At 53.9% G+C, this 141,607-nt stretch overlaps 2 protein-coding genes across 3 annotated transcripts; one reads left to right on the top strand and one right to left on the bottom strand.

The window, feature by feature from the left end:
- The first annotated feature begins 27,023 nt into the window (after positions 1-27,023).
- On the top strand, positions 27,024-109,302 carry ARRB1 (arrestin beta 1). 2 transcript variants are annotated; one of them, XM_056115874.1, is made up of 17 exons: positions 27,035-27,192; positions 89,826-89,856; positions 91,323-91,383; positions 94,897-94,941; positions 95,614-95,810; positions 96,798-96,857; positions 97,177-97,244; positions 98,355-98,432; positions 99,452-99,587; positions 100,133-100,217; positions 101,139-101,211; positions 102,812-102,949; positions 103,777-103,860; positions 104,640-104,663; positions 106,559-106,629; positions 107,639-107,690; positions 109,032-109,302. In XM_056115874.1, the coding sequence occupies exons 1-17, from the start codon at positions 27,173-27,175 to the stop codon at positions 109,141-109,143; spliced, it is 1,335 nt and encodes a 444-aa protein (XP_055971849.1). In that variant the 5' UTR covers positions 27,035-27,172; the 3' UTR covers positions 109,144-109,302. The 2 variants fall into 2 exon arrangements, with proteins under 2 accessions (XP_055971850.1, XP_055971849.1); XM_056115875.1 differs by lacking the exon at positions 98,355-98,432 and having other exon boundaries at positions 27,024-27,192.
- A 20,319-nt stretch (positions 109,303-129,621) lies between these two features.
- Positions 129,622-130,783, bottom strand: TPBGL (trophoblast glycoprotein like). The gene is given in 2 exon segments (XM_056115879.1): positions 129,622-130,168; positions 130,170-130,783. Coding segments are annotated over 2 exon segments (1,107 nt in total). The 5' UTR covers positions 130,733-130,783; the 3' UTR covers positions 129,622-129,624.
- Positions 130,784-141,607: the final 10,824 nt, after the last annotated feature.

Genomic DNA, 141,607 nt, shown 5'->3' with positions numbered 1-141,607 from the left:
GGACCATATAGAATGCTGGGGTCTGAACCCTGGGTAGGCAGCGTGCAAGGCAAAAGCCCTCCCTGCTGTACTGCTCTGGTCCCTTGTTTGCTTTTAATTTTCAGAAGATCTTAACTTTCTGAAAGTTCACATATTCTTGTTTTTCCCCACTTAAATTCTGCTCCACATTCAATGGGTGCTTTTGTGTTTTTGCTATTTCAAAAAGACTGAACTAGTCGATATTCCCACCAGCAGTGAATGAGAGTCCCTTTCTCTCTGCATCTGAGCCAGTACTGGTTGTTCTTATTCTTTTTGATGTGTGCCAGTCTCTGTGGGCAGGGCTCAGGGGCCAACGGGCACTTTTTAAACATTCCCTTGCTGCTAGAACTCCTGGCAGCCGCTTGTTCCCACAATCCAAAATTGACGCTGTACCCCCAGCCTGACTCCACCATCTCAGGAAGGACCTTACCGAGACTTAATCTGCTGAAGATTCGGATGTGCGGGTTTTGTGACTGAAATATCCAGGTTGCCAAGGCCTGGCACCCGCACCTATAGCTTGAGCTGTGGTGCTCACTGGCGGCTGCACATCAGGTTGCAAGGTCACAGCACGATGCGCACTGAGGGTCACACGCTTTGAGCCGGGGCGCTTGCAACACGTGATTCCTGGCTCCTCCCAGTCTTTAGCTGAACCACATCAATCGGAGTTGTCATGCTCACTAAGCGTGGCACTTCCCAGCTGTGGAATTTGATGCTATTGTCTTTGTTGTTTGGGGGCCAAATCCGGCTATTCTCAAAGCTTACTCCCGATTCTGTGCTCAGGAATCACTCCTGGCGGCGCTTGGGAGACCAAATATGGTGCTGGGGATTGAACCCGGGTTGGCTGCTTGCAAGGTCAGTGTCTGTCCTCTCTATCATCTCTCCTGCCCCCTACATGGCTTTTTAAAGTTCTGCTTCTTGTCAGGGTCACAGTCCCTTTTTGAGGTGCTCCCACACCTGCCTCCAGTGCAGATGGTAATTGCAAAGCCATTGGGGAACCCAGAGAGCAGAGCTGTCAGGCTTGTTCTAGGAGAATGTGGAGCACTGGGGATTTGAACTAGTGAAATACATTTGCAGCACAGGGATTCTAGCCTCTATAAGATCCCTCTAGGTAAATGGACACTTTTACGCATGTATGAGCTATTGTGTGGTTCTGCGGTGCGAACTCAGGACAGCACACAAGCAAGGCAATTAATTGCTCTGCCACTGAGCTGCACCACTGGTTCCCACTTTTTTTTTTTTTTTTGGATTTTTTTGGGAGGGTCATACCCGGTGATGCGCAGAGGTTACTCCTGGCTCTGCACCTAGGAATTACTCCTGGTGGTGCTCAGGGAACCATATGGGATGCTGGGAATCGAAGCCGGGTAGCTATGTGCAAAGCAAAATGCCCTACCTGCCGTGCTATTGCTCCAGCCCCGCTGGTTCCTGCTTTTAATCTAAAGAATTTTGAGGAGTTACTCTGGGAAAGTTTCTTTCCTTATTTCTCTGATGATTTTTTGTTTGTTTGTTTTCTAGCTCTCTGGAATTCTCTGATAGCTCTCTGCCCTCTTGAATTGGTCCTTTCATACTTAATTCCTACTTAACCTCATTTAACTAAGATTTTTTGTATCTTGGGAGAATTCCGTTACCATATTTTTAATTTTGGAAAGGTTTTAGATTTGTAGAGAAGTTACAAAGACATCACAGGCATTTGTTTACACGAGCCCAGTTACATCTAACAGGAAATGAACATGTGTGGTACTGTGACCTGAACTCCAGAATTCCAAGTTCTCCATCTGTGTCCTTTCCTCTCCAGGAATGCCCTAGGCCACCACCATCCTGCCCCAAGAGTTTGTGACGGTGACCATTTCTCAGTCTTTCCTCGTGCATCATCTCCTGCCCCTCCTAACCATTCCTAACCCCTCCTCTCCCCCAATTACTCTGACTGTTTCAAAGAGTACTTCTCAGGTATTTGTAAAATTGAAAAATAAAGGTTTTTTTTTTTCCACGGTTATACTATTAAACACGTCTATGTTTGGGGAGTGGGGAGAAAACCCCAAAGGCAAAGTGATTTTCTCATCGATTGCTGTCAGCTGGTGACAGAAACCTGATCATTTGATCAAATGTGGTCAGATTTCTCCACTGTAAAGTGACTAATTTCTTCCCTCCCGCACTCTGTTCTTGGAAGTGAGTCACTGAGTCCAGCAGCAGTGGAGGAGAGAAGCCAATTAGGCTCCATCTGGAGGGCTGAGTAGCTGCATATGCTCTTGGTATTATTCTGAAAGGAAGATTTGTTCCTCCTACCTTATGCACTTACTAATTTATCTTCTTAGCTCAGCTTGGGCTTATGTTTCTTTATTGTAAGCCAATACCACACTATTTAATGTATTCTATTGTCCAGCTTTGGCCATTGAGAACTCCTTGAGGTGAGCCCCACATAGGATTTTAAATTTTTTTTTCTTTTTTTTTTTTTAATAAAAGAAGGGTCATATCTGGTGGTGCTTGGTCCAGAAATGCTGGGGCCTGCGGAAATTGGGAACCTCCAGTCCATGCCCAGTGGTGCTTGAAGGTGATCACAGAGTGCTAAAGATAGAGGCCCATCCTGGTTATTTTATTTTGTACTTCTTTGCCTCACCTGGAGGTTCTCAGAGCTTTCTCCTGGCTCTGTGCTCAGGGATCACTCCTGATGGTGACTGGGAGACCATGCAGTTCCAGGATTCGAACCAGGCTCCACTGGGGCCAGGCCAGTGCCTCACAGCCCATACTATCACTACAGCTCCATCCTGATTGTTTAAAAGTATGCCTTATGTTCTGGTGTTAGCTGCAAGACTGTTGGATTATACCTTCTATATAGGGAATTCTATTTTGCATGTCTTAAGATGCTGATTTTTTTTAAGCTGATTTTAAAAATTAGCCAACCTTTCTTGTTTGATGGGTCCAATAAAGTCTCACACTACAGTTTACTTCTAATCATCGTGTAAATATTGTTTGTTGGATTTACAGGATCAGGATTACTCTCTAAAGTATAAAAGACATAATTGTGTTTTCAGAACATATGTAAATATTATAACATTTGGCAATGTGAAAATAATAGTATAAGAGTCAGAGGTTGAGATAGAGGAAGTACAATGGAATATAAGTGCCAACTTCCTCAATTTTCATAGAAGTTGGGAGATAGAGCTGAAGTACGTGGAACCATAAATAAAAGTTCTGGAAAACTAGTGGTCTTGAACTAGAACAGGGGGCTGGATAGATAGCATATCAACTAAGGCACTGGCTCACATGCAGCCAACCTGGTTTCGACCCCCAGCACCTCATGTAGTACCTTGAGCACTGCCAGGAGTGATCCCTGAGCACGGAGGCAGAAGTAAGCCCTAAACGCAGCCACCCACCCTCCGCAAATAAAAAGAACACCAAGAACCTAGAATAAACTAAGACTGTGACTAGCACAATGTGGAAGTAACTGAAAAAATGAACAGCCATGTAAGTGAGCAAACTCTTCATTTTCTCATGAGGAAGCCAAAGAATCACTGATTCAGGGGGCTGGAGTGATAGTACAATAGGTACAAGGCACTTGCCTTGCATGCAGCCCACTCAGATTCAGTTTCCAGCATCCCATATGGTTTTCCAAGCCTTCAAGGAGTAATTCCTGAATGCAGAGCCAGGAGTAGGGCCTGAACACAGTCAAGTATGGCCCCTTCAAAAAAATTTTTTTTTCTAATTCAGTTGATCAATCAAGAATTGAAGGTATGCACATATTAATCAGATTTGTGGTGATTAGGTCACACATCTAAAAAGTCACCACATCTAAAAAGCATAAAAAAAAAAAAACAAGGCTGAAGAGATAGTACAGCAGGTAGGGCATTTGCCTGGCATATAATTGATTCAGGTTCCAGGTTTAATCCCTGACATCATATACAACCCCCTTAACCCCCCGACCCCTACTAGGAGTGATCCTTGAGTATAGAACTTAGCATAGCCAAGGGTGCTTTCAAATAAAAACAAGACAAAAGGCAGAAAAGTATCTGATTTTCTCTAGAAGTTGGACAAAGGGCAGCATAATTTTTTTTCATAATGTTCTGTGTTGAAGGATTAAAAACAGAAACACTAAGGGGAATAGAGTAAAAGGACAGGATTTAAGGCACTTCCTTTCCTTGCCGCCCATCCTGGTTTGATTTCCAGCATCGTATCTGGTTCCCTGAGCGCCACCTTAAACAAACCTTTGAATCAGGGTAGCCCCAGCACTGCCAAATGTGGCACACCCTCCCCAAACAAACAAATCATAAAAGAATAAAAATGGGGGCTGGAGAGAGAGAAAGTACAGCAGGCAGGGCATTTGTCTTGTACTCCGGGGACTGGGTTCAGTCCTTACCACCCCATCGGGTCCCTGAGCCCTGCCAGGAGCAGAGTCAGGAGTAAGACCTGAGCATAATCAGGTGTGATCCCAAGACCAAAACCAACCAACCAATCAAACAAACAAACAAGAATAAAATGTGTAAGACTGAAGTGTTTACTTTGCTTGCTGGACCCTGAATTTGATCTCTGTCAATACATGGTACCCCCAAGCACTGCCGGGAACAATACACCTTGCTATACATGGGGACAACTTGACTTCGATCACTGGCACCTCATGTATTACCAGGAGTGATCCCTGAGCACAGAGCCAGGTATAAGCCCTAAGCATAGCCACCCACTTGCACTCCCCAAAAAACACACCAAAAACCTAGAATAATGGAATAGACCTGAGCACTTCCATGTGGCCTCCAGACCAAAATGGGTTTGTAGATAAATAACACTGAAGGCAGACCCTTGCTGAAACTTGACAGGACGTGTCAGGTGCCAAGGGTCTGATGGCTGATAGGGGGTCCCGAGGTGCTCTCTAGGTCTGCAGCACATAGCCCACCTCAGGGAGGGGTGCTCCCTGGGGAGTCCCACCCTCTGCTCCTTCAGCATGTCTGTTCATTCACCCGCTGTGTACTTGGCACTCGCTGAGTTTCTGATCCTAGTTTGGAAGTTGAGGATTGGAAACTGTCCTTGCTTCTGGCGCTGAAGCCAAGCTTCTTAGATTCTTCTGAGCTTAAAGACTGCATCCCCGGGGGCCAGACACCGGTTTTGTCTATGTGCACTTTCCTTCTCAGGAGCAAGCAGGCTTGGGAGGAGTTCCAAGAACTGGTGACTAACTAGTTTAGCTTGCCCACCACTGTCCAGGTATTTTTTTTTTTTTGCAAACCCAGGGCTGCAAAAAACTGGCCACATGGGTTGTGCCACATGCCAGGACTGGGCCTTAAGCCTTGTCCTATCTCTCCCTACTTTCCGAGTGTTTAAAATGCAGTGTCCCAGTGTCCTGGGTCCTGTGCAGTCCTGGGCAATCCCCGGCACTTGGTCACCCTTTCCAGAGGAACAATTCTAGGCCAGCCCCCTTGTCCTCTTCTGCCTTGCTCTACTGAAGGAGACAGGAACCCATGACTTGGCAGTGCATGGAGCATTCAGGGAATCCTGAAAGTCCATGGTCTGGGATCCCTGCAAAAGAAAAACGTAAAATAAAATGATGGAAGAGTGGATGCCTGTGTAAACTCACACAAAGTGGGGGGCACGGCACCCCACAGCGGCGGCACTATCTCTCCCGCCACCCGCGTTCGGTAGTCTCACCCTTCTCCCACCCCGGAGAGGTCGATGGCGATGGTCAGGCAGAGGAAGGAACGAGGGCCAGGCTGGTAGGTATTAGTCGTAGTTTATTCTGATTCTCTCCTCATCTCTCCTTCTGTCTCTGCCCCCAATTCTTCCTTCCCCAGCTACTTCATTCTCCTTCTCCATCCCCCTTCATCCTCCTCTTCCTTCTGATCCTCTCTGAACTCTCTTCTTCCTTCTGCCCCCTGCCCACTGCTCAGTACAGTTAAATCTCTTTCCATGAGGAATTGGGGGAACAATTACATATAGGTGCGGTCACAATCAATAGGAGTGGAGATCAATAGGGGTAGAAATCTTAGCCTCAGGGAAGACCGCTCCTAGGACAGATCCTTCCTCAGCAGGAGGACCCACCCTAGAGCAGAATCCCATGGGCGTGCCTCTCCTCTCCTTGTCCGACAAGCATATAAGAATATAATATAAATCATTTTGTATGGATACAGTAAGAAATATCTTAAACTTATAGAATTGCTCTCCTAGGGCCATCTCGATCTCAGACTACGGTACTCAGGCCAGATAGTCTTTCCCACCCTTAGCAGGATCCTAGTCTTGTCGTTACCCTTGGATCATGACAGCATTTGTCTATGATCAAACTCTTAACTTATAGTTAAGAATCGTGGCACCTTGGCCTGGCCCATTTCGCTGCCAGGGTAGCTCACTGCTTGCCCTGGGTCCATTCAGTCCCTCGTCGGGACCCTGCTTTTGGGGTGTTAGGAACTAAGGGCAACTGAGGCTAAGTCGAGAAAGCAGATGCCCGGGAGTGAAGGCCAATCAAATCCTGAGTTACAAAGCATAATGTTAACGGTCTTCCTGTATCTATACAAAAAGGATATTACTTTAAAGTAAACTGTTCATAAGGCATAAGGTGAGGAGAAAGGCAATATTTCACTCATAAATACAAAATCATAGATTTCTGGGAAACTGATCTTACAAATTAACAAAGTCTGATTAAGGGGAAAGCTGATTAACTGGGTGGGAAGGAGAGCATAGGGAAGACTGTTTACATGTTTACATGTAAACACAATGGAAGTGGAAGTGCCTCTGGAGCACTGTGGTGGGTGTGACCAGATTGATGGGTGTAACCAGATAAAACCTAAGCTTCTTGAAGGACAGAGCAATGTTACCCAACACCCACCACTGTCCACGTATTTTTTTTTTTTTTTTGCAAACCCAGGGCTGCAAAAAACTGGCCACATGGGTTGTGCCACATGCCAGGACTGGGCCTTAAGCCTTGTCCTATCTCTCCCTACTCTCCGAGTGTTTAAAATGCAGTGTCCCAGTGTCCTGGGTCCTGTGCAGTCCTGGGCAATCCTGGGCACTTGGTCACCCTTTCCAAAGGAACAATTCTAGGCCAGCCCCCTTGTCCTCTTCTGCCTTGCTCTGCTGAAGGCGACAGGAACCCATGACTTGGCAGTGCATGGGGCATTCAGGGAATCCTGACAGTCCATGGTCTGGGATCCCTGCAAAGGAAAAACGTAAAATAAAATGATGGAAGAGTGGATGCCTAAAAAGCAAACTGGAGAAGTGGGGCCATAAGGTTGGTTTTCGTTTTGCTTTGCTTTGTTTTGGGACCATGCTTGGCCATGCTCAGGCTCTGCATTCAGGAATTACTCCGGGTGGTACTTGGGGGACCAAATGGGATGCTGGGGATGGAATTGGATCAGCCTTACCCACTGTACTATCCAGTCCTTGTGGGGACATGACGTGAGGTGGAATGATTGCTTTGCCTTTAAATGAGAGTCAGACCTTAGGAGGAGACTCTATTTCTCAAAATACACGTATTTGATACACTGAACACCTACTAATGTTGTGCTATGATTATTGAATTTATTCATTAATTCAGCCCCTTTTAGACTCTGGGGCTGAAGTAAGGAACAGATTCAGATACAGATGCAGCAGTGCTTATAGTCCAGAAAGGAATGTTGACAAATGACCCTGGACCTGTTCTCTTTCCATCAAGCAATTTATCTATTATTGCCCCAGTATCACCTTTTCTGCATGATCTGACCTTGATAATGAGTTTTGAAATCAGGCATATGGAACTTCCAACTTTGTCCTTTTCCTTTTTTGCCCTAAGATGGACTTGGCTACTTCTCCCAAATGTTCACAATAATATTATCCTTTAATGAGGAGACAAGAGGGCAGGCTTGATGCGACTGAACTGAAGAATGGGGCTTGTTTTGACCTCTGTCGGGAGGATGATAGCATTCAACTGCCCTTCTGTGAACATTCATTCAAACCCACAAAACCTGTCTCTTGAGAAGATCCAGTACATAATAATAAGGAAGAAACATATGATTAAGTGCTAAAAACCAGATAATAAGAGAAAAGTAAATACTTCAAGCAAGGACTCATGATAGGACAACTTAGCAAAATGTTCTTTATTACCAAGCACTGTTGATATCCTCATAAACGTTTCCTTCTTCTCAAGGTACCATGGATGTCATAAGAAATGGAACCAACAAAAGACAGATGAGTTTGAGGTTATCAGCAATCAAGAGGAAAGGGGAAAGGTTACTTTGTCTCTGTTGCCATTTGAGAAAAAGCAATCTGGAATACTAATACTAGTACTTTATATAGTAAAGATATAATAAAATCTCTATATATGAAAATGTAATGGATTGTGTTCAGATTATAGACAATTTTGGAGAGACTAACAACCTTATTATATTGAGTCTTCTAAACCAGGAACTTTTTAAAATTTATTTAGATATTCTTAGATTTCTTGCAATAATATTTGATGATTTTTAGTGAAAGGGTAAAAGTCTTACCTTTTTTCCCACTAATTCTATTCTTAGGTTACTTTAATAGTTTTTAATGCTCTTATGAATGAATTTAAAATCCCAATTTCAGTTATTTTCTATATGTCTATATGTGTAGCATATAGATACACAATTGACTTTTATATATTAACTTCATTTATTTACTAATTCATTTTATTTTTGATGGGGAGTCATACCTGGTGGTACTCAGAGCTTACGTCTGACTCTGCACTTGGGGATCATTCCTGGCAGGGCTCAGGGCCTAGGCAGAGTGTGGGGATAAAACCTGTGTCAGTTAGTTGCAAGGCGAACACCTTACCTTCTGTACTATCATTCCATCTCCTCATTTATTAATTCTACTAGTTGTTAATATGCTACCTAGAGTCTCCATTATGTCATCATGAAAAACAGTCATATTTATTTATTTTTATTGTTATAATAGAGCTCACACCTGAAAGTTCTTGGGGCCTATAGGGTCACAGCCAGTGGTACTGGCTTCCATAGCATGTAGCCACAGGGCTTGAACTCAGCACTTCATACATTAGAGAAAGGCACTCTACCCTTTGAATGATCTTCGTGACCTAGTAGACTGCTTTCCTTTTCCCAGTGTTTGTGCCTGTCCTTCCTTCCTTCCTTCCTTCCTTCCTTCCTTCCTTCCTTCCTTCCTTCCTTCTTCCCTCCCTCCCTCCCCCTTCCTTCCTTCCTTCCTTCCTTCTTCCCTCCCTCCCTCCCCCTTCCTTCCTTCCTTCCTTCCTTCCTTCCTTCCTTCCTTCCTTCCTTCTTTCTTTCTTTCTTTCTTTCTTTCTTTCTTTCTTTCTTTCTTTCTTTCTTTCTTTCTTTCTCTTCCCATTCCTTCCTGTGTGTACGGTACAGGCGATTGGACCCAGGGATTGGACTCAGGGCCTGACACTCAAGGCAGGTGCTCTACCGATGAGCTGCGTGCAGGGTGGGGTGTGGTGGGAGGGATGCTGGGACCATTGGTGGTGGAAAATGGGCACTGGTGGAGGGATGGATACTTGACCATTGTATGACTGAAATGCAAGCATGGAAGTTTATAGGTCTGTAATTGTATCTCATGATGATTCACTAATAAAAAAATTCATTCATTTTTTTGTAGCCTAGGCTCTCCAATAGCAAAGTTAAGCAGAAGTGCCAAGAACTGAGATTCTTGCCTGACCCCCAATCTTTTTTTCTTTTTCAGCAACAACAAGCTATATTCAGGGATTACTTCTGGTTTTAGGTTCAAAGATCATGCCTGGTGGGTTGGGGGACATTTTTGTGATGTCGGAGATCAAATCCGGGCCAGCCTCATGCAAGGCAAGGACCCCACGCACTGTAGTATCTCTCAGATCTTATCCCTGATCTTAGGGAGAAAACACTCAGTATTTTCTACCTGGCCCAGTTGCCCCTCCTTAGGCGACCTGGTGGTCCCCTCATCCAGGTGGTGAGCACAATGATGTGGAACTTAATCAGGACCCCGGAGGCCCAGCAGCCCAGAACTCCTAGACTCAACGTCCTCCACCTCACACTACTGCATAGCTGGTTCTACAGGCAGGCATCACCACGGTCACGAGAGCACAAGGTGTTTCAACTTGAAGGGTTTTGTTCTTTTTCCTTTTTGATTTTCAGGCTATACTCAGTGCTGCTCGGGGCTTACTCCTGATATGGCACTTAGGAATCATTCCTAGTGGGGACTGGGGACCATATGGGGTGCCAGGGTTTGAACATGGGTCAGCAGCTTACAAAGCACAAACCCTACCTACTATACTGTTGTTCTGACCCTTCATCTCCAAGTGTTTCTATCATGTCATCTGCAGACTTTTCATAGCTTCCCTTCATTAAACTGAAGAAGTTCCACCACCTTCCACTGTTTTTGGGCTACATCTGGCAATGCTGGTAGGCGTGGGGGTGGGGGGGTTACTCCTAGCTCTGCGCTCAGGGATCACTCCTGATGGGCTCCTGGGAACATAGGTAGTGTCCGACTACTTCCTCTCTCTTTTAACCATTTTTATTGTACTGGGACTTACAATACTGTTAGTCATACTTTCATGCATACATCATATCAATACTGCACCCATCATCAGACAGAGACCTCTTCTATTGTTAAATGAGAGGTTTAATCATGGAAAAAAATTAAATTTTGTCAAATATTTTTTAACAATTTAGATTAAATTAAGGTAAGCCAGGGCTGAGTCCTGGCTCTGTACTTGGCTCCAGGGACCTCAGGGAATGTCAGGATCCTACAAGGTCTGTAGCGTGCAAGGCAAACGCCCTACCTGCTGTACTATCTGACTCTGTAATTCTGTTGTTTTTGTTTTGGGTCACACTGGGTGGTGCTCAGGGCTTACTCCTGGCTCTGTACTCAGGTATCACTTCTGGCAGTGCCCGGGGACCATATGGGACCATATATATTCTAGAGATCAAACCCAGGTTGACTGCATGCAAGGCAACTGCTGTACTATCTCTCCGACTGTAATTTCTTTTTTTTTTTTTTTAATTTTTATTAGTGAAACACCACGAGGTACAGTTGTAGACTTACAAATTTTCCTGCTTGGGTTTCGATTATACAATACCTATTGTAATTTCTTTTAAAGACGTAGTATTATAGTTATCCTGACAATATAAATCCACTTGGGAAGTTATTATTTCTACCTTAAAGTGGTTTTGCTTTGTTTTGTTTTGTTGTTGTTGTTGGTTGGTTGATTTGTAATTCACCATTGAAATTCTTCCAACCTGGAGTTTCTTTGTGACAAGGTCTTTGATAATGTTATCAGATTTGATTGTGGACTCAGATTTTCTATTCTTTTTGGTGTCAGTTTTATTAATTTGTGTCTTCCAAGAAACTTATCAATTTTATTTAAATTGTTGAATATATTGGCCTCGGTTTGCTCATCAGTCTCATGCCTTGGATCTGTATGATTTTCATTATTTTCTTTGTTTTGTTTTGTTTTGGGGTCATACCCAGCAGTCTCCTGCCCCCGCGCCTGGCTGTCCTCACCGGGGCCCCTTGGAGGGGGCCAGATTGAGTTTCCCTCTCCGCCCCTAGCAGAGCCCTGGCAGCTGAAGACCTCCGGGATCCAGCCACAGCCATGCTGAGACCACTCTCCACATGCTAGGACAAGCTTCATGCATGAAGGAACCAGCAGAGGAACCCAGGTGTGCAGGACCCAGGGCTGAGATCTCCAAACCTGCTCGGTTCGGCACTGGGCCTCCTCCATCCAGATCCCCCATCTTCCAGTAGCTAGACAGTTGCGCCCACCAACTGCTGTGTAACCCTATCAACGTCCAAGATCCAGAGACTATAAAACAAAGTTCCTAGAAGTGCGCGGCCAGACCTCTTATTGTCTAGTTTTAGCTCTCAGAGAACCCAGCAGGCTACCGAAAGTATTTTGCCTGCATATATGTATGACTGGGAACACCTGTAAAGGTGATTTAGAGGCTGCCCCAAAAGCCTCCATCCCTCTCTCTCGGAGAGCCCGGCAAGCTACCGAGATATCCTGCCTGCATGGCAGAGCCTGGCATGCTACCCGTGGCATACTCGATATGCCAAAAAAGAGTAACAATGATAGTCCTCATTCCCCTGACCCTGAAAGAGCCCCAATATGCCATCGGGCTACACTAGCACGTGACAGGAACGAATGAAGACATTACTGGCACCTGCTCCAGCAAATCGATGAACAATGGGGTGATAGTGATAGTGACCCAGCAGTACACAGGGATTACTCCTGACTCTGCACTCAGGGATAATCCCTGATGGTGCTCAGGGACCATAAAAGATATTGGGAATTGAAACAGGGTCAGTTGCACTGCAAGACAAGCACCCAACCCGCTGTACCATCGCACTAGTCCCCATTTTCATTCTTGACATTAGTAATTTATGTTTCTTCCTTCAAAAAGTCAGAGTTACTGGAGGCTTAACAATAAAATTCTTTTCTTTTTAATAGCACCAACTTTTGGTTGCACAGATTTACTCCAATTTTACATTTTTAATTGACTTTATTTTCCTTTTTGGGTCACACCCGGCGAAGCACAGGGGTTACTCCTGGCTCTGCACTCAGGTAGTGCTCAGGGGACCATATGGGGTGCTGGGAATCGAACCCGGGTCGCTCTCCAGCCCCATTTGACTTATTTTTTATATAAATTTTTTCTTCCATTTTCTATGTTTTTAATCTGCTTTTTATTTTTTAATTGCAATAATAGTCATATGATTGAGTCTAAATCTTTTCTTTATTTCTACTATAGTGTTTATTTATTTTGATTTTGAGTCTACAACTGGTGATGTAAAATATAGGGGCTATTTTGTTTTGTTTTGTTTTGTTTGGGGGCATACCCTATAGTATTCAGGGCTTACTACTGGCTCTGTGCTCAGAGATCACCCCTGGTGGGGCTCAGGGGCCTAGATGAAGTGCCTGGACATTTGAGCTAGGGTGAGCAGTATGTAAGATAAGCTCCTTAACCTCTGTGCTAGAAGCCTATAAGCATTTAAATTATACACTTTCCACAAAGCTCTGTTTTAGCTATACCATAAAAGTGTTTAAGTGTTGCATTTTCTGTACCATTCATATAAAAATGTTTCTAATTTTCCTGTGGTTTTGTCTTTGGCCCATGGACCAATTAGAAAGCTCTGTTGTTTCATTTCATTATTATTATTATTTCTTTTTAGGTTTTGGATTACACCTGGCTATGCTCAGGGCCTCTTACTGGTTCTGCATTCAGGGGTCACTCTTGGTGGGTTTTGGGAGACCATATGAGATCCCAGGGATCGGACCTGGGTTGACCACATGTAAAAGAAGTAAGTGCCTGCCCACTGTGCTATCTCTCTGGACCCATGTTACCTCATTTCTAACAATGAAAAAAAGAAACCAAAATATCTTGGTTTTATTAATTTTTTTGGTCTTTTTGGGCCACACCCAGTAATGCTCAGGGGCTACTCTTATCTCTGTGCCTGGGGTTTGCTCCTGGCTGTGCGTGGAAAGACAGGCAGTGCTGAGGATCGAACCTAGGACACCGGCATGCAAAGTGTGTGCTCAGCCTGTTAACTTATCTCTTCAGTCCAGTTTTATTGATTTTTAGTTTGATTCTACCGTGTTCTGATAATGTAGTCTATAAGATTTTAACACAAGTTTTAAAAATTAAGACAACGTGATTTATAAAGTCGTTTATAATACAGTTGTTTCAGGAATATAATGTCCCAACACCAATCCCACCACCAATGTCCCCTTTCCTCCACCAATATCCTCCCTCAACCCTCAGTCTGCCCCCTTGGCAGGCATATAACAAACTTATTTCATATTACTTGCGTAAATAATAAAACTTATAGGAATGGCAAATGAAACTATCAGAAAATAAATCAACAAAAATCAATTCGTGATGGTTAATTGCTGTATGTTTTCCAACTTTTCTTAATGTCGTAGAGGACAACCATATGCACCATTAGTTTATACTTAATCCCACATGTTGTAACCCTTCTTGCAAAGCTAGTTTCAAGGCAATGCATTCCCTAAGCTGTTTCTTGTCCATCAAGCTCTGTATATATAATCTCTTGAAGTTTGAATGAAAAATAATCTAGCTGAAAAGAGTATTCTTGGTGAGCTGTTCATTTTGTTGAGTTTTTGTACTATTTCCTTCTATGTTATTCTGGCTCATCTGAGTCTCATTCATTTGATCTTCTGTACATCTTATGGGTACATCTTATGGGCTTTCCTTTGTATGTAAGTTCCTTTTTTGATCTTTCTGCTTTCTATTTCTTCTGTCTCTAACTTTGGATTTTGTCATTTTAAATATATCTTGGAATTTTCCTACTTGAATTTGCTTTTGCTGGGACTCTTCCGACCTCTTGGATCTGTGTGCCTTTATTCCTCAACTCTGGGAAATTCTTACTGATTTCTTTAACTATTTATTTCTAGTTAAAATTTCTAGTTAAAGGATTTCTTCATTGTATTTACTCTCCTGTTCTTCAGGGTTTCTGATGATTCTTATATTGTTTATCTTGAAGTAATCCCATAGTTTTCTAGGATTTGGTTCATTTATTTTCAGACAATCTTCTACCTTCTGCTGATTCCTATCTGTTTTCTCCTCCTCTTGGAGCTCCTCGATCTTCTGCTCAGCTGCTGTCATTCTGCTGTTTGGAGCTTATGCTGAGTTTTTTTTTTAATATCACCTACCATTTTCTTCATTTCTGACTGTCACAGTTTTTTCCATTTTGACTCTTACTATCACGTACTATCCTTACTACCTTTTCCAGCATTTCTTGGAGCTCATTGATCATCCTCATCATAGTGTCACTAAAAACATTATCTGAGGATTTATTGAGCTGAATTGGCATTTCTATGTCTTTGGTAACATTGTTCTCACTCTTTGAACTTGGTGATTTTCCCCATTGGTTTTCTAGTGTTCTTTCTGTGCTAGGGGTGAGTCTGTCTTTGTAGTTGACCTCCCCTGGAAGATGTTAAGGGTTTAGTCTGGAGGTTGCTCTCTGTCTTTCCCCCCCTATTTTTAATTTATTTTTTCAATTGAATCACCGTGACCTAAAGTTACAAAAGTTTCATATTTGAGTTTCAATCATACAATGATCGAACACCCGTCCATCTACCAGTGTACATTTTCCACCACCAATGTCCCCAGTATTTCACTACGGCAGGCAATTTCCCTCTTATTCTCTCTCTACTTATGGGTATTATAGTTTGCAATACAGATAGTGAGATGCCATCATGCTTGGTCCTTTATCTACTTTCAGTACTCATCTCCCATCCTGAGCGATCTCTCCAACCATCATTGACTTAGTGATCCCTTCTCTATTCCAGTTGCCTTCTCCCCCAGTTCATAAGGCAGGCTTCCAAGTGTGGAGCAATCTTCCTGGCCCTTGTCTCTACTGTCCTTGGGTGTTTGTCTCATATTATGATATTTTATATTCCACAAATGAGTGCAATCACTCTATGTCTGTCCCTCTCTTCCTGACTCATTTCACTTAGCATGATATTCTCCGTGACCACCCACTTATAAGCAAATATTTCCTAACAATTGTATAGTATTCCATTGTGTATATGTACCAAAGTTTCTTTAACCAGTTGTCTGTTCCTGGGCACTTGGGTTGTTTCCAAATTCTGACTATTGTGAACAATGCTGCAGTGAGCATATAGGTGCACATGTCATTTCTACTGCGTTTTTTTTTCCACTCTGGGGATATATTCCCAGAAGTGGTATTGCTGGGTCAAATGGGAGCTCAATTTCTAGTTTTTTGAGAAACGTTTATATTGTTTACCAAAAAGGCTGGACCAGTCAGCATTCTCACCAACAATGAAGGAGAGTTCCTTTCTCCCCACATCCACGTCACCACTGGTTGCTTTTGTTCTTTTGGATGTGTGCCAGTCTCTGTGGTGTGGGTTGCTCTCTGTCTTCTCTGCCCATCTTCACCAAATGACACCTAAAGGAGGTCAGTGTGTGATTTGTTGGATAGATCTGTCTACTCAACAGCCACATGCTTCATGAGCTGAGGTGTGGGCCCTTATCATGGTGCAGGTTGGAGATGGAGACTGCTGGAACCCACCCGGTAGGAAGAGGCTCTGTCCTTCATTATTGAGTCCGCCCAGTGATGCCTGTTAGTCAGAGGCAAATCTCACGTGGAATGGTGGTAAAGCAAGCAGAAGGCTCTAGATTTCAATTTTTTAAAAATACATTTGGGTCCATACCTGGCAATCTTCAGGGGTTGCTCATGGCTCTGCACTCAGGAATTACTCCTAGAAGTGCTCAGAGGATCACATAGGATGCTGGGAATTGAAATCGGGTCGGCTGAATGCAAGGCAAGTGCCTTACCCACTGTACTATCTCTCTGGTCCCTCTATCTCTTAAAAGTTATTTATTTTTTCTTTAATGACCAGACAGGCAGTTTATTCTATTAAGAGTATTCTACATGCATTTGAATGCAATTATTGGCTGTATGATTCCAGGAATTAAGTGAAGGTGGTTGAAAATATTGTTCAAATATTTCCATATTTCAGTTATGCTCATCTAAAAGCTCTTACTGAGAAATAAATGTTAAAATCTCCAACATTTGGTGGTGGGTGTAGTGTGGCAACATTGCACCCTAAAACATAAACATTTATACTTTTATAAACCAATTTTACCTCAATAAATTAAAAAACCCTCCAACACAGTTGTGAGTTTGTCAAATTCTCTCTTGAATTCTGACCATTTTTATTCATGTCCTTTGAAGCTCTTTTGTTCAGTTCGACCCATTTATACATGTTCTAGCTCCTGATGTATTAACCTTTGATCACTGTGAAATATCCCTCTGAGTTTCAAATAACAGTCTCATCTTGAAGTTAACACTCTTTGACAGTAATATAATTAAATTAGTGTTCTTGCACAATCACAGTTTTCATGTGGTATATATTTTTCAATCCTCTTTCTGTCCATCTGTGTCTTTATTTAAAGTACATTCCTTAAAGGCAGCATATGGCTGGGTCTTTTCTATTCTTGTTGGAGTGTTTATTCCTTTTATATTTAATGTAATTTTTGATACGGTAGGAGGTAGGGCTACTCCTTTGCTATTTGCTTTCTTCTTAGGTCCAATCTGTTGGGTTTTTTAAAATCCCACTTTTTCTTCTTTTTTTTTTAATCTCCTTCTCAGTTAATCAGTTACCTGTACTATCTTGTAAAATTTGGTATATCATTATAATAAGGGCTGGGGATACGGCTTAATGGTAGAAAGCACGTCTTGCTCTTGTGGGTGCCTGCAATCGCCCTTTGACTCCACAACAAATATCTCCCTGGTACTGCAACAAAAGCAATAACAAAGAAGGAAGACACTCTGCTACAAACACACACACACAACCCACACCCTTGTATAAATTTATTTTAGATATGAGCCCAAAGAAGATGTTGGGTTTTTTTGTTGATTATTATTTTTAATATCGGATGACTAATCTTCAATACTCTTTTATTCTTTGCCTATTTTTCATTGAGGGCCTCACTGTAGTGTTCTATCATCAGTATCAGTATTTTAGATTAGATCAGGAAAACAAATTTCCAGGGGACTGAGGGATAGGACACCAACCTTGCACATGGCTCACCTGGATTTGATCCCCGGCATCTCATATGGTCCCCTGAGCCGAACCAGGAATGTTCCCTGATTGCAGAGCAAGGCGTTATTCCTGAGCACTGCTAAATGTAACCCTCCAAAAAAGACAATTTTTAGGTTTTGTTTTTTGTTTGGGGGCCTCTCTAGAAGTGCTGGGGACCATCAGGGCTGTGCTCAGTGGTACTCTGGAGGCCATGAGGTGTGGGCATTAAGCCCAGGGCTTAAAAAGCTGTGCATGCCAGGCATATGCTCCAGTCTTTTGAGCTCTGCCCATCTAAAACAATTCTTTTTCTTTTTCTTTTTTAAAATTGACTCACTGTGAGATAAAGTTACAAAGCTGTTCATAATTGGGTACCAGTCATACAATGTTCCAATACCTGTTCCTTCACCAATGTGCGTTTCTGCATTTCCCACCACCAGTGTCCCCAGTTTCTCTCCTTGACAACTGCCTCAGTCAGTCACTATGGCAGACACTTTTCTTCTCCCTCTCTCTCTCCCTCCCCCCACTCCCTACCCCATGCCTCTCTTTCTGGGCAAGCGGGTAGGGCATTCGCCTTACACGCGGCCAACATGGCCGACCCGAGTTCGATTCCTCCGCCCCTCTTGGAGAGCCCGGCAAGCTACCGAGAGTATTCGATATGCCAGACACAGTAACAACAAAGTCTCCAATGGAGACATTACCGGGCCCGCTCGAGCAAATCGACGATCAACGGGAGGGCCTTTACCTTTACCTTTTACCTATGATTTTCATATAGGTACTGAAAAGTTATCATGCATGTCCCTTTACCTCCTCTCAGCACTCAGATCTTGTCCAGGGTGATCATTTCCAACTATCATCAACATACTGGTCTCTTCTCTGTCATAACTGTACCTCTGCCCAGCAACTTATGGCAAGCGTTAAAATCCTCCTGGCCCTCATTTCCACTGCCCTTGAGTACTAGTCTGATGCTGTAAAACCAGGTTTTCAATGTCTTTGATGATTTGTTAATTGCATTCTTTATATTTCATTAGGAGGGATTGAGTTAACACTTATTTAATAATTGTTAAACAGTCTAAGAGAATATTCATAATTTCTATTTGAAATTTTTCTGCCTCTACTTTTTAGGGGGATGATCTGTAAAAGACTGGTTATACTTCAATACTTAAAACCTGAGTATATGATATAATTTTATTGAATCTTTTCATATTAGACAGATGATGTAATTCATAAATTCAAGCAATTCAATGATGCTTTGAAGTTAAGTTATCAAGTTCTAGAACATTTCCTTCACCCCGGTGAGATTCCGGAAAGCCATCTATAATTAATTCCACTTCCCACTTAATCAACTTTCTCTCTATTTGCCTTCTCTGGGCATTTCATATAAGTACAATTGGACAACAAAGTTTGCTTGTGTCTGGCTTTTCTCATTTTGCATAATGCTTTTAAAGAGCAGCCCCATCGTGCCAGAATTTTATTTCTTTCCGTTGTTGAAAGGAAACATCTTTATTTTGAGAAAGACAACTAATTTGGCTCTTCATTTTCTATATCCACATTGAGCAACATTTAAAAAAATTTTATTAAATCACCATGAGATAGTTACAAGTTTTCATGTTTGGGTTACGATCACACAATGATCAAAGACCCATCCCTCCACCAGTGCACATTCCCCACCACCAATCTCCCAGTATACACCCCCTTCCCCACCCTCCCCCTGCTCCATGGCAGACAATATTCCCCATACTCTCTACTTTTGGGCATTATGGTTTGCAGTGCAGATACTGAGAGGTTATTATGTTTGGTCCACTATCTACTTTCAGCACACATCTCCCATCCTGACTGTTTCCTCCAACCATCATTTTCTTAGTGATCCCTTCTCTATTCCAGCTGCCTTCTCCCCTCTGCTCATGAGGCAGGCTTCCAGCTATGGAGCAATCCTCCTGGCCCTTCTATCTACTGTCCTTGGGTGTCAGCCTTATGTTATGTTATTCTATACTCCATAAATGAGTTCAGTCCTTCCATTGACCAACATTTAGATAGTTTCCAGCTGCTAGCTATTGGGTCTATTTTATTTTCCTTTCAATCTTGGGCTTTGACGTGTTCTGGGGACACAATTTTTTTTTTTTTTTTTTTTTTTTTTGCTGAGGCATGACACTTACAGGTTTCAGTGGAGAGCCTGAAGTGATTGCTAAGTGGCTGTCACTTGGCAAAACTCAAGGAAATGGCAGACCCCTCAGCTGTGATCTGGTACATGCAGAGCAAGGGGCCGCGGGGGACCTGAAGAAAGCTTACTTGCATATCTGCAAGTGAACCCCTCTGTGCCTCCCAGCTTTCCACTCTACCACCTCCAATTTTGGCCATCCTATGGCCTCCAGTTCCTTCAAATGGCTTTCTGTGCCATCAACATTTCTGTTTGAGTACTAGCTCCCCTGTGCAGACGGGGGTGTACCCTTAGGAGAAACACCAGCAAAGGAAGACTTTACCCAGAACTAGGGTGACAGAACTTGGGACTCTGTTGATTTACTCTGCACTGCCTTTGAAGTCCGGGTTTTGTATTTTGTCCATTGTCTGTAGTGTTCCAGGCCGGGAGTTAGTCTGACACGAGATACACTGTCACTGGGATCGGAGCCCTGGTCTCCTTTTCAGACGGCTAACAATTGTGAGGCAGCCTGGCCAAGGCCCTGGTGTTAGCATGTCTCTCTGTCCCGGGCTGTTATCTCCTTGCCCTGAGCGGTTACTATAACTCACTCAACTGCATTTCCCAGAAAAGTGAATCCCTGTATGTTTTGGCCTCAAAACTCTCTTCTGACATTTGGGGAACCTTCTACCCAAGAGTCTTGGAATGTGCTGCAGCTGCTTCCCAGGATGCAATTCACAAATGGCCACAAAGTGGTGTGGTTTGCTTGTGGCAAGCACCCGTCATGTGACCTGCGGCACAGTACTCACAGCTCAGCTTAACTAATAAGAGGCGGAGATAGGGTGGGAGCTGAAATACACTGGGAAGGGTATTTCCTTTGCATGCAGCAGACCTGGAATCAATCCCTGGCACTCAATATATGGTCTCCCAAACCTGCCAGGAGTGATCCCCAAGCTCAGAACCGGGAGTAAGGCCTTCAGCACCGCCAAGTAGACCTAAAAATCTAGAACCTCCCCTACTCAAAAAAAAAAAAAAAAAGAATGTGGAAATAAGGCACACAGATGAAGGGCCAGCAAAGAATTCAGTCTGTTGATAGAGATGAGAGTGGATGTCAGGATAGAGAGGGTTTGAGTTACAGTGCCCATTGTCTGGCTATAACAGTGACTGGACTAGCCTGTCGGTAAGTTTTGTGTTTAGGTCAACCAGAATTGGCTTCGTTTATCAAAGATGAGAAACTGGAATTGCTTCTGTACTCATAGTTCAATACCAGTAATCCCACTAGAAAGCAATCTTGTTAGAGAAACTTGAGGCTTTGTTGGACAAACCTAAATAAACAGCACCTTCCATATTGGGGAGGATGATGGCCCCATTTTCCTTTCCAGCCTTCCCGCTCCCCTCCCCTTTCTGCCCTCTGACCAAGGACCCATTTGTATGCTTCCAATGTTCAAGCCCTTTCCTTTCTCCTGGGCTTGGCAGCTGTTGCAAGTCCTCTCCCTGGAATACAGTTATTCTTCCCTAATCTGCTCACACCACCTTTTAACGGCCACCCCCACCGCATCCCCTCTGACCTGTGTTCAGGCCTTCCTATGCATAACACCCAGAGCAGTCTTCTCAAAATGCATGTCTGAGCAGGCCGTGGCTCTGCTTAAAAATATTTCAGAACTTCAATGATCTTTGGAGAGAGATCAAATTCCTTAACACAGTTCTCTAGGCCAGGTGTGGTCTATCTCCTGCTCCTTCTGCAGCTTTATTGGGAGACACTCAGGAGCTAGAAGTCTCATTGTGGGTTGAGATGGACTACATCAAGCATGACACCGGGTTTTCTGCCTGGATTAGAGCTAGAAAAAGACTTTAGTTAATGAAACTTTGTTTTTGTTGAGATCAGGGCTTATACCTGGCTCTGCACTGAGGGATCATTCCTGGAGGACTCAGGGGACTCAGTGGGGTGCCAAGGATTGAAGCTGGGCCAGCAGCGTGCTGTAGCCCTACCTGCTGTACTATCTTCCCAGCCCCCTTAAAATCTATGAAAAGTGAGCCAGTTGGCCCCAAACCCTTATTGATCAGGGAGTCAAAAACAACAGTTCAGGAGCTTAGAGCCATAGTACAATGGGGAGGGTGCTTGCCCTGCATGCTGCCGACCTGGGTTCAATCCCCAGCATCCCAGATGGTCCCCTGAGCACTTCTAGGAGTAATTTTTTAAAAAATTTTTATTAGTGAAACACCATGAAATACAGTTGTAGACTTAACAAATTTTTGTGCTTGGGTTTCGATTATACAATGATCAAATACCCATCCCTCCACCAGTGCCCATTTTCCACCACCATGGATCCCAGTATCCCTCCCACACCCATCCCCCCATCCCACACTGCCTCTGTGGCAGGGCAATCCCTTGTGTTCTCTCTCTCCTTTTGGGTGTTGTGGTCTACAAAAGAGGCATTGAGTGGCAAACATGTTCAGTCCATAGTCTGCTTTCAACATGCATCTCCCCTCCTGGGAGGATCCTCCCAACACCCTTTATTTGGTGCTCCCTTCTCTATCTGAGCTGCCCTTTCCCCTAAAATGCCCGGCTGGCCTCTAAGCCATGGAGTAGTCCTTCTAGGAGTAATTTCTAAGTGCGGAGCCAGAAGTAATCCTTGAGCATCACAGGGTGTGCCCCCCCCTTAAGAAAATCCCATTCAGTTAATCTCCCCCCCCCCACACACACCTAGCCTCTCTCCCCTCATGCTTCAGTCTGATGTTCTACTACCCGGCTGTATCCTTGGATGGGTGTAATCCTTTTTAGAATCTTTGATCTTTCATTAATAAAGCAGGAATAATACCTCTCTCTCTCTCTCTCTCTCTCTCTCTCTCTCTCTCTCTCTCTCTCTTTCTCTCTGATGGGACTTCAGCTTCAGGTATATGATGTCCCAAACTGGGTAGAGTTGAAGATGACCTTTGCCTTTGAGCCTCAGAAGCAGAATCTAAAACGTAAGAATAAAAATAAAACCCACTATTTAAGTTGGCAGATGTACTACATCTGGGTTGAGACAGGAAGGAAGGGGTCCCCAGTCCTCTCAAGACCATCACTGCCCTTGGAGAATTGGATGGGGTGGGGCGGTGGCTGCAGGGAAGTCCTTTCCCAAACATCAGTCATCCTGGTCTTCCACAGTCCATAGCTGATTGCTCCAGAGGTATCATTGAATTTACCTCCTGACAGAGCTGAATCTCTTAACCTTTCCTATGTTGCTCCCACCCTAGAGTGAACCACCACGGTCACCCTACTTAGCACTACAGAATTGGCATACTCGGATGCCTCACCTCTGCTCTTCCTGCTCCAAGACATCCTTAGCCAACAGCAACAGTGACATTTAAATTGGAAAGCAAGGGCCAGAGAGATAGTACAGTGGGTAGGGCTCTTACCTTGTATGTGACTGGGTTTGACCCTTGGCATCCATCTGCTCCACTGAGCCCCTCCAGGAGTAAGTCCTGAACATTGAGCAGTGTAGCCCCCCAAAACAAAAACAAAAGTGGAAAGCAGGGGCCATATAGCACCATGAGTAGAGTACGTGTCTTGTATGCGACAGACCGAGGTTCAATCCCCAGCACCACAGCACCCCAGCACCAGCACCACAAGGTTCAATCCCCAGCACCACAACTCTGAGCATTACCAGTTGTGATCCTTGAGCACAGAACCATTCCAGAAATAAGCTCTGAGCATCACCACATATGGCCCCAAACCCAAACCAATCTAACAACTCAAAAATGTGGAAGCAAGGCCAGAGAGCTAACATAACTGGAGGCCTAGGTTTAAGGCTTCCATCCTTCCATCCTCCAATCCTTGGTCACCAAAAGTTCCCAGTCCTCCAAGCACAGAGCTGGCTGGGAGTAGTGTCTGAGCACCAGTGGATATGACTAGCCCCCACAAAGAAAGGAGTGTTAAATAGGCATTGTTATTGATCTCCAAATTCACTTGCCAGCTCTGTAGCTCGAAACTGAGGCCTGTATGATCTGTCTCTACCAGCCTCAGCAGTCACCAGTAGTCCCACTCCTTCCTTTTCTTTTCTTTTCTTTTTTTATTTTTTTGCTTTTTGGGTCACACCCGGCGATGCACGGGGGTTACTCCTGGCTCTGTACTCAGAAATTACCCCTGGCGGTGCTCAGGGGACCATGTGGGATGCTGGGAATTGAACATGGGTTGGCGGCATGCAAGGCAAACACTACCCACTATGCTATTTTTCCAGCCCCCCACTCCTTCCTTTCTTCGAGTCAAAATCTAAGCTTGGTTCTTTGGCTTCAGAGAGAACCAGCATCTCTATCTACTCCCTCACCTGTAGGCTGGTCCACTCTCCCTGTAGGCTGCACCCACAGGCCCTCGCCTCCAGAGGCCTGCTCCTTGAGAAGACTTTTTCTAAGTACAGGTGCCCTGATCACGCTGTTCTATCACTGCTGTCTTTCCTTCATAAAACTTATTACTGCATGAAAGTAGATTGTGTATGTTTGTAGAGGCCTCAACAATATCTGCTGGTTACAGCAGAAATTCTTGGCCACATTCCTTTTCGCAGTGTAACTCATTGGTTTCAAGGCAACACTGTCGTAAAGATCTAACTGCCAACTGACGGTTGGTTTCAATGAAGCCAGCACTCGGTCCTTCTGTGGCCATGCCATCCCCCCACCACACTGTCAAAACCACAAGATTTCCCGAGCGAATGGAAAAGGGCCAATTAGCAGTTCACAATCTGAGAGTATTAGCGATCAAAAATTTATGCTCAATGGTTTGCTCTCTTCTGCCATAATCACATAATAATTCGAAGGTGGAGGCAAAATTAAAATCAAACCCCTCTAGCTCCCCCTGACAAAATAATGACTCTGTGGCTTCTGAGAAGTATAAAATTCCAACTTCCAGGATGCAGCTCAGGGGCTGAGCTTTGTATCAGTTTATCAAGGTCTTTGGAACAATGGCTTGTGCCTGGGACATTGTCACTGCCCACAGGTAGATGTTACAATATTCTATGGGAAATTTGGGTTCGATGCATCGTCTCTGAAGCCTCTTTCAAAATAAGAAACCAAATCTTGGGGCAAATCATCGCATCATCTACCAGTTTAATAAAGCCATCCATCAAGTCACTGCCTGGAAGGAACCGCAACCAAGCTGTCAAACCACAGCATCAACCTGTTATTTTTATCTCATGGCAAAATTGCCTTCCAACCAACCTCAGCTGGTAAAATGCTTGTGATAAAGAGCGTATGGCCCAATTTCTGGAACCCTCTTATGATCAACTTCTGGAACCCTCTTCAACATGGCTACATTTATTTACACTTTAATTCATTTCAATTGTACCCCAAACCCATAAATATGCCCTTGTAGTGCCCCCAAAGTGTTCCTCCTCTTCTCTCGTGCCTTGTGGATCCTCACAGGGCTGAGAGCTCTCTTTGTCCTATTGATCAAGGCTTCGCAAGTTCCTAGAGGCACTTTCAATGAACAGCGTTTGAATGGTGAGTGAATCAAGAGTCAAGTTCTCAGCTTCTCTTTGGGGAGGATCAGAACGGAATTAAGGTCCGGGGAGGTGCAGAACTGGGGAAACGACTTAGCTTCCACGCTTGCTCCTTGGTTAGGGCAAGGGAAGATGGTCTTACCACACTGTGGGGATCTCATGGTGCAGGGCACACCATATGCCCCCTCTTGAGGTTTCTAGGAGAGTAAGGGTGTGCTTGCAGACCTGTTGGTTGACTGCACAGTCTCCCAGCCTGCTCTACCCCTGGAACAGTAGAACTGTTTTCCAAATCGGCAGTCTAGAAGAGCCAGGGGGCCTGGGGAACCTGACACCATCTGATGCAGCTACCCGGCTCAGTTTCACTTTGGAAGTCACTGGAAATATTGTGTCTTTTAGTAAACCAGACACAGATTTTTCTTTTTTCTTCTTGAGGAGAAAGAAAACTGTGCCTGAATTTTACAGTACAATTGCTTGGGCCAGTGTCATGGGGGAGAATTAACGAAGAGCACTGGGTCTGGTGGGCTCGGTGGGGGACTGGGGCAGAGAGCAACCGGTTCTGGCTGCTCTATCCCAGTTAGGATCTCTCTACTGCCTCTGGGGTCCGAGGGACTCTGGATTGTTCCTCTCAGTCTCTCACAGGTCTTTGTTCCCTGTCCTGCGGGAGTGAGGGGGGAACCCCAAGGCAAAGGTCAGGAGGAAGGTCTGGGCCCTAGTGCATGATTCTAGCCCCATCTGCCATCAGCAGCCTATCCTCCACCACCCTGTCTGGAAATCATTATGGTAATTATCCTGGGCTATCCTCACCCAACTCTGTAACCAGCCTAGGTAACTAACTGCCTTGGAGCATAATTACAGATGTTTACAATCACATCAGAGTAAATGATGGCTTCCTCTCCTCCGTGAGCACACCAGTATTAGGGACCTATGGAGGGCCCTATTAGTCCCTATTAGGTCCCTATAATTAGTCAATTCCCAGCAGGAAGGGGATGGTAAAGACTCCATCCCACGGCTCCCCACCGGGCAGGGTCAGGCGGTCAAAGCAAATTGGCGGTCTTGCAAATGTAGAGTCCTACTTACCCAGGGTCAGGCGGGACTGTGTTGGGCTTTAGCAGGGGGCCTGCCAACGCCCATGAAGGGTCTGTAAACTGGATTAGTCGCCCACTCGACATGACAGGGCTGGTGACTGGGCCACAAACCATGGATTGGGCAGAGGGCGCTCACCGTTAAAGGCCAGACCACAGATCCCTTCCTTATCATCTCTTTGCACCGGCTTCCTCTTCCCGCCCTCACCCAGCTCGGGTCCCCTCCCACGGCCCCCAGTCCCCACTGACACTGCAGTCGCCTGCTCCTCCGCCCGTTTTCCGGTGGGGTGGGTGTTATCTCTCCCCCAGGGCGGGGAGCTGGGGTGTAGGCACCGGAGGATGGGGAGTACGCCACCCCAGGCACCAGTTTCTCACCGACCCCAGCCCAGCCCAGCCCAGCCCAGCCCCGCCGGCTGCACACTCCCGCACGCACCAAGGGCTGCGGGGGTTAAAAGCAGCGCGGACTTGCCCCGCACTTTCCTGCACCTCTGTGCAAAGGCGTGCACCTCGCTGGGGTCACACGGATACAGTCCGCAGTCAGGCAGCACGCAGGGTCTTGCACAGGCGCGGACTCACTCGCGTGCGCGCGCGCGCGCGAATGCACACACACACACGCACCCAGACACGCACACACACGCACACAGACCACCCCAGCGTGCGCCCTCCCGCACGCACGCACACACTCACACCCAGCCCCGTGGGCCCCTCGGGGCCTGACCGCCCGCCGCCCTGCCCGGCCGGCTCGCTGGGCGGCGCGCGCTCCCCGGCACGCCGCCTCCCGCGCGGTTCCACGCCCCTGGCCGCGGCCGGGCCGAGCAGCGCGGCGGGCGGGAGCGGGCGGGGGCGGCGGCGGCGGCGGCGGCCGGCGCGGAGGAGGCGGAGCGGGGAGCCGGCAGCCGGCGGGCCGCGCTCCTCCTGCCAGCCGGCCCCGGATTTTCCAGGCTGGGCGCTGACGTCGCGGGTCTCCCCGCGGCCGCCGCGGACCATGGGCGACAAAGGGACGCGGTGAGTGCGGGCGGCGCCCGGCCGGTGCGCGCGGGGGCGACTTGGCCGGGCGGCGGGTGGGGACCGGAGGGAGCGTCCTGGCCCCGCCGCCCGGGGCCCGGGAGGCCGGGACCCGCGCCGCCGACACAGTGACATACGCGCGCGCGCGCGCACACACACACACACACACACACACACACACATACACACAGACGCACGCACACACATACACACACGCGCGCACACACGCGCGCACACACGCACGCACGGTGCCCGCTGACAGCCGCACTGACCCGCGGCCGCAGTCACCCCCGGGGCGGTGGCACACAATGGCACGACAGGGAACACGCACCCGCAGGCGCGCTCCTCACCCGTCGCAGCCCGGCACACTGGTGCACGTTCGACACATCGTGCTGTCAGGTGGGCCACATCAGGCGGGCCACATCACGTCCCGCCCGACACATGTCCCTGACCCACCCGCGGGCAGCACACACAGTCCAAGACCTCTCAGGCACAAACATGTCGTCACCCTCGGTGCCACCAGCACTTGTGCAGGCCTTCTTCATCAACACCGGACCACAGGGCGAACCCCCAAGACACACATCAGACCTGCACCCCCTGAACCCAGAGCTGCTAAATTACTGCAGCATGCAGGTGAGGTGTGAGCACATATACGCGTGTCCCCCCACACCCCACGTATAGTACCACACACTCAGTCCTATCCACACACAACCACACGTACACACACAACCCGCATACAACACCACACATTCAATCCCAGCCAAACATATGACCACACATACACTTCACATACCACACACACACCACACCCATGTACACCGAACACATCACACAGCCCAACCCACACATAACTCACATGCAATGCCACACACTCAACTCCAACCACACAACCACATATATACAAACAACCCACATACAACACTACACATTCAGTCCCAGCCATACATACCACACATATACACATCACACACATAATACACACATGCACATCCAACCCACTCACATAATACCACACATACATGCACCTCACCACACACATACACACACCACACACCACCTGACCACACACATACACAATACAAATACCCACATCCATACTCACCACATGCATATACACAGTCCCACACACAACACACACAACCACACACGCATATGTACACACCCACATCCATACTCCACATATCCACACATATAACCACACACACAGACACCCCACATCAACAGATCACATACCCACATCACCCCCCAACATATACACACACACGTGTACGTGCACACACACACACACACACACACACACATACTATCATAGCCTGGAAAAACATCCTATCCTCTGTTTCCGGTCCCTCTGACCTCCTCAAGCCTGGCATGGTGGCTGGCATCTGTTTTGAGCTGGAGTGGGAACTGAGAACCAGATGCCGCCTTGACTGAGAAATGGGGAAACCCTCGAGGAGGAAGGAGGAGGGGTCTGCAGCTCCAGACAGGCCTGCTCAGAGCTCAGCAGAGTCCCTACTCCTGCCCCTGGCTCTTCTCATTCCCTCAGCTTCTGGGGGAAGCCTGTCCCTCCTCTCCTCCTCTGATCCCTTCTGCAAGGCCCTCTAATGCTCCTTCCTTTACCTTCTATCCTCGCGCTGCACTCCTCCCTCCTTCGTCCTCTCCCCCAGCCCCCCATAGGTATGTCTGGAGCACACTGCATGCTGGGCAGAGTGTGGGCTTATGGTCCTTCTGTCGACGTGGCTTCTGTGGTCAACATGTTGTTTCCGCCCTCTGTCCCCAGTGGCTGTGGCCGCGCCAGGGAAGGGTTCTTGTGGGGTTCCAGGTTCCAGGAGAAGAGTTGTTGGAAGTGCTGAGGTTCTTTGTGTTTTGCGACCTTTCTCCCTAGCCTTGCCCCTGCGTGGACAGTGCTTCCTGCTTCGGAAGGGGGCTGGAGCATCCACCTGACCTGCTGAGAGCCCGGAGGGGTCAGAGGCCGGGTGGCAGATGCAGCTCACGTGGGCTGTTCTCTGGGGTTCATGCTGGCTCAGAGTAGGTCCTGGGGTTCTGGACTTGTGATGGTGTTGGTCGAGGGGATAGGCGGATGTCCACTCCCTGGCATGGACGCAGATGGGGGACACTGCAGGAGCAGGAGTATCTGCGCCCACCTTGTGGCTAGTCCCCATGTCGTCTGCGGGTCAGTGCTATGACCCGGCCTCTGTCCTTGTCAGGAGGACATGTGACTCCTCCATGTCCATGGGCCTTAAAGCCAGATTCTCCTGACTGCACATCTGGGGCAGCTCTCTCCGCTTCTCTATGGGCAGTGACTCAGCCCCACCTGGGCCCTTGGGGGGAAGGGGCCTGGCCCCCTTGGGTAGAGCCCTTGTCTCTCCCTTTCCTCCTTCTAAGGCTGAAGAGGGTGGGAGGCATTGGGCAATATTTTTTTTTTACTCCTTTGGGTCTTTGATTTTGCATCTATTCATTGACTCTCCCACTGTTGGCATTTTTGAGGGTTCGCCTTTAGTCTGTGGCATTTCTGGGGTAGAGGAGAAGGTACTACATGAAGGCCAGATCCCTGGCCTGGCTGAGCTCGCCTGGCGACAGCCCCCCTCCTCTCTCTCAGTCTCCCTCAGGACCCCTGAGGACTGCTCTTCAATCTGGACAGGTTGCTGAGTACTTTAGCAGAGAAGTGCCAAATCAATAGCGTGCTGGCCTTGTCTTGCTCTGTAAAGCGGAGGCTTTATCTCTGAATTCCAAAAGGAAGCTGATTTAATATCCCTCAGGAGTAGGAGCAGTGCACAGTCACTGCTGGGCTTGAATTTGCACTCCCCCCACCCCCCAAAAGTGACAAGCCCTCTTCTTGCCATCAGAGTCAGGGGAAACAGAGATGAGACACACCCCTAGCCAGAGTGATAGTCCAGCGGGTAAGCCTCACATGCTGCCGCCCCAGGTTTGAGCCCACAATCAAATATGGTCCCCTGAGCCCCACTGGGAATGATCCTTGAGCACAGAGCCAGGAGTAAATGCTGAGCACAGCTGGGTGGGGCCCACAGCAGCAGCAACAACAACAACAAAACACACACAAAAATAAAAGCTGGCTCAGACGAACTTGAGTCGGGGGCTTTGCTCTGATTGGAACTTCCATTCAACCAGTGCTTCTTGGGCTGGACCTCAGGGGTGAAATGCAGCCTCTGTCCTCCCAGGACTGAGAACCCATCAGGTGACTCGAACGCAGGGTGACACGTGCAACAAGAGGCCCAAAGAGATTCTCCAAGGGGAGTCATGGCAAAGAAAGGGAAGGAGTTGGCCTCGGAGCCGCTGACCTTCATGGAGGCCACTGAGGGCAAGAGAGTGGACTTGAGAGGGGTGGAGTCTCTGGCCTCTGGTGCAGGGGTGCAGCGGCGGAGGGTGGAATGTGGCATCTGTCAGTGGGGCTGGGATGACGGCAGAGCCTGTGCAGAAGTAAACAAGACCAGGCAGCAGCACCCTGGAATGAGCTGCCCCAGAGGCTCAGCTCCCGAAGAGGTGGCGATTCGGGGGGAAAGGAGGGGAGCTGACAGCAGGAGCCGGTTTGTTTCAGAGCCAGCCCTTTGGCCGGGGGCCTGGACGCCGTGCTGGGGACCAGAGAGGAGGCCAGATAGGGGCAGAGGCGGAGAGCAGTCAGGTGGCTTGGGAGAGGAAGGACTGAGGAGGAATCAGGAGGTGGATGTCTGCCCCATGGTGGGATGGGCTTTTTTTTGGGGGGGGGGGTAACACCCGGCAATGCACAGGGTTACTCCTGACTCATGCATTCAGGAATTACTCCTGGCCGTGCTCCGGAGACCATATGGGATGCTGGGAATCGAACATGGGTGGGCCACGTGCAAGGCCAACCAACGTCCTACCTGCTGTGCTATTGCTCCAGCCCCGGGCCTTTCCCTTCCATGGATGGGGGATGCGAGGCGGAGACATGAAGGAATTTGTGTCTTACCAGCCCAGCCAAGAAGCCCACACCCCTGCTCCGAGGCTCCACACGCACCATCCAAGAAGCAGGGGGGCTGGGCTGGCTCCCGGGGGCCTCTCCCACCTCCCTGTTGGCCCCATCCTGAGCTTGCCTTTTGGGCCTTATTTCTGTGGACCCACGGGCTGCATGAAAGCTAGGCGGGAGATTCCAGGTGGGACTCGAAGGGCCGATGCTCTGGCTTTCCTTTGCTCCCTAGAGGATGCGGGAGGGAGCCTCGGGGAGGTCCTGCTCACCAGCTTTGTGCAGGCCGTGGTGTTGTCTGCCTGGGTCTTACGCGCTATGAGACCCAGCATGATTGGAACAGAAGGAAGACCCGTGGCTTTGGCCAGGGCTGCTGGGTTGAGTCTACAGTTGGGAATCGAGGCCAGTGGAAGGAGGCGTCTGTCGGATGGATGGGATGGAGGTGGGAGGCAGGGACGGGAAAGCCTTAGCTTAGTAGCTTGGGGATAGCCTGGCTCATGAGAGGGTATGCAGTCAGAGAAGAGAAGCTTGGACAGCTGGGGCCTGGGAGGAGCATCCAGACCCAAGAGGGGGAATGCTGAGGGGAGGCTCTGATCTGGAGACCAGCACAAGGATGGGGGGGGTGAGGGGGGACAAGCTGGGATGAGACCCCTGGGGTTTAGCCAGAAGGTAGCGGCTGAGACCGGGTCAGAGGGCTTTGGCTGGAGTAGTAAGAACACAGCCAGGTGAATGGGGGAGAGGAACCCCACCTTTCTCTATGCCTAGAACTTGGGGTGAACCTCTTAGAGGAAGGGAGTCAGATCCTGCTTGGCGGTGGTGGAGTCTGTGATGTTGGGATGTAGGGGTTCAGACTCCGCTGAGGGGTGGGAGGGAGGCTGCAGGTGTGTGAGCTGGTCCTAGGTCAGATATACCTGTGCGGGATCCTGCAGGAAGGATCAGTTCTTTCACGCCGCGGGTGGGAAGGCTTCCTGGAGGAGGTGCCCCCTGAGCTGAGTCCTGGGGCAGAAAGAGGCAGTGCCAAGGTGTGGAGAGTGGATTAGAAGTTCGAGGGGTCGCCCTTGCCCTGGCCCCCAGGGAGGAGATGTCCTGGCCTATATTCGGGTGCTGCAGAGAGTGGGCCCCTGACAATCTCTCATTGATTTATTTCTCTTTGCCCGAGAATCTTATGGTTTAAGTTTATTTCTGCTTCCTGTGTGCTGGCCATTAGCCCTCTCTGCCCAGTTCACGGAGGCGGCCTGGCTGAGGATTATTGATGGGACCAAATGCTTTCCTCCCTTCTTGCCTCTGCCATTAGCCAGGACTCCCCAGGTGTCCATTGCACTAGGACACCCCAAGTCACATTTCTCCCACAGGAGGCTGGGTGCCGGGGGTAGTCTCCTCCATCAGATCAGGAAGTCCTGAGCAAGGGCAATGAGCCCCCTCCCTCACAGAGTGGGGTGCCTGGAGTGAAGTCTGCTTCTGCCTCTGTCAGACAGGCATCTACAGGAGAGAGAACTGCATCTCCTCCATGGCACTGGAGAGGCCCAGAGGGAAGGATGTCTCCTCCGTCTGACTGGGGCCTCCTGTGGGTGGGACATGGTCCGAGCAAGAGCCCCAGAATTAGGACAGGTGATCTCAAGTACCCCTCCTCACTCCCCCACCGGCCAGCCCCAGGGGGTGTTGGAGCCCTGCGGGGGGGGGGGGGTGTAGGAGAGAGGGAGTGGAGTAGGACAGGGTGACTGCTCTGGACAGGGGCACAAAGGACTCTGTTGTGCAGCCTCCCCCCAGGGGCCCTGGCAGGGTCATCTCTCTGGAGACGCCTCCTCTTTCCCAGGGCCAGTCTTCTCTAGTTCTCCTTCAGAGGAACTGCTTGTTCCTTCCTGGGATCGGTCCCCCAGGAGGCTCCGTCAGGAGATCTGGCCTTCAGAGTGGGCAGACAGGTCCCTGCACCTCTGTGTTCTATGTCCAGCAGTTTCTGGCCAGGGCAGCCGAGCAGCTTTGCTTCTACTGGACTTGGCGGGGCCTGATTGAGACCCACCAGCTCAGAAGCCTGAGCATGCATCTGTACCATCCCGGGCACCGTCACTGTCTCTGCCAGTGACCCTTGTGCACAGAGCCCCCAGCACTGCCAGGTGACACACACACACACACACACACACACACACACACACACACACGCGCGCGCGAGTTCACACAAACACACACGTACCCCTCAGAATATTCCTGGATTAGTGGCTCGAGCAGGCGCGGGGGAGATGCTTAAAGGGCTTTGTGTGCTGGAGGATCGGTCCCAGGCTCCACCGCTGGGAATAGCCCCTGAACTCTGCTGGCTGTGGCTCCAATAATGACAAATGCTAGTTATAATAATAAATAATAGTAATAAATAAAACTAAGTGCCTGGAACAAGGCAGGATGTAGCAGCTGGGGTCCGGCAGGAGCAGAGCCTGTCTCCAGAGGTCTGAGTTATCCGGTGGCTGGAGTGGGGGGGGTCCCCCATACCTCTGGGGTGTGTCCAGGGGTCTGGGGATGAAATGGGCAAAGGCTTTGCAGAGATGCCAACTCCCTCTCTCCTGGCCCCACCCTGGGTGCGCTTGGCGCTCTCAACAGTTTCATCCCTGCCCACCATCTGCCCTTGGTGGATGTGGGGGCGCTTAGGGCAGCAACCAGGGCAAGTGGAGACGCCTGGGACACACTGTCTCTGGGGGTGTCTCAATGGGTGCTGAGTGCGGACTCAGTGCTGGGTGACCTGGGCATGGTGCTCGCCCTTTCTTATCTACTGCCTTCGTGCCAGCCTATGCCAGCCCTTCTCCCTGAGTTCCTGAGACAACACTCCTCATCCGGGTCCTGTTCAGTTCACCCAGTGACCATTCTGCCAGGGTGGGTGGTAGATGGAGGGCAGGGTTGGGGGCCTCGGGGCTGGGGGGTGGAGTGGCCTAGGGGGTGGGAAGCTGTAATAGCAGGCGATCCCTGGCGTGCCCAAGCTGACCCCAGTGCACAGTCCTCTGGGTGCCCAGCCCCGCAGGCCCTCTGGAGCTGATTAGCATAGATTAGGCCTGATTAGCATAGTGGCCCAGCTCTGGGAGGAACCAGATTTCCTGGTTTCAGTTGCCTCCTCCACTGCCTACCAGCCTGGGGGTGGCCTCCCCGCTGATTAACCCTTTCTCATTACACAGCGGGGGGGATGAGAAGAGGCAAGTCTGAGGGCCCATAGGGCAGAGAAGGGACCACTATGACAGTGATTGGAAATGGTCACTCCGGACAAGAACTGAGTGCTGAAAGGAGATACAGGGATATACACGAAAACCTTTCAGAAACAGTATTGCAAACCGTAATGCCCAAAAGTGGGGAGAGGAGAGAGACAGAGACAGAGACAGAGACAGAGAGAAAGACAGAAAGAGAAGAAATAAAGTGTCTGCTGTAGAGACAGGCAGAGGATGGGGATGATGTGATGAAGGGAGGGAAACTGGGGCCAGTGGTGGTGGGAAATGTCCACTGGCTGGTGAAGGGACAGGTGTTGGAACACTGTGACTGAAACCCACTCACAAGCAACTTTGTAATTGTGTATTTCACGGTGATTTTGTGAAAAAAAGAAAGAAGGAAAGAGAGAGAGAGAGACAGACAGACAGACAGACAGACAGAGACATACAGACAGACAAGAGGCAGAGGCAAGTCTGCAAAGCACCCAGATACAGTAGCGACTGACTCCACCGGCTCTCCTCCTGCCCCCTCCCACCCCCCCTACCCCCCCCCCCCCCCACACACACAAATCCTGCCAGGCAGTGAGCCCTCAGGGCAGGGCAGGGGAGATCCTGTTTTGTTTCCTTTTGGTCCTCCTAGGCTGGGGTTGGAACTCAGGGCCTCACACCTGCAAGGAAACCGCTCCACCGCTGAGCCGCGGCTTCGCCAGCCCAGGCCCGTTCCGCTGTTGTCTCGGCACACAGGTGGTGGCCCGGCCCAAGCACATGGCCCTGCTGCCCTTCCAGGCCTGGGCACGGCAGCCGCCTCCAGATGCCTGTCACCGGGGAGGCCATACTCGTCTCCTGCGTCACCCGCCCCTGCCGCTCCTCCCTCTCGGCGTTCTTCTGGTTATTTGCACACTTTCCGTGTCCTCTGGCGAGGGCACAGGCATCCGGGCAGCCCGGCATGGCGCTGCACTCCATAAATATTTGCTCAGCGGAGGAGGCTGAGCGTAGGTGATTCGCATGGAGAGACATAACGGGGTGGGGGTGCCGTGTGCCTGGCAGGACAATGGGCACCTCTGCTGAATCTCAGCTGTCTACAAGTGGCCCAGAGCCACAACGAGCTTTCAATGGTCCTCTGTGGCCCAAAGGGCAGAGATCACTTGGTGACGCCTCGCCTGGCTCAAGAAGGCCTTTTCTTGGATTCCTTTTGGTTTGCAGGAATGCTGCTTGTTTTATTTATTTATTTATTTATTTGGTGGGGAAGGCATATCCAGCAATGCTCAGGGGTTACTCCTGACTCTGTGCTCAGGAATCACTCCTGATGGTGCTTGGGGGACCATATGGGGTGCTGGGGATCGAACCCGGGTCTACCATGTGCAAGGCAAGTACCCTTCCCTCTAAACTATCTCTCTGCCCCCCCACCCCCCCACTGCAGGTTGCCTTGGGGCTGCTCCGGAAGGCAGGCGGTAGTGAGGGGGTGGGGTGGGGAATGAACCTGGGGATCCCACAGGGCAAACATCTGAGATGTTGTCCCTGGGTCTAGAGGAGTTTTCAGACTCACCTGATGATTGCCTGCTCTGTCCAGTCCCTTGGCCTTGGTCCCAACTCCCCTGGTCTCCCTCCGTGTCATCTTCTCTCTGCCAAATCCATCCAGACTCTGCTTTATAAGCGGGTGCCCCAGTTGCTGGCCATGCCTCCTGGTCCACTGGGTGCTCCGGCTTCCACCCTGCCATGGGCACTGCTGAGCCTCTCATGGCCTTGGCTTGGGAGTCGAGGGCTACGTCCCCCTCCCTCTGGACATCTGGTGTGTGCAGAGCGGCTTGACCTGGCCCTAGGAGGGGACCGCGGCTTCCGATGACCCACCCGTGATCAAAGAGCTTTTGATGCTGCTGAGAGCCCTTCCTTGGCCGTCGGCTTCCCACTGGGCAAGTACTCAGAACCCACCTAATTACTGGGGCCAGCGTTCTGGGCACCGGACCCAGCAGCCTGTGGTCATAATCAACTAATTAAACCACCTGAGGATTTTCTTTGGCGCTGAGGAGTGGAGGGAAGGGGTGGAGAGGCTCCGGTGGGAGCCGGAGAATTTGTGAGAAGGAGAGGAAAGAGATGGGGAGGGATGTGATGCTGGAGGTTCATGCTGGAATAGAGGCAGAGCCAGGCAGGAGGACATTGCAGGGAGAGAGATGGACCAGACCCGTGAGAGACGATTCACCCCCAGAAGAGGATGACTCAAGGGTCGGGTGACTCTGACCTGGGAGGCACTGTCCACTGTCTGGTGACAAGGAGGATCTGTGCTGCTCTTTGGGCCCCAGTCTCCCTGTGGGGGAACACTGACCTTTCCTGTGGGGGCTGGGGCTCCGGGGCTCCGCAGCTTGAAGGGAGACCCGTGAGTGGGCGTGGTCAAGGTTGCATGCAGCTCTGAGCTGAGCCTGACAGGGAGGCTGGTCCATCTTGTCCCTGGCCTCACAGTCCTTCCAGAGCCAGTGGGGTTTTTCCCACGAGGCATCTGCAGTGGGGGCCTGCCTGGGACCCTTCACAAGGCAGGGGTTTGGCATGTGGAGGGTGTCTAGGTTGGATTAGGGCCTGGCTCCTTGGATAAGCAGCTGTCAGAGCCCCAGGTGGCCAGGCCCTTGCTTAGAAGACTGTGAATATGCAGCTCTCTGTCTCAGCATTCACTCACTCCCACGCCTGCCTCCTCGGGGCGCCCCCTGGACTGTGCTCAGGCGGCTGGGCTGGGAGCTGGGAGGGCACCGAGGAGGGGAGGTGCCATTGCACAGAGGCATGGGGGGCAGAGGCCCGCCTGGTACGGGGCAGCCTGGCCTCTCTCCCTGCTGCCCCTCTCTCCCCAAGCCAATCTTAAGAAGGAAGCGAGGAGACCTTTGGGGGTGAGAAGCCCAGGGCCAAGGGGTGGGTGTTGTGGCTAGCCCTGGCCCCTTTCCCTTAGACCCCAGCCTGCTTCTCGGCCCCACTCCCAGGGCCGCGGCCCCTCCCCGGCCTGGCTGCACTGGGCTGTGACACGGGCCCTGACTCCGAGGAAGCCGGTTACATAACCTGCTGCCGCCTGCTCCCTCCTTCACTCCTTACCACAGGGCCCTTGGAGGAGGCCAGCGCGGTGGCCCCAGAGAGGTCCTGAGGACCACCCTGGCGCTGGGAGTGGGTCCAGGCGGCCCCAGGGCTGCAGCAGGAGCCCTTGTGTGCTGCCCTCCACAGGCCTCAGGGGGCAGCTCTGCGTGGCAGAAGCAGGGCTGCTTGGGGGAGAGGCCTGCTCTGAGATCCTCCCCTGCAAAGTGCTCTCGGAGGGGCCGGTGTCAGCCAGTGTGTTCCATTCTACTCCACACACCAGTTTTAAAAAAATTATTTTTGGGGGACCACCCCTGGCAGTGCCCAGGGCTTACTCCTGGCTCTGACTTTAGGAATCACTCCTGGCTGTGCGCTTAGGGAAACATCTGGCTGCCAGGGATTGAACCTGGGTTGGCTGCATGCAAGGCAAATGCCCTACCCACTGTACTATCTCTCTGGCCCTTGTGATGTATTTGGTGGCTGCAGGAAGGGTGCGCCCACTGGACAATGACTTCCCCCGCAACTCTGGCCCAGTTCTGTGGGGGTCTCTCCTAGAGAAACGTCTGCCCCCATTATTAACGTGGGACCCAACCTGCTAGGTGCTGGAGTGGCCGGGTTCAGCCCTCTAGGTGTTGGGGTCTCTGCCTAGGTTCGTTCGGGGCGAGCTCATCCTTCTTCCCACACCCCTTCCTCTCTGGAGTCCAGCTGAGTTAGTGATGGGGACCACTGTCCCTGGTGGGCCCTGGGCGGGCGCCTGGGCTGTTTGAGAGGAAGCAGTGAAGGTTTCATGCTGTGACTACGTTTCAGGGAGAGGAAAGGGTACATCATGGTGAGTTAAAGGAAGGGGGGCTTGGAGTGTGCTGGTAGAGAGGCAAGCCCAGGGGTACAGGGCCGGGCTGAGCGAGCGGGCATGGCAGGGCCACAGGTGTGCCACTGCAGTCCCTTGGCTATGTCTGCATCAGGAGTCTGCAGCTGGGTGGAGTTTTGTCCCCTGAGTCTGAGACCTTGCTATGACGGGCACAGACATGAGTGTCATCTGCTGTCAGTGAGGGGTTCTTGGGTGCAGACTCCTCCAGACCCCCAAATCAAGGTTGGAAAGTGAAAATTCAGTTATGCAGTGGCGGGAAGGGGACCCTGGGCTTGGAAAACCATTTCTGTATGTGCATGGGGGAGCATGAGAAGCTAACACCTCCCCCACCACCTGGAGATCCCACAGAGATCTGTTGCCTGGCTGGAACACAGACTTTGCATGCAGGAGTCCAGCGTTTGATCCCTGAGCACCACTGGGAGTGGACCCAAGCACTGAGCCTGGAGTAACCCCTAAGCACCAACAATGAAAATCAAAACAAAACTAAGCTCCGATGACAGGGCCCCTGTGATGGTCATGGACTCATCTGGAAATCAGGTCTTAGGAGAAAAAGCTCTGGGCTTCGGGGCCATTTCTGCATCTCTGAGCACTGTGTGGGGTGGAGGGAGGCAGCAGGGACGGGATTCTCCCATCCCCAACACCAGTAGCAGCTGGACGCAATTTCAAACCTTTGTTATATCCTGCTAATGAAAGTGTCTGGCATATTAGCTGGGCTCCCAGGATGATTGATTTTATTGGGAAGCTGGGGAGCCCCCAGGCAGGGAAAAGGAAAAAAAAATCCTGGAAGTGTTTTTTTGAACTCAGTAAGGGAGGCCTTCTTTCTTTGCAGCAGATTTTTTAAAATAGCCCCCAAATGACAACGATGATTCCATGCAGAATTGGTTAATATGCACATTCTCTCTCCTCGGATTATCTGAGAGCTGCCAGTTAGAGCATTGCCTCAGAGCAGGCTGGAAGCCTGTCAGCCCTCTCCTGACATTCACCTCTCCACAGTGAACTCTGCAAAGAAATGGAAATGAAGATGTTCATTGGAAGAGCCTGCAAACCTGGCACCAGGGCCTGGCCCAAGGCTCCTGTGGCAGCAGCGTCTGCAGAAGTACAGGTCTGGGTGCCCCATGTACAATAGTGTGCAGGGCACTATGGAGAATAGAAACCTCCACTCAGATCCTCAGGGCACCCAGCCTGATGGTGATGGGCACTGGTGCACAAACCACCAAAGAGATTTTCTTCTCCTCATTCCACGGCCATCAGCTTGGGCCACGTGCCACTTTGGCCTGGACTAGTGCCCTCTTCTGTCCCAGTCCCTGTGCTCAGAGCTCCTCCAACTCCTCCTCTTGGCCTAAGTGTGACAGCTGACCCTGTCCTTCCTTGGCTGAAAGAGCTGGAGAGATAGTACAGTGGGTAGGGCCCTTGTCTTGCACGCCATCAACCCCGGTTCAGTCCCTGGCATCCCATATGGCCCCCTGAGCACTGCCAGGACTGATTCCTGAGTGCAGAGCCAGGAGTAACCCCTGAGCGCTGCTAGGGATGGCCCCCAAACCACCCCCCCAAATCAGTTGCTCCCCATTTCCACATTCTTCAGCTTTCCCTGCTCACCCCCACAGCCCACAGTCTGGCCACGCTGACTGTGTTGAATGCTCGTCCCTCATCTCTTTGTATTTTCCACACCTCTCTGCCTTCACTCAAATGATTGCAGAACTCTTCCCTCTTCTGACAGCTCGAATCTTCTGCAGAGCTACCTGGTGCTGGGGGCCCTGTGGCCATGAACCCAGGGCCTGCACAAGCCAAGTGCTTCTCCCCCTAAGCTGTATCCATGGCTTCACCTTATATTTCAGAGTGGAACCTAATCCCAGGGCACTAAGACATTGCACTGGGCATCTATGGTGTGTACGGAAAGGGAGTCTTCCCGGACTGATCCTCCCTGCCTTAACGAGTGGTTCAGAAGTGAGCTGCAGTATCAATTATAGATAGAAGATATAGAAGGATATCTCATAGGTAGAAGGATATCTGAGGCTCTTGGCCCCTCAGCTGCTGAGAGGGGTGGGCACAGTCAGTGGAGGTTCAGGTTTGCAGAAGTACTTTGAGGCATAAGTACAACCACCACACACACATGCATGCACGCACATGTGCACGCATTCATGCACGAACAACCATGCGTGTGCACACAACTATTATACTCACATACAACGGGGCCAGGATTGGGCTGGGGAGAAGTCAGGGATGGTTTCTTAGAGGAAATTAGCCCCAAGCTGTTGACTTGAATTAGAAGCACCCGTCCTCTCTCACTTCCTCCTTTGCCTGAGTGATTGAAGCCCAGCTGGTGAAACTTAGGAAAGAGAGAAGTCTATGTCTCGCATTGGAAACTGGCGAGGAAGGTCCTGCCTCTTCCCCCACCTCCCTCGCTTTCTTCCTTTGCTCTCACATTTCCTGGACATGCCTTACATGGGCTCCAACGCTGGATGGAATAAAGCACACCTGTGTGATTTCCTGACTTCTCCATGTTCTTGCGGGAAGCTGCCCTTTCTTCCCATTGTCTGAGAATCGAGTCTTGGTCTGTTCCCTAAAGCCCCTGGGACTGGACTCTAGGCTGGCGGGGACACCTTCATCACCTCCATTTTCTCCTTTGTCTTGGGCAACACCTGGTGATGCTCAGGGGTTTGTCCTGGCAGTGCTTGGGGGATCATATAGATGCCTTGGATGGAACCTGGCTCGGCCGTGCTGGTCTGCGCCCTACCTGCTGTACTATCTCTAGGACCCCTTCCCTTCATTTTCTGATGCATGCCATGGAGGTGACAATCACTTCCTCCAGAGGTCGCGGGTGGCTTGATGCTGGTACCCCCTTGAGTGAGTTCGTCATTGTGTCTTCGCCACTTGGCACACCAGGAAGTTTTCTTGGGACCAGCTCACGCTGTATTTTGGTAAGACCCCCTCATTCCTGGGAGCAGAGGAAACTCGTCCCCCAACTACAGTCATTCATTGTAGGGTGAGCTTTGCGTGAGTGAATAGTGGGGATGGGAGGATTTGGCAAAGCCAGATTAAATGCTGAGAAGCTGGTTTGGCAGGGACACAGTTCTCGTAGAGTCTTGAAGGCCCATAGGTGGATGCTAGGTGGGGGGTGGTCCTCTGGTGCTGGGGTCGGGGGGGTACCATTGCTTTCAAGCCAGCTTCATTCAGGTCTCCCAGGCCTGTCACTGCTGCTCTGGCAGAGGGAAGGCAAGGTGGGGGTGGGAGGGTCTCACTTTCCCCAGCAAGGCTTCTTGTGCCCCTTCTGTGGCTGGCTGGAGCTGGAGGCCTCTTGCTCCTCCCCGTACTGGGCTGTGGCTCTTCTGTCCTGGCCTTTGGGGTGGCCTCCTCCTGACGGAGACCAGGCTCAGCTGTAGGGCGGAAGTCCCTTTTTCCAGCCCAGGCCCAGACTCCAAGACCCCAATTTCCTGCCCTCTCCGAGAGGGATTGGTTCTTCTCCCAGGGTGTCCGTGAGCGGCATTGTGGGAGGTCCCTGCGTGTCTCCTGAGCCGTGTGTGCGGTAAATTTCTCTGTAGACAGGCACGAGTCCCTGCTGAATCCAGAGCTGCCAGTGGCCGGCAGGATGTGGGGCGCATGGGAAATGATAACACCCCTAGCAATATCAGTGGGGCTCAGGTTCCTTCATGGTTGTTGTTTGGAGCCACATCTGGACTCATCAGGGTCACTCCAGGCTTGTGTTGAGAGGGGCTCTTGCCTTGTTGTTGTTTGGGCCACACCCGACAGTGCTCGGGGTTTATTACTCCTGGTTCTGTGCTTAGGGATCCTGCCTGGTGGTGCTCAGGGGACCATATGGGATGCCAGGGATTGAACCTGGGTCAGCTGCGTGCAAGGCAAATGCCCTACCCGCTGTGCTATAACTCTGGCCCCTCTCTTAGAAATTCTTGTGTGTGTGTGTGTGTGTGTGTGTATTTTGTTTGGGGACACACCGGGCAGTATTCAGGCTGACTCCTGGCTTTCTGCTCAGGAATCACTGAGCAAGGCTCAGGGGGTTGTATGGGGTGCCAGGGAACAAACCTGGGCCAGCTGCCACTTGCAAGGTGCATGCTTTACCACTGATGCAGGAGCAGTGACGGCGGGGCTTTGTGTCCATTCAAGGATCCCAAGTTCTTTGGTATTTTCAAGAAGGAAAATGTTGAGACTTAGAGTTAGAAATTAGGAAATAGAAGAGTTTATTGGAAAGTAGAAGAGAGGGGACAGAGAGATAGCACAGCGGGTAGGGCGTTTGTCTTGCATGAGTCAGACCCAAGTTCATTCCCTGGCATCCCATAGGGTCCTCAGAGTCCTCCAGGAGTCATACCTGAGTGCAGAGCCAGGAGTAACCCCTGAGCATGGTTGGGTGTGCACCCCCTCCCCTAAAAAAAAATAAAGGTAAAAGGCAAAGGCCCTCCCATTGATCATCGATTTGCTCGAGCGGGCCCAGTAACGTCTCCATTGGAGACTTTGTTGTTACTGTGTCTGGCATATCGAATACTCTCGGTAGCTTGCCGGGCTCTCCGAAAAAAATAGAAGAGGTAAAATCTCCCTAGCCAGGAGGAACTTAATAGAAGACCAAATTAAGTATGGCTTTTTCTTTTTAATTATAGGAAAACTGGGTCTTTGTGTTACTTGTCAAGTGACAAGAATGTTGCAGAGAATGCGAACACTTTCCAGAGCAGTCTGGTTACTTTGGGGCCTTTTGGGTTACCTCTTTGACCGTTTGCGTAGGTATTGGCTCTTACCTTTTAGTTTTCTTTAAGCCTAAAGGTCTGGAGCAGGATCTATGGGAATTTGTTAACTAGAGCCCAGGAATTTGAGGGAATATTTAAAATGTGGAATGGTGGCATCTAAAATGGAGTTGCTCCCTGCTCCATTTTAGGGGAGGAAGGGGAAAACTATCTCTGTGCCATCTCTCAGGCCCCTTCCCTGGCAACTCCTGGGGCGCCATACAGTGCAGGGGCATGGAACTCAGGCCTCCCACATGTCAATCACGTGCACCAGCCTTGGGTGCCATCTCCCCAGGCTTCAGTTGGGGTTCTGAATAGAACCATTCCCGCTGACCCAGGCCTGCCTGAGCAGGAGCTCCCTGGACAGTGCTCCGGCGGGGCGGTCCCTGTGAGCACACTTGGCCTGCAGACCGTGCCTGCCATCCCAAACTCTGAGGAGCTTCTGGGTCTTCTGAAAGGGAAGCGGCAGAGACAGGCAGATGCGGAAGATGGCGGGGATAGGAGTAGCGCTTCGCGGGACCAAAAGGAAGACTGAATTGGCGCTTGCTCTGCACGCTGGATGGGAGGCAGGGCCTGTGTGCCGGCGGGTGGTGCTGATCAGCCTCTGCTGATTCCTCCAGCCCAGAGGAGGATTGTCATGAGGCGCTGAGGTGGCTGTGGTTTCAGGCCTCCCGGTCCAGGGCCCGCCCCCAGGCCCGGGGACATGTCCATGCACGGGGTTTGTGAAATGTGCAAAACGGAGATATTTTTGGATTCTCATTATTTATTTATTTTTAATTTTTTTTTTTTTCCCCAAAAAAGTGTTTCCAAACTCTGTCAGGGCCAGGCCTGTCCGCCTGGATCTGCGCCTGCTCTGGCCAGATGGCTCTCTGTGTGGGACGCCGGGGTCACGTCTACGCCTGGCCGCTGGTCAGAGCGCTCTCTGCAGGGCCTGGTGGCGCAGTTCTGGGACCAGCCAGGCCTCTCCCCCGTCAGCCTCACTCACGTGCAAAAGGCACAGAGTGGCTGCTGGGAAAGGCTGTGGAGAGGCTGAAACACAGTTTCATCTCCAGGTGACATTGCTGGACAGTACCTGCCCTGACTTTTTGTTGGGCGCCGTCATTGTTGACAGAAGCTGACTCAGGGCTCAGGGTCCCACTACATCCCCTGGGACACAGCTGGCTCTGCTGTTGGTCGGGTTCTGAGCTGGGCCCGGCACCCCTGGCCATTCTCCTGGGGGCAGATCACCAAGCCTCAGTCGACTCCATTCCCTTCCACTCTGCTTTCTCCTCAGACCATATAACTCTTCCTCTTCCTCTTCTTTAACGGGGAGAAGGCCTGGTTCCTGAGGAAGTCAGCGTTCAGCGAAAGCAAGGCGGGGCCTGGCCGTGCCAGCTGCCTGATTTCTAGATGTTTCTGAGGGTCCTTCTCATTCTGCCTTTTGCTGACCTCTCGGCCTCCGGCTGGGAGCCGGCTGGGGAGAGAACATTCCATTCCTGTCAGACCCTCTCTCCTGGCCTCACAATGGATGGGGATCTTTGTGCAAACTGTTTATATTTCCCCAGCAGAGTTTATTACCCAGCCCGGGCCTTCTGCAATTAATTATAGCAAAGCAAATAACTTGTCCCTAGGAGGCTGGGCTTGGCATAAACATTTATATCTAGCCTGGGGCTGGCCCTGGGGTTGGGCTCTTTCCGGAAGCCCTGGATGCAGAGAGGGATTAGGGAATAAAGTTGTGGGGTGTGGGGCAAGCGGGCTTCAGTCTGTGGTGTAGATGTAGGGGTCCGGGTGGGGAGTGCCCCAAAGAAAAAGATTTCTTTTCTCGAGGTGCTGAGCATGTGGTGAATCTCTCCAATTCTCCCACTGGAATCCCAGTTGACGGATGAGGAAGTGGAGGCTCAGTTTCAGGGAAGCTGTTTCCCCCTGGCCACTGGATGGAAGGGCTGTCATGGAGGCTAAGTGGATACATTGGCTGCAGGGGAGAGGTCAGATTGGGGGTCTATGGGGAGGAGGGTCATTTGCTCATCCTGTATCTGTTGGGCCATTGTTGCATGTGCTGGGGCCTGTGCAGACTCTTGGCAATGAGGCTGGGACTGTTTCCTGGCCCACAGAATGCCAGACTATCAGGGTAGGCCCTCGGCAGGCTGTGTTGACAAAGGCCGTCCTATTCAGGAGGCCGGGGTGGGGGTTGGGGGTGGCCCACGTGGTCACTAGTGGTCAGAACCCAGTGTCTTCCACAAAGACTCGGTTTGAGTGGAAGCTTTGAGCCTCGTAGGAGCTAGAGGGCCAATGTGCTCAAATTCAAATATATATATATATATATATATAGGCTGGAGTGATAGCACAGTGGGTAGGGCATTTGCCTTGTATGCAGCTGACCTGAGTTCGATTCCTCCGTCTCTGTTGGAGAGCCTGGCAACCTACCGAGAGTATCCTGCCCGCACTGCAGAGCCTGGCAAGCTCCCCGTGGTATATTCGATATGCCAAAAATAGTAACAACAAATCTCACAATGGAGACGTTACTGGTGCCCGCTCGAGCAAATCGATGAACAATGATGTGTGTGTATATATATATATATATTTATATATATACACATATATGTATATCTATCACTGTCACTGTCCTCCCATTGTTCATCGATTTGCTCGAGCAGGCCCAGTAACATTGTGGGACTTGTTACTGTGTTTGGCATATTGAATACATCATGGGTAGCTTGCCAGGCTTTGCCATATGGGTGAGATACTCTCGATAGCTTGCTGGGCTCACCGAGAGGGGTGGAGGCAGAGGAATCGAACTCGGGTCTCTCGGGTCGATTGCGTTCAAGGCAAATGCCCTACCCACTGTGCTATTGCTCCAGCCCAATATATATAGCGATAGCACAGTGGGTAGGGCGTTTGCCTTGCAAGTGGCCAACATGAGAGTATCTCACCCGCACGGCAGAGCCTGGCAAGCTACCCGTGACATATTCGATATGCCAAACACAGTAACAGTTGTCACAATGGAGACATTACTGGGCCCGCTTGAGCAAATCGATGAATAATGGGAGGACAGTGACAGGGACAGTGACAGTGATATATGGGCCAGGCCCAGTAGTGCTGGGAGAGGTAGGAGCTGGGCGTGAGGTGCTGGGGACCAAACTTGGAGCTTGTTCCTGTTCAGTGATGCTCTAGTTTTCTACTTGGCTTCCCTAGCTTCCCACGTACATTTTGTTGTTGCTGTTGTTTAATTAGGTCTTGGAGCTACACCTAGTGGTGCTCAGGGGACCCTGTGTGGTGCTGGGAATCAGACCAGGTTGGCTGTGTGCAAGGCAAGTGCCTTAACCCCCGTACTAACTCTCTGGCCCCAGTAAGTTGTTTCCTGGATGAGTCCAGCCCAGCAGTTACTGCTTCATCCAACAGCATTGCTGTGTAGATCTCTGGAACCTTCTGCCGGAGGACCATCTTCCTTCTTTGCAGAGAGGAAAGCCGAGATCCAGGAGGCAAAGGAATGAGGCCCTTCTGCTTCTGTACCCAGTTTGGAGCATCTGGATCCTGGACCCCTGGGCCATGCACAAGCCCGTCCCTGTGAGTCAGGCCTGAAGGAACTCTGGGGTCAGGCTGAGACAGTCTCATCATGTCACCTGTCCATGAGACTATTGGCTAGGAAGGTGTGACTCCTGGGGTTCAGTGAATTGAGGGCAATGGGGGTGGGAGAGGGCCAGGACTTTAGTCCAAGTCTTGGGCTCCACCCTGAGTGAAGCTCCTGATAGGAGAGGAGAGGAAGCAGTGGGTTCATGCCAAGGTCAAATGACAGTAGCCAAAACACCAAAACACCAGCGTGTCTGTGGAGCTGTGTGGGCACACACTGTTGGCTCTGCATTTCCGTGGTCCCTTACTCTGTCTTCGGAAGGAATGTGTACATGGACACACCTGAGTGTAAGAAGCTGGCCCCCAAGATGACACCATGTATTTGTGGGAAGTGACGTTTGTTGAGACCTAAGTGGGGTAGTGGGGGAGGCAGGAAGAGGAGGACATGGATGAGGGCTTGTCTTTTTTTACTTTTTAGGCAAGATTCAGAAAATGTTTTACACTAAGGGAAGGGAAAAGAAGAAAGGGGGAAATTCAGATTATGGGAGGTTCTCCTGAAGAATTCTAGAGAAAGAATTCTAGAAAAACCCCCCTTTTTTCCTTTTATACCTTTTTACAAAGGTCGGGTGGGTGAGCATTCATTTCTTTATTGAGTTTAAAAGAGATGGGCTAGAAGAGATGTTGAGATAATTACCTTCTGGTGTCCTGTCGTCTATATTATTCTGTCCTCTGGTCATCTACATTATTGGGCTAAAGCCCAGGTCTACCCTTGTGACATTTCATAGCAACCATTCATTCCTTATCTTAGGCCATATTCCTAATCTCACCCCGCCTGTTCCCCTTTTCCGCTATCAATCCCCCCAACCCCCCTTCAGCAGCTATAAAAGGGCTCCAGTTGTGGCAGGGAATAGGGACAAATAAATCATTCGGCTGTGTCCGGTTGGAAAGAGTTGAAGATTTGGGCCACAGGTTAGGAATTTTGCCATAGAGTGCTGGAAATATTTTGGAACTAGCAATGGTGCTTTCCCCCTCTGCCCTCCCCTCCCCCCTCCCTCCCCCCCATTTTTTTTCCCCTTTTGGTGGTGATGGGAGAGTTTGGAAGCTACTCTCAGCCTGTTGCTTAGGGATCACTCTTGGCTGGTTCTTAAGGGGACCGGGTGGTGCCAGGCATGGAATCTGGGGTTCCTGTCTGCATGTGCTTATTCCTGGCCCTGCTGTGATGACTGCACAGTAGTGCGAAGATGCTGAATGTCATGAGGATGCCAGGGAGCAGGGGGTAGTAGAGGGAGCCCCAAGCTGTTCTCGGGAGGTCTGAGGTCCCACTGGCTGTTCTCAGCCTACCAAGCCAGCAGATCAGTTGCACAGGCCTGAGGACTCCATGTTGCTTGGCCCTGAAGTGCAGGAGATACCCAGGCCTTCCTGAGCAGTGTTGGGGCCTCCATTGCACCTGGCCATGCTCAGGGCCACCACATGGTGCCAGAAGTGAGCCTGGACTTGGTGCATGCTAGGCATGTGTCCTGACTACCTTCCGGCACTCTCTCTAGCCCAATTGTTCACTTTAGAAAACATCAGTTTTCATTGGTGGTGGTGGGAAATGTGCACTGGTGAAGGGAAGGGTGTTGGAACATTGTATGACTGAAACCCAATCATGACAACTTTGTAACTGTGTATCGCACTGTGACTCAATAAAGAGAAATTTAAAGATGTCCTTTTAAGTCACCTTAAGTTACATAAATTGTAACCTCAAGTTATATATGTTTTTACTCAGTACTTTGTGTCTTTTTTGCAGGGGACACATACAGATATGTGATGAGATGACTCCTGGCAGGGCTTGGAGGAACTTTATTGGGTGCTGGGAACTGAGCTTGGGTCAGTGTGTACAAGGCAAGCCCCCAACCCGCTCTACTCCATAGCTACATCCCCTTAAATGACATATGCGTATATTTGTGTGTACATATTTATATATTTCACTATTTTGGACTACACTTGGTGATGCTTAGGACTTACTCCTGGCTCTGTACTCAGCAATCATTTCTGGCAGGCTCTGGGGCTGGGGATGGAGCCTGGGTCAGCTGTGTGCAGGCAAGTGTTCTACCCACTGTGCTATCTGTCTGGCCCTGTAAGGTATCCCTTTTGATTGTTAATCATAAACAGGAGCAGCCAGGTAGGAGAAGACCATAGAGGCGAGGCCCAGGGTGTGAGGATGAGGCGGCTGGGGAGAGAAAGGCGTGCGGTGAGTGATGGGGAGGGGGACGAGGGGTGAGTCGGGGGTGGGGGCATTGCATGGACGCATTGACTGTGAGGTTCCAGAACGAGATGGTGGGTTCAAAGCTGTGTGGTCACTGGCGGGTTACTGAACCCCGCTCTATTTCTGTTTTCTCGTTTCTGAAGTGACCGTAATAGAGTATTCATCCTGGCAACCTCAGTCTTATTGTGGACATCTTAAGGTTTCGGGAGGTTTCAATGAGTTAATATTTGTCAAGTGCTACAAATAGTGCTTGGCACAAAGTACACTCTGGGTAAGTATTAGCTACCGATATTATTTCTCATTCACATTTGGATTTATTTGTTCACTGACTGAGCTCTCCCGGGGAGCTGGGCCTGCAGCTGATTTGTGGGCACCCAGCTGTGAGCATGATGAAGGGCTGGACTCTCCTCGAGCTGGCGGGTCAAAGCAGGTGGCCTCGTCCCTGTGTCCCGGGGATTATCCAGTTCCTCCTGCTACCCCAATGTCCATGCCAGTCATGGGCCTCAGTCTCCCTCCAGTCCTGAGGAGGAGCAGCCAATGAGGTCTGGGATTCTCAACCTTCTCACTAGATAAGTCACGTCTGTGGAGGTTTCCATTCTGTTTTGTTTTGGGGTGACACCTGGCAGTGTTGGGGGAACCCTCAGGTGCCGGAGGGGGGAGGAGCATCAGGAAACTGGGCTTTTTGTGTATAAAGCGGGTGCTCAGCCCGAGGATTCTTTTATTAGATTTTTTAAAATTAGATTTTTGTATTAGATTTTATTATGATTCATCTCTTACCTTTGTTCCTGTGTTAGTTTCTGCAGTGCCCAAGTGGTGGCACACAGTTGGGGTGCTTGCTGGGGGGTGGCACTATTTACTTGGGGTGCTCTGGTAAAGTTGTGTTGCAGTGCTTCCAAGAGCTGCCAGCTTTGTCTCGGCAAACGGCAGGGCCACTGGGGTTGGCACTGAGCATGGGGGCGGGGCCGGGGGTTGGACTGGTGACCTTGGGCTGGCAAGGCAGGCTCTGGACCGCTGAGCCATTCCCTGGCGCCTCTGTGGAGATTTCATTGATAAAAAGTGGACAGGCCGGAGCGGGAAGGATAGAACAGCAGGCAGGGCGTTGGCCTTGCCGAAGGCCAACCCCAGTTCAATCCTCAAGCACCCCATTGGTTCCCCAAGCCATTCAGGACTGATCCTTGAGTGCGGTGTCAGGAATAAGTCCTGAGTGTGACCCCTCAAGTAAAATGTGAATAGGCTTTGGGGGCAGGCATTCTGGGCACCCATGGGAGGGGTTGGCAGCCTGGTACTCCAGCCTTATTTTGGGGAGGTGGTAATTGGACTAAGCCTGTGCATGGCCAGCCCCGCTCCCCCTTCCCCACCTCCCCGTTGTCTTTGCATCAGCCTGAGAGTCTGGCCTCAGGGAAGTAGATTCTCACCTCGCTCTTCCTGCTGTGCTCACATGTGCACACCCGTCATCATTCCACTACCATTTACCTTCACTTCTCTTCCACTCAGTCTGTCCTCCCCCATGCCCGCACCTGTCCCCACCTCTGCCACCCCCATCTTCCATCCCCCCCTACCCACAGCCCCCTGCCCTCCTCCCACCCACAGCCAGATTCTCCCTGCTCAGCTGATCCCAGAGGTTGTCTTCGGGGCAGAAGGGATCAGGAAAGCCATTCCAGGAAGGAGGAGCTGGTGGCCTTTTTTTTTCCCCCTCCAAAACAAAGCTATGACTCAGGTTGCTCAATTCTGGCATTCTACAGGAGGGATCCACTTAAGGAAGCTGCAGTTCACAGGTGGGCTGAGGAGGGGGTATGGATCGGTATGCTGAGCCTCTGGGTTCTCAAAGCCCTGATTCCTTCCCACGTCCCTTCTTTCTGCCAGGCATCCATGCTGCATGGACCCTAGCACGTGGCCACCGTGCTTAGGAGGGGCCCTGCTGCGTGGTCTTTTGTTCGTACCTGATAATTCGCTGGGACTCTGCTCTCGCCAGGCTCTGTGCTGGACCCTGAGAACAGAGTGAGCTAGACTGTGACTCCAGGCTTTGCCTGCAAAGGGGCTCTGACAAATACCCTCATTCCCCAAACACTCACTGAGCCCTGCTGTGTGCCAGCCACGAGTCCTCTGCGTGTCACTGCAAAGAGGCACGTGAGCAGCATTCCGAGGGGACAGTTAAAGAAAGGATGCATAGGGGCTTTGCATGTGTGAAGTCTTGCACTCAATCCCTGGCCCCGGCCAAAACAACACACAAACCTTAAAAGAGGAGCATTAATCTTCTAGTAGTTATTTTAAAACCCTGCACGTTTGGACAAGAAGATGGCAGTCCTCCATGATCTCATCACTTCGAAATAACATTCTCTAAAGATGTGCTGTTGGTTCTTCTTGCACTGTGTGCGTGTGTGTGTGTGTGTGTGTTTGTGTGCGCGCGCGTGTGCATGCCTACATGTTCAAACACAATGGACTCTGGGGTTCATGCTTTTCCCCATAGGCATTTTTCATGCCATGAAGTCATCTTAGTATCCATATTTGGTTTTTTAAAATTTCATTTTGGTTTTGGGCCACAACCACACCCAGAGGTGCTCAGGGGACCATGTGGTGCTGGAGTGGGAACCACCTTTCGGGCACACAGAGGCTCCAGGCAGCCGCAGAGCCGCCTCGCTCGCCCGGTCTGGGCGTTTGTTAAAGACGCAAGAGCATTCCTGATGTGGATGTGCTTTGATCTTTCTTCTCTTTTTGGACCACGCCCTGCAGTGCTCAGGGGTTACTCCTGGCTCTGCACTCTGCACTCTTGGCTCTGCACTGGTGGGGCTCGAGGGACCATATGGGGTGCCGGGATTGAATCTGGGTCAGCTGCGTCTAAGGCAAGTGCCTTACCCACGGCACTATTGTTCTGCCAAACCATCTCCATTTTTGCATGTACGTGAATTATTTCCTGTCCCGCTCCTCCCTCCCCCGTCTCCCTCCCCCACCTCCTCCCCCATAAATAGGCTGAAATGATGAGCCTTGAGGTTCTCTAATTGCTTCTTGAGGGTGGGGTCTGGGAAGTGCCAGTGGTCCAGCGACCTCTCCTCTGCACACCTTCCTTCATCCCTCCTGCTCCTTCTTGCTGCTGGCCTGAGCCGTGGTGGGGAGGAGGGAGTTTCCTTCCAGGTAATTTGCAAGACAGGCCATTCCGTTTCTTTCTCTGCATACCCAGCCAACCAGCGCCTTGGCTCCAAATGTCACCATTCATCTTCTCCCCTCCGGTTTCCATGGTCGGGAGTGTGGGAAGTGCTTCACCAGGTAGCACGGCTCTGGGCTCTTATGTGGTTATAGCTGGCACAGCTGCTGGGGTGCCGGGCACAGGCCTGACCTGTCGATGCTTTCCCTGGAAGTTGGCCACCTCTCTCTGTTTCTCTCTCACTCTCCCTCTGTCTCTCTCTCCCTCCCCCTCCCTCTATCCTCTCTCTCTCTCTCTCTCTCTCTCTCTCTCTCTCTCTCTCTCTCTCTCTCTGTCTCCCCCCCCCCCCCCAACCCGGGCCACCTCCACAATCTGGACCACCTCTATTTCTCTTGTGGATGAATAATATCAGCTAAACACACACCACTCCCCAGGGCCTGGGTGTCGCCCCAGGTTCTTGATATGCCCCAGATTGCCCCCCGAGTCTGCCTGCAGCCTGTGGAGGTGGGGGCTGTGATCTTCATTCCAGCCAAACAATAGCATGTTGGGGAGTGATTTGTTTGCTGGCTTATTTGTTTGCTTTGAGTTTGGGGGGACCACACCTGGTGGTGTTTAGGGCCTCGTCCTGGCTCTCTGCTCAGGAGTGACCCATGGTGGTGCTCAGGGACTCAAAGCAGGGTCACGGAGGACTACCTCGCTGACCTCAGCTTGAGGATTTGACCCCAGAGGATCCTTGTCATGTGGCCGCCTCCTAACTGGTCTCTCATTGTGTAGTTGGCCCCTTTGCCCTTCCATCTTCTACCCAGTGGTCAGAGCGTGTTGAAGTGTCATGCAGGGCTGGGGAGGGCTGAGGGGATGGTTCAAGGGCTGGATAGTATAAGCTGGATAGGGTTTGATTCCTCCCTGCAACAGCATGGTCCCCCGAGCTCTGGAGCAACCCCCAGGCAGAAAACTGGGTTACCCTGAGAACCAGCAGCTGTGACCCCCACACCAACAGCAACAGTGGGAAATGGGAACACAAGTCGGAACCCTTGGGCCACAGCTGAAAGCCAGGCAGTGGCGGCTGGGAGGGAAAGCGGAACTCACATTCCCTCAGTAAGACTGAAGATGAGTCTTCCCAGAGAAGCAGGGAAGGAGAGAAAGGGCCCTGGACAGGAAGTGGTTTGCTTTGGGCCCTCTGTTCCCCTTGGGTGCCAGGCAGGCTGCTTCCTCTTCTGACACAAGCCTTGTCTCTGGCCTGCTGGGTAATGGACCCAGGGGGCAGCAGGCAGGGGCTGGAAGAGGAATCTCAGCCCTACACTCGTCTCTCCAGAGTCTCAGCACTTGCCTGCTTGGAGGCCCGTCCTTCCCCTTGTATCCCTCTGAGCGGAAGGGGGACAGGAGAGCCCCCACTGGACAGGTGGGGGAAAGGAGAGACCTGGGAACGTCAAGACATTTATTTTCCAAAGGTCTAGAGCCTGGGTAAGAAAGGACTTAAGTCCCCGGAAGCCCTTCAGCCCCTGCACTGAGCGTGTGAGTCTCTGAGAGTGAGTGAGTGTGAGGGTGAACACACCAAGGAGTCTCAGGCACCGCCAGGTCCCTCAGCACCGCTGGGAGTGACCTCCAAGCAGAAAGAGTATATGTGGTGTGAGTGTGTATATGTGTGAGTGTGTGTGTGTATATGTGTGTGAAAGTGTGTGTATATGTGTGTGAACATATGTGTTATGAATGTATATACGTGAAGAGTATGTGTATATGTGTGGGTGTGTATATATGTGAGTGTGTATATGTGTGAGTGTATATATGTGAATGTGTGTATGTACATGTGTGAGTGCATATATGTGTGAATATGTGTGAGTAGGAAGATGCTCGACTCCAGTCCGAGTAGGCTTAGAGATCTCGGCCCCGGAACCCGCGTGGCTTTGTCCCTCTGCCAGTACCTTCATATGTGTGGAGAGTGGTCTCAGCATGATCCTCCAAATCCCAGTAGGCGGGGGTCACACCCACCACCTGCCCCCCTGGCGCCGTGTAATCCCATCAACGGCCAAGACTCAGACTATAAAATCCAGCTCCCGGACGAGAACAGTGCAGTCTCCTGCCCCCGCGCCTGGCTGTTCCTCGTCGAGGCCCCTTGGAGGGGAGTGGGTTGAGCTTTCCTCCCCGCCCCGACCAGGGCTCCGGCAGCCGAAGACCTCCAGGACCAGCCACCACCATGCTGAGACCACTCTCCGCACACATGAAGGTACTGGCAGAGGGACAAAGCCACGCGGGTTCCCGGGCCGAGATCTCCAAGCCTTCTTGGACTGGAGTCGAGCATCTTCCACCCAGATCCTCCAAATCCCAGTAGGCGAGGGGTCACACCCACCACCTGGCCCCCTGGTGCCGTGTAATCCCATCAACGGCCAAGACATCTTATCAGGACATCTTTTTATGACATCTTATTATCTCATTCCTACTTTGGACAAACTTGCAGGCTATCGAATGTAGCCTGCCCACAGGGCAGAGTCTGGCAAACTCCCCGCGGCGTACCAAATATGCCAAATACCAGTAACAATGATGGGTCTCATTCTCCTAAAGAGCCTTGACTATAATCTCAGGGCTAGGATGAAAGAGACGTTACTGGGGCCTGCTCGAGGCAATCGACGAATAACAGGATGATGAAATGAAATGAAATGAAATGAAATGTGTGAGTATATGTCTGAGTGTGTATATGTGTGAGTGTGTATGTCTATATATGTGTGAGTGTGTGTCTAAGCTGCTTATGTGTATATGTGTGTATACATATATGCGTGAATATACATGTGTAAATAATGTGTGAGTGTGTAAGAGTGCATGAGTATGTATATGTGTGAGTGTATATGTGTGAATATGTACGTGTGTGAGCGTGTATATATGTGAGCATGCCTCGTATCCATGTGTATATGTGTGAGACTGTGTGTATATGTGTGTGCATAATTGTGTGAATGTGTAAGAGTGCATGAGTGTATATGTGTTTGAGTGTATATATGTATGTATATGTATGAATATGTACGTGTATGAGCGTGTACATATGTAAGCATGCATGGTGCCCGTGTATGTGTGTGTGTGTGTGTGTGTGTGTGTATGTGTGAGAGTGTGTGTGTGTGTGTGTGGTGTTGGGGACAGATCTTCAGTCTCTTGTTCCTTCTGAGGCCTTGGCCCAGAATCACGTCTGGCCTTATGGACCCAGGGCAGGATCCGTGGCCGACCCTAGTGTCGGAGCCAGGCGCTGCCACTGTGCCCTGCTTCAGATGTCCTCAGTTTCCCTCCCAGGCCTTTCTTAGACCTTCTCCTGGGTCCCGCCTGACCTCAGGTTTGCTCCCCAGAGTTTTCTGAGTGTCTGCTCCCTTCTGCAGGGAGCACAGAGGTGGGTGTGGCTGCTCTGGCACAGGTCGGGTCTTGACAGAGCTGTCCAAGAGTCGCTTGGCTCCATCCCCTTCCTCCCCAGGGGACAGAGCTGGGTGCCGACTCCCCGCCCACAGCCCCAGCCTCTCGCTGGCTCCTTCCGCACAGGTCCCAGGCTGCTGGGGATTCTGTTTGGGTTGGAAAGAGGAGGCGGAGGTGTCTGCGTGTCTGGCTCTTTCCTCCCTTCTCCTTCCTCCCCCCCTGCTCGCAAGATGTTTCCTCTGCTGGCCTGGCTCCCCTCCAGCCTCTCCCTCCTCCTGGGCCTGCGGCCCGTGTCCTCAGTCCTCCCTCCCGTCCCGTCCTCCCGTGGGAAGCTTCTGTGGCCTGTGGCTTTCCAGCCGGGGCCCTTAATGCTGCTGGCCCACAGGGAGGGTCCCTGTTCTGCAGGCACGCTGCCTCCTCCCCCACGTCTGAAGCTCCACTCCAGCTTGTCCCAGGAGCACCTGCTCCTCAGGGAGGACTTTGGGCTCAGCCCTTGCCCCTTCCAGGCCCTGGTTTCCGGGAGCTGGTGGCTTACAGGCAGAACATCGTAGCACGGTGTGATAGTTTGGTGCCACTCTCTCAAGGATCTTTCCTCCAGGCCTGGCACTCTGGGGAGCTGCTGTTCCCAGCTGGCAGTGCCCTGGTGTGTGGCTTTTGCTCCTCTTCTTTCTCTCTGCCCTTTCAACTCCCAGTGGGGCTGCCATTATTATCTCCTGGGGTTCCCTTGTGCCAGTCCCTCCTGGGAGAGGTTTGGGGATGAGCAGACCCCATTCGGTCTGGGCTTTGTGTCCCCCGGCACCTTGCAGGGTGCTGGAGCATGGGCTTCTCAGTGCTTATGGGGTGTTAGGGGAGGAACTGCCAGGAGCAGAGAGAGGAGTGAAGGGGCTGAGAGGGGGAGGACGGAGACTCCCCACTGAGCAGAGCTGAGCTGGGGTTCTGAAGGGTGAGTAGGAGTTGCCAGAGAGGCGGGTTGGGAAGAGCGTTCCTGACAGAAGGAACAGTACAAACTTTGAAGTAGACCTTGTGTCAGGAGCACACTTGGCGATGCTCGCGTTCCCTCCAGGAAGTGCTGGGGGAACCTTGCCACGGCGGGGCTGGAACCCAGCTTCTGTGTGCAGAGCGTGTGCGGGCACAGGTGCATCTTCCTGGGTCCTGAAGGAGACGTTGGGTGATGGGTGTGGATCCGGCCTGCAAGGGCGGTGCCAGCCTTGCTAAGTCCCCCTCTATATGCTGCAGGCCCAGCCTCAGGGGCAGGTGTGTGGCAGAGGGGGGTGGGGACCCTGGGTGTTGACAGACTCAGGACTGGGGATGTGTGAATCCATCCTGAGCTACAGGAACTGGGGGGTTGGGTGGAGACGCGTGACTTCAGTGACCGCGCACACACGTCTTGCTGTCCATTTCTTGGCTGTGTTGGGCCCATGTTGACTCCTCCCTGCCTCGACTTCCTCTGCAGTAAGGAAAGGGAACCCCCTTTTCCAGAAGGCGCAGGATGAGAACCAGTGGCCGCATGCCGGGTTTTCTCCTTCCCATTCCTCCTGACAGCTCCTTTCCTCCTTAGGAGGACCGGTCCACTGGTGTTTTGTTCTTTCATAATTCAGAAGACACTGGTTGGCAAGAGTGTAGAGTTGGTAGGTTTTAGGGGTACAGCCTGACCACACCAGGCCCACCAGCAAAGTGAGCACTGGAGGCCAGATGTGATTCGGAGCCGCAGTTTTTCTCCTGGGCGCCCCCCCCGCCTCCCCCCACGGACGGGCACTGGTCTGAGGAGTGGTAGGTGAGAATTGTGGGTCTGATGGAGGCGAATTTTCCTGGACCCCAGCAGCCCACCCTTAAGACAGCCTGGCTCTCCGCTACCAGCCCCGACCCCAAATGCCCGCCCCTCCCCATTCCATCGGTGTCCCTGACCCAGCAGTGGCTCCAGCAAGGACCCCAGTTAGTGGGACTGGGAGCAACAGGACAGCAGGGCCGTGCTGGCCTTGCATGCATTTGGCCAGGTAAGGACTCCTGAGTCCCTCCAGGAGTGACCCTTGAGTGCAGAGCCTGGAGAAAGCCCTGAGCACTGCTGGGTGTGGCCCCCCAAAACCAAACAGCAAAAAAGAAAGGCCCCGGTGAGAGACGCAGTTCCCATGCTGACTGCCTGCCCACTGAGGGTGCTCTGAACCTCCTGAGTGTCACCTGAGCCGAGGTAGGGGGACCACGGGCACCTCAATGGGAAGAATCCCACATTGGAGCTGGAGTTAGGCCCCCCTGGCAGCAGACTTACAGTTGCTGCCAGGCTCTGGGAATCTGAACAGGGGACCTCGTGTTTTGATTTTGCAGAAGGCCAGATGTTTTGTAGCGGTGCTTATCCCACTGGGGGAGCCCGTGACTCAGGGACTCTGTCTCTGTCTCTGTCTCTGTCTCTCTCTCTCTCTCTCTCTGAGCCTCTCTGCCATGGCAAGGGTGTGTTGAGGGGAGCCAGAATGCTGGGGCTGAGTCAGTGCGGTGCACTCTGAGTACACATGATTCCTGGGGCGCGTGCCAGCTCCTCAGGTGCCTCTGGGGACACGGTGGCAGTAAGCAGACATGTGGCAGGTGCACAGGGAAGTGCTCTGTGAGCCTAATGGGGCGTCTCACCTAGTGGGGGCCTCTCTGAGGAACTGGAGAGACAAAGTGGGTGCCAGCTCAGGAGGGCAGGGGAGGGGGAATGCCGAGAGCATCCTGTGGCCTTTCCCCCTGAGTCATGGTGGGTCTCTGGGGAAGGACGAGGGAGCACCTGGAGGAAGGAGGCCATCACAGAGGTGACGCAGGGGCCTAATCACCCCTACTTGGGGTCCTCCTCGCCAGAGTGCAGCCTTGTGGAGCGCTGTGGACAGGGTTAGCCATCCTCTGCCACACTCCAGAAACTGCCTCTCGAGCTGAGAGGCTCCTCTGTCCTGTGGGGCTCCACAGGCCCCCGCAGCTCTGAGGACACAGTTTAGCCATTCTGCGGTGCTGGGGGCGGGGGCCGCGGGATCCCAGGCTCAGGGCCTCTTGCAGGTGCTCAGCCAGGGCTGCATTTCCTGGAGTGGTGCTTTAACACCTTTTAAAGGTCATTAGGCCAAGGGGTGATGGAGAATGGCCTGTGGCTCTGGGAAGCCCGGCCGAGCAGTGTGGACCCTCCCAACCACTGAACTCCGAGGGTCCTTGCTTTAACTGCGAGGAGAATGAGACTAATACTTCCTTCCCTCCCCTCCCTTCCCTTCTCTTCCCTTCCCTTCCCTTCCCTTCCCTTCCCTCCCCTCCCCTCCCCTCCCCTCCCCTCCCCTCCCCTCCCTTCCCTTCCCTTCCCTTCCCTTTCCTTCCCTTCCCTTCCCTTCATCTCTCCCCGCCTCCTTCTGTCCTCCCTCCCTCCCTCCCTCCCTCCCTCCCTTCCTTCCTTCCTTCCTTCCTTCCTTCCTTCCTTCCTTCCTTCCCTTCCCTTCCTTAATTGTCACACGTAGCAGTGTTCAGGGCTGACTCCCTGCTCTGCTCTCAGGGATCACTCCTAGTGGCCTCAGGGGGACTATATGGGGTGCCAGGGATTGAACCTGGGTCAACTTCATGCAAAGCAAGTACCCTACTGACTGTACTATCAACCCAGCCCCCTTTTTTTCTTTAGTTTTTATTTCGGGAGTCTCTGGGTCACACTCAAATGTGTTCAGGACTTACTCAATGATTAGGGATCACTCCTGGCAGGGCTGGAGGACTATATGGGATGCTGGGGATTGAACCTGGGTTAGCCGTATACGAGGCAGCATCCTACCTGCTGCATTTTCACTCTGACCCTAATAATCCCTTTCCTGGAGATCATCAGCCAGCGGAGTGGGCCCAGAAGCAGTGGGGGCTGGATCAAACCTCCCAGAGCCTGGGCCTGAGTCCAGACCTCCCTCCCTGTCATCTCCGTGCTCAAGCTCCCGTCCAGCAAGGCGGCATGGTCACCCCCGTTCTAGGGGGTAATCAAGACCATGGTTCCCAGCTCGCTCAAGGTGAGCCCACCACACGGTCCCTGCCTTTCTCTCACCTGCCCCCACCACGCCTGCCCCGAGTGGGCCCTGAGGCTCTCCACGGTCCCCCTCAGACCTGCGTTTCTGGGAGCTGAGCCGCATCCAGCTGCCATCTCTCTGCTCCATGCCGGATCTCTCTTTTCTAGCCTCGCAGCGCCCCTGGGGACCCCTGAGCCTTGCTCTTGTGCCCTGAGCTGCTCAGAGGATCAGAGCTCACTGGGATCTGCTTTCACGCCATCAGTGTGCAGTGCCCAGGGCCAGTGGGTTGAGGCCTTGGGGAAGCTGCAGGGAACAGAGCCAGGTCAGTGTGACTGGAGGGCAGACCAGGGGAGAAGTGGGGACAACAGGGAGGTACAGATTGCAGGGGATTCTGACAGTGGGAGCAGGAAAGGGGCTTCAGGCAGGTGAGGACCTACGTATCCTGCATCTCAAGTAACAGGGCGTGCCTGGGACAGTCATGTGGTGCCAGGCATCTGGCATTGATGGTGGCTGCAGGCTGGAAAGTTTTTTTTTCTTTTTTTTTTTTTCCCCCTCACACCTGGTGATGCTCAGGGCTTACTCCTGGCTCCACACTCAGGGATCACTCCTGGCAGTGAGTGATCAAAGGACCATATGGGATACCAACGATTGAACTCGGGTCAGCCGCATGCAAGGCAAACGCCCTCTCCACTGTACCATCGCTCTGGCCCTGGGATGCTTCTGGTAAGCCCGATCACTGAGTGCGCTCCAGGCCACATGTTCCTCCCCAGTAAAGTGTGGAGAAGAATGTGGAATCTCCCTCCCAGGACCTTTTTCAGGATCAGAGATTGATGATTGAGGATTTCAGCTAATCCGAGTTAATCCTGCAAGCCTCCGCCTGCTGTTCCCTGAACCCTGGTGGCCCGGTGGCCCTTCTCTCCACGCCACATGCCTGGTGACCTGGATGGGGTGAACGGTCAGGCCTCAGAGTGGACTCCAGAGGACCCAGCCCCCAGAAAGTCCTTTGCTTTATTTTGCTTCTTTTTTAGTTTCAGTTTTCAACCCCACCCAGCAGTACTCAGGGCTTACTCCCGGCTCTGCCTTTAGGGATCACTTGGAACTCGGGGCTGGCTGGGACTCAAAGGACTATATCGGGAGCCCGAATCAAATCTGGGCTGGCCACGTGCAAGGCAAGCACCCTACCCACTGTGCTGTGGCCCCAGCCCAGTCCTTGCCTTTTACCTTCCTCTGGGGCTTTCTCTGTCCTGTAGCTGCAGGCCCATTCCCCCACCCCACACTGCCCTCACCTTGAAACCCTGGTCAGGCTGCTTCAGCTGTTACACACCCATGGAGCTTCCCAGTAGAATGGTGTGATGTAGAGGGAAGCCTGCAGCCACGTACTTCCTCGAGCCTCAGTGTTCTCATCTGTACAATGGGAATACTAATATCATCTCCTCCTGTTCCTATAATGCTTCATTGCTGTTTGCTGGCCCAAATAACACGCATTGATCTCTTGCAGATCCAGTGACTTGACAAGGCCGCATTGCTTCCAGAGGCTCTAGGGAAGAAGCCATTCTTCTAGAGCTGTGTGAAGGCCTTGGCCTGGGGTCCTCCCTTCCATCCTGAAGAGTCTCTCTGGGCCTCTGTTGGCCCCACACTACCTGTTCCCTCTCTGTCCCTCCAGCCTGCCTCTTAAAAGACCCCTGTGATTCCACTGGGCCTACTCAGATCATGCAGAGTAACCCCCCAGTCCTCAATGTCCAGACACTTGGTGATGGTGGTGGTGGTGGTGAGTCAGGACAGGTGGGGCAGTGTGGGGTGGGGGGGCATGACATCCAATGGAGCTCAGGGGCTAATTTCTTTCTTATTTTTTTTTATTTGATGATTTTTTTCACTGTGACTTTTTTTTTGGTTAAATTTATTTATTGAGTCGCTGGGAGAGCAGTTACAAAGCTTTCATGCTTGAGTCTCGGTCATACAATGATCAAACACCCATCCCCTCACCAGTGTACATTTTCCACCACCAGAACCCCCAGTATACCCCCCATCCCAACCCTACTCCTGCATGTGTGGCAGATAATTTCCACATTACGTTCTCTCTACTTTGATTACATTCAATGTTTTGACATCAGTCCCACCATTATTATTTGGAATTTTCCCCCAACACTCAGACCTGCCGAAAGGGCAATGCTAGACAATTTGTTTTGTACTGCTGGTTATGAATAGCATATGATGTCGCGTGGGCATGAGAGCGGCCACATAGTCTTGGAATTCTAAAATTTTAATAATTAGGGTCTGGAGAGATTTCTATCAAGAGCCACTTGGTTCCGAGATTCGTTTGTGTGTCTCTGAGATCATGGCTGTTTAGGAGCTTAAAAAGTAGCCAGAGGCTGTTTGTGGGCATCATCGCAGGGTCCCGTTAGGGCAGGGAAGGAGAAGGGCCAGGTCCTCCCCTATCCTGTGAGGCCTGGCATGTGCCGTCACTGCTGGCTCGTACCTGTATTTTCCAATGAGTTCTGGAAGGTGGTGGCTGCCAGGATTCCTGGGGAACAGGTGGAGGGACAGCACCTGCTCCCATCTGGAGTGGCCCAGCAAAGGTGGCCTAATGTGAAGTCCAGAGGCATTTCTGCCAAAAGCCGCTTGGTTCTGAGTTTTGTTTGTGTGTCTCTGGGATCATGGCCATTAAGGAGCTTAATAAGTAGCTGCGGGCTGTTCGTGGGCGTCATCTTAGGGTCCTGTCCACAGGGCATAATTTCTACTTTAGGACCAAAAAAAAAAAAGAGTGCTTCTGGTGGGGTTCGTGAGGCCAGATGGTGCTGGGGGTTGAACCAGACTTCCTGCATGCAAACATGTGCTCCAGTCCATTGAGTCTGACCTGGAAGCCAACCCCCACACCCTAAACTCAATCAGTGCTGCAAAGCCCCTGACATTAGGAAAGGCATCAGGTTCAGGGAGTTGTGGGCATCTTGGGTTCAACAATCAGCTGAACTCCTAAGGCTTGGAGGGTTGTTTGTGAGGATTTGGTGAAACAAGGAATGGGAAAAACTTAAACAGATCTTGGAAACATGGAATTCATTCCTTCCCCCCTCCCTCTCTTCCTTCTCTCTCTTCCTCCCTCCCTCCCTCCTTCCCTCCCTCCCTCCTTTCTAACTTCCTTCCTTCTTTCCCTCCTTCCCACGGCCTCATGCACACATGGCATAAGTGTTGCCTCTGAGTGACATCCCAGCGCCCTCATATTCCCTCCATATCCTCATCTGTAAAATGAGGCCACAGCTGTGGGGTCCCCTTCTTCGGAGAATGCAGAGTGTGGCTAGGTCCAGCTTGGGATTCCTTGGGAGCAGCAGGATTGTACCCTGGCCCCCAGCGTGCCCCCAGTGGTCTTTGCCCCCTGCAGAGCCCTGCTTCTCCCCCGCCCCCCTAGGCTGGGCAGGCCTGTCTCAGTTCCTGGCCTGTGTGCATTTCCCATCATTCCCAAGGATGCTGATGGGAAAGGCTGAGCTCACTGCTCCCCTGGGAGGCGAGGGTGGAGGGACTGGAGAAGAGGCTGGCAGAGGCAGCTGCCAGGAGCGGGGAGAGAGGGCCAGGAGTGTGAGTGTGTGTGTGTGTGTGTGTGTGTGTACAGGGCACTAGTGGAGGCCCGTCAGCTCCCCACACCACCTCGGGGGATGCTCAGCTTCCTCCTGGGCCTGACTCTGTCCCTTTTCCAGCCACCTGCACTTTGGCTGTCGCTTCTGAGAAGCCTGAGGGGTGTGTCTGTGTCAGGATGTGAAGGTGGTGTCACAGCCGCACGCGGGAAGTGAGGCACAGCTGATGGCAGCTGAGGCCGGCTCAGCTGGTGACTCCCCCCGCCCTCCTGCTGCCCCCAGATCAGTCACCGTCGGCCCTTGCCTCATCATCTCCCCCACGGTGCCTGGCTTAAACTCTGCTTGTGTGTGTGTTGCGGGGGGGGGGGGGGGGGGGGAGGGGCAAGGCAGTGCGGGAACTAATAATACTGTGGGGATGGAGAGAATCAAACGAGTGTGATTTTGAAATGCAATTCAGGGGGTATCAGTCACAAGGGCCCACTCAGAGGGTGTCTCCCTCCGCAGCTTCCATGGCAATCCCCTGCCCCACCACTGTCTTGCCCGGGGGAATCACATTGTACCCACACTGTATTTACTGTTTCACTTGTGTGTGTGAGAGTATGAGAGTGTATGTCTGTCTCTGTGTGTGTGTGTGTGTGTGTGTTTGCGCACGCGCACACGAGTATGGGTTTGTGTGAGTGTATATGTGTGTGTGTTTGCATGTGAGAGTGTCTGTGTGTGAGTGTTTGAGAGTGTGTGTGAGTGTTTGCATGTAAGAGTGTCTGTGTGAGAGTGAGAATATGTGTGTGAGTGTGTGTGTGTGAGTGAGCATGAGAGTGTCTGTGTGTGAGTGGCTGGGAGTGTGTGAACGTGTGTGTGTGAGAATGTGTGTAAAAGTGTGAGTGTGAATAAGTATGAGTGTGTGTGTGTGTGTGTGTGTGTGTGTGTGTGTGTGTGTGTGTGTAGTATCTCCCATGCAGTGCTTAGTCCCCTTGCAGGATGCTCCCAGCAATAATTAGCCTGACTGTGGACCCCTTGGTTCTGGGGGCCCTTAGACCATCCTGATGGTGCTCAGGGGAGCAGAGGAGTCACGTGGTCCTCGGGATCTGCATGTAAGGTTGGCACCAGCCCATGAGTCATCCCCAGACCCATTATGGTGCCTCCTTTCGGGCGCTCACAGAGCTCTCTTGGTTGCCCTGGCACAGAGGCGAGTGTGGCAGGAGCGCTGGGGAAGCTGGTTCTGGACTCTGACCTGGGCAGGGGGATTGTCCAGCTTTAGAACTGAGCGAACCAACTGATACCTTTGCTCTGTCATAGGACCTGGCTGAGAGCAGGCAGCCACCGCTTCGAGGTACCAGGCCCTGCCCCCTCAGTGATGTAAATGCTCCTACCTGCAGTCTAGGACCTCCCGTGGGTAATCAGGCCCCCAGGTAGGGGGCATCTCCCCCAGGCGTTCTGGTGGAGCAGAAGGTTTCAGGAGCGGCTGCCCAGGTCTCCTCGGCCAGCTCCTCCTCCATGCTCTAGGTGTACTCGGAGCCCACGTCCAAGGCCGGGAGACAGTGCCGGCAGCGACTCTCTCCTCTCCCGGTGATGCTGTGTGTCCCCTTACGCTCATTACCTTTGTTGTTTTTGGTGGTGGTGTTTGGGCCACACCCGGCAATACTTGGGGCTTACTCCTGGCTCTGCACTCATTCCTGGTGGTGTTCCTGGGACCATATGGGACGCCGGGGAACAAGCCCGGATCAGTCTCCTGCAAGGCAAGCACCTTCCCCGCTGTACTACTTCTCCAGCTGTCTACTCGTCTCTCTCCCCGCTCAGGCAGGACCCCGAGGCTTCTCAGACACTTACCCTGCATGTGCTGAACTGGGGCCTGGGGAGCTGGCATGTGTGGGCCAAGCCAGTGGGCAGAGCAGCATCTGGTTACCCAGCCAGAATCAGTGCCAGGGGATAAATCCTGACCTGGTCCCCCATTGCTTCACCCTCCGACTGCCTTTCCCGGTGCTTCTGCCTGGGGGTGGGCACCATGGCTGGAGCACTGAGATTGAATGATGGAGTTGGGTCTGATCTGGCTCTGCAGGCAGGGGGGTGCTCAGGAGGGCCAGGGCCTTCCCCACTCACTAGCCGCCCCTCCCTTTCCCAGGACAAGGGGAGGAACCAACCAACCATGAGGAGCCAATGGAAGGTTGTGGGTGGCTACAGGGGTGTTCATTACCAAGTCCAAGGAGTGGCTTAGGCTGAGGTTTGGAGACGCCCCGTGTGCCCCTTCCTGTCCAGTGCCTCCCTGGGCACAGCCGCTCTTGGCTAGCCTTGGCTGTACCCACCTCGCCTGCAAGCCTGTGTGTTCTTGGAAGTAATGGAAATGCATTTCTTTAAATCGCTTGAGAGTTCGGCCTTGTCCTAATCACACGGCTCTGCCGAGCACTCCGGACTCCCAGAACTCTCCCTTCCCCATTATCTCTGCTGCCCGTCCTGGGAAGGAGGTCACATGACTCCCCTTGGGAGCCGGGCAGCCAGAGGAGGCCAAGGCGCCCAGGACCTGCCCCCGCTGCCCAGCGGGCTTTGACTGTGGTGGCGGTGGTTAGTATTTTCACCACATGCAGAGCTCCCGCGGCAAGCCAGGCCTGTCTTTACTCTGCAGACCGCGGAGGTGAGCGCGTGCCGCCCTCCAGCCTTGACTGCCCTCAGCTATGCCCTTCCTGGGGGAATGAATGTCCACCCAGGGGACATAGGAGACTGGAGCCTTTAGTCTGGCGGGGGCCAGGAAGCCCCCCCTTCAGAGAACAACGCCATTTTTTCCCTTTTAACTTGGAAGATCTTATTGACTTTCTTCAATGATTCATGAATTGGGCAAGGGAAGGATGTCTCTTTCCTGGAGCCGTCCACGCGATTAAACATGATGAATAAGGGAAGCACCTAGGCGAGAACAAAGAAGTTATTGGTCAGTCTCAAAATAATTGTGATTATGGTGTTTTTTTTTCCCTACAGTTTTTTTTTTTTAATTTTGTTTTTGTTTTTGTTCTTGGATCATACCTGACAGTGCTCAGGGCTTTCTCCTGACTCTGCACTCAGGGATCATTCCTGGTGGGGGTTCGGAGAACCATATGGGGTGCCCGGAATTGAACTGGGCTTGAGCCTGTGCAAAACAAACAATTCAAAGTTTGAAAAGAAACATGAACTAGGACTCCAAGAGGTCTGGCGAGCATGTGTTTTCCGTTGATAATACTGTTCTTTGGGGGGTTCTTACATCCTAAACTGTGTCCCTGTAGATTTCTTAGTAAACTTTTGGGTTTGGAACATACTGGAATAACGGCATCTTTTAAGAAGGTCCAATTCTTGGGCCAGAGAGAGAGCTCAATGGACTGAGTGAACGCTTAGCACGCAGGGGGCCTGGATTTGATCTGTAGCATTACATGGTTAAACTACTGCCAGGAGTGACCCTTGAGCATAGTGCTGGGAGTAACCCCTGAGCACTGCTGGTGTGGCCCTTCTCTCCCCACAAACCAAAAGGAAATCGAAGTAAACAAATAAAAAAACCAAAGAGGGACTGGAGGGGTAGTACAGCAGGGAAGGCACTTTTCTTGCATGTGACCAGTCCAGGTGTGATCCCTCAGTACCCTTATTGGTTCTCCCAAGTACCACCAGGAGTGGTTCCTGAGTGCAGAGCCAGGAGTAACCCCTGAGTATTACCAGGTGTGGCCCCCCAAACCCAAACAAAACCAAGTAAAACAAAAAACCCAAGAAACAACAAAATGAATCCAAAAGGCATCCAGTTCTTGCAAAATTCAAAACCATTCTTATTATACTTCAATTTTGTTTGTTTTTATTTGTTTAGGGTGCCGTAACCAGTGATGCTCAGGGGTAACTCCTGGCTCTGGACCCAGGAATTACTTCTAGCAGTGCTTGGGGGATCTTAAGGGATGTTGGGGATAGGACCTGGGTTGACTGTGTGTAAGGGAAGTGCCCTATCCACTGTACTATGGCTTCGGCCCCTGATTATACTTCAGTTATTAATTTAGTAAGCAGATGGCTTGACTGATTGCATTTGTTATTTTCTGCCCTGTGACTCTGGGCATGTCATTTAACTTCCCTTTGTCTTTGTTTCCTCATAAGCGGAGTAGGAATAGTAATGTGTCTACCTTATAGGGCTCTTGAAGGGATTCAAGGAGTTAATATCGTGTCAAGAGCAGTGCCTGACTTGGACCAAATTCTGAAAAATATCAGTTGTTATGATAATAATTTTCTGGGTATTTTTGGGCGGGGGGATACATACACAGTGGTGCTTAGAGGCTACTCCAGGCCCTTTGAGCAGGGTGTCACTCCTGGTGGTGCCAGGGATTGAATGCAAGCCTCAAAGCATGTGCTCAGCCCACTGAGCTCTCTTGCCAACAGTGATCATTAGAATATGAAAAACGAGCCTGAGGAAAGTTACTTCTACGGAGCCCAGTGAGGCTGTGTTTCAGTGACCTCGCTTTTGCCACATTCCCTGAGTGCTGTCCCTGGACTGCGGTGGCTCTCCGTCTCAGGGAGGAGTTCCTACCTCCCTTCACCCCAGAGCCTGGGTTCTTGGGCCCCAGCGAGGCTGAGCTCATAAAAAGTGTCAGCAAGGCACTTTGCGGATCGATGCTAACTAATAGCAGCTCCCTGGAGCTGGCATACGGGGAAGGCGTGGACCTGGCTCAGCTCAGGGATGGCATCTGGAGAAGGTCCATGATGTCCTCAAGGTGGGACTAGGAAGGGCCACCCACCCCCTCCCTAGTGGAGCCGAGTGGGTGCTGGTAGAACTGGGAGATGGTGAGGAGGGCCTGACTGCAGGTCAAAGGCAGAGCCAGCTGGCCCAGCATCTAGCCCCCGGCCGCTGCTTTTAGTGACCTCCACATGGTCATCTTCAGCAACTCTCAAGGAGCAGATGTTTAGGGGTTCGGAGAAACAGGAGGCAGGGCACTTGCCTTGCATGTGGCTGACCCGGGTTCCATACCTTGCACCCCATTTTGTCCTCTGAGCCCAGGAGTGTTGCCCGAGAGCCAGAAGTAAGCTTGAACATTGCCAGGTGTAGCCCCCCAAATTAAAAAAAGAAACCCAAAATACAAGATGCAAATGTCGAGACCCGTCCACCGGCCACAGACCCCTACCCAGACTTCTGGCTGTCCTCAGGTGGCATGGAACTCGTGCAAGGGAGGATGTAGGCAAGTCCGCACCCCCATCCCCAGTTCTGTTGCAGAGGTAGATCCTTCTTCTGGGTCTTGGTCTGAGCTGAAGTCGCTGCTGGGAACTGTTGTGGCGGCAGCAGATGGGGGTGGTCCCCTTGGGAGCTCCTGGTCTGCTGGGAGGAGGCATGGCCCCATTCTCAGGAGAGACACTCCCGTCTGACGTCTAGGGGGAGGTGACCCAGCATCTGGTCTTGGGGACTCCCTGTCTGATGGAGGGGATACAGGCTCTTGCCCGTGGGAGTCTTGTCTGAGGATGGAGGCATGATCTTTGTCCCATAGGAGCCTTCGAGCTGATGGAGGAGTCGTGGCTGCTGTGCTCAGAGAATTGCTTCCGGGATCAAGAGTTCTGCTGCCCTCTGCCCTCTGCCCCTGGGAAGGTCCTGTTAGATGGCGGAGGCTCTTCTAGTCCTTTCACTGAGAAGCCACAGTGTGTCCTGTCCACTGCTCTCTGCATGGGGGAGCTGGGTAGGCACCAGCCAGAGAGCTGGGCAGACTATGGACCTGGCTGGTGGGAGGCAGGGCAGGGGGAGTCCCCTGTGACATGTCCCCGTGGAGACATCCCAGTGGAGGAAGCACTGTGGGCATCTGGGTGGCAGGAGGTGTCAGGCTACAATGAGAGCAAAAGAAATAGAAGGTGGCGGGTGCCAAATCGGGAGGGCGACTGCTAGGTCCTTCCTGCAGCCCCCTCCCACCCTGCGGATCAGTGCAGGCCAGCCCAGGGGACACGGCAGTGCAGGTCAGCCCGAGAGGGCACAGGCTGCAGGCCGAGTGCTGCCACCCCAGGGACATCCGCTCACCACGGCTGAGAAGGCCAGCCCGGAGGAGAGGAAACAGGACGCGTATCAGGAACGCCTTTTTCCTTTCCTTTGTAACCGAGCCGTCATTCAGGGCTGTGGAGCGTCCATCCCGCGGGGCAGGGCCTGCGGCCCGGCCTGCCACCGCTCTGGATCTTTCTCCACCTCCCTCCACCCAGAACTGCCCCCAGCCTGGCGGCCGCTCCCTCAACTTCGCTGAGACTCAGGGCTCTCTGTAGGATGGGGTAAGAGTCCTCGGAGCCGCAGTCTACATCTGACACGATTCTCCCTTTCTCCTGGGGATGCGCCTTGAGCACTTCCTGGGCAGGAACCTGTGCGGTGGGCGGGAGGGGGCGAGGCGAGCCACAGGTATGGGCAGACGGGAAGTGGCTTGAGCTTGTGTGAAGGGCCAGAGACCAGCGGGTGCAGGGGCAGGGAGGGGCTGGCTGCAGCTGGCGGCATGGACCCGGCAGCCTCTGGTGGTGAGGGGCAGAGTGGCTCCAGGAGCCGGGGGATCTGGGGGCACAGCACAGAGCAGGGCCAGCCCTCAGCCAGGGCCTTGGCCGAAAGAAATGGGCATGGCTGTGGGGTCACTGGATGTGGAGCTCCTGGGAGGGGGTGGAGACCTTCTCCTTGGTCAGTTGGATTGGAGGTGTGAGCGGTGGGTAGGTCCCTAAAAAGGACCCGTTGGGGCTTAGCTTGGAGCAGGCTTGGCCAGACAATCTTTCTTTCTTTCTTTCTTTCTTTCTTTCTTTCTTTCTTTCTTTCTTTCTTTCTTTCTTTCTTTCTTTTCTTCCCTTCCTTCCTTCTTTCTTTCCTCTCACTCATGGGCCACATCCAGCAATGCCCAGGGCTTACTCCTGGCTCTGCACTCAGAAATCATTGCTGGCAGTGCTTGGGAACCATATGGGGTGCTGGAGATTGAACCTGGGTCTGCTACGTGCAAGGCAAGCGTCCTGCCCACTGTACGATCTCCTGTCCCAAGATGGACCTTTTCCCATTCATTTCTTTACCCACATTACTCTCACTGACATCTGGGAGTCGCTGTGTATAATGTGCGGGCTACATACAGTGTGTGTATGTGTGTGTGTGCGTTGCTTGTGAGAGTTGTATGGTGCATGTGATATTGGGGGGGGTGCTGAGTTTTGGTATGTGGGAGGACCATGATATGCATGTATGCTGTAACATTGGGTGTGAGGTGTGGGGAGAGTGTGTGTGTGCAGCATGCTTGTGTCTGCGGGGGCCTTATGGGGTATGAAAGTGGGGTGGTTGGGTCTCTCCATTCTCCATGGTGTACGTGGTGTCCATGGTCTGTGTGCAGGAGGCCTGGAGAGTTGGAGTGCGTGGCTCCATTCAGATGCTGTCCATGCTGCATAAGTGGGTTAGGGCTGAGCTGTTGGCCTGGGCTGGAAACTCTCTCTCTCTCTCTCTCTCTCTCTCTCTCTCTCTCTCTCTCTCTCTGTGTGTGTGTGTGTGTGTGTGTGATTGGGAATTGAATCCAGGACCTCACCCGTGCAAGGTCAGTGCTTTGCTGGGAACCACACCCCCACATCTGGACTAGAAACCCAGAAGTGTCTCCCAGGCTTCCGAATTTCCTTCTTCTGTCCAGGTTACACCCAATGGGGCACTGGTAAAATCAAGCCCTCCTGGGGGCCAGAGCAACAGTACAACAGGCATGGCACTTGTCTAGCCTACATCTGACCCAGGTTTGATTCCCAGCATCCCTTAGGATTCCCCAAGCCCCACCAAATATGATCCCCGAGTGCAGAGCCAGGACTAAGCCCTGAACACAGCTGGGAGGGATCCCCAGACAACCCTGCTCTCCAGGGAAAAGGGGGGTGAGTCTGGTGGGAAGTGGGTGGACTTGCAGCTTCTGCTGGCTCTGGCTGTGTGAGTGCCACGTCTGGGGAGTGCTCCTGAGTGACACGGTGCCAAAGCCCGTGCAGCTGGGGCTGTGCACTGGAGGTCATCATCTCACAGCAAGCATCCTCCTGCAGGACCCAGCAGCCATAAATAACCTCAAGAGCATCGAGTGGCGAGTGGCGTTTGGTGAAGTAGTAAGTCTGGGACGTTCTGAGGATGTCTCCCGGGGCTGGAGTAGCATCGATTGTCACTGGGATCAGGTTTCTCCCCAGCAGCTCTCTGAGCTTCTGGGCAGCAGCTTCTCTGGTGGAGGTGGGGGGCAGGAAGGTCCTGAGAGTGCCCTGGACCTGAACACCTCCATCCCTGTCTGCTGGGGGCCGGTACATTCCTCCCCCAGGTGTGACCCCCAGAAATGTCTCCAGACAGTGACAGCAGCCGGGACTCTTTGGGGGGGGGGTGGGTTGCTCCAGTGGAGACCTCCTGGCTGTGACCAGCTAGCAGCTAGCCCACAAAGTCCCTTAAAATATGCCGTTTTAGCAGTTCATCACCTTAACCACTCAGCCACCTCGTCACCTAAAATGTGGCCTTTACATGAGCCTCTGCCAACCAGTTCAAGCACACTATGGGCACCATATCTTTCTAAGTAGATTTTAAAAAATTACGAGGCTGGGAGCTAGTGCAAAGCATCTGGGTTCAGTCCCTGGAAATCCACAATCCCTCAAGCATCTCTGGGTGTGGCCCTGGGTTATCTCCAGCACTGAAGGGTCTACTGAAGGGTCCCATCCACAGACCCTCACATTGAACCATTGACCAGGACGACTAAGTATCACCAGGACTTGTCCCCAAGGGTCCCCGAGCATTGCTTTGGTGATGGTGATGATGGGGGAATCACCCTAAAAACTGCTACTTTATCATAATTTTACTTATATTGGGGATTGGGGCCATGCCCAGTGATGCTCAGAGACACTGCCTGGTGGTGCTCAGGGGTCCCTGTGTGGTGTCGGGGCATGCATGGGGGTCAGCTGCATGAAACCAAGTGCTATACCCACTGAACTATCTCTTGGGCCTGGAAATGCAACAATTCTCCCACGGGGGAGTGTTTGGGAGCCTAGCTTTGGGGGTCCTGCACATGGGGTTCTGCCTCTCATCCTGGAGGGGTGCTGCCGGCCTTGGAGTCATGCTCCCCCAGGCTCCACCCTCCCCACCCCCCAGCTTCTTGCTCAGGCATTGGCTCTCGTCAATTCGTTCTTCATTCACTCAGGGTATTTGTTAAGCATCAGCATGGCTGGTGGGACACAGGTACACTTGCTGTTGTCCAGAGCTGAGTTCTGCAGCCTCCATGGGGGCCAGGGCAAGCAGAGAGCGGCTCATGTTGGGGCTGTGGGGGCTTCTGCGGCCTGCCTGCTGGCACTTGCTGCTGCCTCTTTTGCGTCCCCCACCCCCCACCCCCCGCTCTGCAGAGGTCTGAGTGTGGGTTCGAGTCCTGTGGCACCATCTCTTTGCTCCAGAGTGTGGGTGCCAGGGGAGCTGTATCTCCTGAGAACGAGAACAGTGCCAGACTCTGGAGAGAAAAACCAAAGAACTTGAAGAAAAGAAAGGCATGAAAGATGAATGGAAGGAAGGAGAGAAAAGTGGGAGGGAGGGACCGGAGGGATGGCTCCAAGGCTGGAGCACATTCTCTGCATGGGGAGATCCGGCCCCAGAGTGATGCCCCACCCTCGAGCCCCTCATCAACACTGTGGGTGTAATCCCCCTAGAAACAGGAGGAAGAAGGGAGCAGCAAGCAAAGACTCAGAGAGATAAGTGCAGCCAGGGCCAGGGCACTTGCTGAGCAATGAGCCGAAACCATCAGGGAAGACTTCTTGGATGAGGGGGCCTTGGGAACATGGGAAAGAGTGCAGCTGGAGGAAGTATGGGAGTGTGAAGCCAGAATGGCCTGTCGCTGGAGGGTTCTTGAGCGGAAAGATTTCAACTGAGAACCTGAGGCTGGGAAGGAGGCAGGAACCAAAACTCCCGTCTCTAGCGGGGACGATCCAGCCATCTCCACCACGCCCCTCCTCCCCGGCCTTCTTACGCAGGGGACACTGGGGCCAGAGCTCAGCCCCGGCAGAGGAGCGGAGGGCAGCGGAGGTATGATGAGAGAGCAGTGGTCACAGTTCTGGAGCTTGGCTCTCATTCCTGCCAGCGACTGGGTCTGAACAATTTCTCCAGCCTTTGGGGTCCACATCACCCAGTTTTCCAAACGAGGGAAAGTCCATCTCCATCTCCCAGGGGATTCGAATTTGGCTCAAGGTCCTGATCCAAACAGGGGCTGCTTGCTTGCTGCAGCATGGCCTTCCCTGCTGACCCGTCTTCCCCAGAAGACTGGAGAAGGTTCTGGAGAACCTGGTGGGCCAGTCAGGATCCAGCCCCTGGCCTATTCAGAGGTTCGCATCAGCCTCTGACTGTCCCCTCCTGTTTCGTGGGATACTCCAAAATGGGCCAGGCTGGTGTGAGAGCAAGACCCTAGGATAGTAGAAGCAAAGGAAGGGAAGGCCAGTCTTTGGTTGGAAATTTGCCACAGGGGGGTGGGGGAGGGCCGTTCAGACAGAGAAGGGACCACTCTGATAATGATAGCTGGGAGTGGTCACTCTGGGCAAGAACTGGGTGGCTGGAAGGAGGCAAAGGCATGATGATAATCCTTTAGTAACTGTATTGCAGATCACAATTCCTAAAAGGAGAGAGAGAGAGAGAGACAGAGACAGAGAGGCAGAGGCAGAGACAGAGAGAGACAGAGACAGAGAGACAGAGAGAGTGAGAGAGTGAGAGAGAGAGAAAGAGGGGGGGAAAGGTGTGAGGGGAGTTGACTGGAGGGAAACTGGGGACATTAGCGTGGGAAATGTGCTCTGGTGAAGGGTCATGATGGAACATTGTATGACTGAAACCCAACCGTGAACATCTTTGTAACTGTGTATCTCACGTGATTCAATCAAAAAAATTGTGGGGAGGGCCAGGCTTCTCTAAGAAGCAGTTTTCTCTGCCCTTGCACCCTGGTTCTTCCCTCCCCTCGGCAGCCCTTGAACGTCCCACTAGGATGGCTGGTGGCCCGGTGGCCTGGATGTGTGGGTTGCAGGGAGTGGGGGGGTGGTTTGCTCTCAGAGGTCTAGGCCCTGGGCTTGACCCGGCTGGACCTGATGTCACCCATCGCCTCCTTAGCCCTCAGCCAAGCTGAAGGAACCAGGGAAGGCGCTTTGGAGGTGGGTTGGGAGCCGTGCTGGGGAATGCAGGGGAGGCCCTGGGGGTCCCTGAGGGTCTGGATGGGGCGTTTAATGGGGTTCACCAGAAGCTTGGGGCTCTTGGTGCCCGTCTGCAGGCACGCGAGCGCGTCTGTCCCGGCCTGCGCTTCCTGGCCCGCTCGAGGCCCTTCCTCCCCTGGGCTTTGATTTCTCCATCTGGGAGATGAAGCCAGCTGCAGTGTGAGGCCTCAGGTGCCCCAAATCAGTGACGTGGGGGTGACATTTCCTGTCTGCCTGCCTCCTCCCACCCCCTTCCTGGGCGGTCCTGGGAAGCAGGTGCAGGGGGCGCGTGAACAGGCGGCTGCTCCGACCAGGAGCCTGCTCGGCACTGGCACAGCAGACGGGCCCGGACGCAAATAACTCGGCTACCAGGGAGCGTGTGATAAGGGCCCTAGAAACCTCTCTGCTGTCACAGCCACCTGCTCCTCGCGCCTCCTGCTCCCCGGTGGCTGTTCTCACCCCCGGGAAAGTGGGTCAGAATGTAGGGCGCCACACAGAGCGCGAGCGCCCCCTTGCCCGCACCCACCTAGCTCCCTGGAACCGTGGCTGAATCGTGGCTGCCGTCAGAGGCATGGTGGGGACGTGGGATGGGCTCGGGGTGTCTCTGTGCCCCCAATACAGCCCTGGCCACTTATTCCTCCCCTCGATGCTCCTTTGCCTCCTGGAAACAGCCCAAGAGCCTGAGGTTGGCATCAGGACCCTCACCAATGAGTGCTCCTCAGTGCCCCCTGCCATCTGCAGGATGAGCAAGCCCCCCTCTCACCCCTTCTCCACTCTGACTCTCGGGACCCCCTTCACCCGCACCCGGCTTCATCCCCACACCTCTGTCCCCTTTCCTTCCCACTCCCGATGCTGGGACACTGGGTGTTCTCCATCATTCCTCTTCTCCCTCGAAGCTTTAGCTGAAACCCCGATCAGAATTTCACACCCCCCCCACCCCCCACGTCGCGTACATATGTGAGCTGGTGCTGTGAGTAGGGAACAGTATGACCGCTGAACTCTCTTTGGCTCGGCGCTTCCAAGCTGTGTGAGCTCGGGAACATTCCTTAGCCTCTCTGCATCTCTTTTTCTCATCAGCAGCACTGTGGTTAGGAGTCTCCTGCCCTTGTTTGTTGTGGCAGGAATCAATGAGTTACTATTTAGGATGAACTGGAAGTAGTTTCTGGTACCTAGTTTCTCTCCTGGGTGTGTTTTCTGCCGTGATGGAGATTGAGTGGATAGGGAGAGCTCCCCACCTCCGCTGTGTTAATAACATCTTCCTCTAATGTGCTTTGGCTGATGCTCATAAAAGTGTGAGCGGTGACCAGGCTGTACCCAGTTCCCGGGACTTCTCTGCAGACGCATTTTCGGAAGCAGTGAGTTTTGCTTAGAGGCTTTCACTCCTGGATGTCTGTCTCTCGACTTGGGCTTTGTGACTTTGGATAACGATTTGAGAACTCTGAATCTCAGTGTCAGAGATGTCCACATCCCTCCAAATAAAAGGTTGGGGGGACTATTTGATATTCTCAGGGATGGGACTGGAGAAATCGTGTGGTGGGGAGGGCACTTGCCTTTCATGCGGCTGGCTCAGGTTCAACCCCAGCATCCCATAGGGTCCCTTGAGAACCACCGGGAGTGATCCCTGAGTGCAGAGAGAGCAGAAAGCCCTGAGCATCGGCAGGTGTTTCCCTCCCAAACAAAAACACAAAAACATGAGAATAGATATTCTTGGGGCCTCTCTAACAGGCTGCACCCTGGTTTCTTCTTGTCAGAGGGAACCAGGAGTCATACTAGTGCTTCTGGAGCCTGATAAGGACTGTGTGATGTTTGGGGGGGCAGTGAGTGACAAATGGGGGAGGCTTGGGCTTGGTTGAAGTTTAGCCCAGACTTATTTCAGGTGTCTCTGTTGTCTTCATGGGTCAGCCGGATGGTTGTGGCGTCCTGCACATATGGAGGGTATTTCACCCCAAGTGCCCCTTGATCCTGCCGGTCAAAGAGAAATACAATTAAAAAAAAGAGGGACCAGAGCTGATAGTACAGTGGGTAGGGCGTTTGTCTTGCATACAGCCAACCTGGGTTCGATCCCTGGGGTCCCATCTGGTCCCCTGAGCACTACCAGGAATGATTCCTGAGTGCAGAGCCAGGAACAACCCCTGAACACCGCTGGGTGTAATCCAAAAACAAAGCTAAAGAAAGAAAAAGAGCCCCCTGGAATCACTCAGCTGGAGAGAAGCCCTCCCCTCCCCCCCATTCTTTCACAGTTCTGCCCACCCTCACTGCACACTCGCCGTCTTCAAGCACAGCTCAGCCTGCCTAGGCAATGCCCCAGGAGTCAGGTTCAGACACACAAATAAGATCTGGACTCTGATTTGAGTTATATAAAGGAAATATATGGTGTGTGCCATTGCAGGCTGGGAAATGCCAGCCCACTGGGTCAAGGGTGGGCAGGGCATAGTACTTAGACTGGCTTGGGTGGGATGGTCAAGAAAGGCTACCTGGAGGAAGGAGCTGAGCAGAAGATAGCTCCACAGATTCTTAGATCTGACACAGCAGACCTGCAGGGATGGGGGAGGGGACCCAGGGCTTGGATGCAGCTCTGCCTGGTGAAGCAGAGACTCTCATGGAATAATTGGCGGGGGGGAGGGGGGTGTCGGTCTCTTATTTCTCCATTTCACTTACAGGTTCTTCCCAAAGTTCCCTGTGGCCAAGACTCACGGCAGAGCTTGGTAGGCAAGTCCTGGTTTCTCGATAAAGTAACAGCTTATTGTCAAACCTGGGGAAATGAGAGCTAGAAGGAAGTGAGGGATTGGTGGGGGCAGTCCCCACCTTAAGTATTTATTTATTTATTTTTTCTTGAGACTTAGTCTTTTTTTTTTAATTGACTCACTTTGGATATAGTTACAAAGCTTCCATGTTTGAGTTTCAGCTTCCATGTTTGAGTTTCAGTCATACAATGATCGAACACCCATCCCTCCACCAGTGTACATTTTCCACCACCAATGTTCCCAGTATCCTCCCCCCCTCCATCCTCCCTCCCCCTGCCTCTATGGCAGAAAATTGCCCCCATACTCTCTCTGCTTTTGGGCATTATGGTTTGCAATAAAGATACTGAGAGGCTATCACTTTTGGTCCTTTATCTACCTTCAGCATACATCTCCTATACCGAACTATCCCTCCAGCTATCTTGGACTTCGTGATCCCGTCTATATTCCAGCTGCCTTCTCCCCCAGCTCATGGGGCAGGCTACCAACCATAGAGCAATGTTCCTGACCCTGCCTCTACTGCCCTTGGCTATCAGTCTCATCTTATGATGTTTTATATTCCACAAATGAGTGCAGTTGAGAATTATTCTTAAACCTGTTTGTTGAAAATTGTATTTAGAAGCATATTCTTTAATCTCCAAGTATTTGAAGGATTTTCCAGTTATCCTTCTGTTTTTTTTTTTTTAAACTTTGGGTTTATACCTGGAGGTGCTCAGGATTCACTTCGGACCACCTTAATTATTTAGACACACATTCTTGCCTTTTATGACTTCTCTCTTCCCGTTTGGTGTACAATTCAGTTTATTTATTGTATATTTAGAAGGTTGTATAATCATTTGTGCTCTCTAATTCCAGTTCACCCCCGGGCCACACACACACACACACACACACACACACACACCACCACCACCACCACCACCACCACCACCACGCAAATGCTCCTCCAGCCCATTAGCAATTGCTTCTCATCCTCCTGCTGTTAGTCTTTATTAATACTGACCTACCCTCTGTCTTGGAAATGGCCTCAGCTGCTCATTTCATAAAAATGGAATCAGACAGTCTATGGAGGGTCAGTGGAGGGTCAGGGATGTCTCCATTTGTGGGCTCATACCCAGTACTGCATGCCCCTCTGCCCCACTGTTTCCCCTGAGAACCACAGGGTCTTCCCTCCCCACGAAGAGACCTCGAGCCCCTTGTAACTGACTTCTTTCTCTTGAAAGGCTTTGCAAGTTTTTCCAGGTCTTCTTAATCTGCTTTTCATTTCTCTTTATGATTGGATACTATCTCTGTAGCACTGTCACTGTCCTCCTGTTCTTCATCGATTTGCTCGAGCGGGCCCAGTAACGCCTCCATCGTAAGACTTGTTATTGTGTTTGGCGTATCGAATATGTCACAGGTAGCTTGCCAGGCTTTGCCGTGTGAGCAAGATACTCTCGGTAGCTTGCCAGCTCTCCGAGAGGGGTGGAGGAATCGAACCCGGGTCAGCCAGGCCGGCCGCATGCAAGGCAAACGCCCTACCACTGTGCTATTGCTGCGCCTCATTGTGTGTTATTGCCACATTAGAAACATACATTCATCACTTGTTGGATGTGGACTCTTGGGAATAATGCTCCTGTTAACATTTTAATTTGGGAGGCTGGAATTATAGTGTAGTGGGGAAGGTGCTTGTCTTGCATGGAGAAGACCCAGGGTCTACCCACAGCACCCCATATGGTCCCCCAAGCTTGTAAGGAGTAGTTCCTGAGTGCAGGGCCAGGAGTGACCCCTGAGCATCACGGGGTATGGTCCCAGAAGTCAAATAAACAGAAGAATTTAAATTTATTTTTAAACTTTATTTTATTTTGGGGGTTGGTTTGTTTTTAATGATTGAAATAAAACCTATCTAAGACTGCAGCTTCTGGAAGAACTATTTGTTCCTGCCAGTCTCTCTCATATGTCTCTGTGAACTTGCCCTTGGCCTCTCTCTGGCCTTGCGTTAAGAGCCAGGTCTCTCTAGGCATCTTTGTTGGTGATGGTTTTGTCGAACAGGATATTCATAGAGTACCCTGTGGGCATGGGGTGAAGATAGTTATTAATTCTCACAAAGGACTTGATCTTTTGGTCTTCTTTTCTTCCCCATGGCAACTGTCACTTGGGGATAGCGGTCAGTCCCAGCCACCAGGGCATGGCTGTAGGGCCTGTCTGAGATGCCATCATCAATGAATGCTTTGTGTCCTGAGTAGCATTAGGCCAGCACCAGCACTGCCTTCTTGGGTTTTGTTAACTTGCCCATTTCAACACCAACTACTGAGGCTTACAGCAGGAAAGAAGAATGGGCACTTCCTCTAACCTTTCATCCCTGGGAGAGGTGGTCCAGTAATAAAGGCTACCACAACTGGCAGTGCTCGGCCTGGCATGGGGCTGGCAGAGCCGGGGGCCAGCAGAGCCATACTCAGGGGTCCCTGGAGGTCCCCAAGCACACACCTAGGTGTGCTGGTGGTGGTACATGAGGTTGCAGGGACTGAATTCAGACTCTGGCAGATGCCAGGCAGGTGCTCTGCCATCTGAACTATCTCTTCCACCCTCCTGTAGACATTCCCCCATCCTGACCCTTTGCTGTTTATATGTTGACAAGTGCGGGAAGGGGGTGGAGAAGGTTGTGCTTTTTTTTTCTTTTTTTGGGTCACACCCGGCAATGCACAGGGGTTACTCCTGGCTCTGAACTCAGGAATTACTCTTGGTGGTGCTCAGGGGACCATATGGAATGCTGGGAATCGAACCCGGGTCAGCTGCGTGCAAGGCAAACGCCCTACCCGCTGTGCTATTGCTCCTGCCCCAGGGTTGTACTTTTTAGTTGCAACACACACACATTATGTTGTGGTGAACCAGAGATCACACACTTGTTCTGTGCCAGCAACACAACAGCAAAGCCACCTGTCTACTCTACATATAGGGGGGTGCTGGGTGTCCACCTTGAAGCCTCAGGCCTGGTGCTGTCCCACGGAGCTGTCCCTGGGCCTTTGTGAACATTTATGTCAAGTCTGAGTGTGGGCTTTTGTGTTTGGGTCTCTCGATTACGTGCTGAGGGCTGGAACTGTTGGATCACAAGGGCTCCTTCCCCCCGCTTCCTTGACAACACTTGCTGTCACATCTCTCTGGCTACACCCATTCCAGCAGAGTCACTCGGGGTCACTTGGATAGACTTTTCCACCAGTGACTAATGATGCTGAACATATTTTCATGTGTTTTCACGTTCATGCAGATCTTGTCTTTGGAGAAATGTCTGCTCCAGTCCTTTGCCCATTTTTGTTGCTTTTGTTATATTTGGGCCACACGTGTTGCTGCTTCATGGCTAGTCTCAGTTTGGGGATTGAACCTGTGCCTCTTGCATACAAAGCGTGAGCACTAACCCTTTGAGCTAGCTCCCCAACCCCTCCTTTGCCCTTTTTCTGTTTTTTTTTTACTTGTTTGGAGGCCACACTCAGCAATATTCAGGGGTTATTCCTATCTCTGTGCTCAGAAATTACTCCTAGCGCTGCCCAGAGGACCTTATGGGATACCAAGGATCAAAGTCGAACTCAGGTCAGCTGCATGCAAGGCAAGTGCCCTGTCTGCTGTACTGTCTGTCACTCTTGCCCTACTTTGCCCTTTCATTGGGTTATTTGCCTATTTAAGGTTGAGTTCTTGTAGGGTCTTTATAGAATCTGGATATTATATTCTTCTAAGATGCATACTTTGAAAATATTTTCTCTCTTCTGTGGAGCACCTTTTCACTTTTGTTTAAAATTGTTTTTTTTTTACTAGTGAAACACCATGAGGTACAAACTTTTGTGCCTGTGTTCCAGTTACACAATGATCAAGTACCCATCCCTCCACCAGTGCCCATTCCCCACCACCAGTGATCCCAGTATCCCTCCCGCCACCCCATCCCTTCCCCCAACCCCACCCCGCCTCTGTGGCAGGGCATTCCCTTTTGCTCTCTCTCTCCTTTGGGTGTTGTAGTTTGCAAGAGCGGTATTAAGTGGCTATCATGTTTGGTCCATAGTCCACTTTTAGCCCACATCTCCCATCCCAAAAGGGCCCTCCAAGCACCCTTTACTTGGTGGTCCCTTCTCAGTCTGAGCTGCCTTTTCCCCCAGTATGCAAGGCCGGCTTCTAGGCTGTGGAGTAATCCTCCTGGTACTTATCGCTACTGTTTTGGGTGTTAGTTTCCCATTCTGTTACCTTATATTCCACAAATGAGTGCAGTCTTTCTGTGTCTGTCCCTCTCTTTCTGACTCAGTTCACTCAACATGAAACCTTCCATGTTGAACCACCTATACGCAAATTTCACGACTTCATCTTTTCTAACCACTGCATAGTATTCCATTGTGTAGATGTACCAAAGTTTCCTTAACCAGTTATCTGTTCTCGGGTTTTTCCCAGATTTTGGCTTTTGTAAATGGTGCTGCAATGAAAATATAAGTGCAGATGTCAATTCTACTATACCTTTTTGCATCTCCGGGATATATTCCCAAAAGTGGTATTGCTGGGTCAAATGGGAGCTCAATTTCTAATTTTGTTTGATTTGGTTCTCCGTGTCTGATTAACTTCTATCTTCAGTGCATCATGGTCTGAAAAGATAGTTGATACAGTTTCTATCTTCCTGATTCTATTGAGGTATGTTCTGTGACCCAGCACGTGATCTCTTTTGGAAAATGATCCAGGTGCACTGAAAAAAATGCCTTTTCACTTCCTTGATGGTGACTTATGATGCTCAAACATTTTATGAATTTTACAAGGTGAATAAAATTTAATTTAGTTGCCAGTTCTTTGGGCATGATCTCTAGGAAACTGTTGCCTAGGCCAAGGTCATATTGATGTAAATGTGTGTTTTCTTCTAATTGTTTTGTATTAGTACTAGCTCTTCCACTTGGATATTTGATTCATTTTAATTAATTTTTAAAAATTATGATGTGCTGTTGTTTGACAATATCCAATTGTCTCTGCATCATTTATTGAAGACACTGTTTTTTATTTCCCCACTGATTTGTCTTGGCTTCCTTGTCAAAAATCAATTGACCATGGATACATGGGTTTATTTATGGACTCTCAATTCTGTTTCATTGATTTATATACCCAGCTTTACCAGTATCATACAATCTTGGTTACTGTAGCTTTGTACTAAGTTTTAAAGTAGGAGGTATGATTGCTGCAGCTTCTCTCTCTCTCTCTCTCTCTCTCTCTCTCTCTCTCTCTCTCTCTCTCTGTCTCTCTGTCTTCCTGGCTTTCTGCATCACACTTGGTGATGCTCAGGGGTTATTCCTGGCTCTGTATTCAGAAATGACTCCTGGTGGTGCTTGGGGAACCATATAGGATACTGGAAATCGAACCTGGGTCAGCTATGTGCAAGGCAAATGCCCTTCCCACTGCACTATCGATCCAGCCCCCCTCTCTCTTTTTAAAAATTAAGATTGTTTTGATGATTCCTGGAGCCTGGAATTTCCCTATAATTTTAGAAATAGTCTGATATTTAAAAAAAATTTTATTAGTGAAACACCATGAGGTACAGTTATAGACTTACAAATTTTTGTGCTTGGGTTTCAGTTATACAATGATCAAGTACCCATCCCTCCACCGGCGCCCATCCTCCACCACCACGGGTCCCAGCATCCCTCCCACCCCCCAACCCCCTCGTCCCGCCCTGCCTCTGTGGCAGGGCATTCCCCCTTGTTCTCTCTCTCTTCTTTTGGGTCCTGTGTTTTGCAAGAGAGACATTGAGTGGCAATCGTGTTTGGTCTTTTTTGAAAAAAAAATGGTTTGGATTTTTATAAGATTTTGCATTGAATTTATAGATCGATTTGAGGAGGTTTTCATCTTAAATACATCGTCTTTCTCACTCTTCCTTTGGGGGTATTTATGAGTAGAGTTGAGCCCATGTTAGGAACTTGCTGTTTTGATTCCTGACTTATTCTGCTTAATATTCTACCCCAGGAGCCTCCCTGCATTCTGGAACATGCAATATTTTCAGTGCTATGTAATGTTCAACCATTTGATTGTATCACACATGTTTATGAACTTTAGGCTATGGAGCTAGAGAAACAGAACAGCAGGTAGGGCATTTACCTTGCAAGTGGCTGACCTGGATTTGACCTCTGGTACCTCATGTCGTCCCCTGAGTACTGTCGGGAGTGGTAAGTTCTGAGCACCCCCTGGTGTGGCCCCAAACAAAACCCAACAAAACCCAATTAACTCTTGGTTATTGGGTCATCTGTCTTGGACAGCACTTTATTGTGGGCCTTGCATGGTGCAGGCCTTTTCTGCTGGCCCCATTAGACCCTGGCAGTGCTGCTCACACAGGGAACAGTGGACTGTTAGTGTGGAAGGTGATGAACAGGGACCCTTGGTGCAGGTGTGACCTTGGGCCTCCAGGAGAAGACAAGAGAGCTGTCTTGCACCAGCACTCTGATGGATGGAATTAGGAATCGTGCAACAAAAGAGAGGGAGAAGGAGAGAGAGAGAAACAGATAGACAGATAGGTAGAGACATACAGAGAGGCACAGAGAGAGAAAGAGACAGACAGACAGAGACATAGAGACAGAGATAGACAGAGATAGACAGAGACACACATATACAGAAAGAGAGAGAGAGAAAGAGAGAAAAAGTGTGGGAGTGCATGTTTGTCTGAGCACTGCCAGGTGTGCCCACCACCCCAAAAAAAAAAAGACTTGAGACACATAATTCTGTAATTTCACTCAGAATGAATGATAAGAATGCATAGCTCAGTTGAATTAAACTGAGTTTTTGTTTATTTGTTTGTTTTTTGTTTGGGGGCCATACCCGGTGGTGCTCAGGGGTTACTCCTGGCTCTGCACTCAGAAACCTGGTGGGTTGACGGTGAGTTGGGGTCCTACTCCTACCAAAAGAAGCACCCTACCAAAAGAAGCAGTAACACATGATCCTCAAACCTTAGTACTGTGATATCTTTTGACCACCTCATGCCACACGTCTATGATGTAGCAAGAGATCATCCCTGATTTCAGTGGCAGAGGGAGGAGGGTGTGTAGGTGTGGTAGGCAGAAGGCCCTCCCTGACCCCCTCCCATTATGGAAACTTTGATTATGTTAGATTATATGACAGGCCGGAGCGATAGCATAGTGGGTAGGGTGTTTGCCTTGTACACAGCCAACCTGGGTTTGATTCCTTCGCCCCTCTCGGAGAGCCTGGCAGGCTACCGGGAGTATTTCGCCCGCACGGCAAAGCCTGGCAAGCTCCCGGTGGTGTATTTAATATGCCAAAAACAGTAACAACAAGTCTTACAGTGGAGACGATACTGGTGCCCACTCAAGCAAATCGATGAACAACGGGAGGACAGTGCTACAGTGCTATATTACATGACAAAGGGAATTTTCCATGTTTCAGATCGAATTAAGATCTCTAGCCAGGTGATCTTAAAATAGGGTCTTTAGAATTAAGATCTCTCTAACCAGGTGACCGTATGGGTCCTTACAAGTGGAAGAGGGGCTGAAGAGGAGCCCAGGGTGTTGGAATATGACAAGAACTTGCCAGCTGGCTTTGAGGACAGAGGACAGGGCCATGAGACTAGGGGTGTGAGTGAGAAGCTGGAAGGAGCAAGGAAACAGATTTCCTCCTGGAGCCTCCAGAATGGATTGCAGCTCTGCCAACATGTTGATTTAAAAAAAAAAATTAAAAAGTTTTATTACAATTTTGGTAACATGGTTTCAACAGTGTTAAAGCTTAAGGTATTTCCCTTTTGCTTTTGGGGCTACACCCAGCTGTGCTCAGGGATCACTCCTGGTGGTGCTTAGGGGACCATATGGGCTGCCGGGGTGGAGCCTGGGCCAGCTTCATGCAAGGCAAACGCCCTGCCTGCCACTGCACCTTTGCCAGCACCGAAGTGCCCAGACCCTCTTCCACTGTCCTTATGTCACTTCTAGATCCTGTCTTCCTTCCCCCTCTCCCTCCCACTACTGCTTGGTGATCTGAGTTTTGATGTCCAAGACCATGGGTTGTCATCATTTGATACTGCCCTTTCCCCTGTTTCTCTGTACCATGGATGAGTGAGGTCATGTAGTAACTGTTCTCTCTTTGCTTAACATATGCTTACCAGCCCTTGCCAAGCTGCAGTGAATAGCAAGATTTCATTTCTCCTTTGTATCCAAATATTGTTCCATTGTGTCTATTAAAATAGTATCCCACTGTGTCTATTTCATTGTGTCTACATACCTCAACCTCTTTATCCATCCATCTGTCATTGGACATTTGGGTCAATATGTTGCTTTCTTTTTTTTTTTTTTCTTTTTGGGTCACACCCGGCAATGCACAGGGGTTCCTCCTGGCTCTGCACTTAGGAATCACCCCTGGTGATGCTCAGGGGACCATATGGAATTCTGGGAATGGAAGCCGGGTTGGCCACATGCAAGGCAAACGCCCTACCTGCTGGGCTATTGCTCCAGCCCTCAACATGTTGATTTCTTAACCCAGTGAGTTACATTTCTAACTTTTAGCTACAGAACTGTAAGATAATAATACATTTATCACTTATCAAAGTAACTAATTCCTTCATGGATAATTAATACTAAGGGGGTGGGGAATCACACTAGTCCTTGTTTATGCTTGTTTATTCCTAGCTTCTTGACCAGAGGAAGCCACTGGCACATCTAGCCTCATAAAGCCGAGAACTCCAGTTCACCCAGATGCCCAGCCACAGAGGGAATGAAATATCGGTAGTAAATTAGATGATCCCGTCTTGCAATCTGCACCTCTTGCTAATATCTCCTGTTCCGCTGAAGAGCAACAAAACGCCCGTGGCAACTTTTAAAAACGAATTTCTGTAGCAACGTCGAGGTCACGGCCTCCAGTTTGAGGAGCACCCGTGGACAGGCCTGGGGTCTCGGACACGCCCTCGGCGTCGCCCATTGGCCCAGGCGCGGGGCACCTGATGAAGCTGACCAATCAACGTTCTCTCTTGGGAATTTGGAATTGGGCCCTTTAGCGAGCATCTCGTTGGGAAGCTGAGCCGAGGCAAAGGAGAGGCTGGAGACTGGAGCGGGAGCCACATGCCAGCCCGAAAGACCGAGAAGCGAGAAGCGGACCAGCCCACAGTAGGCAGGGGGGGTGCCCCAGACCAGGCAGCGGCAGCGCCAGAGCATCCCGCCCCGGAGCCCACCTGAGAGCCCATGGCTGGCCCGGGCCCGGGCCCCCTGCGTCCTGCCTGCGCATCCTTCCCGTGAGGATCCTGCTTATCGGGCCCCCCTCCTTCTCCCAGCTCCCCGCTCTCTGTCCCTGGTCTCATCAGCTGGAGCGCCAAGGATGCTTTTCTTAGGGACCCGCTATCCCTGGACGTCAGGCTTGTGGTGCAGAGCTGGCCGTTGGGGAGGGACCCAAGAGGTCCCTCGAATCCCACGTGCATCCCGCAGTCCAGCGCTGGGCTTTGAACTTGCTCCCTCCTGGAAGGCGCCTGCCGCCCAGTGCTGCAGGGGTGAGGGTGGGCTGGGGCCTTTCTGGCCGTGTCAGGGGCAGGATGCAGGGGGTGACTTGGGGGAGAAAGGCTTGGTTGTTTGTGTAGAGGGTGTGAGCTCCAGAGATTGGCTGCCACTTTTCTTCTCTGAGCCTCAGTTTGCTGAATGTGAAATGGGTTTGTTGGGGGGGGACACAGTGGGACTGTGGGGGAAATGCCTGGAGCTGGGGCCAGGGCCTGGCACAGTCGCAGGCTGGGGCAGCGGCTGTTGATGGAGGAAGGAGACTGGAGCGGGAGCCGCATGCCAGCCCGAAAGACCGAGAAGCGGACCAGCCCGCAGTAGGCTGTGTCCCAGCTTCCGGAAGGAGGTGGCCATTGGGAATCAGCCACAGGACATTCCCCTCCAGTGGCCAGGCTTCCTGCCTCTCCCCTCACTCACTCCCCTAGTCCCTTATCCCCGGTTCGGTTCTCCCCACTACCACCACTAGCCCCCTCCCCACCCTACCCTGCCCCCAGCTACCCTCGTATCTGTTCCTGATGTTGACAGAAACACCTGCCTTAGGAAGCCAGCAGGGGTGGCTCGCAGGGACCCAGTGGCAGAGGAATTAGGTCTGAGTCCTGAGTTCTGGGTGTGCTGGGACAAATCACTGAACCTGGAGCGCATTATCTCTAAAGTCGGAGTCTGAGCACCCATTTCCCAGTGCTCCTAAGAGACGTGGGTAATTACTCCTCCCTCCCTTCTTCCCCTGCCCTCCCTGTCTTGTTTCGGGGCCACACCCAGCAGTGCTCAGGGATCGATCCTGGGGGGCTGGAGGAACCTTCTATGGTGCTGGGGATTGGACCCAGGCCAGCTTCGTGCAAGGCAAGCGCCCGACCTGCTCTGCCTCCCCTCCCGCCCCTCCCTCCCTCCCTGTGCTCACTCCACAGCCTGGAGCCCCTCATCCCTCTCAGGGCTCCTGGGAATGGCTGCTCCTGACCCCAGGGTTTGTGGTCTCAGGCTTGGTGCTTGGCCCTGGGCTCTGAGGGGGTGGGTGGGCTGGTTGGAGCTTCTGGGGACAGGAGGGGTCCTGGAGGCTGAGCCGTCTCTGCAGGTTCAGCAGCCATGGTTGGAACCATGTGAGCTGTATTTTTTCCTCCTTGGTGATTATTACACCCCAGCCGACTGTGACATCTTCACACCCCAAACACAGATAAATATTTATGAGGTAGGAAAAAGGCCCGGAGCCTCCCTAGGGGAGGCGGGGGAGGGAGGTGCCAAGCCTATCTCCGCAATCAAAGCTCCTCAGTGGCAGCTTCCTACAAGCAGAGCCCAGGAGTCAGGTGGGGGATGCGCATCTTTCCTGGAGGGGCGCCCCCAACCCCCTTCCTCACACAGATGCTTCCAGTGGTTCCAGGGGCTGCAGGCCCCCCTCCCCATCCCCCACCCCTCCCTGGCAGCCAGGCCTGCGTTGTGGCTCTGTCTCCACCTTGTGCCTTTATCCTGTGCTGTCATTTGTTCTTCTCGCCTTCCTGGTCACACCTGCAGAGCCTGCAGCCCTGGCCCCGCTCCGCTCCACATCTTCTCTGATTGCAGGGCTTTTAGCATCCCAGAGCCTCTCTGAGCTCCTGGGAAGGCAGGTCCTACAGGCTCCCAGCAGGCTGGGGAAAGTGCTCGAATGTTCTAGAAGGTGTGAGCCCTCGGAGGGCGATTTAGCCCAGATCTCGCAGACTCTGTGCTGCCCTGCTGAGTGGCGGGGTGGGGGTGGGCTGGGGTGTGTGTCCCTCCCCTAAAGCATCCCTTTGGCCCTTGCACCAGTACTTGGTCGATGCCCCTTGTGTCAGTTATGCCATGCTGGGCAAGGTGCTTCTTTCTGGGCACTTGAGCAGACAGGGGGGGAACAGCACCCCTCCCTCCAACCCTCCAACCCTCCCCCCCTGCATTATCTGAGGAGACATGGATGAGTGTTGAATGTGCCCTGTGTTTGGTGACACTGTGGTGACGCGGCTGTGGGGAGGGACGTGAGCAGCCTGGGAATATGATGGAGGATGCGGGCGGCCGACCAGCGGAGAGTGGGGAGAGTCGTGGGAGGTGCCGTGGAGAGGATGGGGGAGGGGGCGCCGAGCCCCGGAAGTGAGGGCAGGGAGGACGGCCACAGAGCGTCACCTGCACGCACGCAGGCAGGGCCTTGCATGATCAGTGGCCTGATTCACACTCCTTCATGGGATAAGATGAAAATGCAGATGGGGGCCGTGTGCTAGCAGCCTGACGGGCCGCTGCAGGGAGACTTAGCTCGGACCCCACGAGGGAATCATTTTACCCCATGATTTGCCGCACAGCTCTCAGGTTCTTGTCCTTACGCAGCCAGTGCTGGGCAGGGCTCCTTGGTGGAACTCGGCAGAGGTTTTTCTGGGAAGGATGGAGAAGAGGGAAAGGGTAGGAAGGCGTCCGTAGCCTAGGGGTACCGGGGTTCCTCCAGAGAACAGCAGACACTCCCCCTTTTACAGCACGGAACTCGAGGGTGGGTGAGCAGGTGTCATGGGGGTTAAGGCAGCCGGTCAGTGGGACGGGAGGATGCTGTGATGGTTCTACTTAGGTCGGCGGGTTCTCGGGCCAGCTGTGAATTCCTTTCTTCAGGGCCACGTTTCTCCACTCTGACTGCTGGGTCCCCCGACCCCTACAGTGCAGAGAGCCCCACGTGTTGGGGAGACTGACCTGGGGGCTGTGCCCAGCCCGGGGTGTTTCACCCAACAAGAGCACAGTGACGGTGGCTCAGGGAGGGGTGACGCTGAGCAGGGCAGGATAGGGAGGATGGGGACGGGGTTGGGGAGGGAGAAGGTGGGAGGAGAGGGATGGGGATGGGGAGGAAGCGGATGGGGAGGGTGAAGATGGGGAGAATGGGGAGGGGGTGGAGAGGATGAGGATGGGGAGGATGAGGAAGGGAGGATTGTTGAAAGTAGATTTATTTGTGGGCTCTTGCAAAATCGTAGGAAGGGTTTGCATATAAAACTCAGAAGTTAAGGGGCTGGAGAGATAGCACAGCGGGTAGGGAGTTTGCCTTGCATGCAGCTGACCCGGGTTCGATTCCCAGCATCCCATCTGGTCCCCCAAGCACTGCCAGGAGTAATTCCTGAGAGCAGAGCCAGGAGTAATCCCTGTGCATAGCCGGGTGTGACCCGAAAAACAAAAACAAAACAAAACAAAATAAAAAAAAAAACAACAAAAAATCAGACGTTAAAGCTGCTGGTTGAGTTCACACAGAGGGGCTGGGTCCCTTGTTATGGCCTCACTCACCTAGGCCCTCGCTGCCGCCTTCCTGTCTCCGGTGTCCGCCAACTTGGTCTCGTCCCTGCGCCGTTCAGTACCTGGGGTCCCTATTCCTACTCTGGGCACTTCATCTGGAGCCCTGTCACCTCTGTCCCTTTGCTGGACCTGACATGGGGCTTCTGGCGACCTGTCCTCTCTGCTTCCCTGGCCACGGCCACGTGCGTGTGAGTGAGGTCTGGGCTGTCCTGCCGTCTGGACGTCTTGGTTGGATTAGCTAGTTCACTTCCTGGTCTGCTGCATCAGGACCGGGACGGGAGGAGCCTGAGTGTGCGTGGGCTGGGAGGCTGGTGCGGGCTGGCAGGCAGGTGGGGGGCTTGGATGGGTCCTCTTGGCCCGTGGCTGGTCCCTGCGGAGGGAGGGCCTGCGGGAGACCCCCAGGCAGCCATGCTGACCACACCCCTCTTCCTCTCCACAGGGTGTTCAAGAAGGCCAGCCCCAATGGAAAGGTGAGTCGTGACAGCTGCTCCCCTCCCCCCAGCCCCCAGCCCCTGCTCTCTCGGGCCCCTCTGTTGCCCATGCAGGCCCCCAGCCCTGTCCCAGGGGAGACCCGGCTCTGAGCTCGGGGCTTCGAGCACAGGAGGGTGTGTTCTGTCGCAGGGGGCGGGAGGAGAGGGAGTGCAGCTCCCCTGGGACTGAAGGACCCCCTGCTCTAGTATGGGGAGCCCTCTGCAGAGAAACATCCATTTGAGAACAGTCATCAGACAAGGCCCCGGGCCTCAGGGCACTTGGTTCCTCATGCACAGGTGTGGGAGGAGGAACTGGACCCCCCACCCCGCACCCTGCCCCATCCGCCCCGTGCCTGTCCCACATTTCCCCTTTGCAGACCCCTCGCTCCATCCTCAGCTCCGCCAGCAGCTACCCCAACACCATTCCCGGGTACACCATGTGGAGGTTAATCAGGCCTGGCCAGCCGCACTGCTCAGAGTTGTGTGAGGCAGCCGGTGAGAAGATGGGGCATTTCAGGGTTTCACCTGAGCAGAGCCAGGAGTCAGTAATCCCCGAGCCCCTCAGGGTGTGGCCCCAAACCCCAAAGATTAACAGTAAAATTAAGGGGCCAGTGTGAGATTAAGTGGTGCCCAGTCCTGGGACAGCCGCTCTCCATGAGGGCTGCATTCTGGGGGTCAGGGTGACTGGGCAGTGACATCTGGTCTCGGGAGTGGACATTGGCCACTGCACTCACATCTGTGAGTTGGGACAGAGGCAGCAGGAGCGGAGCTGGGCCTGGGCGTCTAGAGGTGGTCAGGAGTCTGGGCTGGCAGAGGGCATCCATGGCTCCTGTGCCCCCACTGCCCACGGCCCCTCCCCCTCCCCTGCGAAGCTGGGCTGGATCCGTCCCGGCTTCCTCCTCCCCTGGGGCCCCACGCGGCCCCCGCAGTTGGTCACGATCAGCCTTCGCAGTGAAACCCATTTGTCATTGTCCCTCTGGGCCCAGAGGAGCCATGGAAGGGTTTTCAGAGCAGAGCGTGCGTTTGAGGGCGAGGAGTTGGTGCGGGGGAACCCTGTGGGGTGTGTGTGTGTGTGTGTGTCTGTCTGTCTGTCTGTCTGTGGCTGCAGAGCAGGGGGGAGCGTCTATGGAGTGGGGTGGGGGGGTGGAGTGAGAAACAGTAAGGGTGTTAGCATCAGGATTTAGGGATGCGGCAGGCGGGGACTAGTAGGATGATGGTCTGACCCTGATGCGGCCTCCCACTTCCTGAGGTGAGCATGGCCCTGCCTGACCACGGGGCGGGGGGCATCCCTGCTCAGGTGACTCCTCCCCGGGGGTTGTCTGGTTGGGGAGCACTCTCTGGGCCTGCGGTGCTCCCATCTGTGACATGGGAACAGTAACAGTCTCTTTCATGGAAGACGAGGGATGCCTTCAGGGCAGGAACGCATGCCACAGCTCATTTCGCCCCCCCCCCCCCTTCCTCTGCAGCTCACCGTCTACCTGGGCAAGAGGGACTTTGTGGACCACATTGACCTCGTGGACCCTGTGGGTGAGTCCCTGCAGGCCTGGGAGGAGGGAGGCAGAGTGGTGGGGTACCCAGGATGCCCCCACAGCTCTCCCAGAGTGAGCTTTTGACCTTTGACCTTTGAACCAGAAGTTGCGGCCAAGGACTGGGGTGACAAGAAGTTTAGGAGGAAGAATAAGCGAGACTTCGCCTAAGGCTTGTTGGTCGTGGAGCAGACGCTGTGGGTCACTCCTGTGCCGGTCCCCACTGGGCAGAGGGGAGTAGGGCCAGAAAGGCCAGGCGACTGGTTCCAGGTCACCGCACAGCTTCAGATCTAAATCCACTGACCCCGATGGCCAAGGGAAGGACATGGAGACCCCGGGGCTGAGACGGGGAGGCTGTTCTCACCCAGCCCACGTCTCCCCCGAGCTGGGCCATGGCTGAACCTGCTCAGCAGCTTGTAGGGCCTTGTGGAATAACCTGGGGGCAGGACTCTCCCCTTCCCGCTCTTTAGGGGGTTTTGTGCTCCTGTTAGACAGCAGCTGGCCCTCTGCTGCACACCAGTAGGATGTGGGGCTAGAGGGGAAAATTCCTCCTGTCCTCCGGATTCTTCTCAGACTGCTCAAGGCGTTACTCAAACATCAGATGAGTAGGAGGAAAATGGAATCTTGTTTGGAAAGTCTTCATGGGTGTGGATTCTAGAGCCAGTGGGTTACAGTGAGGGTCTGTAGCCTTCAGTAAGGCCAGGGACGGGGCTTGGGAGCCCTGGGAAACAGAGGGGACTGACACGGTGATGAGATGGGGACACATGTAGCTTGGACCAGATGCTCTGAAAGGAGATGTTCGTGCTGCCGTCCAGAGATGCTTCTCTGACGGGAAGCTCGATTCTGCTCAAACCCCTGATTCAGGGCGATGCCCCTCTGTGTCATTTCTCTGAGTCATTAAGGCAGTGGTCAGGGTTTCCCTGGGCCTTTAGTGTCTTAGGAACCAGAGGGACCCCGCCTGGGGAGGTCCGGTCAGAAGCCCCCAGGACGTGGTTACACTGCCCCATGGTAGGGAGCCTGGCGCCTTGAGGGGGAGCAGGAGAATGTGGCTCCTGGTGAGAGGGCAGCCACAGGGCCCCCGTGGAACAGGGAACGTTGAGTCTAGGGGGTTAGAGGGCATTTGAGAAGGGCACAAACAGACCCACAGCGGGTCCAGACCTGGTGACAGGCTCTGATGATGGTGCCAGAAAGGGAGTGAGGCCTGAGTCCAGGCAGAGAAGCTGAGCCTTCTGCCGGGGGACGCTCCCAGAGGACAGGTCTCTGTCCCCAGCTGGGGCAGGCTGCAGGCCACCACAGCCTGGATGCTGCCTGTGCAGGAGGCCGGGCTATGGTGGAGCTGTGGGCTGCAGCTGGTGAAGCCGCTCCAGCCCGGGACTCTGGTGTCCCGAGGCCAAGTGTCTCCTCTTCTACCCACACGCCTCTGTATCTGGGCCTGGAGAGCGAGGAGTGGCTAGCTGTCCCTGCTGCCACCTGTGCCGGCCCGCTGAGGATGGGGGCTGAGCCGGGAGAGGCACAAGAGTTAGCGCCTGAGTGGACGCAGATGCACACATGTACACACACAGGCTCACTACACAGACGGACCACACACGCATACACACATGCACACACACATGCTCACCCCACAGAGACCACACGCACACACGCACACACATGCTCACCCCACAGAGACCACACGCACACACGCACACACATGCTCACCCCACACAGACCACACACACACACACATGCACACACAGCTCACCCCACACAGACCACGCATACACATATGCACACACACATGCTCACTCCACACAGACCACGCATACACATATGCACACACACATGCTCACCCCACACAGACCACACATGCATACACATATGCACACACACATGCTCACCCCACAGAGACCACAAGCACACATGCACACACACATACTCACCCCACACAGACTACACACACACACACACATGCACACGCACATGCTCACCCCACACAGACTACATACACACACACATGCACACACACATACTCACCCCACACAGACCACACACACACACATATGCAGATGCACACATACACACCCATACCCATGTACACACTTCCCATGCATACACACACAGGCACACATACACACCCATGGACACGTACCCACATGTCCCATGTATGCAGATGTCCTCATGTGATGCACACACGTGCCCTTATTCATGCAGGAACACACAGCCACTCACTACATCTTTATGGGTGCGCACACTTGCACACGCGCACGCACACACGCACACACACACACACGCTGTTCAGTAAGTGTTCACAGCGCACCTGCTTCCAACCGGGCCTTGTGCTGGGTCGTGGGGGCCCTGTCTAGACTTGCCTGTTGAGCCGTGGTGTGGATTCTTCCTGATGGCCTGCCTCACTGCCTCCCGCAGTCCCCTGCAGAGCCCCTCAGTTGGGGGTCCCGCAGTGCTCCTGCAGCAGTCCTCTAGGGCTGTTGTGCTGGCTCCCGGCACCTCACTGATGGCCCTTCCTGGCCTGTGAGCTTGGCTCCGAGCCCTGCCTCAGACTCAGGCCCCTGGGCTGCGGGGGCCCCCCGGGGGAGTGCGGCCTGGCACAGAGGAAGCTCCTCAGCCACAGGAGGGGCCTTGCTGAGCAGGCGGGTGTCCTGTACCCCACCAGCTCTGGGGTGGCATCAGGGGGTGGGCCAGAGATGGAGACACAGGGAGACACTGACAGACACTGGCGGGAGAGACGCTGACAGAGAGGGAGAGTGGGGGGGGAGGGAAGAGGAACAGAGGAGAAGCAGGGGAGTGGAGTGTGGCAGCTGCCCCGGAGCCCCGAGACTTCACCCATTCCTTGATCTGCAGAGCCCGAGACCCCAAGGCTCTGATCCTCGCACAGCCTTGAGCTTGCAGGCGCAGTTCCTCTGGTGGAGCCGTGACCTGACGCCTCCCTGGCCTCTGGGCCTTCCCACTTCCCACGGGCACTGTTAGATCTGATCAGAGCTTCTGCCCGCCCCAGCCCAGTGCAGGGTGCCAGAGAGTGCCAGGAAGTGATACCCGTGACCCCGTGGGGTTTGGGCCCATCTTCCTGCTCTTACCCAGGGCTGAGAGGCCTGAAGCAGCTGCCTGAGGCCCCAGCAGGCCTGTGGGGGTGTTGGAGCTGGGCATCCCATCTCCCTCACGGTGCTCCCTGCCTTGCATAATGCGCCCCACCTCTCCCCTGACGCTCCCCACCTCCCTATGGTGCTCCCCACCTCTCATGGTGCTCCCCACCTCTCATGGTGCTCCCCACCTCGCTCATGATGTTTCCCCAACTCTCATGATACTCCCCACTTCCCTTATAGTGCTCTCTTCCCACCTCTCATGGTGCTCCCCACTTCCCTCATGATGCTCCCCCCCATGGTGCTCCCCACTTCCCTTATAGTGCTCCCCACCTCTCATGGTGCTCCCTGCCTCTCTTATGGTGCTCTCACCCAAACAGCTGCTGGGTGGGGGCTGGGCGAGGCGGGGGTGGGGGCTACCTGCTCGTTGTCTTCTCCAGATGGGGTGGTGCTGGTGGATCCCGAGTACCTCAAGGAGAGGAGAGGTGAGTACCCCCACTCCAGCCTGCCCAGGGGCCCCCCTCTCCCGGCTGCCTCCCCCGAGCAGTCCCCCACCCCTTCCTGCACCCGCGGTCGCTACTCCCTCCACAGCAACCGGAGCAGAACCACAGTGGCCTCCGCCCGGGCCGCCAGCCTCCCTCGGGCTCTGGACCTTACGCCTCAAGGCAGCCGGACAACAGCGTTAACGTTTCGGGGTCTCTGGTTGGGCCCCACCTGGTGGGGCTCAGGGCTCACTCCCTGTGGGGCTCGGGGGCCATGTGGGGTGCCGTGATGAAGGGGGGCCCCTCCCGCTTGCTGCGCTGCGGCTCCGGCCCAGTGCTGTGGTTCTGGTGTCCAGTCACCGCATCTGCACCAGCAATGAAGTGTCCGATCGATGGGATGGTCGTCTGTCCCCTCGCGACCCTCTCCCCTCACCCCAGCGTTCAGGAGGCCTTTGCACTACCCAGAGCACTCTCTTGTCAGTGTGTCTGGGGACCGGGACCCCCAGCCTTCTGCCCCCACCCGCAGTGATCCCCCAGCTCTCCCCACCCCTCGACCCTGGGGGGCTGCCCAGGTGTGGAGCTGCAGCTCAACCTGAGCTCAGGGTCAGATGCTGGCCGGGCACCCTGGGGGTGGCTCGCTGCCCCCGGCTGCTTCTCAGTGCCCCTCCCCCACAGTCTACGTGACGCTGACCTGTGCCTTCCGCTATGGCCGGGAGGACCTGGATGTCCTGGGCCTGACCTTCCGCAAGGACCTGTTTGTGGCCAACGTGCAGTCCTTTCCACCGGCCCCCGAGGACAGGAAGCCCCTGACGCGGCTGCAGGAGCGCCTCATCAAGAAGCTGGGCGAGCACGCCTACCCCTTCACCTTCGAGGTCAGCCGGCCCCTCCCAGAGGCACCACCTCCAGGAAGCCCGCTGGGGAGCACAGGGGTGGCAGCAGTTGCATGGGGTTTCCTGGTGTTCCTGGGGAACTGGGGCTCTGTCAGGTGGCCAGGGGGGCTCTTCTCTGGCCATCGCCAGGGTCCCCTGTGTGTGAGCTAGTTCTCAGGCCCTCGTGAGGCTAGGTCAGCAGGGGTAAGGGAGGCGCATGGGTTCAGAGAGAGGAGGAGCCCTCGGTCAGCCCAGGTGCCCCGCAGATGCCCTTCAGGCCACATCACTGACCTGTCCATGCAGCCTATGAGATGGAGGGTCTGCTTGGCCCATATGGTCCTATAGTTCCCCCTGCCCATCCCCCTGCCCACCCCAATCACACCTGTTTGTCCCACCTGTCCATCTGACCTTTTTTTTTTTTTTTTTGCTTTATGGGTCACACCCGGTGAATCTCGGGGGTTATTCCTGGCTCTGCACTCAGGAATTACTCCTGGTAGTGCTCAGGGGACCATATGGGATGCTGGGAATCGAATCGGGTCGGCTGTGTGCAAGGCAAATGCCCTGCCCGCTGTACTATCGCTCCAGCCCCCTCATCTGACCTTTCCATCACACCGGTCCACCCCACCTGCCCATCACACCTGTCTAGCCCTCCTGCCCGTCCCACCTGCCCATCACACCTGCGCCCCACCACATGTGTGTATCTCTGTTTCCTGCTTTGGTGGGAGCCTGACAGTCACATCTGTTGGAGAAGGAGCTGTGTCCCCACAGCCCTGCCCATGTCCCAGGAGGCAGCAGAGAAGGCCTTGCCCCTCCAGCCAGAGAAAAACCCCAAGGCATCAGTTTTCCCTGAGTGGCCTCTGGGAAACACAGTCTGATGGGGGAGATGGGGCCTGTCCTGGTCTGATGGTAGAGCTGTGGCCCCTGAGTGATGACGCGGAGACCAGGGCACCAAGTGGTGAAGGTGACCAGGGCCGTCTGTCCTGCCAACAGATCCCCCCAAACCTGCCCTGCTCCGTGACACTGCAGCCAGGACCCGAGGACACAGGAAAGGTGAGTCCCCCCTGCCAGGAGGCGGCCCTGGCTCTGGGCTGGGTGGTCCCTGCCAGGTGTCTGAGTCTGGGCCAGGCCCCTCCCGCTTTGGATCACCCTAGCCTGTCACTCCACTGGGGTCGGGGCTGGCTGCAGTGGGACCCCCGTGTCTCGTCGCATTCCCTGGGGGAAACCGAGGCTTGCCTGGTTGTTGCTGCCCCATGCCAGCCCCCCCTTCAGCCATGCCGTTAGCAAGGGGTGCCGGAACATTGCAGGGAGCAGGCTGGGGCTATCCCTGCTCCTGGGGTTGGAGCCGAGGCTGGGCTCTGCTGTCCCACAGGCCTGTGGCGTGGACTATGAAGTCAAAGCTTTCTGCGCGGAGAACCTGGACGAGAAGATCCACAAGCGGTGAGGGGCTCCACGCCCCGGGTGGTGAGGGCTGCCTGGCGGCAGAGGGAGGGAGACAGGACGGGCCGAGCCCCGAGAAGAGATAAGTAACAATGCCTGGAAGTATGTAAGGAGGGTCACCCATTCCGGTGGCGGGAGCTCGGAGTAGGGCACTGTGCGCGGATAGCTGGCAGGTCACGGAGGGCTTCCCAGGGGCGGTGGCTCCTTTGCCTTGGCTCAGGCCTCTGCATTTTCCCCTCTCACCTCTGAACTCACTTCCACCGTCTCCCTGTCTCAGTCTCATCCCCTCTAGCCTGCGCGTCTTGTTTGGGTGGAGGGGGGGCAATCCCCCAAGTTCAGATGATTTGAAACAGGGACCAAGACGTGTCCCGACAGACCCCCAATGTGCAGTTCTCTTGGGAGACCCACAGCAGGAGCGCCGGGAGCAGGGGGTGTAGTGGGGTCCCTGGAAGCTGAGGAAGGGTCGGAAGTGGAGGAAGGACCCCACCAGAGACACGAGGGGGTCAGCCCAGGACGGGGGCGTTTGGAAGCATGGGTCTGGGCAGGTGGAAAGCCCAGGCTGGCCTTTAGACGCTGCTGCCAGCTCCGCTCTCGTGCCCTCGTCCCTCCTGGCCTCAGCCGGGACTCCCACGCCCACCTGCTGAGTGACCCAGGGCCCCTGTCGGGCTGGCCGGAGGGCGCCACCTGGTGGCCACAATGTGTACTGCAGGCATCTGCACCCATTGGCCCCTCCTCTCTGGGGCCAGGGGACCCTCTGCCGGCTTCCCCAGCTGCCTTTTCTCCCTCGTTGGGGGGATCGCGTGGGGACGCGCTACGGGGCTACTCCTGGTGCATTTTTCAAGGGTAACTCCGGTGCCAGGGATCCAGCCCAGGCCCCTGCATGCAGAGCCTGCCTCTTGTCCACGGGGCTCCCTCCCGGCCGTTCCTTCCTCTCCAAAGACAGGAGACCTGGGGTAGGAAGAGGGTTGTGGGAGGGGGCCAGGCCTGAGGAAGAACGAGGAGGCGACACCGGGGCCAGCCCCCACCCACCCTTATCCCACCACCAACGGGACATTTTTGAGTCGACACATGGTTGCCACTAATAATGACACGGCCACTATCATTTGTCAGGGGCTTATTGGGTGACAGACACTGTTCGAAGTGCTGGACATGTGTGAGCTTATTTAACCCTTACAGCAAGCCTGAAAGGTAGGTTCTGCTATTGTCACCCGTTTTTCAGAGGTGGAAACTGAGGCACAGCAGTGAATGTAGCCGAGGCAGATAGTAAGCGGGGAGTAGACCCTCAGCCCGGTGCTCTGGTCCCAGGGAGGAGGGGGCTGGTCTGGGAAGCGGGGGTGCCGCCCCCCCGCCGAAGCCCCCATGCCCACGCCAGCTCCCGTCAGCCCCTTCTCGGCCCGAGGTCCTGCCACCTCCCTCTGGTTCCTCTGTCCTCTCCAGCCTTCTATCCTCTGACTGGGTCTCTCTGCTCTTCACTGGCCTGCACAGCATCCTCCCCCCCACAGACCCCCTCGCCTCTCCGAGCCCCCGTCGCTTTGTGGGTCCCCTGTCCTTCCTGCGTTTCTGGAACCTCAGAGATACTAAATACGCATCTCCTCGAGGGCAGACGCTGCCGTCACTGCTGAGGCCGCAGGGACAGTGGAGACGGACAGACCAGCTCTGTCTAGCAGGCGTGGGCCCGGCCGGGCGGAGGGGGGCAGGGAGGGAGGCCCGTGCCCATGTCACCACCCTGCTGCTGGGTGTCACCCACAGGGACTCGAGTCCCTAGTGAGGCTCAGAACCACGGTGCCGCCACGGGGTGGAGCGCTCTATGTAGACTGTGCCCGGCGTTGCTGGGGACACCTATAGGTCACACCCAGCGCTGGGGCAGGGGCGGGGCGGGCACCCCCAGGGCCTCACTCCTGCTAGCATGCACTCCCCCACCTGAGCGATCTCCCCTAGCCCCAGAGCAGCTATTTAGCTGAGCCTTGGAGAAGGAAGCCAGTGGGGCAGCAGGGGCGAGGGGGGCCGGGGCGGGGCCCCAGGGCAGGCTCCAGAGACGGGGGTCCCCTAGGGGAGAGTGTGGAGGTGGGGGCGGGGGTGGGGGCCCTGGGGGAGGTGGTGGTGGGCTCCCGGGCTCAGTTTCACCCAGGGCCTTTGCGGGAGAGGGTGGGACTGGCGGGGACGGAGGCCCGAGCTGACCGCAACCCTGTCACTCGCCTCCCCGCTAGGAACTCGGTGCGGCTGGTCATCCGGAAGGTTCAGTATGCGCCCGAGAGGCCTGGACCACAGCCCACGGCCGAGACCACCAGGCAGTTCCTCATGTCCGACAAGCCCTTGCACCTGGAGGCGTCTCTGGACAAGGAGGTAGGAGGGGCGGGCATGCAGGGCCGGGGTGGTGACCCCCATCCCAGCTTTCTCTGGCCACCAGGTCCCTCCCTGAAGCTCCTGCCCGCCCCTTGCAGCCTCCCTTGGGAGGGGTTGGGAGGACCCACAGGGCCTCCAGGAGTGATTGGGGGCTGCTTCAGGCACACCTCCCTTCATCAAGGGCACCCCCTCACTCAAGGGGGCAGCTGGGGGCCAGAGCTGGGGTCACAAGGCGAGGCATCAAGTCCCTAGTGAGGATTCAGAGTCGTTTCCTGTCTCCTCCCCACCTGACTCTGCTTCTCCCAGAGACACCCGCCTCCAGGCAGCCGAGCGGCACCCTGCACCCACCATGCACCTGCAGCAGGAGCAGAGGGGGAAACCGGGGCTGGCCACTTGTGCAGGGTTGCACTTTACTATCTCTGGTGACTCAGTTCTTGCCTAGCCCCACTCAGGGCTGACCTGCTGGGTGGGGTCCAGCTGAGCGGCCCCTTCTCCAGCCACGGGAGTCCCCACCTGCTTCCCCCTTCTCCGCCCCCCCCCCCCAGATCTACTACCATGGGGAGCCCATCTGTGTCAACGTGCACGTCACCAACAACACCAACAAGACCGTGAGGAAGATGAAGATCTCGGGTACCCGTGGGCAGGCAGGGGGCGGGCACAGGTGTGGGGAGGCTCTAAGGATGGCATCATCACCCCTCTAGGCCACAAAAGCATATTCCCTATTTTATTTTAAAAAATTTGGGGGGGTTGGAGTGATAGTACAGCGGGTAGGGTGTTTGCCTTGCACGCGGCTGACCCAGGTTCGAGTCCCAGCATCCCATATGGTCCCCTGAGCACCGCCAGGAGTAATTCCGGAGTGCAGAGCCAGGAGTAACCCCTGAGCATCTCTGGGTGTGACCCAAAAAGCAAATAAATAAAATTTTAAAATTTTAAAAATCTTTTAAATTTATTTTTTTTAATGTAGGAGTACTGCTATTTATTCAGCCAGTGATTAAGCTGATTGAATTGGGCATGAACTTCACATTACTTTTTTTTTTTTAATTGAATCACCGTGAGATAGTTACAAAGTTTTCATGTTCAAGATTCAGCCATACAATGATGGAACACCCATCCCTCCACCAGTGCACACTTGCCACCACCGGTGTCCCCAGTACCCCCAGTATACCCCCCCTCCATCCCAGTCCTCACCCTGCCTCCACGGCAGGCAATTTCCCCAATACTCTCTCTCTACTTTGGGGCCTTATGTTTTGTTCTAATTTTCCCACCACCATTCAAGCCTGCCTGCCAGGGGCAGATGCTAAATCATTTATTGTTCCTTGCTCATTTTGAATATCATACATTCCTTGTTTAGTCATCTCTTGGGGTCCTGGGGGCCAGCGAGGCCATCCCTGAAGGGTGGGAGGATCTGGGGACCTAGGAAGGGGGTGGGTGTCGGGGACTCTCCTCCTGTGGGTGCGGACAGGACCAGTGTCCGGTAGCTCAAGACTGGAGGTCCCCCGCCACCCACCCTGGGGGCGCCCAGCTCACAGCCCTCATCTGCTCCTTCCCCAGTGCGCCAGCACGCGGACATCTGCCTCTTCAACACCGCCCAGTACAAGTGCCCCGTGGCCCTGGAGGAGGCTGAGTACGTGAGTGGGCTGGGCAGGGGGAGGTCGGGGTGCAGATCAAGGGATTCTTTGGTACCCGGTGGAGTTGGGGTGGCCCCAGGCTTCCCCAGTGTTCAGAGTAGGGGACCCCAAACAGCTTGGCAGAAAGCACCTTGGTCTGACCTTGCGCCCAGAGAAGGCAAAGCCTGGAGCCATGCGGACCAGCCTGCACCTGGGAAACTGAGGAGTTTGGGCATGTAGGGGGTGCTGGAGCCCTGGACATGGGGCAGGAGAGGCACATTGGAGGAAGCTGCTTTGCTCCAAGCCTCCTGGCATTCGGGGGGGGGAGGGGGGCACAGCCTCCTTTTCTGATAAAGTCATTAGGCAAAATGGGTGTATGGGAGGCCAGACAAGAGTCCCCCCGCACCACCTCCTGGCCCCGGCCCGTGTTTGAGGAGAGAGCAGGCTAAGGCAGGCCGGCACCGCCAGAACACCCACCCGCACGTGACCTGCACGTGCTTTTCCACGCACATGCGTTTATCTACCCGCAATAGCAGGCAGTCTCCAGCTGACAGCTCACAGTCACGGTTTATTGCGTGTGGAGCAGGGGTTGAATTCACAGTGAGGGAGGTGTGGATCCTGAGGCTCCGTCCCCGGAGCACAGCCTCAGGAAACCTGAATCTCAAGCCAGGAAAGCCGCTCAGTCCTGCTGGGAGTGCTCCCTGAAGAGGTTCTAACTCCTCCTCCCCCCGACTCCCCCCCTCACACACACACATTGTTTCAGCCTTATTCTGTGGTCATTAAGATCATTTTTAGTGGGCTGGAGACTCTCTGGTACAGTGGGGAGGGCACATACTTTGCACTCGATGGTCGAGGTTTGACCCCTTCTGGTCTCCTGAGCATTGCCAGGAGTGATCCCTGAGCACCGCTGAGGGTGGTTACGAAACAACAGAAGCAGAGCCCAAGGTTTCTCCACTGAAGCTGTTCCTTGAGCGTCGGCAGCGTCTTGTGGTGCTCAGGAGTCACTCGGGGTGGTGTTCAGGGGACCATATGGGGCACCCGGTTGAGTCTTCCTCCTTCTCCTCCTCTTATGCCTCTTCTCTTCCTTCTCTTCTTCTTCCTCCTTCTCCTTTTCCTTCTCTGTCTCTCTCCTCTCTGTCTCTCTCTGTCTCTGTCTCTGTCTCTGTCTCTGTCTCTGTCTCTGTCTCTGTCTCTCTCTCTCTCTCTCTCTCTCTCTCTCTCTCTCCCTCTCCCTCTTCCTCTCCCTCTTCTGCAGCAAGGTAGTTTTTATGGAATGAAACTCATTTAGAAAGATGCGAGGGGAGAGTCAGACAGGAGGTACCTGTTTAGCACAGAACACAGGGCCTCCAGAGTGGAAAATCAGGCAGAGATGCAGAGACCCGGGCGAGAGACGTGCTCACAGGGAGCTTGGGCCTGGAGAGAGAGCCTCTGCCTAGTTGCTCCAGTCCTGCCGGACCCAGTTGCCGTGCCTGAGCGGAGTGCTCAGCTCTGGGCCCTGGGGCCTTGTGCACCCTTTTGGGGGGCAGCAGCTGCCAGCCAAGCTTGGCCCAAGGTGTAGGGACGGCATGGAGCAGGGGCGGCTGCGTGAGGGGGACACGCCTGCCTCCTCCTTTCCAGTGACACCGTGGCCCCCAGCTCGACGTTCTGCAAGGTCTACACACTCACCCCCTTCCTGGCCAACAACCGCGAGAAGCGCGGCCTCGCCCTGGACGGGAAGCTCAAGCATGAGGACACGAACCTGGCATCCAGCACCTTGTGAGGGCCCCGCCCCTGCCACTGTCCCTGTCAGTAGTCCTTGTCACTGGGCCCTGCCACTGGCCCCCGGTGCTCCCTGCCTGACTCCCCTCCCTCCCTGCACCATCCTCGCCTCCACCCGCACCCACTGAGGCTGGGGTGACCGTCTCTCCATGCATCATCCTCGGGGAGCTGCGTCTCTCCTCTCACCCTCTCTGGGTGTGACTTCTGCTAGCTTGCAGGGGGTGGGGCAACCTAGGGGGACTTCCTGTAAGAGGCAGCAGCTCCTGGCCGGGCGTCTTCAGTCAGAGAGCAGGGTCCTTGCAGAATGACAAGAGTACTTGGAGGGGACTGAACAGGAAAGGATGAGTTAGGAGGGCGGGTGGATGAGGATTACGGCCAGAGGAGCTGGACTGGCCCAGAGGTGGGGGTGCCCCTCATAGGCGGGGTACGAGTGCCAGTGGTTCAAATGGTCACTCCTGCCCCTCACTCATCTCTGACTGAGACCGCCTGCTGGAGTGGAGACGGGGGTGGGGAGAGTCACCCTCTCATCCTACCCTCTGAGCCTGGCCTTGGGTTGGGGTGCCCCTATTCCACTAACGCTGGGCCCCGCAATTCCATCATGCCCCTCTTGGTATCAGGCTCAGACCCTGCCCTGTCCTGACCAGCAGAGGCACCGGCCCTGCAGGGTCCTCCCTGGCCCCTCCACCCCCGACTGCCCTGCCCTCTTGAGCCCCTCTGGACCCCGGGGGTGCTGGAGTGGGAGGGAGCGGGCAGCCTGGGGTAGTGGGTGGAGCCCAGCCCGCTCCCTCGAGCACCCACGGACAGTGTCTCTGTGCCCCTTGCAGGCTGCGGGAAGGCGCCAACCGGGAGGTGCTGGGCATCATCGTGTCCTACAAAGTCAAAGTGAAGCTGGTGGTGTCCCGGGGCGGGTGAGTCTCCCCCCAGGCCCCGGGGGTGGGGGCGCCTGGCCGGCCCCTCTGCCTGGTTGCCACAGCTGTGAGCTGCTTCCTCCTTGGGGGTACACGGGCTTTATATTCTGGAGGAAAGCCATACCTGACGGTGCTTGCGGGGGCTTCTCCTGCCTCTGCACTCAGGAGTCATCCTGGCCATGCCCGGGGGACCAGATGGGGTGTCGCTCTCTCGAGGGTGCCCAGGCTCGAGGACTCTGCTCCTTCTCTTTCTCATTCTGGCACCCCCTCACCCTCGTGGAGACTTTCAGGCCTTCCCTCGCCCCTTCCGCCCTCCTGCTATCCAAGTAGCCCAGGACACCGAGTCCACTTGACTTGGGCACCGAACAGCGCTGCCTGCACACCCTGGACATCCCGGGAGACACATCAGGCCTGAAGTCAGAGTCTGACCGACCCAGTTTCCTCACCTTCTTTCTGGAGGCCCTCGTGAACCCCAGGGCGCCTTCTAGTCTACCTGCTCTGCACCCCCCCATACCCCGTGCCAGAAGGGCCTCTAATTCATGGGTGCAGCGTGGCCTTGGGCGGGCGGGGTAGGGGGGCGGGAATTGGCTACACCAAGATCTCAGAGTGTCCCACTCAGGGTTAATGTCACCCCTGAATGGGCTCCCTCAGACTTGGGGGAGGGAGGATGATGGGGGCTGGGGGGTTATCCAGCAGACGGGCTGCAAGGGTGAATGAGTGGTCTCTGTTTTCTTCCTCCGAACTCTCTCCGGGCCACTGTCCTGCCTCCGGCCGCACAGCCTATTGGGAGATCTGGCATCCAGGTAACGTCCCTCTCTTCAGCCTGACCAGCCCCTTCCCAGAGTGCCCCAAACCCACAACAGGGCTCAGAGCTGGAAGGAAGCATTACAGCCACTCCCTTGTCGGCACCAGGCAGCAACACCGAGGGGACCAGAATCCTCTGCAGGGGGCCGGGAGCAGCGGGCTCTCTCTTGGAGACTCACCCCTGCTTCCAGCTCCCCTAGGGGTAGGGCCCTTGCTCCGTCCTCGATCTGGGGAGGGGCTCTCAGTATAAAGCACAGGCTGTTGGGGGAGGAGTTTGAGCTTCCTGGCTTACAAACTTTCCCATTTCATGTATGTTGTTTAATGACGGAGAAGGCTCGAGATCAGCTTGTGTAGACCAAACTCCGTCTTCACCAAACGGGATCCCAAATCTAGCTCTATTCCCCAAATGCGCCTTTCCCAGAGGTAGTGGTTTTGCCTCGCCCTGACACAAGAAGACAGCGTCGCTCCCCTCCAGAACCATCCCTTAGATGTGGTACCGTGGACCCGAGGCCCCACGGTCCAAGAGAAGGCACCCGAGGTGTTCTTAAACTGGACTTGTGCCGAGCCCACTGCAGAGTGCTGGGGACCCAGGGAGGAATCAGAGCCCCTGCCAGGGATGGCCACCGGGTAGTGGCAGCTTTGGGCCCATCCATGTTGTTGGTGCTTCAGTAAAGGCCGGCAAATTCGGCGGTGTTCGGGAGGGTCCCTATGGAAATCGGGCAGAGCCATCACTTTAGAAAGCAGAAAGGAAGCAAAGCACAGCATGACACAGCCAAACACAGCTCACCCCGGCCCGGTGGTTTCAGCTGTCAGTGGCCCCCTTCCCCGTGTTCCTACTGAGGGGAATAAGAATTCCAGCACTTTTCTGGTTGAACCACGCCCACACTGGAAATAGCGCGGTGTTGTGAGAAGCTGAGCATGGAAAGCCCCTTTCCCCCGATGTGCTCAGTGAGAGTGGCAACTGGGGGGCTGCTCTGCGAGACTGCAGGAACCCCGCTTACTCCCCCAGCTTGGCTGAGGAGCCAGTGCCTATAGGCGCCCCTGGGCTGGCCGTAGCCCAGGCAGGGGGCAGCGTCTGGGTTGCCTTAGTGGGCCCCGGGAGCCGGGAGTTGACCCTCCTCATGTGCAAAGCAACTGTCACAGAGGCCTGGGGGGAGTCAGAGCCCTCGACGTACCCTCCCACCCACAGCTCCATCCTGTCCTGTGCTCAGCTTCCCACACTGTACTCGGGGACCTAGGGAGGGACAGGCCAGTCCTGGGAGACCCTGAACCTTCGTCCTTGGCCCTGAAGCAGCAGCCCTTCCTATCCAGGCTCTGTTGGCCCAAGCCCAGGGAGAGGGGCTGAGCCAGAGGCCCCGGCTGGCAACAGCAGCCCCAGCTCAGCCCTGTGGGTGCAGCTCCGAGGCCTCCTGACCACGATGGTCCCATCTCAGCAGTGCAGGGATGGGGGCTGGGGCACCCCTGGTAGAGGTGAGATGGAGGGAGGTGGAGAGAAAAGAGGAGTGACCCAAACAGGAAGCTGGAGAGGGCAGTGGCAGAAAAAGTTGAGTTGGCTGGGGTGGCCCCAGGGCCCGGGGCCCTTCTGGGGTCCACTACGACGAGGTCTCTGTGCCTGGCACCCTTACCCCCTGCCTTCGCTTGTGGGGATACAAGGGTCCCGGAAATGAGGTGGGGGACTCCCCTTTCCTTCTAGAGTCAGAAGAGGCCATTAGTGGCACCCTAGCGGGACCGAGGCAGGATGGGCACAGGGGAAAGAGGCCACTAGTGGCACCCTAGAGGGACTGAGGCAGGACGGGTGCAGGGGGCCGACCTCCTGCTATGGGCACTCATCACCGCACCCCGAGTCTCACAGATGAGCAGGGCGTGGAGCTCACTGAGTCTGGGTCTGTTTCAGCGACGTGGCTGTCGAGTTACCCTTCACCTTAATGCACCCCAAGCCCAGAGAGGAGCCCCCACACCGGGAAGGTAAGCAGGGCCTGGGGGTCACCCCCTTTTCCACCAGCCGCCGTGTTTCCTCCTCGCCCCACCCCCCTCTGGGTTCTCCTGCCCAGGGCCATTCCCTTCCCCGGCCCCCTGGGACGTTCTGTGGGTCCCACATTCCTGTTTGCCTCTGACGCTCCCCCTGGACCATGAGGCTAAGAAGTGAGGGGTCGCGTGTGGCACAGGGGAGGTGGCTGCAGAGAGGGGCTGGCCCGGACACAGCGACCCCATCGTTTACCCCCCAAACAAGAGCAGATCGATGTGATTTCAGAAATCCAAGGCTCTTGGTCGCAGTAGACATTGGGGTTAGGCTGCGCCATGGAGAGAGACAAAGGTTACGGCAGCCAGCCTGTGAAATGTCATTTATTGTAAAACATGTCTGAGAGCTGTGCGCAAGGCAAACGCCCTACCACTGTGCTATTGCTATTGTGCTATGGGCTGGAGCGATAGCACGACGGGTAGGGCGTTTGCCTTGCACACAGCCAACGTGGCTGACCCAAGTTCGATTCCTCCGCCCCTCTCGGAGAGCTCGGCAAGCTACCGAGAGTATTTCGCCCGCATGGCAAAGCCTGGCAAGCTACCCGTGACATATTCAATATGCCAAACACAGTAACAATAAGTCTCACATTACTGGGCCCGCTCGAGCAAATTGATGAACAACGGGAGGACAGTGACAGTGACAGTCCAAGAGCGATGAGACCCACCTAGTCATGCTGGACAAGTGGGTCTAGCACTAGGGAAATGAGTCTCTGCCCTCCTGGAGGATTACTCAGAGAAACATGGCTCCAGGGATATTTTTGGTTCTGTTCTGGGGCTGTTGGGGACTCCTTGGGCCTTCCCTGGACCCTCTTACAGACTTTGTTTGGGGTGTGTCCATGAGGTGGGGAGGAGCCCTCGCCTTGCTCTTCCTCTGCCCTCTGTTCTTTGACTGTGCCCACTTGCCCCCTTGCCTGCTCACCACTGACCCCTGGGCCCCGGCCCTCCTTGTGTTTAGTTCCAGAGAACGAGACGCCGGTGGACACCAATCTCATAGAACTGGACACGAAGTAAGCCTAGCGGCCTGCAGGGCGGCGGCGGGCTGGGTCGTGCATCTGCATAGATGCTTGTTAAGTGTGGAGCCTGTCCGCTCGCCTCCCCGGCCTCCCGATCCCCTGCATGGGACTCTGAAGGACCCTCTGCCTGTGCTTCCTCCACCTGCCTTGGTGGGGTCTGTCTGCCTCCCGTGTCCTTGCACGTCTGCCCGTCTGTCCTTCTCGGTTCTCACGGGGCTGCCCTGCCCACCCTCGCCCACCGCTGGAATTGGATTGTCGGGTGGTCAGAGTTCTGGGCGTCTGGTCACTTCTACCTCCTGAGGACTAAGTGGAGTTCCCTGCAGTCTGAACTCCTGCATGGCTGGACAGAGGGGCATGGGCAGGTGGGGTGGGGTGGGGGACTGGGTCTGCACCCCCAGTGTCCAGCTGCAAACCCACCTTTCCCTTGTCTGCCCTGCCCCAGGAAACTCGGGGATCTGGTTCTCCAGGGCACCTGCTGTGACTGTCTGAATTCTGGGGGTGGGGGTAGTCGTGGGCCTCAGTGACCATGTTCTGGGGTCAAGGGCTGTGGTCTTCATCTTCATCTAGTGTCTACTCTTCATTCCCGGGGTCCCTGGCTCCTACTATCCCTGGCCCTGCCCTCTGGCTACTGATGCTCCCTCCCTGCTTCCTGTCCCAGCTCCCTCAGCTGGAATGGGAGCTGGCCCTGCCCTGCGGGGACGGAGAAAGGAAGGACAGCGGGGTCCTGCTTTGCTATTAAAGAATAGACAGAAAGGGAGGGGGCGAGGGAGGGAAGGAGAGAGAGAGAGAGAGAGAGAGAGAAAGAGAGAGAGAGAGAGAGAGAGAGAGAGAAGGGAGGAAGGGAGGGCCTTACCGGGTTTGTCTTCCAGCCAGTCAAGCTTGTGGGAATGGGAATGCATCCTAATGCATCCTAAGGGTCGTGCTTTGGCCACGCTGCATGAGTGTGTGTGTCTGTGTGCGTGTGCATGCCTGCTTGCCTGCTTGAATGTGTGTCTGTGCGCATGCATGAGTGTGCGTGCGTGCACACACTCATGGCCTTGGGTCAGAGCTGGGAGGTTCAAAGCTGGGAGGTTCAGAAACGGGCCCTGCCTTGATCTCTCCCAGCCCAGAGCGGCTCTGGCCCTCCCCTTCCCCCCCACCCCCCCCTCCATCGCTCCTCAAGGCTCCCTTTCTAGCCCTTCCTTCATGGGAAGCACACAGACTCCAGTCACAGCTGGCCGGGGTGCAGATACGACCCATCCACCCTTGCCGGGGGACATACTGATGCCAGCTTGGGGCCTCCTCCTGGCTCTGCCCTGCAGACAAGCCCCATTTACCGTCTCTCCCTCCCACCAGTGACGACGACATAGTGTTTGAGGACTTTGCCCGCCAGAGACTGAAAGGCATGAAGGACGACAAGGAGGAGGAGGACGATGGCACCGGCTCCCCGCAGCTCAACCACAGATAGGCCGGGGGCACCTGCCCCCACGGCTCCCACACCCCCGCACTCGGAAGCTTCCTGTCTCCTTCCCCTTCCAGTTCCGGCCCCGCCCCCTTTGTTCTTCTGGTCTCCACCAGGGGACCCAGTGGTCTTCCAGGCCCACCATGGTGAACCTCTTGCCTCAGGATCGGCGACGTCCCCGGGGCAGAGCTCTCCCCCCCCCCCCCAGCCCTCCACTCCCGTTGCACTCAGCTCTCCACCGTCCTTCTTCCCCTGCCTCCCCCAGAAAGGCCCCAGCCTCCAGCCCCTGGACTCGCTTTGGGATGGGGAGAAGGTGGGGCTGAGGGCTCGGCCCCAGGAGGGGGGACCCACCTGTCCTGGCTCCCAGGCGGCTGGGGCAGCTGTGGGCCATGGGTCTCCCGCTGGCCGGGAGAGGCAGAGCTGGGGGTTCTCCTGTCTTTCCGTGGGGACCCACTGCCTGCCTCTCCTCTCTACCCCGTCCCTGCCCGGGTCCCTCCACGTCTGCCAGTGATAGAGGTGACGGTTCGCGGATGTCAGGTGTGGAGAAAGTCGGCGGGCCTGACCTGCTTCCTGGCAGGAGCAGCCAAGGCCAGGGGATGGCAGGGCATCTATTTCAGGACTGTCAGGATGTGCCGCCCTGGGTGTGAGCCCGGCTGTAAATGTGCGCTGGGAAGGGGAGGCGGGGTCTTGGCGGCTGTCCAGCACGTTGCCTTGCTGGTGCAAAAGGGTGCCCCGAGGTGGGGCTGGGAGCGGGGTTCCTGGGGGTGTCTGATGTGTTATGGTTGCCACACTGGCTGGCGTGGGTGCGGCGTGGGACGTTTCCTGGACAGCAGGGCAGGAGATGATGAGGTCGAAAGTGTTACACGGATCTTGTCTGACTTTGTGGCTGACTTCCTGTGTGACCTTAAGCAGCTCCTTGCCCTGTCTGGGCGTCTGTTCTTCACTCTGAAAACCAAAGGGGTTGAGATGCTTACAAAGGCCCTCCCAGATCTGGCTTTCCAGAATGGGGCAATGTTAGTGCTCAGGTCTAGTGCATTGGGCCTCTGGACTTGCTTGTCCCCAAAGGGGCCTGCTGAACAACAGTGGTGGCAGAGCCTTGGAGAGTCCCTGATCTAGGTCTGGCGGGGGGTTGGTTGGGGGTGGGCTGATCTCACGACAGCTGCCACCAAGTACGCTGGGGCACAGAACTTACATTTACTCAGTGGGCAGGGGGCTTGTGGTAGGGCCCCAGGACCTTCCAGACCCCCATTGCCACCCCACCCCCCAGGTCCATCTAATGCCAAGCGAAAGCAACACATCCAGGGCATCTCTGCTTGGTTCCCGCTTCCCTCCAGCTCTGCCTCGTATGGTTTCGCCTGCCAAGGGAAAGCGCCAAACCATCCAAGTTGGAAGGCCCCTTGCCAGCTGCCCTCCCCGAGTGCAAGGGGGCGGGGGGGGGGGGGGAGAAACGCGCAGCCCTTTCCCTGGTGACAGTCCCCACGTTCTGGGCCTGGTGCTCCCCAGTCTTGCCCTTCCGAACCTCATGCAACCCCCTGCCCCGAAGACCCCAAACCATGTCAGGTCCCCCAGCCAGCCCTGGGGTCCTGGCCGTGGGGGTCACCAGTCCCCGGTCCCAGCAGTCTCCTCGTGCTGGAAGCCTGCATGCCTGCCTCCCGCTCACCAACTCCTCCAGGATGTGGGGACGGGTGTCAATCAGGCCTCTCTCCCCCCTGCCCAGTGCCTAGGCAGGAGTTGCCGGGAGGATTTCCAGAGCCTTCTCTGCCTCCACCCCCCCCCCCCCACCAAGCACCCTTTGGGGCTCACCGGGTGCTGGATGGACCTTCCCAGCTCCCAGGGGCACCGCACCCAGCCCTGCACCCACTGCACATGCTTCCTCCTTGCCCCCGGCCACTACGTCTTTGTTTCGGGCCAAGCCTGGGAGAGGCAGAGCGGGAAGCTGAGGGCCAGAGAGATCTGGGGGAAGGGTGGGGGCGTCTGTAGTCAGTGCCCCATGCCGGTGCCCACTGCCTCCATGGGATCAGAAGGGGCGTTCCTTGGGGGAGTCAGCCCAGCTGAGGGTGGTGGGGGGGCACCCCTGGGTCAGGTTCCCCACTGGTCAGCGTGGGCTGCCTCCAACGGCCAGTAAGGCCTGGATCATCCTTCCAAGATTCTGGGTAGTTTCTCCCTGGGGTCACCCCCCCCACCCCTCAAATGACCGAGCCTTCAGGGACAAGTGGAGGCAGGTGAGACCTCGGTGCGAGGCGACGGGTAGGAAGCTCCACTGGGCCCCAGATGATGGCATCGGGGTGCAACAGTATTTGGGGTCTGGCAGACCACATGGCTCCCTGTGCGACTGGCCAGTGGTGATGACTGTCTTGGCTGGGACAGGGCACAGTCCTGACACAAAGACAGAGCCTGCCTGCCTTCCTCTGCCCCACGAAAGCAGGACGAGTTCCTGGCCTCCACCCCACAGACCTCCTCCGCCTGAAAGCAGACGGGAGCCTGTGGGCCACCCCAAGGTGCTGGCTCAGCTGGGGTGCGGCTGTTGCGGATAGGCCGGCCCCCTTCCCCCTCGTGCTAAGGGAACAATGGTGGCCTGGAAGCTTCAGCTGCCACCAAGCCACTGAGAATTTGCCTTGCATAAGCCACTTGACTTTTGGCCTCAGTTTCCCTAGTGGGCCAGTTATCCTTCTTCTGCCTGGCTCCGGATCAGCGAGGCTGGGGTGACAGGAAGCCAGTGACGTGCTCACCCCCGGATGCCTGCTGTGCTCAGGTGGGCTCCGGTCACTCGTGCCCACTCACCCCCACCCTCCAGCTCCTGCGCCCCTGTTGCCTTGGTGATGGGCCTAGAGTGAGATGCCTTCAGGTTGGCACTGGCCGCCCGGCTGGAAGGGAAATTGAGGCCCTCCAGGAGTGCCAAGCCCAGGGCCAGAGGCACCAGCCTGCGGGCTGATAGGAGCACACGTGGCTTCCAACTCAGCCCCCACAGAGGCCGGAAACCATGGCTCTGAGCCCCCTCGGTCCTGGCGGAGCCCAGCATGGCTCCATCACAGGCCCCCCAGGCTGAGGCAGGAGAGAGCGAGCTGGCCTCCCCCTTCACACGCCAGGTCCTACTGGGAACACAGGAACCACGTCCACTGCGACTCTCATGGGGGAGGCAGAGACCCACTAAGCCCTGGGCAAGGGCTCCAGCCCATCCCGGGCCCCATGGTCTTCGTGCTGACTGGACACGGCCTCCCTACCTGCCCACCCCAGGAAGGTGGTAGACCCCAGGCTTGAACTTTTATGGGGTCTCCCAAGCCCATTGCTCTTCTGGTGATTTTATTTTTAAAGTGAACAAGGACCAAAACACTCCCCTGTGACGTGGCATCCTGGCCCACAGCTGCTCCCTGCCCCTCTGCCAGGACCTAGTGGCCGGCCAGGGGAAGTCCCTCCCCCCTCCCCTGCACGGGGACCATCCTCCCATCACCTCCCAGCTCCAAAGCCCGAAAGGGAAGTCAAAGCACAGGTCCCCAGGACCCTAAGATCTGTTGACACTCTGACCCGGAGTCCCCAGACACCCAGCGGAGGCCCTAGTGACTCACAGAGCCCGTGGGGCTGCCTGGTGGAATGGGGGGATGACAGCAGACCCCCGCCCCTACCCACTGGAACAGCTCTGCCCTCACCATCTCGCTGCGAGTGGGGTCTCACCTCCACACTTTCTTTTGAAGAAAAACTCCAAACTTCCATTCTGAGGTTTGGATTTAGACCAGCAAGGACAGGCTCTATTCTTGCTTTTCACATTGGAATGGCTCCAGCATTCCAGTACACAGATCTTTGTGTTGGCACCTGGGTCTCAGACCCAGGCACAAGCATTTGCTTACATACCTGCATACCTGAAACATACCTGCACACACGTGCTTACTCACACACACACTCACGCACACACTCATTTGCTCTCTCTCTCTCTCTCTCTCTCTCTCTCTCTCTCTCTCTCACACACACACACACACACACACACACAATGGCTTCGCAGTCTGCCCACCCAAAGCTCTGGCCTGTGTTGGGTCTGTGTGGGCCCCCTGGTGCTCAGCAGGGGGGTCTTGACTGTGACGTGGGCCCAGGCAGCGTCGGGGGTGGGAGGACATGGAGCAGGGTGAGGCCCAGTGCACACCCAGGACTCCTGTGTGCAGCACCCGGGCACCCCACTTCGCCCCCTGGCCCAGGGGGTCTGGGTGACGGGAGAGAAGAGGAGCTTGGTGTGATGGAAGCAACGCTGCCAACTTCGCCAGAGATGGCGCTGCGGGACCCATCCCTGCATTTGTGGGCACCAGAAGAGTGGCATCTGGGGTTGCCTGGGAGAGGCTGGCCGCCGAATTCCCTCCCTGACAGCCTGTTCCCCCCTGACTAACGAGGCCTGCGTCTGAGTCCTTCGTGCCCAGCCGGGCCCTCCTCAGTGCAAATGTGATGTTTGGGCTCAGCGCACCCCTTGGCTGTCTCAGCCTTCCTCTGTGTGTGCCCTGGGGAACCCGGTGTTATGAGGCCAGTGCCAGGCTCTGCCCCTCACAGAGATGGTGATGGGAGAGGGGACAGGCGGTGGGGGGGAACCTCACAGATGTGGGGTCCAGGGGTGCACAGTATGGGGACAAGTGTGCAGGGTTTTGGGTTGCCGGCACGTGGGAATCGTGGCCTCTGAGGGCCAGTGGGTCCAGCCCCGGGCTGGACAGTGACTGCAGGGATGGGTCTCCGGGCTGGGATCATTCTGTTCAATGGTGATTGTGTGACACCCTCATTCCTGGGCCAGGTGTATCTGTCGTACCTGTGGTGTTCCTTATTATGTCAGATAAGTTATTCCACTTTATTCAGCTCTAACAGGACAAACGAACAAAGGAACCTTAACTAGGAGACCATTAAAGGTCTTTTATGACAGATCTTGGCTGTGTTTTCTTTTTTCTACCAGGTGGGACAAAGATTCCAAAGAGCCTTGGAATGGGAGGATGAAACCCAGGGGTGGTGTTTCCTTTCCTTGTCTCTGATTCAACTCCAACCTGGTCCCAAACCCACTTTTGGAGACAGTTGGGGCCTTTCTTCTCCTCCTGGCTGAAGTTGATTAGCCTGGAAGTTGCCAACAAAAAATTTTTTTAAATTGAATCATTATGAGATACATAGTTACAAAGTTGTTTATGATGGGGTTTCAGTCATACAATGTTCCAACATGATTCTTTCACCACTGTGCATGTACATTTCCCATCACCAATGTCCCCAGACAGACACTTTCTCTCTCTCTCCCTCTCTCTCTCTCTCTCTCTCTGCCCCCCCCCACCCCCCCCATTGCGGTTTGCAATACTGTTACTGAAAGGCTATCATGTATATTCCTTTTCCTTTCTCTCCTTTCAGCACTCAGTTCTTGTTCCGAGTGACCATTTCCAAGTATTATTGTCACAGTGGTCCCTTTTCTATCGTAAATGCTCCCCCCACTCCACCTGACCACTTGTGACAAGCTTCCGAGTGTGGACCAGTCTTCCTGACCTAGTTTCTACTGTCCTTGGGTATTAGTCTCATACTGTGAGAAGTTGCAAACTTCTGATCCTTTCCAGTATCTCCTGGGTTGCTCTTGACTGAAACCACCCCTCTCTGCACCCACTGACCCCGAGTCTGCCCAGTGCCAGCCTGCTATTTTCTCAGTTCTCCTCTTCTGTTCTGTGGGATCTCTGGGAAGTCACCCATTTCCCATGATCTACCCACTGCCAGCTCCTTAGAACACACAGGAGTAAGAAGATGGAAAGTTCTAGGAGATAATGTACTCTATTGATGCAAGAGGAAGATGCCTACTAATGAAGATGCCCATGACTTTCTAGAAAAGCAATTCTCCATGGGACACTGTTTATACCTTCCTGGTATATACCATGCACCTTGGATCAAAGGGTTGCCCTTCTGGTTGGCCAGGGGGGGTGGTCAATTCCACCAGCCAGTGAAAGTTGTTCAAGAAATAATTTGCATGGGATGAATTTCCCTTGTTTTTCCCTTTTTTGTTTTTCTGCTGAGATTAAGAACGTGATCCATAGAAGTTGAACTAGGTGATAGGATACGGGTGCCTGTCCTGCAAGTGTCTCATTCAGGTTTGAGCCTTGATGTCTCATCCTGTCCGCAAACCCCACCAGAAGGGGCTCTGAGCACAGAGCCAAGAGTAAGACCCAATCACTGCAGGGAGAAAGAAGAAAAGGAAGGAAGGAAGGAAGGAAGGAAGGAAGGAAGGAGGAAAGGAAGGAAGAAAGAAAGGACATAATCCATGAAAGATCAGACAGAATTTAGAGTCTGACCCTAAATTGGTTATCTTCTTCAACAACTATAACAATAATTTCATGAAGGATTTTGTAGCAGGATATTGTGTAAAATCTATACAGTGTAACATTTATAACATCCAAGATACATCTGATAACTTGAGAGGATAGAAAAAAATTATTTCCAGTGGAGATCTTAGAAACTTGTGAACCAAATGGAAACTGTGGAAATAAAAATACAGTATCTGAAAAATCAAAAAATTACTGGATAGGTTTAATGTAAGAATAGAGATGGCAGAGAAAGAGCCAATGGACTTGAAATAGAACACTAGAAATTATTCAGTCTGGGACGCAAGAAATAATACAGTGGCTAGGACAATTGCCTTACATCCGGCTGACCTGGGCTCAATCCCCAGCACCCCATCTGGTTCCCCAAACCCACTAGGTGTGATCCCTGAGCACATTGCCCAGAGTAAGCCCAGAGCACCACTGGATGTGGCTGAGAAACAAAAACAAACAAGAAAAGAAATTATTCAATCTGAAAAGCAGAGAAAAAAAAGATCTAAAAAACAATAAACAGAGTCCGAAGAGTTTTATATTATAAAGAGTAATATCTCAGGGTCTGATTCATAATCTCAGAGTCCCAGGGGTAGAGAAAGATACTGGTCCAGAAAAAAAAAGGTCATGTGAAAGGTATAAATGTACAGATTCAAGGAACTGCAAACCCCAAATAGGTTAAACTCTATGAAAGTCATATAACTGCTAAAAATCAAGAGTAAAATTTAAAATATTGAAAGTAGCTGAGAGGATGGCACATTCTTAGATGTTCATCCATACAAAGAATGATTAATAAGTCATTTTTTTTCTCCGAATAAAATACTGGGCCCAGAAAAGGTTGAAGCAGCTTTGTGAAAGTTCATCTTAAAGAACAAGGTCGAGGTGGAATTGTGTTCAGTGAAAAAAAAAATCCGTTAAGAATGATACAAAAGAATTTATCCAAGATTCTCAGATGAAGAGAAACCCAGAGAAATTCTCACCAGCAGACCTGCTCTTAAGAAATGCTGAAGGGGGCTGGAGAGACAATATAGCAGGTTTGATCTCAGCATTCCTATGGTCCCCTGAGCACCGCCAGGAGTAATTCCTGAGTGTAAGCTGTGAACATCATCATGTGTGTGGCCAAAAACAAATAAATAAAAAACCCCGACAGGTCGAATTGTGATAGCACAGCGGGTAGGGCGTTCGCCTTACAAGCGGCCAACATGGCCGACCCGAGTTCGATTCCTCCGCCCCTCTCGGAGAGCCCGGCAAGCTACCGAGAGTATTCGATATGCCAGACACAGAAACAACAAAGTCTCCAATGCAGACGTTACTGGGCCCGCTCGAGCAAATCGACGATCAACGGGAGGGCCTTTACCTTTACCTTTACCTTACAGGTCGAAGGAATATAATGCTAGAGATAAATTCACATTGTTAAGAATTTAGAGCAACAGAAATAGTAACACCTTGGATAAATATGAAAGGCTATGTTGGTCCTCTTAATGTTTCTTAAAATCTGTATGGCAGATGAGAGGGAAATGATAACATAGTTTAATAGATAAGCAGCATTCATAGATGAAATTCATATGGCAACTATTAGGTAAAGATCAGTGGAGGAAAGTAAAAAGTCCTATTTGTAAGTCTTTCATTCTTGAACAATTCAATATTAACTCTGTGCACTGTAAAAGGTTACATTACATGTGTATGTACTACATATGTATGTTACACTGTGATTATTAGAACAACTGAAATAGAGTAAGAATCATATTTAAAAAGTATACTAATCTTTCAAATATTCAGTGGTGCAGACCATAGATGCTGAAGTCTCTGGGCCTCATGACACTTCCAAATTCCTAAAACTGAAATTCCATTAGGAGCACACCAAATTAGATGGGAAAGTAACTTAGAAGTCCACTAGGCTCCACAAACAGAAATAATAACACAGAAGGCTCAACTAGCAACACACAGCTTAATAAATTCTTAGACAAGGACTTAATCCAGTGATGAGCAAGCTACCGAGAGTATCTCACTCGCATGGCAGAGCCTGGCAAGCTACCCCTGATATACTCGATATGCCAAACACAGTAACAAGTCTCATGATGGAGACGTTACTGGGCCTGTTCGAGCAAGTTGATGAACAACGGGAGGACCGTGACTGTGACCATGAGATATAACATAAAAATTGATTTTATACTTATTGATTTTAATATTGGAGCTTTGCCATCTAATCAATTTCAACTCTAGTATTGTAAAAAAACAAAATAAAAGTGATATTAAAATAAAATAATTGGTCATCATACAGTGCATAAGGGACTTGACTTGCACATGGCTGACCTTGGGTTCGATCCCCAGCATCTTATATGGTCCCCCAAGCACTGCCGGAAGTGATTTCTGAGTGCAGAGCCAGGAGTAACCTTTGAGCATCATTGGGTGTGATCCCTAAACAACAAAAATAATAAATGAAAAAAATGGTCTAGGGCTGGAGAGAGAGTGCAGCGGGAAGGGCGCTTGCCTTGCACGTGGCCAACCTGGATTCGACCCCCAGCATCCCATGTGGTCCCCAAGCCCACCAGGAGTCAATCCTTAGCGCAGAGTCAGAAATAAACTCCTGAGCATCACCGGGTGTGGTCTCCCCCCCAAACAAACAACAAATAAACAGTATAAACATAGCAAAAGTCAGATGATCATATTTGATCAAGAATCCAGTCATATGTTATATATAAGAAACCCAGACCAAACCAGCAAGCTGAACTATGTCTTAGGACTATGATAACAAATTAGAAATCCATGATAGAGCACTCTGAGGGAAAATAGCAAATACTTGGAAGTTGAGCAGCACTTTTCCAAAGGGGTCAGAGAGATCATCACAGAGAGAACCTGAAAAGATTGTAGAACAGATATAAATGAAACACGAACAGCTCCATGAATGGGTGCAGCTAAATTATTTCAATAGGTGAAGAAAAGCCATTTTGTTGATTTGAACCAAATTCAACATTCATTCATATGTTTTTTTAATCACACCTGGGAGCATTCAGGGCTTACTCCTGGCTCTGTGCTCAGGAATCACTCCTGGTGAGGGTGGGGGATCATATGTGGTGCTGGGAATAGAACCCAGGTCAGCCATACCTCACCTGTTATGCTCTCTTCTGGCCCCATCTAGCACTGTCTAGCACTGTCCTCCCGTTGGTCATCGATTTGCTCGAGCGGGCACCAGTAACGTCTCACAACAAATTGTGAGACTTGTGGTTACTGTTTTTTGGCATATCAAATACGCCACAGGGAGCTTGCCAGGCTCTACCATGTGGGCGAGATACTCTCGGTAGCTTGCCGGGCTCTCCGAGAAGGGCAGAAGTCTCCACAGCGGATCCCAAGCTGCAGGGACCCAGGAGCACCTCCGCCCCAGAGTGGCCGCTTCCAAGCCCCATCATTTATTTAAATTTTTAAAAATTTTTTTCTGTTTTTGGTCACACCTGGCAATGCACAGGGTTACTCCTTGCTCTGCACTCAGGAATTATTCCTGCACAGGGATTACTCCTGGCTCTGCACTCAGGAATTACTCCTGGCGGTGCTTGGGGGACCATATGGGATGCTGGGTATCAAACCTGGGTTGGCCGCATGCAAGGCAAATGCCATACCTGCTGTGCTATTGCTCTAGCCCCCCATCATTTATTTTTAATCTCAGAAAATCTCCTTAACCCAACAAAGGGGATTCACAAAAACAAGAACCCCAAAACTTATACTAACAACACATTTATTGGTGATAGCACTATAGCACTGTCCTCCCGTTGTTCATCGATTTGCTCGAGTGGGCCCAGTAACGTCTCCATTTTGAGACTTGTTACTGTGTTTGGCATATTGAATACGTCACAGGGAGCTTGCCAGGCTTTGCTGTGCGGGTGAGATACTCTCGGTAGTTTGCTGGGTTCTCCGAGAGGGGTGGAGGAATTGAACCCGGCTTGGCTGGGCCAGCCACATGTGAGGCAAACGCCCTACTGCTGTGCTACTATCGCAATGAAAAATTTTCTTCGAAGACTGTAAGCAGAGTAAAGATGTTTTTTTTCTCAGGGATCCTATTTTATATCATATAAGTGGTCTGCCAATGCAATATGGCAACAATAACAGAACTGTAAGAGACCTAGTGATGCAAAGGAAGAAAACAATGGTTCTTGTTTACAGTTAAGGTCATCTTTTATGGACAAAAATCCCAAGAACAAGAAAGTTACTAGAAATAATAACTGGGTATATATGTGTTTCAGGATATGTTACCAACATCCAGAATGTAACCATACTTCTATATGGTGATATCAAAGAATTCAAAATTGAAATTAAAAAAAACTTCAAAATACATCAACAACTTCATAATAGTACCCAAGACCAAGTTATTTAGGCATTAATCTAACAAAATATGCATATATAAACTAAAAAAAAGGTAAAAAAAGGTAAAGGCCCTCCCGTTGATCATCGATTTGCTCGAGCGGGCCCAGTAACGTCTCCATTGGAGACTTTGTTGTTACTGTGTCTGGCATATCGAATACTCTCGGTAGCTTGCCGGGCTCTCCGAGAGGGGCGGAGGAATCGAACCTGGGTCGGCCTTGTTGGCCGCTTGTAAGGCGAATGCCCTACTGCTGTGCTTTCTCTCCAGCCCATATAAACTAAAAGGAGAACAAAAAGAAAAACTAAGTGCATGGACCCAACCTGGATTCCATCCCTGACACCAAACGGCCACCTAAGCACCCTGAGTGTGACCCTGAGGCCCCCCAAGGACCAGCAGGCTGGCTGGACACTGTAGCACATCCTGGGGCCCTAGCACAGAGCTGTCAAAAGTCACCAGGAGTGGCCCCAGGGGCTACCAAATACAGCTTAGGAGAACATCCAAAGCCCCCTTCCCCAAACCCAACATGTTGGCAGGACTTTTCATTTTTTGGACATGACAAGCTGATTGTGAGATTTATATGGAAGAATGAAGATACTAGAATAGCCAAACCCCTCTGAAAAGAGATAGTGAAGTTGGGAGACTCAGTCACACGGCTTATTCTCAGATGACTGTGAAGCACTGGGCAGGCGAAAGACATCAACGTGGCCTATCCAGAGCCCAGAAGTTAAGTAGACATGAGCCAAGTCGTTTTCCACAAAGGTGCAGGGGAATCTGAGTGTTTTCTCCTCGGTAAGCAGTGCAGAGGAGCCACTGGTGGGAATGCAACAGGCCGTTTGGAAAACAGCACGGCAGTATTTTAGACATTGGATTGTTACTTGCCATAACAATTAGCAGCCAGGAACTGGAGCAATAGTACAGTGGGAGGGCACTTGCCTTTACATATGGCAGACCAGGGTTCGATCCCTGGAACCCCATATAGTGCGCCAAGCCCTCCAAAAGTGATCCCTGAGAGCAGAACCAGTACTAAGCCCTGAGCACAGCTGGGTGTGGCCCCCAAACAAACGAATAAAAGACTTAGAGGTCACGTCCCCAAAGAGTTGAAGTCACATCCCCACAAAAGCCTGTACATGAATGTTAATTATGCATGTCAGTGAAAAACTGGAAATAGTTTTTGTTCTTCAGCTCGTGAGTAGATAAACTCTGCGGGGTACACAGTGGGAGACTGGTCATCAGGAAACATGGGAAAATAGCTATGCCCTGACTACGTGGATTGGTCACAAAGGCCTTCTGCTGTATGAAAGAAGGTAGACTTAGAAGGACAAAGATGTATTGTTCTACTAATATTGACAAGGTAAAAGACAGGAAAGAGACTTCTTCCTGACAGCGGCAGACGTGAGGCGTGGGGATGGGCCACAGAGGCAGAGCAGGAGGGATTTGGGGGGTGATGTGTGATGAAACTGTTCAATGTCTTGATTTTCAAAGCTCATAAACCTGCAGAAGCAAACAGTGGACTTTTACCCCCTATGTGGGTATGTATCTCTTTAAAAAGGGCCAGAGAGATAGTACAGTGGGTAAGACGCTTGCTTTACATGTGACTGATCCAGATTCGATCCCTGGCATCCCATATAGTCCCCCGAACCTTCCAGGAGTGATTCCTGAGTGCAGAGCCAGGAGTAACCCTTGAGAATTACCAGGTGTGACCCCGAAATAAACAGACAAACAAAAAGAAAAAAATGAACAAAATTGTTTCTAGCTCATAAGCTGCAAATACTACTGGTTTGGTACCATTTTCTAGGACTTATGCTGGACCTTGGAGACACAAAGATAAATAGATAATCACTTCCTTCAAGGAGCTCAGAGATCAGATTCTGGGGAGGGCAAGGCATGACCCCAAAGGGTGGGATTGTGGTTGAGGGCCCCTGGGGGTGGGGCTGGCTCGGAGGCGCTCAGCTAGCCATGAGGATGCTGTGGTGCTCAGGAGGGTGAGACGGGGACCAGACCTGCTTCCGGAGCAGAGTGTGTCCACTGGGGTTTGAAGGATGAAAGGGAGTGACAGACTGGACTGTTGGCTGTGGTCATTCCTGGCAGGAGGACACAGGATAAAGGTTCCTGCAATCTTCAGACACCAGAAGGATGTTTGTGTGTTGAGGATGAAGGGATTGCTACTGACCGGTGAGAGTTGACTGGGAGGGAGGGTACGAATAATTCGCCTGGTGGTGCTCAGGGCTTTCTCCTGACTCTGGGCTCAGGGATCACTCTTGACCATGCTCGACAGACCATACACAGTGCCAGGATTGAATCACCATCGACCACCGGCAAGGCAAGAGCCTTACCTCCTGTGCTAGCTCTCTGGCCCAAGGGCATGGCTGGATTTCATCTTGGAGACATTGGGGTCTTTTAAATCCAAGCAGTGAGATCCCTGTGATTAAAATACAGAAGGTGGTCCAGAGAGGGAGACGGGGGAGTGGCAGGAAGCAGGGGCAAGGGTCCATCTGAGGGATGCGAAAGCCTGGGGCAGGCGGACTGTGGAAGGAGGCCAGGTTGGAGGGTGTTTGGGTGTTACAATGGCTCTACTGCATGTCCGGACACTGCATATCAGCACCTTAGCCATTTCCCCACTAAACTGGCTTTCCTTGGCACTCTCCTTCCGTGCCAGCCTCAGAGGCTGCCCGCTGACCCCATCAAATGACTCCCTTCACCATAACCCTCACTACATACACTCTTTTCCTTTCTCTTAGAAGGAGAATCTTGCTTATCTTTTTACCTGTTTAAGGTCTAAGCATTGGGCTCTGATATCTAAGTCTGACTCAGTCACTATTTCTTTATTTTTTTCTTTTATCAAAATGACCTTAACTGAATTAATTATCTTCATGTGCCCTGATTTCTTAATGTGTAAAATAGGAATAATAGTACTTTATTAGAACCTCCCCTCCCCTTTTCTTCCCTGAATCCAGGGCCTTATTCATAACCCTCTGGGTCCCAGTCTTCTAGGCCTTCTAAGCTTCTAATTTGACACATAGTAGGCAGTTAATAACATTTCTTTTAAAAAGAAATTTCTTCGCGTTTCAAGAAAGAACTTACCCACCTTCGCCAGCAGAGGGCGCACATCACGGTGTAATGTCTACATCACAAAGAGACGTTAAAACCGATTGGGACACCAATCAGGGTGCAGAGGTCCCTCCGGGTTTTGGCCTCGAGTGTGCCAGGCCGTGAGAGGCCAAGCCAGTGCCGCAGATGGCAGGACAAGCACTCCAAATAGAAGTCCAGGGAGCTATAATTGTATAATAAAGTCAAAGAGGAAAAGCAAAGGCTAAACCACTATGCATGATTACATATTCTAAAGCTGCCTTTGCTCCTGCTTACTCGGGGCATTGGACAACAATGAGGAGCTGGCCATACAAGCTCTAAAAAGGGACTCAGCAGAGTGGGAGCTTGGAGGAGCAAGTGTCTGGCGTGCCGGGGGAGCCCACGAACCCACTCGAAGCCTTTTTCTTTGTGCCCTTTTATGTGTGTGCCAGGGATTGTACCCAAGTTTTGAGCACACAAGGCATGTATGAGCCACATCCTGGATCCCTGTGCTTTGGTGTTGTGTGTGTGCATGTGTGTACGCATGTGTGCAGATGTGTATGTGTGTGCGCGGGTATGTGCACACGTGTGTTTGTTCATGCATGTGCACGAGTATGTGTGCATTGCACATATGTGTACTTGTGTGCAGGTTGTGTATGCTTGCATGTGTGTGTGTACGTGTGCATGCAGGTGTGCGTGTGTGTGTGTGTGTGTGTGTGTATTCAGGGAAGAAGGGGATCCAGGCTCCCAAAATGCACTGTGTCAGGCTTTGCAGGGAGCTCTCAGTCTGGGGCAATCAATGGGACAGAAAAATAGTGAGTATATGGACAGGCCTGGGGTATGCAGCCATGGGAGGGGGAAAGGGAACAGGAGAATCGTGGAGGGGGCTGAGGTATCCTCCTGCCCTCAGTGATGAGACATGGGCAGAGGGTGGGGACCCGCCTGCAGAGCTCCGGGCGATGCTCCTTGGGGTTAATGTCCCAACCCCAATGGCTGCAGCATTTCATTCAAGATACAGTTTGGTGTGGCTGGACAGGCAAGCACAGGAGAGGGGGAGATTCCATGCAAGCACACACGTTGGCCTAGTACCTCCACCCCCGCCAGCCTGGGTGGCCTTCTCTGCTCTGTCTCAGTGCAGTCAGCAGCTGCAACCCCCTCACTCTGCAGTTCCCTAGAGACCTCAGTGCCGCCCGCTGTGGCCACCACTCTCACTGAGGAGAGGAGCAGCCGTGTGTGTGTGTGTGTGTGTGTGTGTGTATTCTCCGTGCTGGCCCGCGAGTGGAGGCTCCATGAGTGTGTGTCTGGGAGTTCAGTGCAAACCCTTTTTCCTCTTCTTCTGGGAGTGTCTGTGGAGCCTGAGCCTCCCCCATTCCATGCAGTGATCTTCAGCCAGAGGTAGCTCTAGCATGATGACCCCAGGGGGTAAGATGGGGGAGGAGGGTGCTGACAGACATATGCCCCAGAGCAAGGCAGGGACAGTCCCAGCATCCTGGATGTGGATTCATGGATTCGCTCCTCCTGGCATGTCCCGTTACCCAGAGGGGCTCCTACACGCTGGGTCTGTCTCCACTATATGCCCCCCGCCCCCAAACTGCAGGTTAGTTGGAGTGGTCTGCCTGGAAAATCACTAAGAAGTGGGAGAGGGGCAGCGAGGGGCACCCAGGGGGCTATGACTGCCTACCACTGTCCTTGCCTGGTTGAGCTGGGAAAGACCACGCCCATGAGCTAGGGTTCAAGCCTGGCCGGAGAGAAATAATGAAGAGGGAGTGGATAGGGGTGGACAGGAGGGGCCTGTCACTGCAGGTCACAAGGCCCACCCCACCTGGACACCAGGTCCAAGGTCCCAAGGTGGAGTCCAAGATTGATGGCCCACAATGGGTGGGGCTCCGAGCCCAGCACTCGGGGGGGTTCCACCAGCATTTCTGGGTGTCACCCACAGGGTCCAGATGAGGCTGGCTCGGGCAGGGCAGAAACTGAGCTCTCTCGAATGTGCTCCTTTGAAGTCCTCCTGGGGAGCTTCCCCAGACCTCTGGCTGTCCCCAGGCATCCGCATTTCCATCACAAGGTTGCAGAGGATCAGAGGGGAAGACTGACCACTCAGAGGGGCCTTGGCACAGCTGAGGGGGGGGCGTGTAGCAGGGCAGGGCCACCCAAACCGGTCAATCCACGCACCTTTTAAGTGTATGCTTCTGCCTGGGATGGAGTCTGTGGTCCCAGATACAGAAGTGCTGGAGATCCCACCGTTTCCTCCCCCATCTCCATCCCTCCTTCCTGCCAGCCCTTTCCTGGGCTCCTGCAGGACCGCTGTCCTCCCCCCCTGCCCAAGGCGGCCTCTGGGGACAAGGCTCAGGCCCCGTGTCTCTGTCTCCAGGGTCAGTATAAACTCTGGCCCCAAAAGGATGGACAGAATCAATGATAAATCAGTAGCAACAATAAATACAAGGGCGTGGGTGAAGACTGAGCAGAAGGAACTGGAGGCCAAGAGCAGCCCAGGCCCCTTCTCCTGGACTTCTCCAGAGGGCAGAGTCCCTCTAGCGCCCCCCACAGGAGAGTGTGGGAAACACATCCATCTTACCCCACATCATCCACACCAGTCCCCTTCTTGCTGCGGGCCACCAGCTTTCTCCAATCACCAGGCCAACAGGATTTCCCTGCCTCCCGGCCATGGCACAAGCTGACACCTCTGCAGAGAGTTTTCTGCTCTGCAAACTTCCAAACTCTACTCAAATGTGACTTCCTCTAAGAAGTCTCCCTAGGTGGGGTGGGGTGGGAGGTCCATCGATGTGGGCGCTCAGAGTTTCCTGGGATGAAATGATTCTTCCCTGGGACCCTTAGCTTCCCCAGGACTACAAAGCTGTGTTTAGTAGAGGCCAAATGACTGCATTTGCAGAAGAGGCAAAACTGGGCTGGGGGACTCTGACAGGATACAAAGCAGGGTGGCATGCTCTAGACAATATTTGATGGGCATCACAAAGTGGCATTAAGGTATATGGTAGGCATTCAAGTAGTTGATTGTTGACAAACTAGTGATTTGATGCTTACCTTAGCAGTAGCTCTCATTAAAAATAGAACAACAACAACAAAACCAAACCCTCACAGGTTCTGAACCGACAGTGAATCTACAGCAAACAGCATGGCTACTTTGCCAGTGTGCCCTCCAGACTTGGGCTCCACTACCCAAGGGCACATCTCTGAACTGGGAAGTGATCTGTCCAGGACACAGTTCTCTGACTTGTCAGCTCATCACTGTTGGATCCTGGAGGATTGACGGCACCCCTGAGAGGGGACTAACAGGAAAGCTTCCCCAACGCTTCCCTTCCCCCCAAGGAATGGCTGGGGACCAGGCGATGGGGAACCGGGAGAAGAGAAGGACATTTCAAGAGAAGGACACAGCCAGGAAGACAAAAGGCGGACATCAGGGGGTCCCCAGGTGGGACATCAGGGAGTTACCTTCCTGACAATAAATGGGGGTGCTCTCAGGGATGGGGGAAGCTTCTCAAGAGGAGGTGCTCCTGGTTGAGACAGCTGAGCAGGCTGCCCAACGTCCCTTGGAGGCCCTTCCCCAATTCTCAGAGGCTCCCTCGCCTCAGAGCCACCTTTACCTCACAGCCACTCTCACTTCAGAGGCACCCTCAACCTCAGAGCCACCCTCACTTCAGAGACACTCTCACCTCAGAGACACCCCACATCTCTGAGCCACTCTCACCTCAGAACCGCCCCACATTTCAGAGTCACCTTCACCTCAGAGGCACCCTCACCTCAGAGTCACCCTTACTTCAGAGACACTCTCACCTCAGAGTCACTCTCCCTTCAAAGGCACCCTCACCTCAGAGACACCCCACTTCTCAGAGCCACCCTCACTTCAGAGACACTCTCACCTTAGAGACACCCCACATATCTGAGCCACTCTCACCTCAGAACTGCCCCACATTTCAGAGTCACCCTCACCTCAGAGTCACCCTCACTTCAGAGACACTCTCACCTCAGAGCCACTCTCCCTTCAAAGGCACCCTCACCTCAGAGACACCCCACTTCTCAGAGCCACCCTCACTTCAGAGACACTTTCACCTTAGAGACACCCCACATATCTGAGCCACTCTCACCTCAGAACCGCCACACATTTCAGAGTCACCCTCACCTCGGAGGCACCCTCACCTCAGAGTCACCCTCACCTCAGAGCCACCCTCACTTCAGAGACACTCTCACCTCAGAGACACCCCATATCTCAGAGTCACTCTCACCTTAGAACCGCCCCACATTTCAGAGTCACCCTCACCTCGGAGGCACCCTCACCTCAGAGTCACCCTCACCTCAGAGCCACCCTCACTTCAGAGACACTCTCACCTCAGAGACACCCCATATCTCAGAGTCACTCTCACCTTAGAACCGCCCCACATTTCAGAGTCACCTTCACCTCGGAGGTACCCTCACCTCAGAGTCACCCTCACCTCAAAGCTACCCTCACTTCAGAGACATCCCACGTCTCAGAACAATCCTCACCTCAGAAGCACCCTCACTTCAGAGCCACCCTTACCTCAGAGTCACCCTCACCTCAGAGGCACCCTCACCTCAGAGCCACTCTCCCTTCAGAGGCACCCTCACCTCAGAGACACCCCACATCTCAGAACCATCCTCACCTCAGAAGCACCCTCACTTCAGAGCCACTCTCACCTCAGAGCCACCCTCACCTCAGAGCCACCCCATATCTCAGAGGCACCCTCAGCTCAGAGCCACCCTTCTAGATTAAAGTGATCTTTTTTTTGGTGGGGGGGGTGTCACACCCAGCAATGCACAGGGGTTATTCCTGGCTCTGCACTCAGGAATTACTCCTGGCAGTACTCAGGGGACCATATGGGATGCTGGGAATCGAACTCAGGTTGGCCGCGTGCAAGGCAAACACCCTACCTACTGCGCTATCGCTCCAGCCCCTAGATTAAAGTGATCTTAATGCTAGACTTCTGTCAGCCTTTCTAGAATTCTGTGACCCTAAATACAAATAATCCAAGCAGGGGACCCCGATAAGCCTCTTACCCTGACCCACTGGTTCAGAACTCACCATCCTCCTTGCTCCCCTCCTGTAGGGGTCACCTCCTTCCCCCACAGCCCCAGTGCTTGTCCTCTCAGCCTCTCACACCCCTGAAATGCAGTTTCACTCCAATAGCCAGGAGGTGAGGGAGCATCAGAGGGGGTGGCCCCTCCTCTCCCGCTCCTGTCTGGAATACTGCCCAATTCTCTGAAGCTGGATTTCTGCCCGTGCCCTTCACCCAGCAGCCTGCCGCCTGCCATGAGGCACAGATGTAGCATGGTGAGACAGGGGATGCTCGGGACCCCCAGGTACTGGGGCAAACACCTGGCTTGGAGAGTGGTTCCAGCAAGTCCCCCCACGTGTCTTCCTCCAGGGTCTGGGGTGTGGGAGGAGACAAGATACCAGTGGTCGCTGACCCCCTCAAGGAAGTCCCAGGTACCCTCCCAAGCCCCCCAACCCTTCCTGCCCCAGGCCCGCAGGAACAGAAGCGTCACTTGCAAGAGCAGAGGCTCTGAGATTATTGCAGACTTTATAGAAAACTGCCCAAGGGGTACAAGAGTTTGGGGGTGGGTAGGAAGACTGACCTCAAGCCTGGACAGTGAAGTGGGGAGACTTCCTAGGCAAGAGTCCCCCCATGCCTGCCATTCTGCCTGACCGAGGGGTGGGAGTTGGGGAGGGCAGTCCCCTCCCCTGTCCCCACTTGTGCTTTGGGATCATGCAGAAGGCAGAGGCCAGAAACGTGGGTCTGCACAAGGGGGCTCGTGCCTGAGTTGCCGGGGCACCCCACCATCTTCCAGAACGACTGTAGTGGGGGTGATGCAAATCCCCGCGGTGGAAGAGTCTCCAGGCTGGGTTGGAGCCAGGGAGCAGCCCCCAAGCCTTGGGCACCCCTGAGCCCCTCCCTCTTCTCCAGGGGACACCCACCTGACCTGACCACCAACTTTCCTTCCGGCTGCTCCCTATGTCTGTGGGAATGTGCCAGTCGGGCCCCTGGAACCCATTCTGCTGGAAGGAAAGAGAAATTAATCCCTCCCTGGAGCCTGAGCCGGGCCCAGGGGTGGGAACCGGGTACAAGCAATGGTGTAGCCAGACCCGAGAGAGAGGACCTAAGACTGGGGAGGGCGGAGGCCGGAGTCAGCAGCAAAGTGGGGACAAGCACTGAGTATTAGAGACAGCGGTGGGCGCGGATCCCCCGAGGGCTGGGAGACACAAGGCAGCTGGTCCTCACGCCTGAGTCTAAGAAGGGTGGAGCGTGCCAGCGCTGGGGTGGTGGGTGGTAGGAAACGTCCTCCGACTGTGGGGCGCCTGCCCAGGGCACCGCAGGGTGGGGGTCTCCACGCAGGACGGAGGCCTGGGCGGTCCAGGCGGAGATCAAAAGCGCTGAGTCCACGATCGCCTTCTGGTGGCCGCTCCAGGGCTCCAAGCTGGAAGGGGCTGGGGGGTCCCGTGCTGTGGGGGCGCTGACGTTCCGGACCGCGAGGTCAGCGCTCAAAGGACTGCGAGGGCTGGGTCCCGGGGCTAGTGCATCCTCGGACCGGGTCTCCGGGCGGGTCCCGGCAGGGGGCGGGGTCTTGGGTGGTCCGGGAGGGTGCGTCTGGGGTCTTGGACGGCGAGGTCTCTCCGAGGAGGCTGCACCGGGGGAGGACCCAGCTCGGGGGCGTCGCGGCGGGGGCGGGCGCGGAGCAGCGCCACCGGGGGAAGGTCTCAGGCGGAGTCCCCCACCGCCGCGCCCCAGAGCGCCGCGCTCAGAGGCCCGAGCCCGGGGAGGTGGCGCGGGAGCCGGCGGGCGCGGCGGGCGCGGGCGCGCGGCGCGGGTCGGCGTCCTGCTCGTAGCGGTAGTGGTACCCCTCCATCTGGTCCCGGCAGGCCTCCCGCAGGTTGCGCATCCAGCGCTGGATGCCGCGGCGGTTCAGGTAGAGCACCATGAGGAAGATGAGGCCGATGAGGGCCAGCACCAGCCCGAAGAAGACGTACGAGGCCTCGAGCTCCGGGCCGGCCGGCTCGGCGTCCTCGGCGCCGCAGCTCAGGCTCGCGTCGTCCAGCTCGGCCAGGGGCCGGTCGAGCAGCGCGCGCGGCGCGGCGCAGCGCAGCCGCCGCCAGTCGGCCACGCGCTCGGTGGCGTTGCGCAGCCAGGCCAGCAGGGGGCGCGCGGCGCAGTCGCAGCGCAGCGGGTTGCCGGCCAGCAGCAGGCGCGGCGCGGGCCGGCCGCCGGGGCGCTCGAGCGCGCGCAGCTCGTCGGGGCCCAGGCCGGCCAGCGCGTTGCGCCGCGCGTCCAGCTGCTCGAGGCGCGGCGGGCGGCAGGCGGCCCAGCGCGTTCTCGGCCAGCCCCAGGCGGCGCAGCTCGTGCAGCGGCGCCAGCGCGGCGTCCAGCGCGGCCAGCAGCGCGGGGCCGGCGCGCGCCAGCGCGTGCGTGAGCTGCAGCGAGCGCAGCGCGGGCAGCCCGCGGAAGGCGCCGGCGCCCAGCGCGCGCAGCGGGTTGTGGCTCAGGTCGAGCGCCGCCAGGCTGGGCAGCCCGTCGAAGGCGCCGTCCTCCACCACCTCGATGTTGTTGTGCGTGAGGCGCAGCGCCGTGAGCAGCGGCAGGCGCACGCCGGGCGCCGCGGGCTCGGGGTCCCCGTCGGCCGCGCCGCCGGCGAAGGCGGCCGCGCGCAGCACCGTCAGGTTGGCGCCCACGATGGTGAGGTTGCGCGCGTCGGGCGGCACGTCCCGCGGCGGCTGCCGGAGCTCGGCGCCCGGCGCGCAGCGCAGCAGCAGCCGCGGGCTGCCGAAGCAGTAGCACTGGAACGGGCAGGGCGCGGCGGGCCGGCTCAGCGCCGCCGCCACGAGCAGCAGCGCGGGCAGCCGCGGGGCCATCGCGCCCGCCCGCCGCGCCCTCCCGGGGGCCGGGGGGCGGCCGGCCGCGGAGGGGCGCGGGGGGCCGAGTCCTCGGTCCGGAGCGGCGGGCCGGCGAGGCGCGCTCCGCCGCCGGCCGGCCGCGCGCGTCCCAGGCGCCTCGGGGAGGGGGTCCGACGGGCGGGCGGCCGCTCAGCGGGCAGGGCCGGCCTCCGCCCCGCGCGGACTCCGGCTGCCGGGGAGAAGTTTGCCTCGCTCCCCGCCCCGGCTGCCTCCTCCTCCGGGCACGTGCGGGGCGGGGCGGGGCGGGGCGGGCGGGGACGCCGGGCAGGTGGGTCGGCCCCGCGGGCGCGCGAGGGCTGGGAGGACGTCCGAGCGCCGCGACCCGGCGAGGCCGAGAAAGTTGCCCGGCGCCCCTACCCCCTCGCTCCCCTCCTCGGCCGAATCTTGGGGCTCGGGAGCGGTTGGAGAACCCCCGAGCCTGGGGGCGGGGGTCCCTCTGCCACCCTAGTGCCTTTAGACCCGGCGGTGCTGGCACCCCCTTTGCGCAGGCGGGACCCGCGTTTCCGAAGCCCAGCCTGACCTGAAGTCTGTCCCCCAGCCCGATGCTCGCCCCGTTCCGGGGCTGCTCCCTGGGAAGTGCTTCCTTCTGGTCTCCTCCTCCTCCTCCAGGCGGCCCCCGCCTTCTCTGGCGCGGGGACCCAGAGGTGGTAGTGATTCAGCGCCCTGCCACCTGGGCCCGCCTGCCCCAGCTCTGGGGGCACCCACGCTCTCGGGGCTCTTCGGACACCACCCCCCTCCAACCCTCTTCCAGGCCTCCACCTCTCTCAGTGGGGTGTGGAGGGGGCGGGGAGAAGGGGCGGGGAGAAGAGGCCTGGGACCCCCAAGGCTAAGGAGAAAACAGGTTTTGGATCTCAGAGGACTCCAGGGCTGGGTTGGTGGGGGCTGCTGCTATGTTTATAGGTTTGTTTTGTTCTCTCTCTTCTCCCCTCCACCCCCCCAAACCCGGAAGGTCCAGACATGATTTAAAGAGACAGGCTCCCGAGAAAGGCACGCTCCTTGCCTTGGCATGAATTATTCAGGCTGGAGCTGCAGACACTTGATCTCTGAGCCATTCCGGTGTCAGCAGAGCGGGCTGGGATAGAGGTTTCCTGCCCCTCCACCCCCCAGGAATTAGTCAGTCTCTCCTGAAGTAGGAACTCGGGCTGACTCCTTCCCGGGGCTGATATTTAAGAGATTGACCAACAGATCAATAGCACTTAAGGAGACGAGGCAGACCCTGGGAGACCCGGGCTGGGACCAGGAAGAGGACCCAGGACTGCTTGGGTTGGTGAAGAACGATTGCCCCTCCCACGCCCCCCCCCCCTGTTTTTCCAACCCTGTCCTGCGGTCCCTGATGTTGATAGATGAGACCTGTAAGCTGCCTGTGTAGGACTGAATGGGGTGCAGGAGAGGGTGCCGGGATTTCTACATAAACAGACTAAGGGGATCTGCATGAACCCCATATGCTCATGCTCTCTGGGGGGTCCCTGCGACTGGGGAAGGCACATTCAAGCTGCTGCCTGGTTCCAGGCAGGCTCAGAGATGCTTCCTGCGAGGCTGTGTAGCTACGTTGGTCCAGGAGCTCCTAGGAGCAGAAGCCTGTGTCTGCAGAGGCACAAACACTCCCATGCTCACCCGTGACTGCTGCCTGTGTCCCAGATGGGCCCTGGGCCTGCTCCCGACAGCCCAGGCCCTGGTGTATTTTTTTCTTCTATGGACTCAAGTGTTCTCAGGAGACACCACCTTTGGGGTCAGGCCTTGAGTTACCTGTCCGTGTGGGCTCACATCAGCTCCAGGCCTCAGTTCCCCCAAGAGAAAGGGAAGGTGTGGTGAGTATTGCAGAACGAACAAATGAGCAGGAAGGTCTCTGCTTTTCTGGCTTTCCTGGAGAACCCCTGCAGCCTCCAACCTCAGGAGGCAAAGCCTCCTCCCTGGGCCTTGAAGGCTTTGGCTTCTGAGACCCCCGCCCCATGAAAAGAGCTGGAGGGCTACAGGGGGCATCCATTGATGTGAGACCGGCTGGTTGAGGAAAGGAGATCTGGAGAAGAACTAGAGTCAGCAGAGAACAGGCCGTGATCGTGTTTTGTAAATGGGAAACAGGCCAGAGGCCAGCGACTTGCCCTGAAGCCTGAGTTAGTCCAGGGCTTTGATGGGGGCCTTAGCCAAGGGAGTGGCTGCATCTTAGTGGGCCCAAAGTGGGGGGTCGGAGCCGTAGTCAAGCAGGGAGGACATTTGCCTTGCACACAGCCAACCCAGGTGCCAGCTCCGCATCCCATAAGGCCACCTAGCACTTCCAGGAGTGATGCCTGAGTGCAGAGCCAGGCGTGACCCTGAGCATCACCAGGTGTGAAGAGGGCCCACAGGGAAGCCTTGTCCCCACCCGGGGAGCTGAGCCCCAGAGCACTTCCCTGTGGCTGCGGTGACTTTGGACCCTTCTCTCCACATCCACGCTGTCAGCTCCCACTTCTGCCGAGTGAGTGGCTTCCGAGTTGCTCCCTCCTGCTTCCCTCCAAGGGAAAAGTGACTGGAAGGTGATTTGGGATGTGGAGGCTGTTCCCCGCTGGGAGCCGGGGGCCTTGGAACCTGCCCGCCCTGCTGAGCCCTCATCATGGGAGTCTGGCCTGCACTGTGCAGGGCTCAGCTCTGGACCCCAAATCTCTCCCGTGCTTTCATCCTCCCGCCCCCAGCCCAGAGAGTCCTGCGGGGTAGTGGGCATCTCTGCCCGCTGATGTCTCTGCTTTACCGTCTTGGGTTCGGTTCCCTTGAGAGGAACAGCTTCTCTCCTCTGGGGGTTGCTGGCATTCGGTATGCAGTAGGCACACAGTAAATGCATGCCCCTGCATCAGAGGATGTGCATTGATTCTTGGATGCATCCTGTGCAGTGAGTGTGTCTTTCCCCAGCCAGTCTGTCCCACTCGGGCTGCTCTTTCCCCTTGACTCTCATCCTTCGCGGATTACTGAGTGTCACTCCTGCCATCTCCAGGAAGCCCTCTTGGCTTCCTTCTTTGGATTGGTTGTTGTTGCGGTATAAAGGAACTACTCAGAAGTACTGAGTGACAGTACCGGGAATGCTCAAATGGCCAGGGCCACATCTGGGCATTCTTTGGGGCTCGTGCAGTGTCCAGGATCAAACCCAGGGCTTCATCCTGCAGACCTGTGCTGTCCCACCGGAGGCCACCTCCCCAGGCCCCCCTCCGGTGTCCCTGTCACTGGGGCTCAGAGCTGGTCTGATTTGCTCTGTGGATGCCACCCAGTGGGAGCTGGCACGGAGGAGGCCCGGCTCTGCCTTGCCGTGAGGCTGGGTGAGGCTCGGCCAGGAGCCTGTGCCGCCCGCCGGAAGGTTAAGTGGCTCCCCAAGGTGGCGGAGCAGTGGGACGCAAGCCAGCAGCAGCTCCGGTGTCCTCTCCCTCCGCCTCGGCACTCCCTGGCCCGGGCTCCCTCTGAGGGGGCCGCCCACAGGTCAGATGGCTGTGGGCACAGGGCCCTGGGGCGTCCAGCCGGCCGGAGGCCCAGCTGAGGACCCCCAGATCTGCTGTGCTCGGGCCCCAATTCTCCCACTTCTCCAGCAAAGTCTCTCAGCCCTGCTGAGATGCTCTCTCCTCTCTGCACCCCACCTTCCCTTGCCTGTGTCCTCCCTACTGAGAGCTCCCCGGGCCCCCTCCCAGGGCCCCCTGCTGTCACCGAGGGCCTCTGTGTGTGCCTAACATCCCGGGCAATGCTGTAGTTAGACATAATTAAAGTCCTGGGCTCAGCTCTGCTGCCCCCAGACTAGCTGTGGGCATGGAGGGTCTGAGCAGCCCTGGAGAATGAGGGAGCCCCCTGGCCCCTTTGGGCTGGGGGTGAGAGGGGAAGGTCCTACTTCCCTTGACTGTGCCTCGCTCCCCAGCTGGGAGGTGGGCTGCCACGGTCTGGATTGGGTGGGGTGTCTTAGGTCTGATTCTGCATCAGCCTCTCTGATTTGCTCCCCCTCCTCTGAGATTCCATGAGGAACAGCCCTGCAGGGTTGAGCTCGCTTTTGGAGGGTGGAGGAAAGTGCCTGGAACAGGCAGGCAGGGGAGGCCCCCGCTTCTCTTTTGAGTCAGCTGAGAAGGGAGCACTGGACTGCGAGTCACTGCTATTTGCTCCTGTTTCTCCTAGCTCCCAGCGTGAGCCCCTGAGAAAATCCACAGACCCCAGATTCATTTCTTCCCTGGAGACAGCAGGGGCCAGGCTGGCTCTGAGGGTCAGGGGGGCAGCGACTCTTGAGTGACTGCCATTCAGCGCCCTCTCCTCCCTCTGTGCAGGACCCTGGTTGGGGGCTTTAGTCAGTGGACTGGGGTGGGGGGAGTTTGGAGATTTGGGTGCTCCTGCTCTCCCATTCCTTCTCTCCCCTCCCTCTCCTTCCCATATCTTCTCCTCCCCTTCCTTTTCCCTCACTCCTTCCCCTTCCTCCCCTTCCCCTCCCATTCCTTCTCTCTCCTCACTCTCCTTCCCATCCCTCCCCTCCTTTCCCTTCACTTCCTTCCCTTTCCTTTCCATGTATTTCTCCCCGTCCCCTCCTTTTCTCTCCTTTCTCCTCCTTCCCCTCTCCTCCCTTTCCTTCCCCTCCCTTGCCCTCCCTTCCGAAGGTGGAGGTCAGGACAGGCCAAGGGCAGTGAGGCCTATTTCAGTGGAGGTCTCCTTAAAACTCAAGACTTCAGCAGCTTACCGTGTAGCTGGGCAGGGTGGGAGCATGCCCGGGGCCCAGATTCTTGGCAGTGGACATTAGTGGACCCACTGTTCAGTGTTGTTTGGAAGACAGGATGGGCATTTCAGTGGGTTCTGTGGGATTGCTGTGGGGTTAAGTGTTGTGTTGGGCTCTCCAGAGTGATGACGGAAGGGGGCCTGTAGCTGAGGCTTTCCAGTTCTCTGCTTGGTGCTCACTGCCCCGTTCCAGGCAGGCAGCTGGGACCGAGGGATGGGGGTGAGAGAGGCAGGGGACCCCCCGTATGCATCTGGGAGGGACTTTTATTCAGCTTCCTGAGCATGCCCTTGGGTTCCAAGATCCTGCTTGGTCTATCGTTTGTGGAATCATGGAGTCTGGGAATCAGAATACCGAGTTCTAAAACCACAGGCTTGGAGAGCCTTAGAAGTTGTGTCTGTTTGAAGCAGATCACAGACTCCCGGCGTGTGACTGGAGCCCGGAGCGCGCGGGAGGTTGTTACGTGAATGGTGAGTCCTGGTCTCTGGAGCGATACTATTGCCCTGCTCCTTCCCACGCCAACTTGGCTCCCGCGGGTTCCTTTGACCCATGAGACACATCTGTGATTTGTGTCACGTCAGACACAACTGCAGCTGCATCTCCAGCTGCCCGGGATTAAGAGGCGCTTGTGCACGTGGCCGCCCTCTGGCTCCCCCGAGGTGGAGGATCAAGCAAGCCTCTTAGAGGAAGAGAAACAAGCTGGCACTGCTTGGACCGCTAGTGCCCTGCTTCTTAAATGGTCCCACTTGTGACCCCTTTTCACCCAAGAGAACGTGGGTGAATGGTGCCAGAAACTCCACAGATTTATACCCGGTTACTTTGGCATTCATTTCTGGTTGATGCACATTTAGAAACCATGGAGAAGCCGCGCGCGCGTGTGTGTGATATTGTGATCCCCCATGTTCAATGACTGAACCTCCACTTTGGGATCTCAACCCACAGTTTAAGCAGTAGGTTCTAGAACAGCCACCTCCAGGATGATCTTTCAGCTGCCTTCAGCTGCCCGGGTCACCTTGGGTTATAAGAGCACAGAACTGCCCAGCTGGCCTCACCCCGAATCTCACAGAATTGTGAATAAAAATAGCTGCTGATACTAGCCAGGTAGTTGTAGGTGGTTTGCTACACAGCAGTGTACAAATGGTCAGGAACCTTAGAACTAAGCTGATGGACTCTTGAATTTGGAATCTCTGACCACTACAGTGAGAGCATTATAGATTTCTGGGGCCAGAAATGGGGACCTTCGCATAATCTCAAGTGAGGAGGGTCTGCGAACTCACCCCGCTGATTCCAACCCAGGGGCTAGAGTGATAATACAGAGGGGAGGGCATTTTCCTTGCACGCAGCCGACTCAGGTTCTATGTGTAGCATCCCATATCGTCCCTTTTGTCCACCAGGAGTGATTCCTGAGCACAGAGCCAGGAGTAACCACCCCTGAGCATCTCTGGGCGTGGCCCAAAATAAATCAAACCCCAAGACCTCCAACCCGGCGTTGCTCTCTCCTTTAGTCACAGACCAGCTCATCTGCTCATGTCACCCAGCCCATGGGGGCCCTCCTCTTCCTCTTGTGCACACCTTGTCAGTCTCATTGCACACTTCACCTGGCATCTCTGTCCCTCCCTTCCAGATCAGACTTTCCATGTTTTTCTGTTTCTACACATCTCAGAGCTAATGTGGGATTGTTAGAAATTTGCCTTGGCAGTTCTCCCAGTTCCTAGCACCAGTGCCTGGCCTAGAGTAAGGGCTTGTGAACTAATTTGGAGGTAAACCACCATCACCAAATTCTTCCTGGTCTATCCTCCGGGTGCCAGGTCTTGTGATCTGTCCGTGGTGCTGAATGTCTCCATCTTTCTCACCACCGCATCAGAAAGGCGAACTTGCGAGGGAAGGAACCCTTCTATGGCTTCAACTTCTCCTCCACTCCTCTTCCTTTCTCTTCTCTCTCCTTCCCCGCAGTTTTCCATATACAAAATTACTGGCCTGGGCTAGTTAATACAAACAGTACGTGGTGATCAATACTCATTTGGAATAGGTTTGGCTGTACATCAGAAAGCCCTGGCCAATCTCTTAAACGATTTAGAAACAGAAGTTAATTTTCTCTTATAAGATAAAGTCCAGATGTTGCAGTCCAGAGTCTAAACTAGTCTCTAAACAGTCAGGAAACCACACTCTTCATCTTCCTACCGCCCTATCCCTGTTTGTGGTGCAAAACAGCTGCGGATGCGCCTGCCATCATGTCAGGTAGCAGAGGGAGGAAAAGCATCCACAGGAGCACCCTCTCCCTTTATGAGCACTTTATGTAATTTAATTCAACACTGTCACTTACTTGGCCACGTCTGACTTGTTCCGGAGGGTCTAAAAATAGAGTCTCTAAACTGAGAGGCAATACCCAGTTAAAATGAACATGGTCCATGTTGCTGCAGAAGGAGAAAGAGTTGTTGGAGAGTTACTAGAATTCTTTTGCATTAACCACAGAACAGTGGGTGTGATGTGGGCATAGGGGTGATTGTAGTAGTACTGAGGCTGGCAGTGAAGGTGGTGAAGAAGAAGGTGGTGTGAGGATGGGGTGAAGAAGCCATCCACGTGGGAGCTGGGTTTGGTTACCCCACCCCAAGGTTTCTGGAGCCCGAGGGCCTGGACTTGGAGCAGGGGAGGTCGCTTTTGTTGTACGGGGCAGAGCTGGGTTTGATCCCCGGGATCCCATATAGTCCCCTGAGTACCACCAGGAGTGAGTCCTGAGCACAGAGCCAGGAGTAACCCCTGAGTATCACCAGGTGTGACCCCCCCCCAAAAAAAAGCCAACAAGTGACAGGGTAGAAGGACTCAGAGGTGCAGGGAACTGTCGGCAGGAGGTGCCCTGAGCTGCCCTCCAGCATGAAAAGACGCACAGAGCCAGTAGTCCAGGGCTTGTGACTGAAGGTGACCATGGCATGGGGCATGGGTAGGAGGGGGTGTCCTCTGGGGTGTCACCCTCTCCCAAGCAGCCCAAGGACACATCTGGAAGCCATTAGCCCCAGAGCCACCAGGAGCGAAGGCTTGCTGGGGACATGTGACAGCTTCCCACCTGCTGGGCGGGAATGCAGAGGACAACTTGGCCCGCTCAGCTCTTCATTCCCCCCACAAGGGTGGTCTCAGCCTCCATGCCCTCCACCCTGCATGCTGGACCTCAGAGGGTCCCCTCCTCCAGGAAGCCTTCCCATGCCTTTTTTGCCCCACTCCACCTGCATCTCTTCTCTGCCTGCTGCTCCGAGCTCTTGAGTAAGGCGGCTCCGGGTGGCTGCTTCTTCCCATTCCGCGGTGCTTCTTGGGAAGTGGCCGCCTAGGGGGGGCTTCAGCCTCTGTGCCTTCCCCTCTGCCCAGTGAGGACAGATTTGGTTTGCTGCAGTTTCTATTCGGGGGCAACACCCAGCAGTGCTCAGGGATTACTCCTGGCTCTGTGCTCCAGATCACTCCTGGTGGGGACCCCGGTGTGGTGTTGGGGCTCACACTGGGCTCAGCTGCTTAGAGGCAAGCCCTTTACCCTCTTCTCTCTCTCTGGGCACTGCAGTCTTAGCGACCAAAGCTACTGGGTCTCAGCAGCCCTTTGCTGCTGTCCCTTGCCTGGGACTCGTGACTGGGGCATTGCCAGTTGTGCCAGGTGCCTGTGCTTGGTAGACAGATGTGCCTCACTCTGGGAACTGCAGGTCCCCTGCCCTCCTCCCCTCCAGCCTTCTGCAGGCCAATGAACGGCGAGGTGGTCTCTGAGCCTTTCCTCAAGGCCTGCTCTGGGGGGCCCAGTCTTATCCCCAGATGGGAGAGAAATAAATCCTGCTCAGGTGCAGTGGGGTGGCTTCATTCTGCCCTGGTCAGGCATGCCAAGCCTGGGGACCTGCCTGAGCAAGGCCGTGTGTGTGTGTGTGTGTGTGTGTGTATGTATGGGGGGGGGGGGGGAACACCAGACCCGGAAGGGGTCCAGAGCATTGGCTATCCATCACCCCCATCTTTCTGTTCAGAGGCCCCGAGCCTTGAGACAGAGGAATGGTCAGAGCATTCAAGAAACAGTTCCCCACTGGGGCACCCCCAAACTCATGCCTCAGCAGCTCCAGGCACCCTCAGGACACAGAGCCCCCTCCTGACTGCAGGCCCCTAGCAGATGGGGCTTGGGATGGGGGGCTGCCCTGCCAGCGTCTCCCCGCCCAGCCCTGGGGAAGGAGAAAGAAAGTCAATTGGAAGTTCAGAAAAGGAAAGACTGGCTGGGAGTCACAATAGGCCGTGATTAGCCGGGCGGGAAAGGAGGTCAGAGGCCTGTGGGAAGCAAGCACCTGGCCGGGGCAGCGGGCACATCTGACCCAGGATCGATCCCTCGCCCCCACCCACAGGGGGCAGCGCTCCACAGACCCTGTGCCCGTTCTCCTCTGCCCTGCCCTGCCCTGCCGGCTGCTGGCAGGAGGGAGGGGAGTCGGGCAGGGGAGCAGTGTCCCGTGGCCCCGCCTGCCCTGCACAGTCCAGCACACTCCTCACCGCAGCGCCTGCAATTCTCACAGTGGCCCTGCAATGCAGGTACTTCAGCCCTGAGTTTTAGCCAGAAATGGACATTCAGGTTAAGTAGCTGACCCGAGGCCACACTGCTTAAAAGGGGCCAAGCAGAGAGTCCATGGGGGGTGGCAGGCCGGGCAGCTGTGCTTGTAGCTGTAAGTTGAGTGCCTGGAGGGCAGGGCCTGGGCCTCTGCATCGGGGGAGGGGCAGGCAAGTGGCAGGTGCTGAGAGGAGCATTGACGTCATGGGCAGGACAGGCTGAGCCTGAGCAGGGCATGGTGGGGAGGGGACAGAGGTGGGTTGGTTGGGTGCCACCCTTTTCCGACACGAGCCAGGGTTCCCTGCAGGGAGCTCGTCTGGGCCTGGGGACCAGGCCAGACTGATCACAGGCCATGCCCATTGGAGGGGATGGCACAAGTGGGGAAAAGTATTGCTTCTCCCCTCTTCACCAGGCTCAGCCATCCCAGATGTGAAGCACTTGGGGTCCTGAGACCCCCGTCCCCCAACACACACACACACAACACAACACACACACACACACACACACACACACACACACACACCCCACCCGGATGCTGAACTCAGGAAGATCACAGGCAGGCCATTTGGGTGTTGCCACAGCGGAAGGGAGGAGGACACTGATCACATGCCGGGTCGGGCTGAGTGTCCCTCACAAGGGCCAAAGACATCCTACGTCCCTACCCCTGAGAGACGCGTTTGGGGTCACGCTTCTGGGACTGCCAGTTCGGGTCTCCCAGTCACGGCCTATGGGCCCAGTGGGGGCCTGAGAGGGGAAGCCACTCGCTCAAGGTCGCAGAGGAGGAGGTGGAGGAGAGGGAGGGGAGGCTGGGTCTGCCCTGCTGTTTGGCGGCAGGCCTGCTCCTAATCACTGATCTCCTGCGAGGAAGTCAGACGCACCCACCAGCAATTAGGGGCCCTGGGGTAGCGGGGAAACTAGAAACGTCGGTGGAGTGTGTCTGATTAGGCTCATCAGGGCCCAGCGTGTGACACGTGTGTTTTTAAGATGGATCACCGTTCTCCTTGGCTGGAATGTTGTGTGGGGTTTTCTAATTACAGATCGTTCCTGCTGGATTTCAGAGTGATGCTCCCTCACGTCCTGGCTTTGTGTGTTCAGAGCAAGCTACAGAACTTGGAAACTCGGAGTTGGCCAAGCTTGTCTTCTCGATATTCGTAGCTAAGCTTTTAGGGAGTCCCGCTGTTGGTATATTTTTAACAAAGATATGACCTAGTATTTTGAGAGGGTGGTGGTGGTGGCTTTATTTATTTATTTTAAACTTTATTTTTATTAAAAACACCGTGATTTACAAACTTGTTCGCTATAGAGCCGTTTTAGGCATTTGGTGTTTCAAAACCACCAGAGTGACGTTCCCTCCACCAATGTCCCCATTTCTCCTCCCGTCCCCAAACTGCCCCATTCGGCACATTACTGTATATTTCCTCTATGTTACTTGTTCCAACAAAACTTTAAGAAATGGCAAATAGAATGATCAGAAGATAAATTGGTAAGAGTGAATTTGCGATTGCTATATGATTTTAATCTATGTAAATAAGGAAAATAAAACCCTCTAATACAATAAAATAAAATGCTTGTTTTTATTTAC

The sequence above is a fragment of the Sorex fumeus genome, unplaced genomic scaffold (assembly GCF_029834395.1).
Source record: "Sorex fumeus unplaced genomic scaffold, SorFum_2.1 ptg000030l, whole genome shotgun sequence".
NCBI lineage: Eukaryota > Metazoa > Chordata > Mammalia > Eulipotyphla > Soricidae > Sorex > Sorex fumeus.
The sequence above is the reverse complement of the archived record's forward strand: the minus strand, read 5'-3'. Positions and strand labels throughout refer to the sequence as shown.

Coding starts and splice junctions, on each gene's coding strand:
- ARRB1 (XM_056115874.1), top strand. CDS start 27,173: ATGGGCGACAAAGGGACGCG. Junction 101,212..102,811: donor GTGGCCCTGGAGGAGGCTGA/GTACGTGAGTGG, acceptor CCTCCTTTCCAG/TGACACCGTGGCCCCCAGCT. Junction 103,861..104,639: donor CTGGTGGTGTCCCGGGGCGG/GTGAGTCTCCCC, acceptor CCGGCCGCACAG/CCTATTGGGAGATCTGGCAT.